At 42.5% G+C, this 144,179-nt stretch overlaps 1 protein-coding gene across 1 annotated transcript; it reads right to left on the minus strand.

The window, feature by feature from the left end:
* Positions 1-1,993: 1,993 nt before the first annotated feature.
* Positions 1,994-61,862, minus strand: LOC126101602 (uncharacterized). The gene is made up of 10 exons (XM_049912279.1): positions 61,668-61,862; positions 61,163-61,225; positions 60,703-60,873; positions 59,786-59,935; positions 58,193-58,342; positions 44,618-44,815; positions 44,418-44,488; positions 40,541-40,713; positions 17,844-18,027; positions 1,994-4,340 (listed from the first exon to the last, which is right to left on the minus strand). The coding sequence occupies exons 1-10, from the start codon at positions 61,785-61,787 to the stop codon at positions 4,190-4,192; spliced, it is 1,431 nt and encodes a 476-aa protein (XP_049768236.1). The 5' UTR covers positions 61,788-61,862; the 3' UTR covers positions 1,994-4,189.
* Between the last annotated feature and the right edge of the window lie 82,317 nt (positions 61,863-144,179).

Genomic DNA, 144,179 nt, shown 5'->3' on the forward strand with positions numbered 1-144,179 from the left:
ACACAGGCTGATAACTAAGTCCACCTACTAGTAGGGATAGGGACAGCAGAATACTAAATTCTATAATGGCATCATCATAAAAAGTAAACTGTACTTATTTGAAAATTTCATCATTACAAAAACAAAAGAAAAAACAAGTATGAAGTTAAAAAGGTAATATAGAAATTTTCTGCAACACTGAAAATTCAATTCTGATATGAGGCAGTCACAAAACACTACAAAATGAAACTAAAAACTATAATTTTCTTGGTTAGTATATGAACAACTCCTTTTAATGGGGAGAGCAGATATGTATCACATAATATGTAAGGAGAGGAATGCGATATTTCTTTCATATAACAAAGATATAATGCTTATGTCTTCTTCCAGCCTTCTCCTTAGAAGAGGATATAAAACTGAATCCTCAAAGATCATTTTGGTTTTCTATGACAATGTATTGCCTCTCTAGTAACATCAAAATTTTCACAATGGCTGTACATCAGCATCTCCATAGAAAAAAAACCTTAATATAACTTTATCATGAACAATAAGTAACATTGGATAACACATAAGTATTAGGTATCACATCAAGATAACTTTACTTCTTAAACAGAAATAACTGAATCACATGAGAGATGAATGTGCTTAGATTCAATTGTACGAAATAACAGCCATTCTTCGTGTCATTCAAAATCTTTAAGTACCATAATTTTCAAACATAAGGATCCTCTACCAGTGAAACAATAATATGAACTTATTCATACAAGAACTTAAGCCTTGCTTTAAAAGCACAGGAACTTTGTGGGCTTGTACAGAAATCTTTTAGAAACCACCCAGTTAAGTACCACATTTTTTTACACACTCTGGTCACTTGTTGCTTGGAATGTATGTCAATTTAAAGGGAATCTATCCTCCAAAATTAAAAACAGAAACATTATTCAATGGAGCTATGTACTGCGAAACATACAGCTATGAGATTAGCTACCAACAAAGATGCTTGGCATCTATTTACAAAATAACTACTACACATTCACAAAGAGCTATATGGGATGCTGCTTTCAGCTCTAGTTTCTGAGAATTACACAAATCATGTACCTAGTGCAACAATGGATTTCAAACATATATTTTGAACTTAAATAGTCATAGATACAAACATAATGACAAAAATTTGCACTCAATGAATGAGCAACCTTATCCATGATTGGCATCCCACAGGGATGATTCAGCCAATCAATTTAGAATATGCCCATAAATGGCGATTTCAGAGGTCCACTATCACTACATCATCATCATCATCATCATCATCGTCATCACCACCATCACACTGGATGATAGGAGTTATCACATGGTATTCACAGCAACAATAAAAGCAATTTGCTGACAATTATACAGTCATTAATAGCCCTGAAAATTGGATTTTGATGTTCACATACAGACCAATATTGAAACATTAAAATCCAGTTATGAGATCTGAGAAGTAAGCACCCTATGATCACAGTACACAGAATGTGTGATAATAAGCCAATATAATTGACAAATTCAGTGACAACAAAGTTGGAGCAGAGCACGTGCAGCAGATGATCACAGTACACAGAATGTGTGATAATAAGCCAATATAATTGACAAATTCAGTGACAACAAAGTTGGAGCAGAGCACGTGCAGCAGATTGTTGCTTGGTGTACAGCTCACAAGACTGCAACTACTGTACATAAAACAACATGCTAGGTCAGAATGCTGTCACAACCATCGACCAGGTTGCTCAGTTGCGACAATGACAACCATATAAGCACAGACAGTGGGTGGCCCAAATTATTGTGTGATTCACTACACTGACATTTTTTGAAAAACATTAGAATATTATTCTTTGTTGCTATGTCTTTATCATTTTAAGAAACTTTCCTTTATTGCTGTATCTTTTTGCTGTCTGCTTTTCTGTTGTTTCTGCCTTTCATGGTTGCATTTTAGGGCCTCATTCTTAGCTTTCCACTTCCTTTCAAGGCCAATTCAGTATCTTGAGGCAACAACATATTTGTTTCAACAACTAAGGAGCTTCTTGCATGGTGCCAAGAACATTACTGTGTTCTTAACAGGTTTCTTTCCGAGAGCCAAATGTCACATTAAACGAAGCTACAAAGTACATTTGGAAATTTTCAAGAAGCTTGAAGAATATATCAGCTCTTGTGAATCACATTATCAACCAACCATGTTAATGCAGTCACACACGCAGAATTCATTGTCGCAAAAGAATTAACACATTTGCCACCTCAATGTGACTGGTAAAAGCATACCCAACATCACTGCAGCTCAGTCCAAGTGTATTCTGCATACAAGATTTTTCTAGAATAGTAATATATTTGCTAAAGAAACTCTTAAGGCACCTAGATTTAAACTTATATATATATCACTATACATAAATAATAATTATGATGTGTTGGTGAAAACTGACATACTTTTCTGCAGGTGGGGAAAACTACTGCCAGAAAATGAAGGCATGAACTGTTACATACACTAAACAAAAATATAATTCTGTCCATATTCTTGGTGAAACTGTAAAAGAAAATTACAGTCCACAAAATTAAAGAAAAAAATAAAAATAAATATGTTTACAGGCAATGTGAAATAATTACACTAATACTAAAAAAGGCACAAAACAGCCACATTGCTTTTGGGAAGACCTGACAATTTTTATATTTAAATCAAATAGGTAACCAGTGCCATAATCTCATACACAACAGAATTGAAATAGAAAGCTACTCCTGAAACATGTTGTTTCATAAGAAGTGACAATTTTTTTATATGAATGACATAGAAAAATTGTCTGTTAGAACTCTTAAGACTACAGTGTCAATATACAAATATAAAATTAAACATGAACAAGTTTAAAACATTCTGAAATGTTCAAACATTAAAAAGTATGAGCCATGACTGAGCAATTTATTTTTAAAAACATTCTGATTACTCTGCACTGAGGATTATAACAGTGTACATAGCATTTCGAAACTAGATAAGATCTGTGTCTACTTATTCTTTATGTTGCCTACACATTTACTTATTGATGTGCAACTTCAAACAACATGGCTTATCCAAGCAAACATTTAAAATTTCAGAAAAATGTTTTATTAACATTACCTGTTACATTGACAATCTATACACAGATTTGTATATAGAACTTATTGTCAAAATGCCCCTACCTATTATGATAGTAAATTTTGTAGAAATGAGACACAGATCTAAAAAATATGTCCCATCCAGCAATTTTTGGTCACTGTCATGCACAGACATAGCACCAGTAAAACCATGTATTATTTTGTTACCTATGTCTAAACAAACTTGGTACTACATTTCACAACTGCAAGCAGAACTCTTCTCCGAAACTATTCCTCCTCGGTGACACCAGTATCAAAACCACAGTCTCAAAATACATTATCAAAGAGAATTTTAAATGCCACAAGTAACAAGGCAGCTTCTTGCAAGAGCACTTTTGGTTCTGCGGTATCAAGTACAGATAACAGAAAATTTAATTCTGTTGTTGCCTATATTTAGCCCTGTAATAATCACAGTAGTAAAAAGCTATTTTACATTGATTCTCAGATTCTTAGGCTTGTAATGTATTTCAAACTGATCAGAACTTTTGTGCTGTAAGTGTGGTGTGTCCAAGCCAGTTAACATAATTTAAAAAAATATATTTATACCATATATAAAATATTTTCACACTCATCAAGGGTCCTAACCTGTAAAAATATTTACCTTCCTAAACCATTTTTCTTGATTTACATGTTCACTAGTCCAGGAAGGAAATAATTTGTCAAAATACATAAAGAAAGTGATCAGTATGTGCAGTTGATTGTAAAAATTCAGCAATGATGTTCCTGTCACACACACACACACACACACACACACACACACACACACACACACACACGACAGACAGACAGAAAATACGTAAGTGCCATCATATAGTAGGTAGAATATCCTTGTGAACATTATAGTCTGACTGGGGCAACAAAACCAATGGAATGATTTATGCAGTTACTCTACAAGCACAGCAGAGCATATTAACAGGTCTTTTACAAATTTAGCATGTGATTAGGAACAAGAGACCAGCTCACCGACCACAAGCTCCAGTACTACTTCCGTGTGCATCACAGGACTAAACAGAGAAGCTCCAGCACTTAAAACACAGTCAATTAGCACTAAAAATGACTAGGGCTAGCTAGCCTTATTGTTGTAGCACGTACGCCCCGCCAGTTCAAGCAGGTAGCGGTCTGGATGGTCCACCCACTCGGCGGCACTCAGTTTCACAACACGTTGCTTTTCTGCCTGTTTGACCTGCCACTTCTTAATTTCCAATTGAGACTCCCTGCAAGAAAACAAAGTTAATTACAGAGATCGCAGCATATGATGAAATTGTTATGTACAATTAACTAAAGAATACTGATCTGTATAAATTCTCATTCTAAATAAGAGTGTGAATTTCATAAATAATTAAGCTGTAGAGTAAATGAGAAACATTTATTTTACAGGCTAAGATAGGCTGTATCTCTCTCTCTCTCTCTCTCTCTCACACACACACACACACACACACACACACACACCCATGACATCCACAGCCTTCAGTTTCTCAATTGCCTATCTGTCCAATTTTCTTCCTGAAGCCCCTTGAGTCCATTGAATCCATCTTCAAGGTGGTCTTCCACTTTTCTTCACTCAGTTTGTGTCCATTCACAGAATATTTCTGGTCACCAGATACCATCCGTTCGTTACAGGTGGTCATCCAAGTCAAGAACAGCATTCTTTTCTTCTGTAACTTCCAGTGTTCTCCCATTTGTGGTGTGTTTCAGTCTGAAGATGCAACATGATCTTCACCACAAAATCTACTGCAAGGAACATCAATATTTTTTTTTCTTTTTTGTTATGTACCATATTTCAGCACGACACACGGTGAAGCTCTATGTGACTGACTTGTACAGCAAGACCATTTTCTCTTATTTTGTCACTCCATAGCAAGGAGTTAAGTACGCCAATTACTCGTTTTCCTTGCCCAATTTTACTAGTGACATCTTGTGTGCTGTTTCAGTTGGTTGCAAAAATGATGCCCAAGTATTTAAATGTATAGACATTTTTAATTTTACAGGATCCTACATTAAAGTGCTCTCATTCATCTTCACCCAGTACAACGTATCAGATTTTTTTTGTGTTCACTGTCAGGCTCCATTTTGAGTATCCTTCATCCAGTTCCCTTTACATGTAACTGGATTCATCTGTCTCCTCCTATCACGACCTGGCGAAGAGTACAGTACACAACATTTCTTGTCCTACAGTGACTCCCATGCCATGACACTTCATTTAAAAAAAAAAAAAAGTCTACTCTAAGTATACTTAAAGAAGGCAGTTCTCATGAGCACCCTTGTCTTAACAGTAATTTATGGAGAATTCTTGGGAAATTTTGTCACCTACTCCAACAATTCTGTTCAACCCTAATTTTTAAGTTAAGCCTTATTTTCTTAATTTCTCATTACTGATACCAAAATTCTACATTGCTACACATAACTTACTTGTTATCACATGCCTCCTGCAGATCAATGAATGTTTAATCAATCATCATCCCCCATTCTAAACTCTTATGAATGAGGTGTTTAAAAGATTAAATACGCCATTTGTACATGAACGTCCCACTCTAAATGTATTTTGCTCCTACGACTCCATTATATGTGCTTCTGTTTTATGCTTTATTTCTTTACTATACTATCAGGCTGTTGTACAAGGGTGTGCTGCAAAGAAATGCCACCAGGTTTTTTATGTGAAAACTTTAAAAAACATTAACATCCTACATCTTTACTTTCAGTCAACATGTTTATTGCTCAACATAGTCATCTTAGCGATGGACACATTTCTCCCAATGAGAGACCAGTTTGTTGATACCACCGCTGTAGAATTTTTGGCTTTGCTGATGGCGCCACAACCTCATTTCTACTTGCGCAGCTTCAATGCTATCAAAGTGAAGTCCTTGAAGGGATTCTTTAAGTTCTGGAAACAGATGAAAAGTGTATGGGGGCCAAGTCGGGGCCGTACAAGGGCAATGGATGACAGTGAATCCAAGGCATCTGATTCTTGCAGATGATGCGGTGCCCGTGTGTGGTCTAGCATTGTCATAATGAAGGAGAGGGTGCTCCACATGTGGACAAACTCTTTGAATTCGAAATTTGATTACAGTACACTGTTTCTCACGCACTGACATATAAGTTACATGCTACAGTTTGGAGACCTCTATCGACAGGCATGAAAAATATGAAAAATAATGATGTACCACATTAATAACATTTGTTTTATTTAAAAACATTAAAATTTAAAAAAAATTTCACATAAAACATTTAGAGGCATTAGTTTTCAACAAACCCTTGTACAAATAGAACTAATTCCTCTATCATTTGCACAATCACACTGGCTTCCTGTTTTAAATATGGATGAAATAACAGGGTGTATACATGGACAAGGAAAAAAAATTCCCGGATTTCTCCCGCATTTCCCGGTTAAAAATATACTTTCTCCCGGATGAAAATACACTTTTTTCCGTGTTAAGTGACAGTATACTTTTCCTCGGAACTGTAAAACTTATCAATTTATAGAGATTGCAAAGCACTTTTGTAAGCCAGTCGTAGTTCAAGTCACGTGATCTCGCCAGCCGATACAGCGGATATTCAAAGCAAAGGACACGTCATGTCGTCAGCCAATAGCATTATCACTGTTAAGTAGCGCATACACACAAATAGGAAAAGTTAATGGTTTAAATTAATATACATAGTGTTACTACAAGAAAAGCAAAGCTTTCACATACAATATTGATATCAACAATTAATAAGCTGCAAGAGAAGCTTAACTTTCACGTATAACGTTGATCTTCTTTGTACGTGTTACACTTTAAAATACATCACACAAATGTGCCAGTAAAATTTTTAATAACGACATAAATGTATGATTTTCTGGGCTCGAAATTTTTCTAAATGGTCATCCTCAAAGAGTTGATTTTTAAATGAGAGTCAAACGCTCTGTGATTAAAGAAATTCATCGCACATAGTTCATCTTGGGTAAAAGGAAGTTTACTTTGAAAGTAACGCTTTTCTCAATCATTTGCAATATTTTCCTGCGACCTGTTAGAAAGAGGTTCGTTTCAGGAGTTGCCAGAGAGCGCCAATTACAGGCGTCACACCGATTGCACAGCTACGATGACGCAAGAAGCCTGTATGTTCGTATGTGTAAAACATTAAAAACTTACGTTACGTCACAAAAGAAAAAAAAGACATCAGAGAATATTCCAAGAGCATCGGAATTTCGTGAACCATAATAACGTGCATAATTCAGTTTAAAGTGCACATTCATACGTCCAGATTCGGTTGTAAATTTTCTTGGCATACCATTACTGTATAATTTCATTTTTGGTTCTTTATTTTTATGCCATACTTGCAAGAAGACGAAAACATGCTCTTTTGAAATGCAGAAAACAGTTGAAACTAGCCAATAGTGTGGAATTAAGCTTTTCGTTACAAATAAATTGACTGCCTCAGCGGGAAAGATTAATAAAAACCAATTTTCTTTAGCAAACAAACAAAAATAACTTAATTGTTCTGCAAGGCGATTACTGCTTGACTGAAATTGCTGCCCGGGGCAGGTACCCCAGTTCGGTCCTAGTGAATATGGCAGCTTGCGCGACAGTAAAATTTTTCCGAATAGCATCTTGCTGCTATTCATATATAGCTAACAGACACACTTTAGTAGCCAGAAGCGGGAGAAGGTACTACACACACGTGACGCAACTGCGCACGCGCATGGGCCCGCACGCAACTGCTCACACAAACCTAATGTAAACAGTTGCGACGTCACGCTCATCGGAGGCAATTTGTTGTTATGACGCATTGCATAGTCTTCCTAAAGCCTCTGACACATTTTGCTGCTGGCAGATGCTTGTTATGAGCACTGAGTTTTCTTGTTGTACATGACACATTTCCTTTGCAACTTAAGTTTTATTTTAGTTTTTTTTTTCTCTCGTTCATGGTTTATTGCTGCAGTATTATTCTGCAGTAGCGGGATACAGTAATATCCTTTGTTTGAATATTATTTCTTACCAGTCAAAATGACAAAAATTTAACTGAAAACTAAAACAGAAAATTCCCAGAATTCTAAAAAAATACCCAGTTTTCTCCCGGATGAAAAAATTCCCGGGTTTTTCCCGGATCTCCCAGGTCGTATACACCCTGAATAATTGATTTTTATCATTCATTTGCCAGTTCCTCACCATTTAAACATCTATTGAATATTTCTGCCAGCATATCTAAAATTGCCGTGAGGGCTACTAAGAAGGCGTCACAGAGTTAAATTTTCCAAGTATGTAGCTTTCACAGTCTTGATACCTTTATCAAGGGAATATCTTCAAAATCTTCAGATTGAGCTTGGAAATATCTAACATATTGTTAGACAAACATAAATGTCGGAACTTTGTAATTGTAATACTGATGAGAAAAAATCTATTAAGTCATGGAGGGAATACATAGAATAACATAAAGAAAGGCAACCATTTATTGAACAGAGTGCAGAAATGAACAAGACAATGGTAATTACAGATTCTGGAAAACTTCATTCCGTCTCTGACCTGTAGTGTAAGTCAGCTTGTAGCACACAGTATAAATACAAATCACACTTACTAGTTAAATTAAGTTGAAGAGCAGCTATGTTCTTTTCCATCCAGTGTACACTGCCACACTTAAAAACCAAGTAACAGAAGACTGTAGCTGTCAAAACCTGTCAGATGCATCAATCAAAGAACGTGAAAGTGAGAACTTTCAATCTGCGGCAGTGACATTTGCAGACAGAAAACAGCACAAATTGTTTTAAAGTTGCTCCACAAAATTCGGGCAAACTGCGGATGTCTGCAACTTCCTAACACTATATTTCGGCGCATAATCTTCTGGCCATCTTCAGCTGAACACTGATAAAAATGCATTGAGCTCGTGTATTTTAATACCCCATCGGGGTGTGTCCCGTGGGCATTGTGCGTGCGATGCTTGAGCGCGGGTGCTCCTGTAGGCAAGATGGTGTGCTGCGTCGTACACCATCAACAATGAAAGTTCACCTCATTTATATCAAATCAATTTTCTTCATCCAGTAAAATCACAGAATGACACCGGCTACACACAGCACAAATTCTTTGTGTGCCAGGATTCCATGTGGGAGCTGCCACCTTGATTAGTAAGGGCCTGGGACAGTCTTATTTCCACTGGTCTCTTGACTATGGAGCTCCAAGAGTTTGGCGAAGGGGCAAAATTTTTGTTTCACTGCATTTCATAAAATTACCAGTGGAAATACAGTATTTGGCGATAGCAGAGTTATTGATTTGGAGAAAGCGATATGCTGCTGCTGATGTACAATGCAGTGCTGCACAGTGCGCGTCTTTTGCCCTACGTAAAATTTGCCTCATTTGCACGGAATCCTGTAAACACTTGCCTTTGCAACAAGTCGTCTTTAACTGATCCCAATAGTGCAGAGATTTTGGAAGGAGTATTGGAGATTACTTTAATTTCATGTCTTCTTAATATGCTGCATATTTTTGCTGAAACATTTCCAATACATGGTAGATAAGCAGTTGTTTTGAAGGTCTCATCCTCTTGCTTGTTCTGACATTTGTACATTTGTAGTTCTCTCTACCGAGGTAAATATCTGTTGTTCAGGAACACAGTCTGCAGATGTTCCAGTTTTGTCTGAACAATGGATATTTGTCTCGGCAAGTACAGTGAGCACCACAGACATACAAATGACAGTACTAGAATAGAATCAGGTCTTCTAAATAGTGCTTATCTACCACATATTGGAAATTTTTTGGTGAAAATGGGAAGAATGTTAAGAAGACAAAGTTAAAGCAATCTGTCCTGCTCTTTCCAAAATCTTGGCACTTCTGGGATCTGTTAAATACGACTTGCACACAGCAAGTTGCGCACGGAAGGCGTTTCACAATTCCACATAAATGTGGCAAATCTTATACAGAGCACATGACAAGCACTGTACAGGATCACATTGCAGAACATCAGTGGCGTATTTGCTTCTCCAAGAGCATAAGACCACCATTGCTGAACACTGTATTCTACTGTCCATTTCATTTCATAAAATAAAATGAATCAAAAATTGTGGTTCACTTTTGTAGCTACATCGTCAATGAATTAGAGGAAATAGGACTGAGTTTCTTACAAATCAAGACGGCAGCTTCAGCTAAATTCTGAATGGAATTCTGTCACACAAAAACTTCATGCTCTGCGTACCTGGTGGTGGTCAAACACACATACTTGCAGCAGACGCACATGCGCTCAAGTGGTCTATGCGCAATGTCAACTGGATGCCCAATGCAAACACTGGCAGGGTGTTAACATCTCAGGAGGCACTCTGAGTCAAGGAGAAAAACAAGGAACCATTCAGTTTTGCACAGCATGTGTAAATGTTGTGAACTGCCCACAACTAGGGGAAAAAAGACTACAGCTAAATAGCTCATATCCATAAATTTTTCAATTTTTTTTTTTATTTTACTTTTACATGTAGATCCAACTTCAATGACTCAGTCTGCTGTATAAAACTTTCTCAATATTTCCTTTTTTACGTTATCTCACGTATATGGTAGCTTCAGTTCTGAAGCAGCAGTTTTATTTCTTATTTATTGCAATGTTTGTATCATCTGCAAACAAAACTAACATCTTGTGCTGTTACTGATGGAAGGTCATTAACATACACGAGAAAATAAGGACTTGAAGATCAAACCTTGTGGAACACCATGTATAACAAGTTCCCAATCAAGTGAGGATTGATAGCTTGATAAGGAACTCATTCCTATTGACACTCTTAATTTTCTGTTAGTAGTTGATGACGACGACGACGACGATGATGATGATGATGATGATGTTTGGTTTGTGGGGCTCTTACTCCGCGGTTATCAGTGCCCGTAAAAATTCCCACCCATTTCACAGTCCAGTCTCGCCACTTTCATGAATGATGATGAAATGATGAGGACAACACAAACACCCAGTCATCTTGAGGCAAGTGAAAATCCCTGACCCCGCCAGGAATCAAACCCAGGACCACGTGCTCGGGAAGCGAGAATGCGACCGTGAGCTGCGGATTTCTTTTAGTGGTACTACACTGACCACTTCACTTCACAGAATTCTCAGGGACATCAAAATGTTGTGACTCACATGAAATGGTAGTTGTTACATGGTCAAAAACCCCTGGCAGCTTATACACTATACATGTATTTTCAATAAATTGTCTAGCATAAAAAAGTGAACCAGCCAGAAGACGTGGTCAGATGTCAATATAACTTTGTAACATACAAATCATCACCGGGCTTTTAAATGATTAAAGTTGCAGTTCTACATGACTGATAGAACAATCATCAGAGTGCATTAGCGTTGTTCATGTTCAGTGTTGTTACCAGGCACTGTAGGGTATATAAGGGCTGCGAACAGCATCAGCATCAGATATCGAGTGATCGTTACAAAGTACACGAAGATACCACATACTCGTGTGAGACATCAGTATCAGCACCTGAAAGGTGTTTGAAAGGGGTCCCAATTTGGCCAGCTAGCCAAATTATAAAATACCCATATTTGCAAGGCACTCAGATTTAACAGTAGTCCAATGTCAGACTGAATAGGAATGTGGACGCAGGCATATTCGTTCTCAAGGTTCAATCACTCACTCCTGACCACCACTAGGTAGGAATGCTGTAGTGTGTACCACGCACATCATAACCCCTTCACATCTGCACTTGCCATCCAAAAACAAGTAGTTGACTCCCTGCAACATTCTGTGCATTCCTGCACCATCAGTCAAAGACCAGCAGCAGCCAGACTAGAGGCTATCAGCCCATACATAAACTTCCATTAACACCACAGCACAAACAACTGCATTTGGAGTGGTATCACGACTGGGAAGCACGGACTGCTGAGGAACGGCATTGCACTGTGTTCAGTGACGAAGCACATTCTGCTCCACCCCAGATGACAATCATCGGTAAGTACGGTGGTGGCGCAGGGAGGGGTCCACCTGCTCCAATGTGGTGTAGTGTTTTTCCTATGTCACAGTGAGGGGAACCGTCTGGTACGACTTCAGGTCACGGCTGTCGGAGGTTGCGAGTACTCAGACGGCACGACAGTCCACCAGGGACATCCTGCGTTCTCGTGTTACCTCTCGTGCAACTGTAAAGTGCTGTTTTTCGACAAGACAATGTTTGTCCACATGCAGCACGTGTGCAAACTGCGTGATGTTGGGATACCCCCTCGGCCAGCACGATCACTGGAACTGTCTCTGATAGAATGTCTGTGGGACCAGCTCAGACGTCAACACTGTACCACTACAACAATTTGCAGCACTGTCCCCAGAACTGATCTTGGAAGGACTGAACCACAGACTTGTGAAAGTTCTGTGACAAGCTGGGCTGTGACTTCTCGGATTTGTGTGATAGGGTTGACAACTGTAGTGTCGCCCTAAATGGGTCAGGTGTGCACTACACACCGGAGGTTGCTGCTCGGGTAGCTGACTGTGTGGGGTGCACACAAGGTGTTTTTTTTTAATTATTTTTTATTTTTAGATTAGACGACTCTCCATCCAATCTAGATAATGGTAGCTGTAGGAAACCCGGAAGTATCAGTGTAAGATCAAAAGAAAGGCCTACCACTGGTGAGAATATTAAAATCCTAATGATAATTGTTGAAGCATTCACAACAAGGTGCCAGAGTTTGGAGCATTAATGAAAAGCAGTGAAACTCGCCTATCACTAGGTACAAAAAGCTGGTTGAAGCCTGAAACTGATAGCACTGAAATTTTTAGGAAAAATTCAAGTGTATATTGAAAGGATAAGCAAATGGGAAATGGAAGTGGAGTATTTGTTGCAGTAGACAAGAAACACAAATCCACCGAGGTAGAAATTGAAGCTGCATGTGAAGGTTGTTTGGGCAATACTCAGCAGCAGGGGTGGGTGTAAAATAATAACTGGATCCTTCTTTCGCCCACCAGACTCATCTCCTGATGTGACCAAAAACTTTAGACATAACCTCAGTTCACATGTACACAAGTCCCACAATCATATTGTAATTGTCAATGCCGGCTCCAATCGTCCAAAATTTTAATGGGAAAATTATAGTTTTGTTAGTGGCAGGTGTGATAAGACATCCCGTGAAACTTTACCGAAAGCTTCTCTGAAAACTACCTAGAGCAGATAGAAAGGACACCACTCACGATAGACATAATATTGGATCAAACTGCAACAAATAGACCTTACCTCTTTGAGAATGTCCATATAGAAACTGGTATCAGTGACCATGATGTGGTTGTGGCAACAATGATTACTCAAGTACAAAGGACAGCTAACACAAGAAGAAAGATACGTATGTTAAGTAAACTAGATAAGAAATGAGTAGTGTCACATCTGTCAGGAACTTGAAACTTTCAGCACATGGCAGGAGCATGCAGAAGAATTCTGGCTCAAGTTTAGAAGAATAGCTGACCATGCAATGGGTAGATACATACTCAGCTAAACAGTTCATAAAGGGAGGAAACCTTCACCGTACATAGGCACTGTAAAGAAACTTCTAAAGAACCAGAGGTTACTGCACAATAGGTGTAAAACATAGCATAGGGCTATAGACAGATGCTGAATGAAATGTGTTTGGCTGTCAAGAGAGCAATGCACGATGTCTTCAATGACTACTGTAGCAGAATATTGTCAAGTGATCTTTCATGGAACCCAAAGAAATTCCGGTCATACGTAAAGGCTGTTAGTAGCACCAGATTTAAGTGTCCTGTCCCCAGCAAATCAGACAGGAAATGAAATCGAGGGTAGTGAAGCGAAAGCTGAAATGCTTAACTCTGTTTTCAAATGTTGCTTTACAAAGGAAAACTCAGGAGAACTGCCCCTATTTAATCCTCGTACCACTGAAAAGATAAATGAAATATATTTTAGTGCCAGTGGTGTTGAGAAACAACTGAAATCGTTAAAACTGAAAAATCTCCAGGGCCCAATGGAATGTCAGATTCTATATTGAATTTGCGACTGAGTTGCCCCTCTTGTAACTATAATCTATTGTAGATCCCTTGACCAAAAAACCGTGCACAGTTCCTTGAAAAAATGCACATGTCACAACCACCTACAAGAAGGGTAGTGGAAGTGATCCACAAAACTACCGTCCAGTATTGTTGACATTGATTTGTTGTAGAATCTTAAAACACATTCTGAGCTCAAACATAATGAGATATCTTGAACAGAATAACCTCCTCAATGCCAACCAGTGTAGATTTGGAAAACATCGATCAAGTGAAACCCAACTCACACTTTTCTCACATGACATACTGAAAGCATTGGATCAAGGCTATCAGGTAGATGCTGTATGTCTTGATTTCAATAAAGCATTTGACTCAGCACCACACCTACACTTATTGTCAAAAGTATGATTATCTGGAGGATCAAGTGAAATTTGTGACTAGATTGAGGACTTTTTGGTAGGGAGGATGCAGCATGTTATGTTGGATGGAGAGTCATCGTTAGATGTAGAAGTAACTTTGGATATACCCCAGAGAAGTGTGTTGGGTCCCTTGCTATTGATGCTGTATATTAATGACCTTGCAGATAATATTGATAATAAAATCAGGCTTTTTGCAGATGATCCAGTCATCTATAATGAAGTACTATCTGAAAGAGCTGCATAAATATTGAGTCCAATGTTGATAAGATTTCAAAGTGGTGCAAAGATAGGCAACTTGCTTTAATTGTTCAAAAATGTAAAATTGTGCACTTCGCAAAATGAAAAAAACGTAGTGTCCTGTGACTATAATATCAATGAGTTACTGTTGGAATCGGCCAACTCATACAAATACCTAGGTGTACCACTTTGTGGGGATATGAAATGGGATGTTCAAATACGTTCAGTAGTGGGTAAAGCAGGTGGTAGATTTCGGTTTATTGGCAGCATACTGGGGAACTGCAATCAATATACAAAGAAGATTGCTTACAAATCACTTGTGCGACTGGTTCTAGAATACTGCTCAATTGTGTGGGACTGTACCAAATAGAACTAACAGGGGATATTGACAGTATACAGCTAAGGGCAGTGTGAATGGTCACAGGCTTGTTTAATCCACGGGAAAGAGTCATAGGGATATTGAAGAAACCGAGATGGAAGGTTCTTGGAGACAGTCCATGCCTATCCTGAGAAAGTCTATTAACAGAATTTTAAGAACTGACTTTAAATGATGGCTCTAGGGACAAACTCCAACCCTGTAAATATCACTCAAATAGGGATCTTGAGAAGATTAGAGTAATTACTGCACACAGAGAGACATTCAAACAATATTTTTTCCTGCACTCTATATGTGAATGGAACAGAAGAAATCTTAATTGGCACAGTGGGGCGTACCCCCTGCTGTGCACATCATGATAGTTTGCAGAGTGCAGATGTATATGTAGATGCCACCAGTATCCAGGATGTCAAGGACCAGTTACCAACTAGTTACAGGACAGCTTACCTCAAGAAAGGATACAATGGCTTTATGAGACCCTGCCCAACTGAACAGTGCCAGCATCTAGACCAGAGGTAGCAAAACATGATACTAATAAGCGAGCTCACACTGCCACATTCTCTATGAACATCTTATAATCACTGATCTGACTTCACATACCCTCAACCTGTGAAGTATCATTTCATTTCCTCCTCTCCTTGTGGGTATTTCACACTCCTTGCCATGCAGCATATATTTTCTAATGAATTGCAAACATTAACCTGTGTTTATCAATAGCATTCTCAATAATGGAACACCTGCGAAATCGAAATGTTGAGTTTGAAAATATTTACTGCAATCAAAGACTTAGGAAGCTACTTATTTATTATCATTTTCTATAGTTCCTGAGAATGTTGGCTAAAGTGGAACTGGAGGGAAGTTGGATGGCAGACATCTTATTCAAAAATTAAGTCTGATAGCCATGAAAGAAAACTGTCTGTACTTCAATGTCATTGTGGGAATGTTTTCCTGTCAGGAACTCCTTAAAGGGCCCGAAGTCACTTGGGTTGATGTCAGGACTGCCAAGTGGATGGTTAAGACTTTCCATCCTAACTGAAGTAACCAATTCCGTGTGGTGTGGGATGCTCGAGGTAGTGCACTGCATTGCAAAATCATGAAGCCTCCACTCAGCATTCCACGTTCCTCATTCTGGATCTACATCTACATACATCGCCTTTTGCGGTTTTAGCAATGCCTGGCAATACCAGTCAGCATTTACAGACACCCCTCACAATAAAAACCTGATAAGGGCACTTATGTTGATTGCAAAAGGTAGTACATATGACTTCTGACAGATATTGTCCAGCTGAATTTGGTCTCCACAGGTGAACTACTTTGTTCCCAATGCAACCTCGTTTCTAGCAGGACAGGCAACATCCACATTTTATTCCTGATGACAATATGGACGAGAAACTCTTCATACTGCTAGAAGAATGACAGCTGCAGCCAGATGCTTAGTTTTGAGTTCATCTTTTGTTGGCCTTGGCAGCAATCTTTCACTCTTTTGATGAAAAACAAACAATGAGGTGACAATTTGTGCAACAGTTAATTCTGGGGCAGTTCACCCAAAAAAAGTGAACCTCACATTCTGCGAGACTGCTTGCTGAACATTTTCTGTTATGTCTGGTGTCACCAGCAGTGGTCAGTCACCATGGTCTTTGTCAGACACAATGGTGCCACCTTCAGTGAATTGCCTGGCACTACACGCACTCTGGTTGACAGTGGGTCTCAGAGGATTAGGCTCCCATGAATACGTAACTCAAACAGCTTCCTGTAGCTTGCAGCTGGTGTAAGATAATGTTAGTGCATCCACTTTCTTGCAGTGCTGTATAATAACAACTGTGATCCCAACACAAACCACTTCACATTATCACCTTAAACATTCTTTCTAGTATCACATGCACACATCCAGTATTTTACTCTCTCTGAATGCAGGCACTTACATTCTGCACATGTCCCATATTTCTTCATCCCTTTTCTTATTCAGCAGGTTAACTTCAGCATACCTCAGATATTCGAAGACATATTTAAGTAATACATGACTGGTTACAAAGATAATTCAGGAGGTTGTTAAACTCACAAGAACACACTTCAAACACCTCTGTTGATATTTCACAATAACTACGAAATTTTATTTTAAATATTTTACGGTAAACATAACTTCTCGTGTAGGGAGGCTCATATCTGTGTTACTGAAATTACTTGGAAAGGTTAGACTCCAATTTCAGGGCTGCAGCCACTGAGTCTGACAACCCCATCTTCTCCATTACAGATGTAAACTGCTTGTTAAAGAGCTTTGTCACATTACGAACATCTGTTACCAGGGTATCATTTACTCTCAAAACTATTTGCTATTTCACATATGGTTATAATAATCCCCGTTCCCCTTTTCTGCGTACACCAAGAAGTCTTTATTTTGTTGTTCTCATTTCACTGGCCTCTACTCGTAAATTTTGTTTGAAAGTCTCTATGACTTTCTTCAATACTCTGCAACATGCCTTGAAACAAGTTCCAAGTCCTGATAAGCATCAACACTTAACATTCAGAAATGTGTGCCAGAATCTCAGATGCCACTATTAGTTTCGTAATATGATTTTGTTTCTTAGACCTGTCAATAAAACATTTTCAGTGGTTGGTACTGTACATTAGGCTACATAGCTGGAAACTTGGCACTAATTTTATGCTTATAATTTTCATAATTTGACCCCCCTTCCCCTCCTCTCAAAATAAATAAATAAAATTAAAAAAATCATATACTGAACTAGCAGTAATAGCTTACCTAGATTGCTGAGGTCCACAGCCCCACACCTCAACATCAAGGAGGCTGTATGGGATGTCACAAAATTTGACAACAGAGAAATCTATATCAACCTCAAGGCTGGGTTTCCGGGGATCCTGCCCTGCTCGCAGTGCTACTGGATAGCCCCGTATTGAGGTGTTCAGGTACAGAAGTTTGGGACCCTCTGCAACAACATCAAAATTAAGTATGTTATAAGGTTTATCACTCATTCTTCAAGAAAAATAAAATTAATCAGTCAAGTTCATAAAACATTTAGTACCATTGGTTCTTTTAAAATAACTTGAGGCTAAAAGTATAATCAAGAATAAGAGAGTCTAGAAAAATTATATCATCATTTAAGATTGATACCTAGTTTATATCGAATGAAACTGAATGACAAATGAAAAGTTCAGTCGCATATTTTCTACGGGATCAATCATGCAGAACACATGCAATATAGTACTTTCAAGTTGTTACGTTTTTCTACAAAGAAGCAATAGAAGAATCAGTTAACATGAAACTGAAAGATACAAAATGTTATCTGTATTTGTATTATTTGGAAACTAAAGCAGCAGAAATTCAAGAGATCATACATAATGACGATGTGCACTGCCTGTATCTGCTCAGAATTTGGGGGTGTTAATTGTAAGCTCCTTCAGAGTTGAATGAAAAGGAAAACAACTTGAGAGGACACAGAATCATACCATTCTTCTGTGTAAGCTAGAAGAGTACGGGTTGAGAGGACCAGCATTGAAACTACTTCCCTCCTATTTGAAAGACAGGGAACAGTGTGTAAAGCTAACTTACCAAAATAATGAACAGCTCCTAACAACCAAATCAAACTTCAGGACACCTCAATGTGGTGTGCCTCAAGGAAGCATACTAGGGCCTTTTCTGTTCCTTGTATATGTAAATAATTTATTTGAACCCCAAAATTGCATGGTTGTAAGCTATGCTGATGACATATCCTTCATCAGCTGTGGCAGTGATATGCAGTCTGCAGCTAACAGTACCGAGATCAGTTTGAATACTCTGTCCGCATACCTTACAGCAAACAAGTTTCTTGTAAATAAAGTCAAAACGGTAATAATGAAGTTCATCCACAGTTATAATGCTGCCATAACTGATACTGTATTTACATCCCCATTGGGTCTTGCATATGCAAATTCACATAAATTTTTGGGCATCGTTGTTGATGAACACTTATCATGGAAAGACCATGTAGATAATATTTGCAAGAAAATCAGTAGAAATGTGTATCTACTGAAACAGGTCTCGGCCTTCTTGGACCATGATACTTTAAGGCAAATATATTTTGGGTTAATTCATCTGCACCTTGAGTATGGTATTGAGATATGGGGTGGAGCATCAGCAGTTCATATAGATAGACTTTTTAGATTACAAAAAAATGCAGTAAGAATGGTAGCCAAGGTAAAGAAGAGAGAGCCTTGTAGAGACATCTTTAGAAAATATAAAATTCTTACGGTGTATTCCATGTATATACTGCAGACAGTCATGTTCGTGAAACAAAATCCTGAATTTAATATGAGAAACAGTAATGCACACAACTATGATACACGGGGAAGGGAAAATTTTCATAGAATTGTGTGACCAATAAAAATGCAACGGACCACAGCCCACACAGAATGGGAGCTATTTTCTACAATGCACTACCCTGTGAACTCAAAGTAAATCTAAATATGCTAAAGAGTAGACTGAAGCAATTATTAATAGAGAAGTGTTGTTACTCGATAGAGGACTTTAAGTTGTAGTGCCATCTTGGAAAACAGTGTATATAGACAATGTCTCCGGTCTGTCAGTGGTATGAAAGAATGAAATTATACACTGTATTATGTGTACTGTACTATTATAAATATAAGCTAAATTGTGTTACACTATAGAGGAATCTACTTTTAGTGCCCTTTTGAAAAATAATGTGTACAGGCATGTGTCTGATCCATATGTTATGAAATAATGTAAATATTTTACTGTATATGTATAGTGTAATCTAAATTTTCCAGACAATGTTCATAAACTTTTTGTTATATGGACACAAAAAAAAGTTTTGTTTTGCATGCAGTGACAAGTGATCCGGCAATGCCGAACTCTGACACTGTCACCTGTCAAAGTTATTTCATTAAACTTATAGATAAGATAGCCAAATTCAAATACTTAGGTTTGAGCACCTGTTAAAATGGGAGGATAAAAGATGAAAGGTTTGAGCACCTGTTAAAATGGGAGGATAAAAGATGAAATTAGTAAACAATCAGAGCTGCCACCTGCCTGTTTATTAAAATCAATGAACATGTTTAACAAAAGAGACAGCTCTAACACGATAAGATAAATACCTATAGAGTTAACTATTCTGTAATGCTGACCTTTGGATGCTGATACTCAACAATAAGAACATGAAAAGCCGAATCCAAGATCTCTGGCAACTAGGAAAATACAGACAGACAGATAAAATTCAGAAAACAGACAAATACGAGTGAATAAGACTGCTCTAGAGTAACAACAACGTTTTGAATGTCTCCAGTACATCAATATAGCTACATACAGCTACAATGAGTCAATTACTACATTTGCACAAAATAGTCCACACCTGATCTTTTGACGCCAGATTATTGTAAAAAATAAACCTCCAGTATGGGCCACACTGCTAAATTTATCTCAAATCATGAACTACTACTACTACTACTACTACTACTACTACTACTACTACATTTTTGGTGCAGGCACCAAATTGATGGCAACCCTACATAACAACTGAGCAGCTACATGAATGTGTGGTTTCTGTCCTTTCTGACATGTATGAAAGAAAGGACAGACACCACAGGGAATCTGCAGCTGTGATACATTACATGTAAATTGTAGGGGAAGGGGGGGGGGGGGAGGGAAGGGAAGGGAAGGGATTACTGATCATTGCATTAACCACTGCAGCATCTGGGACACAGTGCTTCTTGCAACTGCGAAGACTACCTCGGGGGGCCTCTCAGCTGACCCACACTGCCACCAAGCATCACTTATCCACAGCCCCTGCCAATTTCCTCCATGCTCGCTACTCTGAGATTCTTTCAGGTCGGACGTACTTGTGCATCTGCACTGGAGAAAGTGGGTCTATTGCCCATCTAGATGAAACAATTAAAAGTGGTTAACGCACCTGCCAATTAACCAGGGGATCTCAAGTTCGAATCCCGGTCTGGCACACATTTTCACTTGTCGCCGCTGATTCCGAGTAATGTCCCAATGCAACTGACATCAGTAACCCCTTTCCTTTCCTCCCTCCATCTTCAATTTACATGCAACTGAGCCCGTTATCAGCTATGCATTATGCAAAGGAGCATGGAAAGTGGAAAGCTGAACAAATTTCATTCACATGAAAAACATGTTTGTCAGGAGCAAATACCTAGATGTGGAAAAAGATATAACTCGATTTTGTTGGTCAAAACAGAAAATGTGGATATGCCGCTACAACTGAAATAACTTAAATTGAAGGATGTTAAATAGCATCTAAAACAAACATTTCATCAATGGAATTTGAAGTTTTATTTGGTTAACTTTGGCAATTTATGCAACGAAATAATGTATGCGTTCGTTGTAGAACTACAATTGTGCAAAAACTGCCTCAAACTTGCGAAAATTGTTACATATGTTTCTGTTGGTACATGATCCAGCTCCAATGCAAAAATTGTTATATATATTCCCAAATAGGAAATGCAGACCACACACTAGTCTTTTTTGATATTCTCAACAGCACTTTTCAGTAAATAATGTAGGGGAACATAGTGTTCACATACGTACATGTGCTGTTGAAAAGCAGCAGTGGAGTGGTTTCTTTTATCAAGAACAGCAACTACATTTGCAAACAAGGAATATGTTTTTTGCTGTTTTCTTCTTAAGTCTTTGATGGTTTACAAGTACCTGCCATAACTTGTAATGGTATTAATTTCAACCCACTAGGTAATTGTGTACATGTAATACTGAAACTGGCACTTTATGATACGAATGTGGGGGAAAAAAATTAAAAAAAAATAAAAATAAAAACTGAGGCCTATATATATATATATATGCAAATAAGGTGACTGGATTTGTCTGTAATTAATTTAGTACTCTTGTGGTGCTGAAAAATATCCACACTGCATAAACTTAATTTGTGCAGAGAATGTCAAAATGTCACAAGTTTAGAGATCAACAGACAACAACGTAGCCACAGCTGCAGACAGGAAGAGGTGGAGATTCCTCATATTGTCTACAGTTTTACAGAGAGGAGGCATTAGGTAGACAGTAAGTAAATTAGTACCAACACACAGTAATATTTTGTTCGCAACTACCATAATGACACATTTGGGACTGAAAAAAGACTGCTGGCTTTGTATGTAATCACATTATGGGCCTACTGTATAAACATCACTGACTGGAGATCTATTTTGATGTTACTTCAGAAACTGAACTCTATTCAGCTCTCCACTCAACCGTATAACAGTAAACTTGGATCCAGTGAGGGAGGCTCAGCACTGATCTATGTTAGCACAAAACATGTTTGGCAACACTGCTACAAATCAGCTATTGACACAATTATTGTGCTTCAAATGCAGACATTAACTGTATATCGTGGATACATGATATTTATAACTGAAGATTCATGCTACAAAGATGGAGAAAAATAAAACTGTAAAAGGAGCAATCTTTGAACTTCTCCCCATCTAATAAATAAACACACATACTCTTTCCTACGCGTTTCGATGAATTCTTCCTTCAGTGAGGCAACATAGGCTGATATGTGTGCACGGCTCCGCAAGCTGTTGTTACATCTGTTTTAAACATATCGCCAACCACCATTTGCAAGCATCCTGTAGCATAATATCTTCATTGATATATTTTGGATAAATGGCAGGATCAGTCATCAACACTGAAATCCTTTATTTTACAAATTGATTTTGGTCGCTGTAAGATAATCTTCAGTGCAAATTATACTGTAACCTTAGCAGTTGGATCGGCAACTGCTAAGGTTACAAGGTAGACTCTTCTGTAAATTTAAAAATTATTGTATGCAGTAAAAGTGAAGATGTGTAGGAAGTAATCATCACAGTACATGTTATACTTCATAGAAAATGTTATGCCGTTATGGTATGGGCCTAAAAAGTTCGAATAATTTGCACTGACAATGGTCACACAGTGACCAAAATCAATGCGTAAAATTAAGCATTTCAGTATTTACGACCGATGCTGCCATTTACCCGAAATATACTGACAATACGGTCGTGGTGCACATTTTTCCCAATGGAATTATACACCAGTAATACCTTAACTTTAAATGTACCATTCACACTGGAGCCAGTGGCTGGTTTCTTTTGCTCGGATTCAGCAGATACTGTCTTGACGTTCTGTGCTCTCAACTGCTGCATAATATTTTTGACCAAGAGAAACATCAGCTTAAATGATTTCTCATTTCCAAAAATTGGTTCATCCTTTTTTGTCATCACAGACATTAGAATATTTGGATATTAGTAAATAAAATTATGATGATGACGATGATGATGATTATTGGTGTGAGGGGTGCTCAACTGAGCGGTCATCAGCACCCATACAAAGTCCCAATCTTTACACAGTCCAATTTTAGCCACTTTCATGAATGATGATGATGATGAAATGATGAAGAAAACACAAACACCCAGTCCCCAGGCAGAGAAAATCCTCAACCCGGCCGGGAATCGAACCTGGGACTCCGTGGTCCAGAAGCAGCAACACGAGCCACTAGACCACAAGCTTAAATAAAAGGAACAATATAATTCATATCACTTAAGAACACAGAATGCTGCTGCCCATCTTGGTGGCCCACAATGTTCAGTGGTTGTGGAGGATTTGGGGGGAAGGGACCAAATATCGAATTCATCAGTCCCATGATCTGGATGGCATGAATCAAGGGAGAAACTACACAAACAGCATAGCCCAGCCAAGGGGAAGGAATAACATGCAAACAAAGAGGAGAAAGTGATGGTAGAGCAGCAGGAAGAGGAAAACAGGAACGGGATGGGTGGAAACAGGGAGAGCAGGGGCTGCCCCAGAAATGCTATGTGCCATGGGGCACCAGCACTGCCACCGACCCATCCCACCACCCACAGCATATAATATCATTATCATAATACAATGGCAACAACACCAGGGGAAGAAGACACAAGCAAAGGAGAAACAAAACAGCACAACAGACCAAACAATATGTATGGAAAATGCAGAGACAACCTGGCCTGTATGGAAACAAGGTTAAAGCCTCCGTAACCAACATCTATGCTAACTGAGGGACTCAAATTCCAGAGGAAAACTGAAGGGCTTGTACCTGTGAGGACAAACCACTTTCAAGAACAAAGAGGGCAGGCGTAACCATGAGAGCATCGTTCACTAACACACGAGACAAGGAAGGTGCGAGGGCATATTTAGTGCAAAGGGCCAAAAGGCAGAGGCACTCCAGCAAAATAAGGATCACTGTGAGTGGAGCCATGCAACTACAACAGGGGAGAGGGGTGTGGGGGGGGGGGGGGGGGGGGGCAGCTCACTGCAGAGAAAAAAAAACCATGGGTCAACCTGGCATGGCCTATACAAAGATGGTAGAGGATGTTAGATTCCCAGCAGAAGAGGCAGAGGGAAAAATGACACATGGTGGTAGTCCCCTTGATAGTGAGAAGTTTATTAGACAAGAGTGGTAGCCTCCAGAGAGTCAGCTCATGATCGACAATCAGCCCCTGGGGAAGTCATGGGAATGGACGGGTAGGTGACCGCCTCTCCAGACAGATGATCAGCAAGTTTATGATCCATGATACCTACGTGACCAAGAACCCAAAGGAAATCAACCGAACAAGCACCATCACCGAGATCAGCGAGGTGGTCACAGAGGGTAGACACTAAAAGATGGTGGGGTAAACTCCGAGCGATAGGACTCACCGAGTCCATTACATACCAAAACTTAGGTGAGCAAGGACTGTTTAAAGAAGCAGAGGACCCGATAGATGGCCATCAATACTGCAATAAACACAGCACAGCACACGTGGCAGGTGAGACATTGTTTTCCATGCCAACAGAAGGCATATAGGCATATCCCACATGATCAGTGGATTTAGAGCCATTGGAGGGAGAACAGTAGCTTCCTGAAATTTACATAAGAGCATTCTGAACAAACAACAGAACACCACTGACATGCCAGAGTCTTTCGGACTCTGGAAACGATCCATCCAAATTTGGGGCCAAGGAACTAACCAAGGGAGAGTGGTCGGGTGAGTGGGGAAGAGGGCAACGAGTAGAGACTGAAGTCACAGCACAGAGTAGCAAGGCAGAGCCCAACCAGTGAATTCACCAGAGGGTGGGCAGCAGGTGGGTGACAGCCCAAAGCAGCAAAAAGGATAGAATAGGAGGGGAGAGCAGGGAAAGAGCAGACAGCAATGGCATAGGAAACAAGGAGCTGAGGCTGCCGAATCTGAAGAGGAGGGATTCCAGCACCAACCAGAAGACTATCGACAAGGCTAGTGCATACAGGACCAGTGGATAAACGGATACCACGATGATGAACAAGGTCCAAGGGGGAGCAATGTGGAAGGGGCAGCTGATCCATAAACTCGACAACCATAGCCCAGTTGACACACAACTAACGCCCGGTACAAGCAGAGAAAGGTCAAACAATCTGCGCCCCAAGAGGTGTGGGCAAGGAAGTGATGAACATTGAGTAAATGAAAAAAGCCAACTTTCAGATGACGGTCAAATAGAAGATCCAAGAAATGGAACAGGAGGGCAATGGTCAAGTGTTGGATGTCAAGGTAGAGCTCCAGATTGAGATGGACCACATCACAGCGACAGAAACGCACCACCATTGACCGAAGGGGAGAGAACTGAAAACCGTTCAAGTGTGTCCACATGCAAGCGGGCTGGGTGGCACCCTGAAGTTGTCGTCCTCCAGACGCCACAGAGTGGAAGCTATCCCACATTCAGAAATCAGCCACATACATAGCAGGGGTGATCAACAGTCTGGCAGAGGCTACAGTTCCATTAATAGAAATTAGAAAAAGAAGGAAATTTAATATAGAGTCCTGTGGAATGCCATTCCCGAGACCGCGGAGAGCTGAGAACAGTACCAACCCAGACTCTGAATGACCGGTAGGAACAGGTGAATAAAAATCAGAATGGGGCCCTGAAGCCCCCATTCACGGAGCATAAGGAGGATGTGATGGCACCAAGCTGTGCTGTAGGCCTTATGAGGATCAAAGAAAACTGTGACAAGATGACAGCACTGAGAAAAGGCCTGCCAAACTGCAGTTTCCAGTTGAAGCAGATGATCAATCGGAAACCGTCCATCCCGAAAGCTGGACTGGTAAGGAGATAAATGGTCCCAAGATTCGGAGACTGAGCTGATGAGCCACTATCTGTTCTAGTAACCTGCTGGAGTTACTGGCCATGCTGACTGGCTGGTAACTATCAAGGGGTGACAGATCCCTGCCAGGCTTAAGGATAGGAACCAGAATACTTTCTCTCCAATGTGAGGGGGAAAATGCCTTCTTCAGCTGGGGAAGGGGAGTGGCACAAGGGGGTAAGGGTGTGGGAACTGCAGGAGAGGGGCAGGGGGAAAGGACATAACAGAGGTAAAAGCAGAAGTCATTGACTTAGGATGAAGTCAGTCGAATTTCCCATCAGCCTCAGTGGAAGATAAACGATCCAGGGATTATTACCCTTTTACCTTCTTTCTTTTCTTCTAAGATGGGCAATCTGCTAAGTGTGGAGAGAGATGGTTGCGACAAGTGACACACATCAGTGCCCGAACACAGGGGCTCCCCACATGGAATGGGTGTCCCCAGCCACCATATAGAGGGTCCGCTGTATGTCGGGAAGATGTGCCTGAAGCGCAAGCACCGAAACCACCTCATGGGTAGCAGGATATGCGGCTTCACATCACACCAATAATACATAACTTTGACCTCCTGTGCAAAGTTATCTCCCTCGAAAGCTAGAATAAAGGCGCCAGCATCTGTGCAACTGTCCTTACGACCTTCCTGCACACAACAGACAAAATGAACACCCCAATGTTCCACATTGGTTCAGAGTTCCTCATCTGTCTGAAGGCTAATGTCCCTATGAAAAATGACTCTCTGGACCATATTCAAAGACTGGTGACGTATAATGGACACCGGGACATTGCCAAGATGATCACAAGCATAAAGAGCAACAGAAGTAGTTTTGATCATCAACAGGGAACCCGACCACATCTTACTGAGAGACTCCATTTCGGCAAACTTGTCTTCCATATTTTCAACAAAAAAAATAATGGCTTCGAGGTGGCGAATGTGTCCCTGCCTGTCCTAGTACAGACCAGGTAGCGTGGAAAGTATTTCACCTCAAGCTGGCGAACCTGGCCCTCCTCCGAGAGTGTAACAAGGGAAGGGAAGGGAAGGGGCAGGGTCATAAGCAGCGGCATTCAGTTATCCATTACCAACCAAAGATATGGCCATACAAGAACAGCCAGATTTTTGGAGCTCGATATGTTTCATACACACAGCATCTACCCTGATACTGTCCACTCTGATCAGAGGCTCTTCCCATGCCTGCCACAAGCCATGCCAAGTGCTGTCTGGCCTGGTGGCTGTTGCTGGGAGTTCCAGTGTTCCAAAACAATGAGCAACCACTCCTTGGCATACATAGAGAGGCAACAGCTTAGGTATCAGAAGTGTGGTCCTTGTGCCGTCAAGGGGCTCAGCCAGGTGGGTACGTAACAGCCACACCACATGGACTGGCTACACGTGTTGGTGACCTAGCAAGGCAGAGGGGGGCTACAGCAGGCAAGGAAGTGGGAGAGGAATCCATGTTGTAGATGCCAGGGAGGGTGTTCTTCCCCAAATGGCTCACACTACAGAGAGAAAACTTAGAAGTGAATGCCAAAACCCAAAGTGTGACCAAAAATGCCAAAAAGGAAGGATGAAAGATAGAAGGCAAGGAGAACAAAACTGTAAGGAATACAGGAAACCACATGGATAGCCAGACTGACATAAGTAAGAACACAGAGAGAGGGGAAGGAGGGGACAGCGTGGAAGGAGCAAGATTGGGAATGGAGGGGGCACATGGAAGTAAATGCAACCCAGGGAAAAAGAATGGGGTGCAACAGCTCAGGTGCCCTTGGGTGCCATGAACGAACTCACAAATAAACAGTGGCCCCAGGGGTTCCAAAACATTCAGAAAACGGAAGTATAGTATGACTTAAAAACAGAGTATTGTTATAGTCATCTTTATTATCAGTACAATAGAGAAAGTAGTATCAAATGGAGGGAAAAAAAATCAAATAACTGGTGAAGGTTCAAACTTGGTGACCTCTGTACTGCACGCTACCAAAACAATAATGCAATCATCCTCAGAAACATGTTGCTAAAGAACTTACCTATACTTCCTTACGTTTCATTCATCAAAGTGCATCTGACTTACAACAGTTTATGCACGCCTTTTTTTAACACACATGCACGCATTGTGTAGTTGCTGCTACTCGAGCTGAGAGAACACATTTAAGAGACGTTCAATCATTATTGGCTGCTTCAAAATCTACATACTTTTCATGGCAAATACTTAAAATTTTACTTTCTTACCGTGCCACTGAATGTCTATAAAATTGCGAGACGTCTCAAAGTATTGTTATGAGAACAATTATTATCTGCATTCATTACATACATAACAAATGATTTCCTTAAACTAACTTTACAGATCGAAAAATGTATTTCCAGATTCAGCAATGTGTAGTGGTGTAATCACATATGTAGGTGCCAACAACAGCATTTTTATTATTTCAATCTCCATTTGTGCAAGACTGAAGCACTGCTCTGTAATGTCACTATAAAATGCAACTGATGATTACATTTGAACCTGGCTTTTATCCATGAATTTTAGACAGTCAAAGATGATTGTACTTCATGCTGATATAAGCTAGGATTACTACACTGTGTGATCAAAAGTATCTGGACACCCCCAAAAACATACATTTATCATATTAGGTGCACTGTGCTGCCACCTACTGCCAGGTACTCCATATCAGCGACCTCAGTAGTCATTAGACATCGCGAGAGTGCAAAAGGGGGTGCTCTGTGGAACTCACTGACTTTGAATGTGGTCAGTCTGTACACAAGATTTCCACACTCCTAAACATCCCTAGGTCCACTGTTTCTGATGTAATAGTGAAGTGGAAACATGAAGGGACACGTACAGCACAAAAGCGTACAACAGGCCTACCTGTCAGTCTCTCGACTGACAGAACGCCGACAGTTGAAGAGGGTCATAATGTGTAATAGGCAGACCACCACACAGGAACTCCAAACTGCATCAGGATACACTGCAAGTACTATGACAGTTAGCCAGGTGAGAAAACGGCTTTCATTGTCAAGAGGCAGCTCATAAACCACACATCATGCCGGTAAATGCTAAACGACGCCTCACCTGGCGTAAGGAACGTAAAAATTGGAGATTAAACTGTTGTGTGGAGTGACGAATTCTTGTACACAATATGGCAATCTGATGGCAGGGTGTGGGTATGGCGAATGCCCGGTGAACATCATCTGCCAGAGTATGTTGTGCCAACAGTATAATTCAGAGGCAGTGGTGCTATGGTGTGGTCGTGTTTTTTGTGGAGGGGGCTTGCACCCCTTGTTATTTTGCGTGACACTATCACAGCACAGGCCTAAATTGATGTTTTAAGCACCTTCTTGCATCCCACTGTTGAAGAGCAATTCGGGGATGGCGACTGCATCTTTCAACACGATGGAGCACCTGCTCATAATGCACAGCCTGTGGTGGAGTGGTTACACGACAATAACATCCCTGTAATGGACTGGCCTGCACAGAGTTCTGACCTGAATCCTACTGAACACCTTTGGGAGGTTTTGTAACACCAATTTCGTGCGAGATCTCACTGACCAACATTGATATCTCTCCTCAGTGCAGCACCCCAATGAGAATGGGCTGCCATTCCCCAAGAAACCTTCCAGCACCTGATTGAATGTATGCCTGTGAGAGTGGAAGCTGTCATGAAGACCATGGGCCAACACCATCTTGCATTCCAGCATTACCAATGGAGGGCGCCATGAACTTTTAAGTATTTTCAGCCAGGTGTTGGGGTACTTTTGATCATGTAGTGTATTTACACAATGTAGATTTCCAAGTTAAGCTTGACCTGAGGTCAATTTCTGTGTAAATCTAAGATCAAATACAGGGCTATTACAAATGATTGAAGCGATTTCATAAATTCACTCTAGCTCCATTCATTGACATATGGTCACGACACACTACAGATACGCAGAAAAACTCATGAAGTTTTGTTCGGCTGAAGCCACACTTCAGGTTTCTGCCATCAGAGCGCTCGAGAGCGCAGTGAGACAAAATGGTGACAGGAGCCGAGAAAGCGTATATCGTGCTTGAAATGCACTCACATCAGTCAGTCATAACAGTGCAACGACACTTCAGGACGAAGTTCAACAAAGATCCACCAACTGCTAACTCCATTCGGCGATGGATGCCTCTGTAAGGGGAAATCAACGGGTCGGCCTGCAGTGAGCAAAGAAAACGGTTGAACGCGTGCGGGCAAGTTTCATGCGTAGCCCGCGGAAAATTGGCTCATGCCACAACTGGAGACCGACAGCGCTGACTTCATCTTTCAACAGGATGGTGCTCCACCGCACTTCCATCATGATGTTCGGCATTTCTTAAACAGGAGATTGGAAAATCGATGGATCGGTCGTGGTGGAGATCATGATCAGCAATTCATGTCATGGCCTCCACGCTCTCCCGACTTAACCCCATGCGATTTCTTTCTGTGGGGTTATGTGAAAGATTCAGTGTTTACACCTCCTCTACCGAGAAACGTGCCAGACCTGCGAGCTCGCATCAACGATGCTTTCGAACTCATTGATGGGGGACATGCTGCACCGAATGTGGGAGGAACTTGATTATCGGCTTGATGTCTGCCGAATCACTAAAGGGGCACATATCGAACGTTTGTGAATGCCTAAAAAAACTTTTTGAGTTTTTGTACGTGTGTGCAAAGCATTTTGAAAATATCTCAAATAATAAAGTTATTGTAGAGCTGTGAAATCGCTTCAATCATTTGTAATAACCCTGTACTTTATACAACTGGCCCTAGACTCTAATTCTGCCATTCCTGGCACATATGGGTGCCGGATTAGCAGAAGTGCCAGATTATTGACTGTCTGAAATTTATTTTGAAAACTTAGGGGATATAGTGTACTGTACTTTATTAAACTGAAGGATACAATTTTAAAACATGGAGGATATACTTTATTAAATCCAAAAATACATTAATTTTCAAAGAAATCTTACCCTCTGAGTTTATACTGTACATAATTACACAGTCTTATCACTCACTATGAAACACGCCGCTAATTTTTAAGTGTTGCAATGATGATACGGGACGGTGGCAAGTTTTATCACGCAGCCATTTTACAAGCATTACATCGATACTGCATGTATCTGCTTGTTGCGTAATGTACTTCAGCACCAGCAGTGTGAGAAATCTTCATGCTCTCTCCTCATGTGTCCTCTTCTTCATCACTTTCATCATTACTTTCTTGCACGATTTTGATTATTTCTTCATCTGTTAAAGTTTGATCCGTATCACAATTTTCCTCATTCAGCCACTCGGTAACATCATCAATTTCTTCTCCTCCTAGAAGGTTGTGGAACATGTCAGTGCACAAAGTAATTGATAATTCTGAATTGACTGGCTCATCGGTGTCACTCACTACTGGATCCAACTCGGCACCAATGGATGGCCACAATTTTCTCCAGCTCTTCATTATGGTAGTGCTCTGCACTTTATCCCAGGCTTCAGCTGCTTGGAAAACAACATCACATATGTTAATTGCTTTCCACGCCTTCAACATAGTCTCGAAAGAGTAATTTTCACTTTTGTTCAGCAAGGAGACGAGAAGTAAATGTCGATAATGAAGTTTGATTGATTCCAAAATTCCCTGGTCCATAGGCTGAATTAGTGCTGTCACATTGGGTGGGAGAAAGAGTGCTTGTATACCATCAGACTTTAGAGAAACATCTGAAGAATGACAGGGAGCATTGTCAATTATAAGGATAGCTTTCAGTAGAAGCTTTTTCTTCTTTAGCTCTTTTCTCACTGCTGGTACATATGTTTCATGGAACCACCGAGAGAATATTTGTCTGTCCATCCACGCTTTCTTCTGAGCGCAATACTGCACAGGTAGAGTAATTATGTCAGTGTGTCGAAAACAGTGTGGTCCTCAGGATTTTCCAATCACCATAAGCGGTAGTTTGTGTCTCCCATTTGCATTACAACTCGCCATTAATGTTACACGCTGTTTCTGTTGCTTGTAAGCATGAGATTCCTTCTTGTTCTTGGCAGCTAATGTTTTTGAAGGAAGAACCTCGTAAAAGAGTCCTGTTTCATCAGCATAATACAAGGCATCAGCAATTAAATCTTCTTCCTCCATTATCTTCGGTATCTTGCTTACAAACTCATCATCAGTATCTTTATTATCGTTAGCTGAGTGACTTTCCCCGGTGACTGTCAGCTGCCGAATGCCATGTCATTTTTTCCAGTTTGATAGCCAACCTTCGCTCGCTGCAAACAAGTTACTATCGCCAAGTTCTTTGTTAAATGCAGCTGCTATTTCCATTATAATTGGGACACTAACTGGAATTCCTTTACTGCGTTGTTGTATGAACCATCTATAAACAGCTATGAACAATTCTTCATTTTCACTCTTTCGCATAACCTTTAGTTTTCCCCACTCACTATCCATTTGTGGAGAGTAATGTCAAATAGCATCATCTTTCTTTTTGATGTCATAAATAGTTGCTCGTCCAACACTGAACTCAGCAGCAATGGCTTTCTGCAAAGAACCGTGATTTAAGTTATCTAAAACTTCGAGTTTCTGCTTGAGGTTTAGCATAACATGTTTCCTTTTAGAAGGCATGGTTCCGAACTGTAACGAAAGCTATAATTTTAAATACAGTATATAAAATTGTGCACGTGTTTTTGGATGTGCGCCGGATTACCGAGAGGCCGGACTACTGAGGGCCAGATTAGCGAAAGTCTAGTGTATTAGGAACTGACAGTGCACAGGAGAACAGATTTATAGATGAATGTCAATTATGGCATCACATTTCTATTAGACTGCAAAATAAAACTTTTCAAGCTACTGAAATGTACAACACCATTTAAGAAAAAAAATTGCACAGTGGAAGTGTGAAACGCATAATCATGAAATGGAAGCTATAGGAGAGCACACACACACACACACGCACACACACACACACACACACACACTGACAAGTATGGGATGTGAAAGTGGTTCACGCAACCATATTTTATAAACCACTTGCCTACATCTACATTTATACTGGACAAGCCATCTTACATTGTGTGCCACAGGGAACATTATATACCACCGTCAGCTCTTTCTGTTCCTCTTCCAATCAAAAATGGTGCGTGGGAAGAATGACTCTTGGTAGGCGAGCATTTGAGTTCTAATGCCTGTAATTTTACCTTCATTGTCTCTTCATGGAATGTATGTAGGAGGAAGCAATAAATGTCTTGATATTTTGTAAAAGTCACCATTATTGTTTTTCCACTAAAAACTGTAAATTTCACATTATTGTTTTCATGAAATTTTCCTGTCCCTATCAAGCAACTATATTTAACTTCCTCTGAAAACCTTTCCTTCATCTTTGCTCTGTTCTTGATCATAATGCGAGTCCCTGATAATCTATTGCTCAAATGACCAGCCTCTCCCACTTTCTAGCAATCCAATTCCTCTTTCCTTCCCGAAGCTGGAACATGTTGCTTCAACAGTGAACACCATTTTTTATTTTAATAGTTTCTATCAGAAGTTATCAGAGCTGGAACTCCTGAAGGTACATCACCCTTACTGATTTTATTATAATTTTCCGAACTGAATTTATCTTTTGATTCGGCACAAATGTTTTTAATGCAATTTATTTTCATGTTTCTTACAAAAAATGAGGTTCGAAACAATAATAGTGGAAACAGCAGAAAAAGTGTGCGGAAGAAACAGTGATAAGAGAAGGTAGAAAGATAGACCATGTGGAATGATAAGGAGTAAGGGACGAAGGGGCAGTGAAAAACAAAGCATTCCATATATGGTTTCAGAAGATAACAGTAAAATCAAGAAAAGGGTACACTGAGGAGAAGAAGAAGAAGAAGAAGAAGAAGAAGAAGAAGAAGAAGAAGAAGAAATGGAAAAGAGAGTGGACAAAAACGATGGAAGAGGACAGTGAAAGGAGAAAGAAAGTCCTCTTTGAAATAATTAAGGATAAGAAGAGAGGTGTGATGATAAAATCAGGATGATCAATACAGAAGGTAAGGAAGCTCAGAATGTATAGGAAATCAACTGATATGTATAGGGGATATTTTGAAAAAAGAAAAAAGTTATTAAACTCTAATGGACATATGGAAGAAGAAAAGGGAATGAAGATGATGTCAAAATGGAGCTAACCTGGACAGAAGTTCAGGAAGTGATATAGACCTCAAAAAGAGAAAAAGAACATCTGAACTGCTGGATGAAGTAAGTATAAGAGATTGTGAGAGCAGCTGGCATTGTTGTAGAGCAGTGGCTCTGTCGGATCATGAGAATGGTATGGAAAGAGAGGAGAACAGCTCAAGGATAGAAAAAGGAAATCATTAGTGTCAAATTTTAAGAAAGGTTACAGGAAACTACGTCAAATTTATAGGGGAGTTACTTTAACATTTCATGTTGGGAAGTGTTTGAGAAGATTCTGGAAAAGAAAGGTTGGAAGCTAGCAGGACAGAGAGCAACAATATGAGTTTAGGCAAGGAAGGTCAACAGTAGATCTAACTTTTAGTGCAAGGTGGCTCCAAAAGAGGCATTGCAAATATGGTAAGGATTTAGTAATGGTGTTCCTGGACTCTAAGAAGGCATATTATAGTGTGAAAAGAGGAGTTGAGAAACCTTAAAAAGGGGAGATTCAAAAGCTGAGCTTGAGGAGAATAAAGGAAATTTGTCATGGAAGTGTAAGTTGTGTAAGTTGTGTGAAAGGAGGAGGAGGAGGAGGAGGAGGAGGAGGAGGAGACAAGACAGACTGGTATGAACAGAAAAATGGGCTAAAACAAGGGAGCAATCTATCCAATCTACTTTCATCACTGCTATGCATGAGGTAATGAGAGGGACAGCTCTGCAAATAGGAAATGAAAACAAGCAAGCAACAACATTTGCAGATAATTTAATAGTGTGGGGACATTGAGAAGGACAGGCACAAGGAATGATAAAAGTATGGTAGGAAGTGGTGGGACAATATGGCTTGAAATTTAATGTAAATAAGTGTGAAGTGAGGGTGACAAAGATTAAAAGGTGAGTAGCAACACATGTAAGTATTAAGAAACCAAGAAAGTGGAAAATTTCAGGCTCAGGTAGCGTAACAGCAAATCATCAGAGGAACAATAACGAGGTAAACGAAAAGGTGAGGTGAGCTATTGTTTCCTGCAGAATGTAAGAAGTCGATACTGAAGCAAGGATGCACTACCAAAAATAAGCGAACAATATACTAAGCGTACTGTGTTCCAGTGCTCACATACGCATCAGAAATGTGGGTGCTAAGAAAAGACAGATTAACAGGATATGGACTTGCGAGATGAAATTCCAAAGAAGCAGAATAAAACTTAGCAAACTTCATGGAGTAAGGAATGAGACAGTGGAAGAAAGAGTGAAAAAGAAGCCTATGCAAGAGGCCTATGCAAGAGGCCACTGATAAGACGAGATTAAGGTAGTAGGGGCATGCTGCAAAATGGGAGTTGGCAGGATATCAAGACAGGTCCATGAAATGACAATGCAAGGAAGAGATCTAGATGAAGACCAAGAGATAGATGACGCATGATTGAAGTGAAGGAATGTGTAATGAAGGGAGGAGAAGACTGGACAGAGTGGGGAGAGGAACCTGGTGGGAATATGGAAAGATTGAGGTTTGTGTTCTAAATATACCAAGCCAGGCAATCGGAACAGTTGAAGATGATGATGATGGATGATTTCTTACAAAAAGTAAGGTTGCGGGTGAGTAGGTAATCTCTAACTGAAATAAAAAATGTATTAGGTTTATTACAAATGAAAGGAAGTGCAAAATAAGAATATAACTTTTCAGGCACCACTACATTCAGCCACAATTTGGAATTCGTTCTTACTCATTGAACATATGGAGGCGCATGTGCGCACATGCACACTCACAGAGAGACATTTCTGGGCATTATGGACTTACCGAGGAGAGCAGCCATATCATGTAGTCTGGGTAGTGAGGGCTACAGAAAAGGTGAGGGGAGGTGACGGGGAGGGATAGCAGGATAGGAAATGAGGAAGATGATGCAGAGCTAGTTTTTGTTCTTAGCTCATTTCATTTCATAATGAACATTAATTTTATACAATTTAAATACTTTTTAATTATCTGTGATTTTCCCATCTCTTGCAAAGTGAAAACTATTAGGTTGGTTGGGTTGTTTGGGGGAAGAGACCAAACAGCGAGGTCATCAGTCTCAACAGATTAGGGAAGGAAGTCTGCCGTGCCCTTTCAAAGGAACCATCCCGGTATTTGCCTGGAGCGATTTAGGGAAATCACGGAAAACCTAAATCAGGATGGCGGGACGCGGGATTGAACTGTCGTCCTCCCGAATGCGAGTCCAGTGTGCTAACCACTGCGCCACCTCGCTCGGTGAAAACTGTTTGTCCTAAAGAAAAAGTGGACAGGACTTTCTTTTTCTGAGAAATTTAATTTAGTATTTGGGAACACTTTTTCTAGAAGCGATGGTTTTTGAGTTATCCAAGGAAAAACGAAAAGTGCCATTTAAATGCCACCCCAACCCCATGTTCACACCGTCACCGGGTCAGGATTTTCAGGATGTTCTCTGTAGCACTTCCTCCTAGCTAGGGATGGGCTATGATCGCACTCGAGAAACGCGCGACGAGAAGGCAATTTCTCAAGAATTTCTCGGGTACGCTCGAGAAGTTGACAGTGCTGCGCTCTCTGAGAAATTGTGCAAACCTTCAGTACACGAAACACTGAGCCGCAGCGGTCGTACTTGTCGTACGTAGATGCTCGGAAAACTTTGAAATTCTATGATTTATATCAACTGTACTACCGTTATTAATGTGTACTGAAGTATTAGTATATGTCTCATAAGACAAAAATCATAGAATTGTTGTTTAAAACAAAGCACAGAATTCGCATAAAACAGAAGCTTTATTCTTACAAAGTAAATTACATTGTACATTCTGCATGTATGCATGCATGCTTAAACGTAAAAGAGAAGTGCTATAGCCTTTTATATACAGAAACTGCGTACATGCGTTTACTTACTGAAGAAAGAAAGGAAACAAAAGTTGTTCAGCAGAAGGCATTTTTACATCCCATTACTACAATGCCGTCAATTTTTGTTTAGAAATATGATGTTATTAACCAATTGGCCTTTTAGTCTGCTTCTTTGTTTGCTTATAAGTAGTCCTGTTTTCGAAAACATTCTTTCACTGGGAACAGAAGTTGCAGGTATTGCAAGATATTTTTTTGCCACGACAGCTAGGCCTGGGTAACTGTTTTCATTTTTTTTCCAGTAGTGTAAAGGATTATCCGTGCGTTGTAGGTACGGTTATTCCAAATATCGTTGTACCTCCAGGTCTTTGCTATCGCAACCGCTTTTCATTAGATTTTTATTGGAAACCTCTTCATCGAAAGATGCCAATGAGGAACTACTGGCGTTTTGTACGAAATGGTACTCGTGGCTAGTGTCGTTAACAGCCGAATGAGTAGATCGTACGGTCTCTACCATGTTTGTGCACTCTGCAATTAGGCTTGCAACGGCACATTTTGAATGAATGGGATTCGTAAATGGTAACGTTTTGAATCTTGGGTCGAGAACTGTGGCAACGGCATGTACTTTGTTTCTATTAATCCTAGCCGGGCTATTAGTGAGTTGTGCAGGTGTTGCTGTAGCTCTTGCGCTGTCGTGGTAGCCCACTTCCCATTGCATACGGTTATGATTAGCTGTCTGATTATTGGAACAGCTTTTGAAAGAGGTATAGTTTTCAGTTGAGATTTCACTTGTTACCACTTCAAATGGCTCTAGTACACATAAACATTCGCTCAAAATTCGCCACTTGTCAGGTGTACGGTTCTCTTCACCTGAATACAAAGATGATAAAACAGGCTGCAATGCAATCCTTTTGCTCCACTAAACGTTGTAGCATATAAAACGTACTGTTCCATCGGGTTTCGGTTTCCTGAATCAATTTATGAACAGGATTTTTCCATTAGATCCTGGATCTCATGGAGTTTTTTATTAGCATTGCAACTTGTTTCAAAATAGCTAACAATTTTTCTGGCCTTTTCCCGCATTATGCAGAGCTCACTGTTGCTGTTCAAAGAACTTTTCACAACTAAATTGATGGTGTGTGCTAAACAAGGCACATGTCGCATATCTATGTTGCCACTGTGAATAAGTTGTATGGCTGCCGTCATGTTACTGGCGTTGTCAGTTGTGATGCTTACAACTTTGTTTTCAATGTTCCATTTTGAAACCACGTTACCTGACGCCTCACTAATATTTAGCTCTGTATGCTTTTCCGGGAAACGGAATGTCTTGAGAGCTAAAGCTTTCAGGCACCAATTAGTGTTAATGAAATGACCAGTTACAGCAATATATGCCTCACTATTGAGTGAGGTCCAAATATCGGTCGTTAAAGAAACACAAGTAGAGTCTTCCACGACCAAGTTTACAGCCTCTTTCTGTTTATAGTAATTGTCTTCAATCATGAGGCGCAACTTTTTTCGATTTCGTATCGAGTATTGTGGGTCCAACAGTGAAACAAAACGTCGAAAACCAGTGTCCTCGACGATTGAAAGCGGTTGAAAGTCATCTGTTATCATGGCCACTAGTGCTTCATCTAGCTGTTGTTGCCATTTACTTCCCTCTATGAAGAGAAACGTAAGATTTAGATCAGTGTTTCTGCGAGGGGATACGTTATGCTCGAAACTAGTCCAATAAAATTACATATCGTATCGTGCAAAAGCTAGGATAGTATAGGTTTGATTTTGTGTATGTTGTATGTTATCGGAGTACGATTAAAAAAAATCAATGTTTTTTTAAGCGTGGCGGACAGCTTCGGACAATATTCGAACTTTTGCACGGTATTCACCTCTTGTACCATACGTACTTGGATATTTTGTCTGCCTCACACTATTGGAAGAATGAGCCTCTGTATCCACGGACGTTGCTGTTTTATTGCTCGATAAATTGTGCAGTTTAAGATGTCTAATGATGGCCGTTTTATTTTTTGACACATTACGGAGATTTTTATGACAAATGTTGCAAGTAACGTTATCTCCATCCTCCGCACAGTATTGCCAGCACCATGACGTTCGTTTTCGAGTGTCCATATTGATTTGAATAACAACTTTACTCGAATGAAACCTGAGACATACTAGTTACGAGCACAGCGAGCGTGTTTGTCTAGCGGCGGCATTCAATTCTTAAAACAGCGGCGCGGCATATGTTGTCGCAGCCAACTGGCGCGCAGCGGCACACGCCGCCGAGCTGTTTCTCGTGAGCTTCTCGAGAATTGCTCGAGAACTAGAGGCTCGAGGAATTCCCGGTGCGCTCGAGTCGCCGCGCCTCGCCATCCCATCACTGCTCCTAGCACAGTACAAAAATTTGCAATTATATGAATCCCCCCCGTTTGGTCGTCTCTGCTCTTTGTTTACTGTGCTAAGATAGCTGCTTCTACTGATCACATTTCTTCATTCTTAAAGTATAGCCCATAAATACTGACAGTCAAGATGCTTTATCAAGAAAGGCTAAAAAAATGTACATCATATTCAATAATGTAGCTGTGCTAAGTAGAGAAAAAGGAATTCATGGATGTCAGTAAAAAGCTCATGCACAGCTGCTAATTTTAACAGAATGATGCACTGAGGTAAGTAAACCACCACCCATTATTCACTCAGTACAACTTTCTGATCATCTGCACTCCTAATGGTACAATTATTTTTTTGTTTGAGCCATTTCTCAGATCAATGTAGTCATGAGTTCTATACATCATGTTCATGACAAACATACTGAAATAGTATGTTCAATTTTAACAACTACACAAAAATGCATTTAAAAAGATAGGCCGCCTGGCCATTCACAGATATGTTACAACTTACTCAAGAATTTACCTATGAAATGGGAGAGTTGTCAATGAGAAACAACTTTCAACTGTATTTGTTACTGCCACTAAATATTTCATTTCTATGTTTCTACTGCCAAACAGCTTAATAATTATGTATTTCACTTCTTTCTGAGTTGAAATAATATTGATCAGAGAACAGCGAATGCCAAATGAGCTGTTAACACGGCAACTGTGAACATTACTCTTACTCTACAACCAAAATGGTTAAATTAGGAAAAATACCATCAGCAAATTACCATTTAACAACATGTACAGGTGTGAACCCCACACGTGGTATACTCTGGACATGACCTTCTAATAGATTACGAAATGAAAACAGTCACAATTTTGTAGCCACAGCAAGCTAACCTGTAACTTGCAATAAATCTTCCCTATCAATGTGCAAGACTACTTCACTACTTGTTTTACTGGACTACAAAATAAATCAAGACAAAGAACAGTATCTGTGCTCACTTTCCACAACGTGGTAACGAGGAAGCATCTGCAGGAGGACGCAGTCTTCATCCCCCCAGTACTGGTGGGACTCCCGCCACTCGCTGCTGGCCGACAGGCAGAACTGCGTATCCTGCTCACCACGCAGGAAAATCAGCGTCGGCCCTTTATAGCCCAGCACGTGATGCATGAACCTGATGAAAAGGACAGTTTGCAGCTACAGACCTGTGCAGTTTATATTTCCATACTGTTTCAAGAGCAACAATGACACATGTTTTTCATATTTTATGGGATTTTAAAATCACCCAAAATTGTACTTTCTGAGAGGTCATTCCTTTCTTTTGAAAAGCTTAAATAATACTATAGTATACCACAAAAAGAAGTATGATTACCATAAACATATTGCCAATCGCAAAGCCAATAGGAGTGGAGGACACACTCAGCTAGGACCAAGGGAAGGAAAGTGGTGTTGGTTACGAATCATGTTAAGCGCTTCTCCCAACCCCAGTCACTTATAATTGAGGTACATGTATTTAACATCCACCAAAATATTTAGCAGAAATTTCTTTGTTAAATAATACAGATTCTAAGAGGTTCTCCTGCAAGTTTAGTTATTTATAAAGAAAAGTAGATTAAACAAATGCAACCAATGACACCTCTGTTGCTTTCTTTCTGAAATTAGGAATGGCTGACCCAACTGCCAAGCAGGTTTCACTTACTACCACGAGGGCATATACTAAAAACGTAGGCAACAACTAACATAAGCCTTGGGCTACACTGCATCACATGCCAAAAGCCACTTTATGGTGGGTCTAGGAGAGTACTTTGTGTACCCCTTTTCTACTCCAGTCACTACAGGTCCGCAGAAAGACAGCTTGTTGGAAAACCTCCAGTGAGCTGAAATCTCTCTAATACTAACATCACAGTCATTTTTGCAATAGATATGTAGGAGGTGGCAAAACAGAGTGAGCATGAAAAATTTGATGCTTTCAAAAATTCACAGAAACAAAACACTACAATTTATTCACTTCACACTTTGACCTGTTAGTAGTGTTTCTAGAAGTTTTTTTTATGTATGGGCAAAAGTCATTTGTTGCACTTTGCGGGCCCCAGAGAGGGCTAGTGTAGAAAATGGCGAGTACACCACAACCGAAGAGCTGGTGTGTTCTTCAGTTTCTAAAAGGGAATCAGTAACAGTAGCTCCTACGAGAATTTCGACCACACTTTCATGAACCACACCCTGGCATAGTTTCCATTTACACCTGGTACAAACAGTTTGAGGCAAAAGGTTGCATTTGCGAAGACAAAAGGCATGGTTGGTCTTGTGTGCTTCCTAAACAAACCTGTAACAAAATGTATGGCTCTTCTTCGGATACTTTCTATTTTCTCTATCAATCCAATATGGTATGGATCCTAGACTGAAGAGCAACGTTCAAGTACAAGCTGACTGAGGACTTTTTAAGCTACCTCCTTCTGGATTTCAACTGACATGGGATCAACCTGGACGCCAATATCTACTTTTCTACAGAGTTCTCCCCCCCCCAGAATCTATATGGATTCCTACAGTTTATTTTTTATCCCATGCTCAATTTCTTCTTTGTCATTTTGACTTTTGATTAACAACTTACAAGAGGAACTGAAGTACCATCTCCCTCACTGAAATGGTTTCGAAAAATTAGTTTTAACATTTTGGCCTTTTCTCTGTCATTATGGCCACAGTACATCTGGACACACAACTTCAGTCCGCATTTGCTAAATTAATGTAAGACTAAAACTTTTTTTAGGATTTTCTGTCAGAAAACTCTCAATTGTCACCTTCTGAACTAACCTAGACCTCAAGCTTCTCTACAGATCAGTCTGTAACCACAATCAGAGACAGGAGTAGGCATGACAATATTTGTGAAGTCCTGACTGTGTGTTTTTCAAAGGCATACACAAAAAATCTAGATCTGAGTTAGTTGGCAGGGATTTGAACTTCAGTCCTGAATGCAATTCTAGTTTTTTTTAACTACATCATAGCATTTTTTTTTTTTCAAAGGGTATAAAATTCATTCATCAGATACTTACATTTTCTTTCAACATCTATATTTCACATCTCACTACATAAGAACAATTGGGATACAAGTGCTGCCCCTCAATTTGAATGTTCAACAGCATAAAAATTTTCAGTCTTTAAGAGAAATTTCAACTTTCAACAAGAAAAATTTGAAATAATAAATTACAGTCAACACCACCTCTCAGCAAATGTTTAAATCTCAAATAAAGTATCAGCTGAAGCATTGTAATCAAGTATGGTTAATTTTTTTGAGCTGATTAAATCCGTAAGTTTAAGCCATATATACTTTATTTTCTTCGCCCCCTTGTATTTTGGTCTATATTCAATTTGTGCTGTGCTGATACTAGAAAATATCATGTGGGGACACTCAACAGACGGGCGAATGAACAACATCCCTTTCAGATTTTAATACATTTTGTTTTATTTCAAGGAAGAGCATTGCATGGAGGGAAGTCCAAGCTGATCTTAGCAACTATGGACATAACAGTAAAAAAAAATTCAGTCAGTGATAGCAATAACTACAACAAACACTAACTAAAATATTGTTCATAAGGACAAATGACATTTCAATCACAATGCTGTTTAAACCACCACTGACAAACAGGCAAAGAAAACTACAAACTGTGATTCACTATTAGTGTGTAACTACTAAATAGTGCTACAGACATATCATTGCAACCCCTACTTACCACTATTGAAGTGTAAACACAATACTGTAAGCAATGCCAATAGGAGGCTTCTCAAGGGTTTCATTTCTTAAAAACAGATCCAGATTTTTTGAATACCATGCATCATTACTTACCTCCAAGGCAGGACATGTTTGATAGGAAAAAGGTACTTATAATAATGCTCAATGTGCATGCTTAATAAAAGGAAGTTAGGCACTAGAACCAAAGTAATTGCAAATCCTTTACACAAAGAAGCCATTAGTCAATGTGAATTTTATCTTCAAAAATTTTCATTCACACAAATGCTTAGTCCAGTCACCATCTGTCACACATCTGTTTTTACAAGTAGGGAGAAAATAGCACAGTAGTCACACTGCTATAATGTTCATCTATTTAATTCACGAATGTAGAAAGATTAATGCCCTATACAGATAGTGGCAATGAAAATACATGGCCAAAGGGACCACAAACAGACTATGATGCGCAAGGTGATCACACCCGCAGTCTAATATAATTCTAATGAGATAGGCAAGTCAAAAGAAAATGAAACAAATTTCTAAAATTACATGGAGATAGAATCGCTGGCCCTTCTATATGAAAAGTTTCAGTGCTAATGATAAATACAAAAGTAAAAGAAACTATTCCTTCCTCTAGGATGTAAAAGGGTTGGTCAGGGAAGGAACACACAATTCCAAAAGCTAGGAACAGATTACTTTTAAATGAGTCTGTTGGCAGTATATGAACTTTGGCTCCAGAAGGTAAGCTCTGGCCTAACATTCAGTCTCCTTGTAATTCTACATTCTGCTGAAGTGAATTCTCCTTTTTATGCAAAAAATTAAAAAAAAGTAACATTCAATACAGTGCAGATAAACAGATATAGATAGACAGATAGTTGAGAGAGAGAGAGAGAGAGAGAGAGAGAGAGAGGGAAAAAAAGAAGAAGAATCCCTTTTCAGCTATGTTAATCTAACAAACAAATTGAAAAGCAGAGAAGCATACCAGCAACTAATGGTCTAAACAGCAAAGTTATAAACATTCACAAATGAGCACCAGAGAGAGAGAGAGAGAGAGAGAGAGAGAGAGAGAGAGAGAGAGAGAGAGAGAGAGAGAGAACTAATACAAGCATGAGACACACACAGTGGCAAACACTGTGTGAAGTGCTTTGTATTCTGACCTGTTGGCTCCAAGTCCATGTTGGCTGCTGTTGTACAGCAGGACCCAATGGGACGGACAGATACAGCCAAGCTACAAGAGAAACTCAACTTGAGATCTCACTAGGAAGAGCAGGTATATATTTTACTGTAGTATTTCCCAATGACAGCAGAGTCTGAAAATTCACACGCTTCCATAAAGACGAGCTAAATGTTTCCTCACCATTTTGGCGATGAATTGCTGTGAAGAAAGGCCGTTGGCGGACGAAGCGGGAGAGTGGTGAGGTGATGGGCGAGTGAATACTGCAGGCAATGTCAGTGACAACAGCCACACCTCTGACACTGGAAGCATTTCTTCTTCATCATCTTTAGGTGCAAAGCTTATTTCTCGTTCCAGCACTGGGGTACTCAAGTCCAGCTCCTGTACAGACAATAAATTAAATTTAATGAACCAGTCAAACAAATAAGAAAGCAATGGTCAAGCATACCATTACAACTCCATGTGTATGATTTAGTCACATTTAAAAAGAAAACAAAACTGAGCAGGGGAAGCACAAAGAAAAAAGCTCTTCAGAACTACGTCTAAAAACTAAAGCAGCATACTACTGTATTCATTTTCTTAATGTGGTAACATTAACCAGGTGAAACAAGGAGAAGTTTGTATGCAGAGAACAAGGCTTCACTCCAGTCATTGGGTCCGAGTGGATAGGGTTGCAGCAGTTATGCAGTGATGAAGATACTTTCACAGGGTAACCTCTTAACTGCTTAGCATGGAAGTACAAATGGATCCACATGACCTGCCAATAAGCTCATTTAACTGTCCACCTGTAAGGTGACGGCATACACAATGTAGGTACTTTCTCAGTCCACATTAACATTCATCATTTTCCATGCAGCGAGGTTATGAAGTTGCCTTTATTGTCAAGACTGACACGTGATTTTCAGTCGATTTGTAGACTGACAGTAGTGTAGTGTTGACAAAGAAACCGTGACTCACCAGGTGACAATTTTCCAGTTTCCGACACTAAAGTTTCCCTGCTTACTGCAGTCAGTAATATTACTTTATAAGACTGTTTTCCATGCCACACAGAGAGGTTCCTGTGAAGATTTTATGGCGCTGTCTTCGGAATCGAAAAGCAAAAATATATAAACAAAGAGCACTTGCAGAAAAGGACTTAATAGTAGACAATACAAGAAGACAGTCAGGTACTTCAAGAATGGATAATGAGAGAAAGGCACCAGGAAGAGACACCGTACCCGCGGAGATGCTGAAAGAAGGAAGAGAGATCCTAAAAAACAAGAGCGTAAAACCTAATCTGTTTAATTTGGAGGAGGGAAAGGATACTGGCAGAATGGAAACAGTCTATTACCTGCTCAGTAATTAAGAAATGTGACCCAATGAGATGCAGCAGCTACAGAAGAATTACCTTACTATTTACAGCTTATAAAATTCTGAGCAGCTGAAGTGGCTAACACTATACATCAAGGAGGTATTTGGATTCCTACAAGCAGGGTTTAAAAAGGGAAAATCAACCACAGACCAGCTACATATAAGAAGGCAGATGCCAGAGCTGGGAATTTCACAGACATCATCACTGTCTTTTGTTGGCTTCCAAAAAGCATATGTTAGTGTGTGCAGGCAAGCAATATGGTAAAAGCTTGATAGGGCACAGAAAACTAATAAACCTAACTCAAATGTATACAAGAGACAACATGCACAGTGAAAGTGAATGGAAAGATGTTGCAGAAGTTCAAGGCGAGGAATGAAGTGCGACAGGGAAAATGTCTGCCCCCACCAGTGTTTAATCCAGTTCCGGAAAAGAGCAGTGAGAAAGGTAATAAGCCTGAAGATAGGAATTCAATGGCTTAGGGCATTCAACACACTGGGCCTATGCAAATGACAATGATGGTTAATTAATAGCACAGAATGAGCAAAATCTCGTTCAGATGGCAAGAATGTTAATGGAAGAAGCAGTGAGAGCAGACTTGAAAGAGAATATGTATAAGACCAAATACCTCGTAGTGAGAAAGACAACAGACCTCGAGATGTGGGTGGCAAAAATCTTTGAAAGGGTAAGAGTGTTCAATTTTTTTCTGGGCCAGCACTCAGAGGAATGAATGGGATACACCAGCAAATAATAGCAAGAATCCAAGCAGGGAACATGTCAAGGTTTGTGCTCAGTAAGTTGCTCAAGTCCTGGTTTCTACTGAGATCCACCAAGATTAGGGCCTGCAAGACAGTAATACAACCTATTGTCTTCTAAGGAGCAGAGAGCAGGCTCTGGCACAAAAGGTGGAAAGAACACTCCTGAGTTTGATAATGTTGTCCTGAAACAGATTTTTAGACCAGTAAAGGATGGAGATGACTAGAAAACAACAAACAAATGTAAACTGAAGTAGGTGTAAAAATTGTTTGGCATTGTGGCTGTTATTAATTTGAGGAGACTGATGTGGTATGGGAACATGATGTGACAAGGAAGTCTGATTACTGGGCACTGGTGGAAGAAGACATCAGAGGGAACAGATCAAGGGGAAGACCACAGCTGAGATGGATTGACAAGATTACAAAGGATACGAGTACAACGGGAACAGCTGGAGAAGAATATGTGGTTCAAAGAAGATGGGGGAGGCCGATTGGCTTGGCCAAAGACTGACTGCAATTTGTGTGGTCTACCTAAACTGAAGTACGTAATTCTGTATCTATATTCCAGCTAGGCAAATGGCAGTTTAGGTCAGAACAGGTCACCACTGTGACTTGTGGGAAATCCCGATACATGTTTGATTTAGAATTGAAGTGCTCCACACTTTGACCTCAATTCACATGCACTGAAACCTGGTACCTTGGCCGTCAATGCGAAGTCACAGAGACCGTTCAACAGTAGGTCTAACAAAATTAATGGCACATACTACTCATTACTTCACCAAGACAATAGGATAGCTGTTCTTCCAACATAAAAGTTAACTCTCAGTTACTCCCACAGCAGGTAGCATGTCCCCGAGACTGCTTGCTGCATCTAGAATTGAGGAAAATATAGAAATGTGGGTAAAGTGTAGCTATCAATCAGTTTTCCTCTGATGTGTGTGTTCTTGAAGTCCACAGCACAATGTGTGTATTGAGATATCCCTGGATACGAGCCAACGTTTTACCTCAGGGTAAGGTAGTTGAATGACTTGGCCAATAGGAGCTTATATTTTCAGGTACTAACTTGGTGGTTGCTACAAAAATCTGGGAACTGCAATTATACATGCACTTGCAAAAACAAATGACAAAAGCATCCTAGTGGATTAAAACTCTGTGCTGGAATGGTACCTTTGCCTTTTTGTGGGCAAGTGCTCTACGGACCTGCCCATACCATTTTACTTCCACCAGCACCTCTTCTACGTTCCAAACTTCATGGACGTTCTTCTGCATACCTTGCATTATTACTACTCCCAAATGAAATATTGCCAGGGAAATAGCTTAGATACAGCCTATGGGGGCAGTTTCCAGAACGAATTTTCACTCAGCAGCAGAGTGTGCACCGATTTGAAACTTCCCAGCAGATTAAAACTGGAACAAGTAAAACTTGCCGGGGGAGTTGTGCTCGGGTACATCATTCAGTAAAGCACTTACATGCGAAAGGTATAGGTCCGAGATCTGAATCCCAGTCTGGCAGACAATTTCATGATTTTTTGAATCGGTGCAGAGTGAAAGTTAATTCTGGGAACAAATGACAGGTTTGTCAAATGGCAGTGTAAACATTATGTCTTTCCAAATGTTAAGGCCGAAAGCTAGTTATTTCAAGGACTCTACTAGCAATGAACGCCAGTACCACCACATGACAATTTTTTTTAAGGTAGGAAGATTAAGATTTAATGTGTAATTGTCGAATAGGCCAGTCGTGACAGAAAGCAAGATCAGAATGAGGAAGAAAATTGGCACTACTCTTTATGGTGATTACCTTACACAATTTATGATAATTCCTGGATTTTTTTGTTTTACTTTCTTTTCCTACATCAAAATAACAATATTTATAGTTTTCACATCTCCAAAATCATTTTCAAAACAAAGACTTGCTGACAAAAAAATGTGTATCATGCTACACGTTAATACTTCACCTCTTTCTGGTATCCATTATCATTGCAAGCAGCATGCAGCAAAAGAGAAAGAAATTAAATCATCGTCTCATGACATGAAAAAACATTGCCCAAAAGCAGAATGACACATACAGAATCATCAAACGAGAACCATTTAAAGAACAGCAAATTCACGCGGGGGGAGGGGGGGGGGGGGGGGGATAACACAATTAGTGAAAATTTTGAACACTGCAAAGGAGAACTTCAAATTATTCAGTTCATAAGTGTATAAATAAGTGATTAACAATTTCCAGGCAATCAAAAGTGATCGCAGAATATTGTAGGTTTCAATTACTGACAACACAAATGTAGGTGCTGTCATGCTTTGTTTGCCCCCAAAGCAATGTGTGCTAACCTCATTGTGAAAAACTATACTAGATCAGATACCCAAAGAGGTATTCAATTTCCTGAAGATTCTTCTGATGGATCTCAGTCTGACATGTCTTTCCTATGATTAAATTTCTGTGGCCATTCCATTTTAAACTGTCCACACACATGTTGTTGTTGTGGTCTTCAGTCCGAAGACTGGTTTGATTCAGCTCTCCATGCTACTCTATCCTGTGCAAGCTGCTTCATCTCCCAGTATGTACTGGAGCTTACATCCTTCTGAATCTGTTTAGTGTATTCACCACTTGGTCTCTCTCCACGATTTTTACCCTCCATGCTGCCCTCCAATACTAAATTGGTGATCCCTTGATGCCTCAGAACATGTCCTACCAACCAATCCCTTCTTCTAGTCAAGTTCTGCCACAAACTTCTCTTCTCCCCAATTCTATTCAATACCTCCTCATTAGTTATGTGATCTACCCATCTAATCTTCAGCATTCTTCTGCAGCACCACATTTCGAAAGCTTATATTCTCTTCTTGTCCGAACTATTTATTGTCCATATTTCACTTCCATACATGGCTACACTCCACACAAATACTTTCAGAAACGACTTCCTGACACTTAAATCTATACTCAATGTTAACAAATTTCTCTTCTTCAGGAACGCTTTTTTTACCATTGCCAGCCTACATTTTACATCCTCTTTACTTCGACCATCATCAGTTATTTTGCTCCCCAAATAGCAAAACTCCTTTACTACTTTAAGTGTCTCATTCCCTAATCTAATTCCCTCAGCATCACCCAAGTTAACTCGACTACATTCCATTATCCTCATTCTGCTTTTGTTGATGTTCATCTTATATCCTCCTTTCAAGACATTGTCCATTCTGTTAAATTGTTCTTCCAAGTCCTTTGCTGCCTCTGACAGAATTACAATGTCATCGGCGAACCTCAAAGTTTTTATTTCTTCTCCATGGGTTTTAATACCTACTCCAATTTTTTCTTTTGTTTCCTATATTGCTTGCTCAATATACAGATTGAATAACATTGGGGAGAGGCTACAACCCTGTCCCATTCCCTTCCCAACCAGTGCTTCCCTTTCATGTCCCTCGACTCTTATAACTGCCATCTGGTATCTGTACAAATTGTAAATAGCCTTTCGTTCCCTGTATTTTACCCCTGCCACCTTTAGAATTTGAAAGAGAGTATTCCAGTCAACATTGTCAAAGGCTTTCTCTAAGTCTACAAATGCTAGAAATGTAGGTTTGCCTTTTCTTAATCTAGCTCCTAAGATAAGTCGTAGGGTCAGTATTGCCTCACGTGTTCCAATATTTCTACGGAATCCAAACTGATCTTCCCCGAGGTCCGCTTCTACCAGTTTTTCCATTCGTCTGTAAAGGATTCGCATTAGTATTTTGCAGCCGTGACTTATTAAACTGATAGTTTGGTAATTTTCACATCTGTCAACATCTGCTTTCTTTGGGATTGGAATTATTATATTCTTCTTGAAGTCTGAGGGTATTTCGCCTGTCTCATACTTTTTGCTCACCAGATGGTAGAGTTTTGTCAGGACTGGCTCTCCCAAGGCTGTCAGTAGTTCTAATGGAAAGTTGTCTACTCACGGGGCCTTGTTTCAACTTGGGTCTTTTGTGCTCTGTCAAACTCTACACGCAGTATCATATCTCCCATTTCATCTTCATCTACCTCCTCTTCCATTTCTATAATATTGTCCTCAAGTACATAGCCCTTGTATAGACCCTCTATATACTCCTTCCACCTTTCTACTTTCCCTTCTTTACTTACAACTGGGTTTCCATCTGAGCTCTTGTTATTCATACAAGTGGTTCTCTTATCTCCAAAGGTCTCTTTAATTTTCCTGTAGGCAGTATCTATCTTACCCCTAGTGAGATAAGCCTCTACATCCTTACACTTGTCCTCTAGCCATCCCATTTTTGAGACGTTTGTATTCCTTTTTGCCTGCTTCATTTACTCCATTTTTATATTTTCTCCTTTCATCAATTAAATTCAATATTTCTTCTGTCACCCAAGGATTTCTACTAGCCCTCGTCTTTTTACCTACAGGATCCTCTGCTGTCTTCACTACTACATCCCTCAATGCTACCCATTCTTCTTCTACTATATTTCTTTCCCCCATTATTGTCAATTGTTCCCTTATACTCCCCTTGAAACTCTGTACAACCTCTGGTTTAGTCAGTTTATCCAGGTCCCATCCCCTTAAATTCCCACCTTTTTGCAATTTCTTCAGTTTTAATCTACAATTCATAATCAATAGATTTTGGTCAGAGTCCACATCTGCCCCTGGAAATGTCTTACAATTTAAAACCTGGTTCCTAAATCTCTGTCTTACCATTATATAATCTATATGAAACCTGTCAGTATCTCCAGGCTTCTTCCATGTATATAACCTCCTTTTATGATTCTTGAACCAAGTGTTAGCTATGATTAAGTTATGCTCTGTGCAAAATTCTACCAGGCGGCTTCCTCTTTCATTTCTTACCCCCAATCCATATTCACCTACTACGTTTCCTTCTCTTCCTTTTCCTACTGTCTAACTCCAGTCACCCATGACTATTAAATTTTCATTTCGCTTCACTATCTAAATAATTTCTTTTATCTCATCACACATTTCTTCAATTTTGTCGTCATCTGCAGAGCTAGTTGGCATATAAACTTGTACTACTGTAGTAGACGTGGGCTTCGTGTCTATCTTGGCTAAAATAATGCGTTCACTATGCTGTTTGTAGTAGCTAACCCGCACTCCTATTTTTTTATTCATTATTAAACCTACTCCTGCATTACCCCTATTTGATTTTGTATTTATAACACTGTATTCACCTGACCAAAAGTCTTGTTCCTCCAGCCACCGAACTTCACTAATTCCCACTATATCTAACTTTAACCTATCCATTTCCCTTTTTAAATTTTCTAACCTACCTGCCCGATTAAGGATCTGACATTCCACACTCCGATCCGTAGAAAGACAGTTTTCTTTCTCCTGATAACGACGTCCTCCTGAGTAGTCCCCGCCCAGAGATCCGAATGGGGGACTATTTTACCTCCGTAATATTTTACCCAAGAAGATGCCACCATCATTTAACCATACAGTAAAGCTGCATGCCCTCGGGAAAAATTACCGCTGTAGCTTACCCTTGCTTTCAGCCGTTTGCAGTACCAGGACAGCAAGGCCGTTTTGGTTAGTGTTACAAGGCCAGATCAGTCAATCATCCAGACTGTTGCCACTGCAACTACTGAAAAGGCTGCTGCCTCTCTTCAGGAACCACACATTCGTCTGGTCTCTCAACAGATACCCCTCCTTTGTGGTTGCACCTACGGTACGGCTATCTGTATCTCTGAGGCACACAAGCCTCTCCACCAACGGCAAGGTCTATGGTTCATATGGGGGAGGGTGTCCACACACATACTCTTAGATAATTTAAGGAAGTAACTTCCTCCAGTGACTGTTCTGTAACCACGTAAACGTCCAGTCAAGGGTCTTACTGTCTTATGTAATATGTTACATTTCTTTATGTTGAGGTCAACTCAACTGCCACTAGCTGCACCAAGCACAGATCCCATGCAAGTGTTCCTGCATTTTGCTACCCTTCCTGACAACAGGGGTGAACTCCGCCTTTTTCAAATCATCAGGAACACTTCGTTCCTCGAAAGAGCTACGGTACCAGGGAGGGAAGGTCTTTCACATGCTCTGTGCAGAATTTTAGGCATCCAGCAGCCTTTCCTGCCTCGAGTGATTTCAGTTGCTTTTCTGTCCCATGGACACTTATTTCAATATCAGCCAATTTTGTCGTTCGTGTGACAGTTTACATGACGCACTACAGTGTGATCTTCCCCTGTGAAACAGTTTTGGAAAAAGACATGTAGTATTTCTGCCTTTTCTGTTACCTCTGTTTCAATGCCATCGTGGTCACAGAACAACCGGACAGATGCCTCCAATCATTTACTGATTTAACTAGAGGACCAGAACTTCTTGGGGCTTCTGTCAAGTCACTAGACAAAATTTTACTTTTGAATTGCTCAACATTTCTCACACAGCATTCCTTACGTGAATTTTGGCTTCGCAGTGAAGCTCTTTTTGTTTTCGTAGCAGCTTTTTAAGATGGCTATCAAACCACGATGGATCTTTTCCACTCCTCACAACTTTGCTTGGCACATACCTGTATAGATTGTATTGCACAATGCTTTGATCTTTGTCCACTGATACTTGATGTTGACAGTGCCGGGGATGAACTTTGAGTCGACCACCCACACAATCTGAAATCTATCTCGTCCCTCTTCCTAAGCAATATGATCTTCCCATCTTTCTTTGTATTCCTATTCACAACCATATTAAGTGACGGTATAATGGCCTCATGACTGCAGATTCCCTGTCCTACACTAACTGTGTCAGAAAGTTTGGGTCTGTGCCCCCAGCAGATTTAAGATGTTACCGTCATGAGCTGGTTCTCTGATTAAGATAATTTTTAGATAAGACATTGGAAACACTCTCACACAATTCCCTGTCCCTGCTATCAACCCAAAACACTCATCTCTCAAGCTATGGCTCGTAAGTGAAAGACTCCACCTAATCCCACAAAATGACCAAGAAGTTTACATGAAATTTTCTCCAAGTTTCGCCTCATCTGTTCCGCCAAAACTCCTGAGGTAAGAGGTCTATAAAAGCATCCAATGATTATGTTTGATCAACCTTTAACACTTGTCTTCATCTAAATTATTTTGCATTTGAAATCTCTACTAATCTCACTAGACGATATTGTGTTTTTTATGGCTATAAACAAGCCTCCACCACCAGCACTCGGCATATCTTTGCAATATGAATTCCAATCAAAATTTCGAATTTCATTCCTGTTGACATCTGGTTTCAGCCAACTTTCTGTTCCTAGTACTACATGGGCACTTTTCTGTTTCTAAGCGAGATAGTTCCAAGATGACTGCTACCCCGCCTGGAATCTGAACACATCCTACTGGGCCTATGGACAGATTTCTGTATACTAAAAACCCACATTTGCATCCCAGATGTGCTCCATTACCCTAGTAATCGCTTTCTGCATGTAGTGTTTACCTGGCCTATTAAGGGACCCTACAACTCTCCACCAGAACGAGGAGGGCAAGAAATTTGCATCCGATACCATCACAGATTCGTCAGAGCCTCTGGTTTAGACCTTCCACTTTGCTCCAAACTAGAGGATCACAATTGGTTCTGAGAATGGTGCTGTGAACCAACAACTCTACTCCCACCCCAAAGTCAAGTCTAATTGTCTTCACCAAATCAGCTAGTCACCTGTAAAAACGGATGATTGTCTCTGAACCCAGGCGGAACGTATCCTTCTAGCCGACATGAGCCACAATTTGCACCCAGTGTGTTCAATTGCTGCCATCAGAGCCACCTCCACATCTCTGATGAGACCCCGTGCCTCCTTTCCTGGCCTGCCAGTTACTTTCCTGGGGTGTTCCATCAGCCACCTAACACTGGAGCTCCCAATGACAAGCAACCCCACCCTTTGCACTTGTCTGGACCTCTCAGGAAGGTTGGCCACAGTACCAAGTGGAGAGGCATCCTGTGCTGCCTCAAATGTACTTTCAGCAACAGGCAATACCACCCACATTTTTTTAGGGAAGAAGAAGAAAGATGTAGTAACGGGACAGCAAAGTGGCCAGCAGCCACTTTCACTTTCCACCCAGAGATTTGTGCTCCCTTCACTTTTCATCAATTGCCGATAGGTACCGGCTGCGATGTGCAAAACTGAAGATGCAGTGGCAATGCTGTAGGCTCCAGAATAAGTAAAGCATTCATCTCAGATGCCCCAATACCACCTCAACCCAGTAGCTTGAAGACTGACAAACGAGGCCAACAACACCTCCAGTGACTTACGGGCAGTGGCCATTTTCACCTGCATCCATACACAACAAGCATATCCATCATCGACTATGGTCTAAACTACAGGTAGTGAAATATTAACCCAAGTAATTGAACTAATCTAACACAAACAATCTAACAATACACAGACTCTTACAACAAAAACAGATAAATAATAACCTACTGTTCACTTCTACTCTGAAGTGTGTAAGAATACCATCGAACTTAAAGATATAAACAATCCGTGTACAAACAATTAAGTGCTGCCAACTCCACTCTGCTCTACTTAAATGCCGTTTTTCCTACCCATATGATTTTAATTTACAAAACTTCACACTAAGAGAAATCCGACTTTCATCACAGCATACAGAATGCTATCCAAGCCATCCTGCATCCTCCTACAGGCACTTGACGACGACATCTTCCCGTACACCATGGCGTCGCCAGCTAACAGCCATAAGTTGCTGGTCACCCCGTCTGTTAGAACATTTATGTATATAGCTTGAGAACAAAAGCAGCCACATCACACTTCACTGTGGCACCCTCCAACATGAGCCGTCCAGAACAATTGGGTCTACACTGTCCAGTCACATTTTAATGTCACTACCTGTCAAAAGCCTGAATAACCATCTTTTGCAGTACAGACCACTGTGAGATGTGCTGGAAGAGAGTCAATGAGATTCCGGTTGGTCCCGACAGGGATGTGGAGCCATGCTAACTACAGTGCCGTGGCCAGCTGGGCTAGGTGTCTTGGGCGAGGATCCAGAGTGCAAGTAGCAGGATCGAGGTGGTCCCACAGATTCTCAACTGGGTTTAAATCAGGTGAGTTTAGTGGCCAGGGGAGTATGGTAAATTCATCCTTGTGATCTCTGAACAATGCACATAACAGAGCTGTGTGACACACTGCACAGTCCTCCTGGTAGATGCCATCATGGTGAGGGGAAACAAATAGATGCATACTTGTGTTGATCCATTAAGCCTACCAGAATGATATCATCTAGGGAATGCCATGAAAACACTCCCCATGTGATAATGCTCCCTCTCCTGACATGGATACTTCCAACAGTTATTGCAGAGTGTCTGCTTCTTAACATTTCATGCCTTACACAACAACGGCCATCTGTCCAATAGAACGCAAACGTGATTCATCTGAAAAGGCAACCTGTCACCACTCACCGGAAGTCCAGTCGAGGCACTGGCTAACAGATTTCAGCCGTTGTCACCGATGACTAGCCGTCAACCGGGGTGCCTGATGTGGGGGAGCATACACAACAATGTCCATTGAAATGTCATTGAGAAGACACTGTTGGTAGCCGCTTGGTTCATATACGAAGTCGGTTGCTCATCTATTCGCCGGTATACATCCTTCAGACAACGTTCATTCTTGTCCTCCATGACCCACGATGTACTACAGTGCTCGGCGCCGGTGTTTGATAGTGCCATTTTACTATGCATAGCACACTTAACCATGGCGGCATGCGAACAGTTTACAAACTCAGCTGTTTTGGAAAGGTTTCCACCTTATACTTGGCCCAAAGGGCAATGATCATGACATTCTGGATGTCACTTAAATCACTCACTTTCTGGACGACAACGATTACACATCTACAAATGGTTATTGCATGTTGATGTCAAACCTAGGCAGGTTCACATTACTGTGACTGGACTGTGCAACACTGATTTTTGTGTGTATGTGATGAGACCACTTTTAGATGGTCATTTATTGGCAGTCACCAAAATTCCAAACAAAACACATTTTACATCTGTTTCTTTGCTCTTTCTATAAAGTAACCACTGTATTCTTATAGATCTTACAATGGGCAGTTTTGGCTGAAATTCATTTTCTTTGGAATATTTTGCAGTTGCATCAATAGACACTGCAGCTTTTACCATTGTAAAGGACCAAATGAAAGCAACAAAAATGCCAAAGAATTATTTTTACCATTTATACTGCACGTACTGCTGAAATGTTGCTTCAATCGCCATTCATTAACCACTAAAGCACTGACCCATTAACATCTGCAGCACTAATGATAAGGTATAGGTGCAAAAAAATGGACAATAGTTTTACACTGCCAATACTGATTTGCTACAATAATTTCAAAACCTTATGACCGCACTTTAACAATTATTTCAGAACATTTCTACTTCCTAAAACAGCTCATATCACGAACAGAATGACTGTGCTCAACAATTCTTGATCAGAAAACTGTTGACAATAATTAGGAACTCAAAGTCATAATATTATATTTTTGAGAATATACTACATTGTATATCCTATTGCCTCTCACAACCAGCCTTTCCCTCCCCCTCCCACTACTACACACACTGTCACATGCTACAATCAGCAAAACTTACAGCACCTAACAAAGTGTGCTTGCCCTTGGTAATACCAGTGTTATTACATTCAATCACAGCATTTCTTAACTGGTTTTATACTACTACTTTTATAACAAAACATTGCATTACATTCACAGACATACTGTGGTTTAATTTCCTACAGACATTTGAACAACAGGAAACAAGTATATTAATAGTTTTTAAACACTGCTAGAGATTCTATACACTTGCAAATTAAATGCAAAAGTTATGGCCACATATTTAACCAGGTACAGTGGATGTTGACAGGAACACAATTGCTACGGAGGGATCTCTCAGATCGCCTCCTCCTCCTTCTTCACCACCACCACCACCACCACCCACCACCACCACCACCACCACCCACCACCACCACCAACACCACCTATGACATCTTCATCACTTTCAGTTTTCTTCTCCCAGTTAGTATCGTGATCACTAAATACTCAAAAACATTATTACTGCCATCAAAATCTTCATCTGAGAATTCACCAAGGCATTCTTGAATGCCTGCATCTGTCTCGCACAGAAAACGTTGCATAGAATGTCTTAATGTTCCTCACCACAGAGAAACGGTAACAATCAATAAAAACGCAACACGCAAACACTATGGTACATCTGAGACACCTCTCAAGGTCCAAAAATAAGAAACAAATTGAAATGACAATGCCAGATTTCGAGCACGTGTAGCTTGCTATCCAGTAGGAAGGTACGTATGAGCCTACTTCACCTCATAGGGGTGTGTGAAACATCACAAGACAAAAAAACTGTAAAGGTCTGAGAGACCATCCATGGTAGTTAAGGGTTAATAATTAACAATAACAATGAAGAGAAGGAATGAAGACAACTGTCACCATGCATTTGTTCTAACAGATACAGAAATGGAAAAGTTAGAATTACAATTTTCATCATAAGTTGAAACCTTTATGATCCTCTATGCAACAACTATAAGCACAAAAGCAAAAAACCCTTTAAAGCAACAGCATAAGAAAGGAAAGTTCTTGATAACATCAATTTACTTTAAAAGCCCTACACACTTCTTACAGTACCTCAAGTTGCTCACTTTCATATCCTTGACTTACAATGGTGAATGACAACTAACCGCTGGTCCATTGTTGTCTTGACCCAGGGACCTGTAAGCTGTACTGAGGACGTGCACCACGAAGCGGAACAGCCCCACAGTCAGGCGAGGACAGTGCTGTTGTATCCAGTGCGTCAGGTATGTCACCGACAGTGTCTTCTTACGATGGAACTTTTCAACAGAAAGAAAAATGGAACAACTTATCATTAACATTAAACTCAAAATAATATTTTCAAGATGCACAACATGTGACTAAATGATAGTACTTTGGCAGATATTAGTGTGCATACTGCAGCAAGTGAAAAAAGTACACTAGCTTATGCAGTTTGTGTGTCAGTAACATGTACACATGACATATCATCCTTTCTAATGGCACACAATACGGCATACAGAACATGCATAAAAACTGCTGATCATCTGCTGATTCATGTCAAACACAGTAAACAGTTACTACAACCTTAAGATATTGCCAATCTGTATAACCGAAACAGAGTAAGAAGATACCCGACAGCTCACAGCACTGCTTTTCACTGCTAAGCAATAATGACTGCAGACAAAAAGAAATGTCATCTACAGAATTGTGACAACACTGAGGCTTTGACATAGTTTACAAAATAATGTTACACTAAGCTGCTGTACCCAGCCCACTGTAACTGTGAGAGAGTAGCCTACACCAACTGAACTATAGCTAATCTCTTTGGACATAATTTATTATTGTTAGCACTTCTAATGAAAGTAAGCAATAACCTTCATGAGTAATAGAAACAGCAGCTGAATCCCAATGATTGACAGCAAGCAACATAAGCTTTTTAAACTGATGTTAATGGCACAAACTCTTTGGTTATCTGTAATCTGAATAGACTACCCTCACCCCCAACAATGAGTGACATACGAACACAATTTTATCTTTTAAGGATGATATACTGAATACAAGCTGTGAAGACATTGTCTCTCTCTTTAGGATTCATAGTGCAATTACGTACTCTGGAAGGAAGATTCTGAACAAGCTCACACCTAACAAAGCAAAAAATATGGAATCCCTTGCAAATCAAAAGAAAATTAAAAACATGTTTTAAATTATCTGAATATTTAAATTCAAGGACTGAAAAGTTTTATTAGTAACTTGACAAGTAGCATGGCTCACTGTAAATCTGTACAGCAAGTAATATTGTACAGAAAATAGAGTATTTACAGATATAGGTAAACAATATTAGAAAAAGGATAGAGCAATACTCACAAGATGCCAAGTTGAGCTGCAGACAGGCACAACAAAAACACTGTTACACATTGCAGCCTTTGGCCAAAGCCTTCCTCAGCAAAGAAACACACACACACACACACACACACACACACACACACACACACACACACACACACACACACACACAGAGAGAGAGAGAGAGAGAGAGAGAGAGAGAGAGAGAGAGAGAGAGAGACATTTTTAACGTGATCTCTGTTTACCAACATCTAATTTCAGTTGAAATGCATGACTGGATAAATTCACACCACCTACAATAGATTTTTCTTTATTGATAGCCAAACTGTAAAGTAAAAACAAAAACATTGTATTGTGTAAGATAAATCTGCCAACTGTCATAAATACCAGTAACTTACAGCAGAATCAATAACAGCCTGCAAGGTGTGGTAGAGTCTCTTGCACGTAACAGAGCCTTCGGGATAATGATCCATCGCTAAACGATATGCAGCCATAAGCAGATCTCTAAAATTTTCTTGTGTCACCTCATTGCCATCGGATGAATACATCTGCACTTCAAAAGAACAAAATTCATTTCACTGAAAATGTTAGTTACACATAACAAGCATGAACACAAAATGTGTATCACAACAGGATTATATTTCACCACATAGGGAACTACGGGGTGTTTTCTTTCATCAAATTTTTTATCTCAATGTTTGGTCAGTCCTGATTGAGTCCACAACCTTCACCATCCACTTGAAAACGTTTTAACTTTACCTTGGAATGGTTAGGGTACTTCTCCTCATAGTATTTTATTGTCTTGATTAGATTATATAAAATTTCAAATGATCAAAGCCATTTCCAAAACGGCTCAAAGAAACATGGTTCCTTTGCTGATTAAACATAAATATAGTGGCTATTTAAATTATATGAGCTTTACAAAAGATAAGTGGTTTACTGACACAAAAAATAGAAGTAATAATGGCTTATAATTACAGAACCACACAGAAATTTCTAACAATAGTTTGAGGCAACTGCAAGTAAACATGCCACTAGAAATTTCCGTAGTGTAATATTGGGAAAAGGGAGTTTGAAGTTGGAAAACCACTTGTTATCTGATACTAGCGACATTAATATGAGTCAAACAAGCCAACTTCTTAAACAGGAATTGAAATCCTGTCTGTCTAGTTATTAACTAGCATCCAATCTCGTGTTTTTCTTAATTTGTACTGAGTATTTAATTTACATTAAAAATTACATCGATTATACAGACAACACACTTGGCATGCAATTTAAAACACTTACGTCTTTACATAAATTAGAAGTTACTCACCTTGACATATATCTCAATCTGTCGCTCATCAGCCAGAACGCCAAGAAATCTTTCGGCCTGTTGTTTGAATGTTGTTTGGCTAAGCCACTCATGTTTTTGGGGGCCAGCGGAGGAATGGAAGAACAAGAACAGCCGTTGGGATAAATCTGGATATCGCGGGAACACATATTTCTAAATTTAAAAACAGAAAAAAGTACAGACATTACAATTAAAGACACGTAGCGACTGGTGTAGTTTTAAAAATGAAATAAATGCTTTAACTGCAAGCTAAGTGTCTAGCGCTGCTAGTAGTTTGGTATTATGTTGTTGATGCAGTCGCAGTGCAAAACCAGCAGCTCTACAAAAAACATTACACAAACTTGACAACAAAACAAAACACGCTTGGGACACGGGATGAAAAAAGGAAAAACAATAATTACACACAAAACAAATATATTTCATTGAGAAAATGTTAACTTACAGTGAATATTCGGCTCGTAATTCCTTGCACCGAATCTTCTTCTAAACTCTTCTGGGCAAGAATCTAAAAATTAAAAAAAAAAAAATTAAAAACCACATTCCTTAGCACAATTCAGTTGTGCATATCTAATAACCACGAAGTAGGTACAACTCTCTTGCGTAGCCTTGAGCTGGATTCAAAAGCACACGCCGTAAACCAACGCGTTATTCCTCACCCAGCACGAAACAAATTAGAAACTTTCTCCCACGTAATCAAGCGTCCCACAGCTGTTGTCCCACTAAGGCCACATTTCACACGTCGCAGAAATCATTCACTGCACACTCACGTTTATACCTTCACATTCATCTCCAGTGTTGTGGGTCGCATTAAAAACTATTATCTATATGACGGGAAAAACACACGAGACGCATGGGTAACAAAGCCGTTACGTTTGAAACCAAACCACTAGCGAGAGAGTATTCGCAAACAAAGAAACAGCTGTTTGAAGCACTTCCTTGAGCTTTACCTTAGCTAATTTGTCAATGGGCACTAATTGCGTCGGGGTCTTGTCGTGAAGATCAGATCCAGAGTTGTTCCTTGGGAGAGAATTTTGCAGGAGGACGTCGTGGCTGTGATGGTTCCCCATGCCCCCGCTTGCTTCTGCTGCTTCCTCCCGCCGATGTTCCCTGCCGCGCCGCCGAACTCCAACTGCAAGCGTTGGTTGGCAGAACAAGAGCTACAGCGTCGTCACCTGTGGAGAATGAACGAACTACGTCAAAAAGATTGCGGAACCCACGTACTGCGGAGCGAACTCGCAACACACTAACGGTACATCTGCATGGATAGCCATAGGACGCAGCGTGATGAACATGGGCAATAAAAACTAACACCGAACGTTCAGAATGTCCCTGGTAGGATCATATCTACTGTAATTCGAAACCGCAGCAAAATAATTTTCAAACTTGAAAAAGAAACCGAGCAAGTCTATTAACCGACTTACACACTTACCGGTATTCTGAATTACATTCGCTACACGCTGATGAATTTCGGGTTTTAAGCTGTGGCTTTCTGGGTTCGGCACACTTTAAGTATCCCGAATTTTAACTCATCCTCTGTTTGACAAGTATTCTGTATCAAACTTTATTGTTCTCAACATCTACATTCTGTTTCTATGCTCTGCAACGTAGATTATACACTAACAACTGGAAATCGGAATTTTCTAAGTAGCCATTCATCAGAAACCAGCGTGTCATTATTGTGGTATACGCTTGTTCACACTTTTAGCATTTCCGTGACACTTTATGCTTCCTTGTTAGCACTCGCGTAACCTTCCCCTACGTACGTACACTCAATTGTTAAAATCTGATGCGGATCCAAAGAAATATCTATTGTGTGATCATTCAGATGCTTAAATCAGAATTTCTGTCGTCAACATACATTGTCAAGTGACCTCGCCATGACGTAAAGTTTGCCCGTAAGAGCTCTGCAGATTTTGGATGTCTAGTACACAACTATCGTACAAAAGCACCGTCGATTTCTGTACACACGTTTCATAGACACCTTGTTACCCATCGGATATCCGCAATGAGTTTGACTGAAAACTGTCAGGTCATTTCACTATTTTGTAGCTAGCGCAACAAATCAGATGTGACTATTTTTTTTGTTCATTGTTGGAAAAGGTGGGATTAAGAAACTAACCTTTAGGTTTTGTACTGCACTTGATCGTACTGACAAGCCTGTTTCAATCAATTATGCTGCGGCGTCGTTACAATATGGCTTCCTCGTACGTCAAGCAGGAAGTGTACCGGTACCGAAAGACATTGAACTTCGAGTTGAAGCATGCAGCAAGTCAGTTTGTCCATTTTTTTACTTTTCTTCTCTTTATAAATGGCACACCTATAATAATATTTTACGGTACCCATATTTATTTGCCGCCTTTTTGACATAAGTGTCCACTACATTACAGAGTATCACCTGAAAAATTGAGAGTTGAATAAATACAGGAGAAATCCAACTCCCGACACACGCACTAGCAGATTTCTCCGTATCAAAACATTCTTCCGTAAAGTGATTTGAGTATTCTGAAGAAATAAGAAAACATTTATACATTAAAACAACTGCAAACGCCAATGGCAAAGTTATCATAGAAAGTGGGCAACTTTTCGACTGTGTTACGACACATGAAAGTTAAAAATATCGAGAAGAAAGATTATTAAACTCATAAGAACTCTTTAGAGCAAATACTTTTGCTTGTAGGCACTGAAATTAAAATCGGCAACTTTAAATTTACACATTCCGGACTTCTAAGAAAATTCTAAAATTTTCATCGGAAATGATAAAATTCCTCCATATTTCATTGTAAGTAGTGCTAATTATTTACACACTACACTGTATACTGAATAAATGTTCATCAGTCATGTTTGGGACGTATAAACTTTTCCCTAGATCAGTTTTTCGAAACTAGGACACTCCACAGAACCGCGTGAGCTTGTTTGAGCTTTCTGCTCAGTGCAGTCAGCACTCTAATGTCTTTTATTTGAGGCAATTTTTTCGCCATGTCAACGGCTCTAAACGGAGTAAAACACGAAAATAATGACCAGTAAATATGGGCTCTACAATGCACTAGTTGTGAGCCCTTGTATATCTTCGTTACTGTGAAACACATCTATTCTACTGAGCAAGTGCTCACAGCTTTTAAGAAATGCATTTTAGAGCTCATGTTTACTGCACGTTTTTCTTGTTCCCTAGTACCATCTCTGGAAATTTGTCGGTGGGGTTATTGTTCACCCTGTTTGTCTATGGGACATGACTTTTGAATCACCCTTCAATGAAGTAACTGGAAGAACACCATCAAACAACCGACTTTATCTAGAACTTGTCTCATAAATACACTACTGGCCATTAAAATTGCTGCCGGCCAGAGTGGCCGAGCGGTTCTAGGCGCTACAGTCTGGAACCGCGCGATCGCTACGGTCGCAGGTTCGAATCCTGCCTCGGGCATGGATGTGTGTGATGTCCTTAGGTTAGTTAGGTTTAAGTAGTTCTAAGTTCTAGGGGACTGATGACCACAGCAGTTAAGTCCCATAGTGCTCAGAGCCATTTGAACCATTTGAGCCATTACAATTGCTACACCGCGAAGATGACGAGCCACAGACGCGAAATTTAACCGACAGGAAGAATATGCTGTGATATGCAAATCATTAGCTTTTCAGAGCATTCACACAAGGTTGGCGCCGGTGGCGACACCTATAACGTGCTGACATGAGGAAAGTTTCCAACCGATTTCTCATACACAAATAGCAGTTGACCGGCGTTACCTGGTGAAACGTTGTTGTGATGCCTCGTGTAAGGAGGAGAAACGCGTACCATCACGTTTCCGACTTTGACAAAGGTCGGATTGTAGCCTATCGCGATTGCGGTTTATCGTATCGCGACATTGCTGCTCGCATTGGTCGAGATCCAATGACTGTTAGCAGAAGATGGAATCGGTGGGTTCAGGAGGGTAAGACGGAACGCCGTGCTAGATCCCAACGGCCTCGTATCAGTAGCAGTCGAGATGACAGGCATCTTACCCGCATGACTGTAACGGATCGTGCAGCCACGTCTTGATCCCTGAGTCAGCAGATGGGGACGTTTGCAAGACAACAACCATCTGCACGAACAGTTCGACGACGTTTGCAGCAGCACGGACTATCAGCTCGGAGACCATGGCTGCGGTTACCCTTGACGCTGCATCACAGACCGAAGCGCCTGCAATGGTGTACTCAACGACGTCATCACCATACTGGTGTATCACCCGGCGTGATGGTATGGGCTGCCATTGGTTACACGTGTCGGTCAGTGGACGTTACATTTCAGATGTGTTACGACCCGTGGCTCTACCCTTCATTCGATCCCTGCGAAACCCTACATTTCAGCAGGATAATGCACGACCGCATGTTGCAGGTCCTGTACGGGCCTATCTGGATACAGAAAATGTTCGACTGCTACCCTGGCCAGCACATTCTCCAGATCTCTCACCAATTGAAAACGTCTGGTCAATGGTGGCCGAGCAACTGGCTCGCCACAATACGCCAGTCAGTACTCTTGATGAACTGTGGTATCGTGTTGAAGCTGCATGGGCAGCTGTACCTGTACACGCCATCCAAGCTCTATTTAACTCAATGCCCAGGCGTATCAAAGCCGTTATTACGGCCAGAGGTGGTTGTTCTGGGTACTGATTTCTCAGGATCTATACACCCAAACTGCGTGAAAATGTAATCACATGTCAGTTCTAGTATAATATATTTGTCCAATGAATTCCCGTTTATCATCTGCATTTCTTCTTGGCGTAGCAATTTTAATGGCCAGTAGTGTACAACATGAGACAGCATCTTATGACCGTCTGATCAGTAGCGTGTTGGTCCACCTGTGGCGGCGATTCTGTATACCGCGGATTCGACAAATGCTTGGTGAGTTTCCGAGGGTATGCGGCACCAAGCGTCTACGCACGGGTCACGCTATACCCTTACACTACAGGTCGTTGGTTTGCAGGTTCGAAGCTGGCGCCCGATAGCGTTCTAGGTATGTTCCATCGTGTTCAGATCGGGTAAAGCTGGTGGCCAAGAGATGAACCTGAGTTCACTACCTCGATCCTCAAACCAGAATGACACCATTGTGGGCTCGTGATACAGACAGCTAGCATACTGGAAGTTGCCATCGCTGTCGAGCAGGACATGGAGCATGAAGGGACGTAGGTGGTGTGCCAATAATGTTTTTATTTATTTATTTATTGTTCCGTGGGACTTAATTAAGGAGAAGTGTCCATGGTCATGGAACGAGTCAATACACGAAATTATAACATGATATTAGAAACAGATAAAATGAAATATAAGTAACATATTCAGACGACAATTCGTAAGTTTAAATAAAGAAAATCAACAATGTAACACTGGAATTTACTTAATTTTCCAGCTCTTCCAGGAGCTCCTCGACAGAATAGAAGGAGTGAGCCACGAGGAAACTCTTCAGTTTAGACTTAAAAGTAGCCCTACTGCTAAGATTTTTGAGTTCTTGTGGTAGCTTATTGAAAATGGATGCAGCAGAATACTGCACTCCTTTCAGCACAAGTGCGAAGGAATTGCATTCCACATGCAGATTTGATTTCTGCCTAGTATTAACTGAGTGAAAGCTGCTAACTCTTGGGAATAAGCTAATATTGCTAACAACAAACGACATTAAAGAAAATATATGCTGTGAGGGCAATGTCAGAATTCCCAGACTATTGAATAGGGGTCGACAAGAGGTTCTCGAACTTACACCACACACAGCTCGAACAGCCCGTTTTTGAGCCAAAAATCCCCTTTTTGAATCAGAAGAATTACCCCAAAAAATAATACCATACGACATAAGCGTATGAAAATACGCGAAGTAGACTACTTTTCGTGTTTCAGACACTGTTGTAATGGCAAATAAAGCAGCATTTAGTTTCTGAACAAGATCCTGAACATGGGGTTTCCACAACAGCTTACTATCTATCTGAACGCCTAGGAACTTTAACTGTTCGGTCTCGCTTATAAATGCCCATTCTATCTGATCAAAATATCGGTTCTTGTAGAATTGTGAGTTAGAAACCGTAAAAACTGAGTCTTACTGTGATTTAGCATCAAATTATTTTCCCCAAAGCCACGAACTTATTTCATGAACTACATTATTTGATACTGTTTCAATATTACACACAAGATCCTTCACTACCAAGCTGGTGTCATCAGCAAACAGAAATATTTTTGAATCACCTGTAATACTAGAAGGCATATCATTTATATAAATAAGAAACAGCAGTGGCCCCAGCACCGACCCTTGGGGAACGCCCCACTTAACAGTGTCCCATTGGGACTGAACATCACTACCACTCTCAATATTGCGGAGAATTACCTTCTGCTTTCTGTTCTTAAAGTAAGAGGCGAACCAATTGTAAGCTACTCCCGTAGTCCACAGTGGTTACGGTGCCATCGGCTACTGCCACAGGTTCCCTTGAAGCCCAGGTGAACGTCCCCCACAACACAGTACTGCCGCCCCTGGCCTGCATCCTTGACGCTCGGGCGGCGCTGTGCTCGGACGCGACCGCCAGCCTGCTTTAACAAGGAACGCCGTGCAGCCGACCAGGCGGGTCTCGATGACTGCAGCTGTAACTGACGATGTCGCTGGCTGGAGATGGGACCACTTCGAGAGTCGTCTGCTGCCGAGTCCCGAATCCAACGGTGTGCGCTGAACGGCGTGCTTCGAAAAGAATCTGCCCGCACCAGCACTGACTCGCAGACTGAACTCTGTCGTCATTTCCGCCGCAGATCGACGCCTGTTCCGCTTTAAAAAGAGGGGAAGCCCCGCAAGGCTGCAGCCAGCAGCAGCCGAACCTCGACTTGCGCATGCGCGAAGCCAGCACTGCCCTATGGCTGAAGTGGGGCGGATGGTGACAAACAACTGGTGCGACCAAATGTCTGAAAGCAGTACATTCAGAAGGCCGTGTTGTTGTTGTTGTGGTCTTCAGTCCTGAGACTGGTTTGATTCAGCTCTCCATGCTACTCTATCCTGTGCAAGCTTCTTCATCTCCCAGTATCTACTGCAACCTACATCTTTCTGAATCTGCTTAGTGTATTCATCTCTTGGTCTCCCTCTACGATTTTTACCCTCCACACTGCCCTCCAATGCTAAATTTGTGATCCCTTGATGCCTCAAAACATGTCCTACCAACCGATCCCTTCTTCTAGTCAAGTTGTGCCACAAACTTCTCTTCTCCCCAATCCTATTCAATACCTCCTCATTAGTTACGTGATCTACCCACCTTATCTTCAGCATTCTTCTGTAGCACCACATTTCGAAAGCTTCTATTCTCTTCTTGTCCAAACTAGTTATCGTCCATGTTTCACTTCCATACATGGCTACACTCCATACAAATACTTTCAGAAACGACTTCCTGACACTTAAATCTATACTCGATGTTAACAAATTCCTCTTCTTGAGAAACGCTTTCCTTGCCATTGCCAGTCTACATTTTATATCCTCTCTACTTCGACCATCATCGGTTATTTTACTCCCTAAATAGCAAAACTCCTTTACTACTTTAAGTTTCTCTTTTCCTAATCTAATTCCCTCAGCATCACCCGACTTAATTTGACTACATTCCATTATCCTCGTTTAACTTTTGTTGATGTTCATCTTATATCCTCCTTTCAAGACACTGTCCATTCCGTTCAACTGCTCTTCCAAGTCCTTTGCTGTCTCTGACAGAATTACAATGTCATCGGCGATCCTCAAAGTTTTTACTTCTTCTCCATGAATTTTAATACCTACTCCGAATTTTTCTTTTGTTTCCTTTACTGCTTGCTCAATATACAGATTGAATAACATCGGGGAGAGGCTACAACCCTGTCTTACTCCTTTCCCAATCACTGCTTCCCTTTCATGCCCCTCGACTCTTATAACTGCCATCTGGTTTCTGTACAAACTGTAAATAGCCTTTCGCTCCCTGTATTTTACCCCTGCCACCTTCAGAATTTGAAAGAGAGTATTCCAGTTAACATTGTCAAAAGCTTTCTCTAAGTCTACAAATGCTAGAAACGTAGGTTTGCCTTTTCTTAATCTTTCTTCTAAGATAAGGCCGTAGCTGCACAATTGTCGGTGGTATGGCCAAAATTTTCACGGGGGGCTGTTGCTGGGCTGATATCTTGCAAGTGTGCATCTTTCTCCTTAAAGTATGAGGTCCAGTTGGTGGTGTTCCCGTATGTCTTATGCAAATAATCACTAACAATACAGACGAATAGCTGGTACACCCTGGGATGACTCTTGAGCGACTGCAGAAGCTCATGCTATACTAAATATATAGCAACAATAGAAGAAGTTAATGTATTTAGAAAAACTATCGATTGTCCTACCCATGTTGTATGCTACAAGACAAGGTCAGAGGTTGCAGCGACCTCCCCAGTGGGAATGTAATGACAACATGAACATTGAAAACCAGACGCGCTTTGTCGCGGAAAAGAGGAAAAAGGCGGGCAAGCAGTTACTAACAGATGCAGGCTCACTGAAGATTGCTGTAAACACACTGCTCGAACCAGTGCCTTCGGGACACGAAAAGGAGGCCCATGCTACTCCACCAGAATCTACAAGTAATTAGTGTAATGAATGTAGTGCTGTATGTAGTGAATGCTGCGGAAGGAAAGGGAACTTCACAGCAAACATAAACATAGCCAAAGCCTTGCAGACAAACAAAAATTACGCGAAGCGAAATGTAGTGTGAGGAGGGCTATGCGAGAGGCGTTCAATGAATTCGAAAATAAAGTTCTATGTACTGACTTGGCAGAAAATCCTAAGAAATTTTGGTCTTATGTCAAAGCGGTAGGTGGATCAAAACAAAATGTCCAGACACTCTGTAACCAAAATGGTACTGAAACAGAGGATGACCGACTAAAGGCCGAAATACTAAATGTCTTTTTCCAAAGTTGTTTCACAGAGGAAGATTGCACTGTAGTTCCTTCTCTAGATTGTCGCACAGATGACAAAATGGTAGATATCGAAATAGACGACAGAGGGATAGAGAAACAATTAAAATCGCTCAAAAGAGGAAAGGCCTCTGGACCTGATGGGATACCAGTTCAATTTTACACAGAGTACGCGAAGGAACTTGCCCCCCTTCTTGCAGCGGTGTACCGTAGGTCTCTAGAAGAGCGTAGCGTTCCAAAGGATTGGAAAAGGGCACAGGTCATCCCCGTTTTCAAGAAGGGACGTCGAACAGATGTGCAAAACTATAGACCTATATCTCTAACGTCGATCAGTTGTAGAATTTTGGAACACGTATTGTGTTCGAGTACAATGACTTTTCTGGAGACTAGAAATGTACTCTGTAGGAATCAGCATGGGTTTCGAAAAAGACGGTCATGTGAAACCCAGCTCGCGCTATTCGTCCACGAGACTCAGAGGATCATAGACACGGGTTCACAGGTAGATGCCGTGTTTCTTGACTTCCGCAAGGCGTTCGATACAGTTCCCCACAGTCGTTTAATGAACAAAGTAAGAGCATATGGACTATCAGACCAATTGTGTGATTGGATTGAGGAGTTCCTAGATAACAGGACGCAGCATGTTATTCTCAATGGAGAGAAGTCTTCCGAAGTAAGAGTGATTTCAGGTGTGCCGCAGGGGAGTGTCGTAGGACCGTTGCTATTCGCAATATACATAAATGACCTGGTGGATGACATCGGAAGTTCACTGAGGCTTTTTGCAGATGATGCTATGGTGTATCGAGAGGTTGTAACAATGGAAAGTTGTACTGAAATGCAGGAGGATCTGCAGCGAATTGACGCATGGTGCAGGGAATGGCAATTTAATCTCAATGTAGACAAGTGTAATGTGCTGCGAATACATAAAAAGAAAGATCCTTTATCATTTAGCTACAAAATAGCAGGTCAGCAACTGGAAGCAGTTAATACCATAAATTATCTGGGAGTACGCATTAGGAGTGATTTAAAATGGAATGATCATATAATGTTGATCGTCGGTAAAGCAGATGCCAGACTGAGATTCATTGGAAGAATCCTAAGGAAATGCAGTCCGAAAACAAAGGAAGTAGGTTACAGTAGGCTTGTTCGCCCACTGCTTGAATACTGCTCAGCAGTGTGGGATCCGTACCAGATAGGGTTGATAGAAGATACAGAGAAGATTCAACGGAGAGCAGCGCGCTTCGTTACAGGATCATTTACTAATCGCGAAAGCGTTACGGAGATGATAGATAAACTCCAGTGGAAGACTCTGCAGGAGAGACGGTCAGTAGCTCGGTACGGGCTTTGTTAAACTTTCGAGAACATACCTTCACCGAGGAGTCAAGCAGTATATTGCTCCCTGCAACGTATATCTCGCGAAGAGACCATGAGGATAAAATAAGAGAGTTTAGAGCCCACACAGAGGCATACCGACAATCCTTGTTTCCACGAACAACACGAGACTGGAATAGAAGGGAGAACCGATAGAGGTACTGAAGGTACCCTCCGCCACACACCGTCAGGTGGCTTGCGGAGTATGGATGTAGATGTAGATGAATGAACGCAGCGTATGTTTGATAACGCCTTTTAAACTAGCTTTCGGTTTGTAAGCCTGTTAAAATTTACTTCATTCGTGAAAGTGAATAGTGATGCTGTACCACTTTATGGATAGTCCCGATCAGCCGATTATATTTTCGAACCAGTCCCTAACGCAGCAGGAAATCCACATCGTTACGTTCAGGTTTGTGTGTGCATTGTACATTGAACTGGGGACCCAGAAACGACAGAGAGGCTTGATTCCGCCGTAGCCCGCAGTGGTCAGTGGTCCACAACCCCACATCAGGGCACAGCAGTCCACCGCCCCCACCTCCCTTCCCCCTCCCCCCCCGTCGGCGTACCCACGGTTATTGTGCGATTCGGCCTCCAGTGGACCCTCCCCCCCCCTCCCCCCTCTCCCGGGAACGTCTCATACCAGACGAGTGTAACCCCAAATTTTTGCGTGGTGGAGTAATTATGGTGTACGCGTACGTGGAGGAAGTGTTTGCCCTGCAATCGCTGACATAGTGCAACTGAGGCGGAAAGAGGGGAACCAGCCCGCATTCGCCGAGGCAGATGGAAAACCGCCTAAAAACCATCCACAGGCTGGCCGGCACACCGGACCTCCACACTAATCCGCCGGGCGGATTCGTGCAGGGGACGGGCACGCCTTCCCGCTCGGGAAGCAGCGCGTTTATTTGTAGAATCCTGAAGCGATGCAGTACCTTCAACAAAGGAAATAGCTTACAATACGTTAAATGGCTCTGAGCACTATGCGACTTAACTTCTGAGGTCATCAGTCGCCTAGAACTTAGAACTACTTAAACCTAACTAACCTAAGGACATCACACGCATCCATGCCCGAGGCGCGATTCTAACCTGCGACAGTAGCGGTCGCGCGGTTCCAGACTGGAGCGCCTAGGACCGCTCGGTCACACCGGCCGGCCCGCGCGGCTAGCCGGGCGGGCTAGAATGTTACGGTTTTATTTTAATATGGTGTTATTTGCGTAAGTCTATTCAGTTTGGATTCCGTAGAAATACTGGAACACGTGAGGCAATACTGACCTTACGACTTATCTTAGAAGAAAGATTAAGGAAAGGGAAACCTCCGTTTCTAGCATTTGTAGACTTAGAGAAAGCTTTTGACAATGTTGACTGGAATACTCTCTTTCAAATTCTAAAGGCGGCAGGCGTAAAACACAGGGAGCGAGAGGCTATTTACAATTTGTACAGAAACCAGATAGCAGTTATAAGAGTCGAGGGACATGAAAGGGAAGCAGTGGTTGGGAAGGGAGAGAGACAGGGTTGTAGCCCCTCCCCGATGTTATTCAATCTGTATATTGAGCAAGCAGTAAAGGAAACAAAAGAAAAATTCGGAGTTGGAATTAAAATCCATGGAGAAGAAATAAAAACTTTAAGGTTCGCCGATGACATTGTAATTCTGTCAGAGACAGCAAAGGACTTGGAAGAACAATTGAATGGAATGGACAGTGTCTTGAAAGGAGGATATAAGATGAACATCAACAAAAGCAAAACAAGGATAATGGAATGTAGTCGAATTAAGTCGGGTGATGCTGAGGGAATTAGATTAGGAAATGAGACACTTAAAGTAGTAAAGGAGTTTTGCTATTTGGGGAGCAAAATAACTGATGATGGTCGAAGCAGAGAGGATATAAAATGTAGGCTGGCAATGGCAAGGAAAGCGTTTCTGAAGAAGAGAAATTTGTTAACATCGAGTATAGATTTAAGTGTCAGGAAGTCATTTCTGAAAGTATTTGTATGGAGTGTAGCCATGTATGGAAGTGAAACATGGACGATAAATAGTTTGGACAAGAAGAGAATAGAAGCATTCGAAATGTGGTGCTACAGAAGAATGCTGAAGATTAGATGGGTAGATCACATAACTAATGAGGAAGTATTGAATAGGATTGGGGAGAAGAGAAGTTTGTGGCACAACTTGACCAGAAGAAGGGATCGGTTGGTAGGACATGTTCTGAGGCATCAAGGGATCACCAATTTAGTATTGGAGGGCAGCGTGGTGAGTAAAAATCGTAGGGGGAGGCCAAGAGATGAATACACTAAGCAGATTCAGAAGGATGTAGGTTGCAGTAGGTACTGGGAGATGAAGAAGCTTGCACAAGATGGAGTAGCATGGAGAGCTGCATCAAACCAGTCTCAGGACTGAAGACCACAACAACAACAACAACATTCGTTTATGTTTCATTTTACAGAAATATTCATATTATCATGCTGCAGAATACGCTGTCTCCAAAATAGCGCTAAAATTTTGGGAAGAGTGAATGAATGACATTTCATACCATCACGTGTTTAGTTAATGTGGCGCCTTTGTTCCTCCAATGAGAGCGAGAACGCAGAGGCATACAGCCTACACTGTAATATTTTTAATAACAAATGACATAACAAAATAACAAGAGAAAATCTCACATCTGTGTATGGGATGTTCATGTACGTATTTACGCAGCTAAATGCAAAACCGACAGCAAAATAATAATACCCCCAACAGCCGCGAGAAGAGGAGAGAGCAGGCTTTCCGCATGCGCGATTCCACGTGTGGGTGCTGGACGTCCAACACGTTTTCCCCTACGGCGGGGTTTCAGCAACCACTGCTCAGAGCCGCTCACAGCAGTGGCACGCGAACAGCTGACCACCCCCGTTGTTAGCGAGATTGCTCGTTCCCATGCGACGCACCATAACAATCCGCCGGCCTTTGTCGGAGTCTGCCGTGCACGTGTGTTTTCCCCTCATGAGACTCCTGTTGTCGCTGCAGCGATTCCCCATTCACCTCTGCTGCGCTGATACACTTTCCTTACCGCGTCGCTTTCCCGCAACGATGCAGGCGGCATTCACGGTATTAAGCGGATGCGGTGGGCAGTGGTTGTAATGTTTTGGCACACTACAGTATATGGCTACACAGTCACATCAACTAACTACCTCTAAGATATTAACTCTTTATTGCTTCGTATCTCGATATTTTTCAACACACAATACGCCTCGACCAGTGTAATTCACCAAATAAGAAACTCACCAAAGAAGAGGAAGTAGCTATTCCAGAATTAGAATCAAGGACGACTGCCAAAGTGACTAACTTAGTGCAACGAAGCAGCTTAACTGTATATCAGTCAGATTTCTTTCGGAGTTTGCTGATGCATTAGCTCCATACTTATCAGTCACATACAACCGCTCGCTAGTCGAAAGATTCGTATCCAAAGACTGGAAAGTTGTACAAATCACATCAATTAGAGACGCATATCACTAATGTCGATTTTCAGTAGGATTTTGGAATATATACTCTGTTGGAACATTATGGATCACCTCGAGGAAAACGATTTATTGATAAACAGCGAACACGATTTAGGAAATATCGCTCTTGTGCAACACAACTAAGTCTTTATGCTCAAGAAGTAAATAGACCTATCCACACATGTGATATCAAATTGGTTGCATATTTTTCGATGTCCAGAAGGCTTTTGTCACCGTTCCTCAGAAGCAACTTCTAATCAAATTGCGTGCCTACGGAATAACGTTTCACTTGTGTGACTGAATTCGTGATTTCTTGTCAGAAAGGATAATTCGTAGTAACTGACGGAAAGTCATCGAGTAAAACAGAAGTAGTAGTTAGCGTTCCCCAGTGAAATGTTATAAGCGCTCTGTTGTTCTTTATCTTTATAAACAATTTAGGAGACAATCTGAGCAGCCATCTTAGTTTGTTTGCAGGTGATGTTGTTTCACCAGATGATCAAAACGAAATTGCGAAACGATTTAGACAAGTTATCCGTATGGCGTGAAAGGCGGCAATTGACTCTAAATAACGAGAAGTGTGAAGTCATCCGCATGTGTACTGCAAGGAATCCGCTGAATTTCTGTTACACGTTAAATCATACAAATCTAAATGATGTGAATTCAACAAAATAGTTAGGTATTACAATTAGGAACAACTTAAATTCGAACGTGCGCATAGATAATGTTGGGTAAGCAAACCAAAGACTGTGATTTATTTGCAGAACACATAGACGATGTGACAGATCTGCTAAAGAGACTGTCTACGTTACACTTGCCCGTCCTCTGCTGAACTATTGCTGGGCGGTGTTGGATTTGGGTCAAGCAGTACTGACAGAGGGCGCTGAAAATGTTAAAGAGGGGCAGCTCATTTTGTATTACCGCGAAATAGGGGAGAGAGTGCGACTGATATGATAAGCGAATTGGGGAGGCAATCATTAAAGCAAAGGCGTTCTTCGTTGCCGCGTGATCTTCTCACGACATTTCAATTACCAACTTTCTTCTCCGAATGCGAAAATATTTCGTTGGCGCCCACCTACGCACGTAGAAATGATCATTCTAATAAAATAATAGAAATCAGAGTCCACACGGAAATACTGAAGTGTTTATTTTCCCTGTGAGCTCTTCGAGACTCGAACGGTTGAAAAATACCTTGAATGTGGTGCAATGAACCCTTCCCCAGGCACTTAATTGTGAATCGCAAATATAGATGTAGATAATAACTACAATTTAATCGTCACATTAGTAAAAAGCAAGTTCACGTCGTTTGATGTATTCCGATTTGCAACTGTAGCAGCAACAAATATTCGTTATTGGTGTTACTAATAAATAACTTCGCAAAAACAGGGGAAATACGTGTGATGTTGAATTCCAATCTTAGCGCTAAATGTAAACCCAAAGCGTTGTAGCGTGGTCATGCGACAGTCCCTTTGTCTTGGACTCGCTTTTGCTGCTGGTGACATCACAGAACACTGTCCTCCCGCCATAGATATTCCTATTCTTCATTTATAATTTTTGGCCTTCCGTCGGCGAATGGCACAGCCAGTTCTTCCTCTGTGTGTCGATCACCGACACTCGAACGGTATTTCAATCCGTCTGCACAAATAAGTATCTTTTGTAGTCAGACTGTATTTTATCGGTTTCCTATTGATGAACTGAAGCGTCTCTTTTTGCTTTGCCCAAGAGTGAAAGTATTTGAGAGTTTCTCTTTACTCCGACGAGCTTATTTGATCCCGCTGCCTTCAGACATCAGTTTATTATTCGTGTATTGTCACGCCAACACACTTCGTTTTCGCATACTGAAATGTACGACTGTACTTGAACAGCTAATTGACTTATATTTTGCAAAAACTTGCCTAAATATTACTTAATTTTTGTTGATTAACGCTTCTTCAGAGATAGTCGCACCATATTTACATATTTGAGACTGTAACTGACATTATCCGCTAAGTCACTGATAAATAACACGTGCCCTACATTTCAAAAAATGGCTCAAATGGCTCTGAGCACTATGGGACTTAACTTCTGAGGTCATCAGTCCCCTAGAACTTAGAACTACTTGAACCTAACTAACCTAAGGACATCACACACATCCATGCCCGAGGCAGGATTCGAACCTGCGACGGTAGCGCCTACATTTCAGGCTGTCTCGTTTGTGACGAAGAAACACCCAGATTAACAGGGCCCGTCTAATAATATTTGAACGACGCGAATAAAGCGAGTAACTGCAGTTCTAAGAACGTATTCATATTCTGTTTCTTTTAATCACTCCTTTCCGCCAAGACACATGCAGTCGTACTATCGCAGACTTTTCAGCGGATTGTGCTGGGTGAACCCGGACACCGCCGAAAAAGTTTCGGTTATTCAGGGACATTTTCTGAGTTCTAATAACGAAAGGATGGTCAGCATTGGTGGATCTTTACAGAGGAACTACAATTTGTTTCATTTCTCACGGTCGGTTAACCTTTACTTGCATCTCACTGAAAATATCTCCATAACAGTGCAAATGTCGATAGTATGCACTTCGGGTCTTGTCCGGGAACATACGTTTCTCATTCACTCACAGTACCTATTGTTGTTGCTGGTGCTGCTGTTACGGTCCTAAGACTGCTACTCTATCCATGAAAGACTCTTCATCTCTGAATAACTCCTGCATCTTACCTCCTTCTTTATCTGCTTATGTATTCGTCTCTTGGTCTCCCTCTCTCCCTCTACAAATTCCCCCCCCCCTCTCCACACTTCCCTCCAATACTAAATCGACGATTCCTTTACGTCTCAGAATGTGTCCTGCCAACTGATCCCTTCTTCTAGTTAAGTTGTGCCACAAATTCCTCTTCTCTCCAATTCTATTCACAACCTCGTCATTAGTTACTGGATCTACCCATCTAATCCTCAGCATTCTTCTGTAGCATCACATTTCAGAAGCTTCTATTCTCTTCTTGTGTACACTGTTTATCGTCCATGTTTCACATCCACACACGGTTACACTACATACAAATACTTTTAGGAAAGACTTCCTGACCCTTAAATCTATACTCGATGTTACCAAATTTCTCTTCTTCAGGAACGCTTTCCTTGCTACATCTATATCTACATATATACTCCGCTAGCCACCAAGCGGTGTGTGGCGGAGGGCACAATTCGAGCCGAAGTCATATTTCCCACCCTCTGTTCCACTCGCGGATCGCACGAGGGAAATGCGACTGTCTGAACGCCTCAGCACGAGCTCTTATTTCCCTTATCTTTGAATGATGATCATTACGCGATTTGAAACTTGGTGGTAAAAATATATACTCTACATCCTCGGTGAAGACTGGATTTCGGATGAGCAGCCCCTTCTGTTTAGCGCGTCGTCTATCTGCAAGTGTGTCCCACTTCAAACTTTCTATGAGATTTGTAAAGCTCTCGCGATGGCTAAATGTACCAGTCACATATCTTGCCGCTCTTCTTTGGATCTTCTCAATTTCTTGAATCAGACCCAACTGGAGGGTCCCATACAGACGAACAGTACTCTAAGACTGGACGAACTAACGTCTTGTAGCCGGCCAGAGTGGCCGTGCGGTTCTAGGCGCTACAGTCTGGAGTCGAGCGACCGCTACCGTCGCAGGTTCGAATCCTGCCTCGGGCATAGATGTGTGTGATGTCCTTAGGTTAGTTAGGTTTAATTGGTTCTAAGTTCTAGGCGACTGATGACCTCAGAAGTTAAGTCGCATAGTGCTCAGAGCCATTTCACATATTGTAAGCTATTTCCTTTGTTGAAGGACTGCATCACTTCAGGATTCTACAGATAAACCGCAATCTAGAGTTCGCCTTACCCGTTACTTGTGTAATCTGATCATTCCATTGCCAGTCTGCATTTTGTATCTTCTCTACTTCGACGACCATTAGCTATTTTACTGTTCAAATAGCAACACTCATCTACTACTTTTTAGTGTGCCCACCCGTCTAGCCGCGCGGTCTAACGCATTGCTTCCCGAGTGCGAATGCGTGCTGATCCTCTGCACGACTCCGCCCGGCGGATTAGTGTCGAGGTCCGGTGTGCCTGTCAGCCAGTGGGTGGTTTTTAAGGCGGTTTTCCATCTGCCTCGGCGAATGCAAGCTGGTTCCCCTTATCTACATCTACATCTTACTCCGCAGAGCACCTAATGGTGTGTGGCGGAGGGTACTTTCGGTACCACTATCTTATCCCTCCAACCCTGTTCCACTCACGAATAGTGCTTGGGAAGAGTCATTGTCGGTAAGACTTCGTATTGGCTCTAATTTCTCGAATTTTCTCGTTGTGGTCAATACACGAGATGTATGTGGGAAGTACCATGTTGTCCGACTCCTCCTGAAAAGTGGTGTCCCGAAATTTGCATGGGGGCTTAATCAAACAGAATGCAAATATTTTTAATTTTTGTAGCCGACTGTCCGGTTACGCAGTCTCGTAACCGGTTGGCCCTGACTAGTATTACTCCGCAATCTGACTGCATAGAATAACAACAAAGAATGAAAGAAAACTTCCGTTAACACAATTAATTAATTAAGTCCCCAGCAACTATAAAAGCTACGAAACAACAAAGCACAAATGTAACTGTTCTGTGTGTGGAAGTGTGATTCAACGTACACATCTGGCACAGTTCTTCCTCAATACGACAAGATGCTTTAAACGCCATCTACAATGAAGTAATTAAAAAAAATACTATAATTGCACATAAAAACCAGATTACACTCTAATACATGAACACAAGCCAGATGCTTTGTTGACTGAACCTGTGACAAAGAGACATTGTTAGTTAGGACATTTGAAATAAAAAATTTTTCTTTACCTTCATATATATTGACGAAACATACACTCTGATCATTACAACATCCGCAATCGAACAGCATCGGCTGTCTAGCCCATCAGAACAACTGCATACAACATGCTCACAACTAGTCACGGCTACATCAGAACTCCTACTGCCCACTTCTCAAAAAACACTCTCCACGACGACTTCTCGACAAGCACTGCCAGTGGAGGCGGCTGAATAATACTCTTTGGCGCAATCTCTGGCGCTGTGACCCAGTGTAGCCACCTTTCAAATTTCAATAGTAAATATCCCCGTGATTCACAACGGCTGTATGGTAACGTCTGCCAGTGGAGTTTGTTTAGCATCTCCGTAACGCTCTCTCACCAGCTAAACGATCGCGTGACGAAACGCGCCGCTCTTCGTTGGATCTTCTCTATCTTCTTTATCAGTCCTACCTGATAGGGATCCCAGATAGATTAACAATACTCAAGAATCTGGCGAACAAGTGCCTTATAAGACACTTCTTTCGTGGATGAGTTACACTTCCTTAAGATTCTTCCGATGAATCTGAGTCTTGTGTCTGCTTTTCCCACTATCTGTTTTATGTGGTCTTTCCACTTAAGGTCGCTCTGGATAGTCACGCCTAGATATTTTACAGCAGACGCTGTCTCCAGCTGTTTGTCATAAATAGTGTAGCTGTACAGTAGTGGGCCGGCCGAAGTGGTCGAGCGGTTCTAGGCGCTACAGTCTGGAACCGCGCGACCGCTATGGTCGCAGGTTCGAATCCTGCCTCGGGCATGGATGTGCGTGATGTCCTTTGGTTAGTTAGGTTTAAGTAGTCGTAAGTTCTAGGGGACTAATGACCTCAGAAGTTAAGTCCCATAGTGCTCAGAGCCATTTGAACCATTTTTTTACAGTAGTGGATTTCTTTTCAAATGTATGCGCAATATGTTACATTTATTTATGGTCAGGGTCAACTGCCAGAGTCTGCACCATTCAACAATTCTCTGCAGGTAGTTCTGCAAACTCTTACTATTTTCTGCCGTTGCTACTTTGGTATGAACAACTATATAATCTGCGAACAGCCTTAATCAGCATCCGACGCTTTCGACTAGATCTCTTGTGTATACTGTAAACAGCAACGGTCCTATCACACTCCCTTGTGGTACTCCGGATATTACCTTCACATCTGTCGATTTAGTCCCGCTAAGAGCGACGTGTTGAGTTCTATCAGCAAGAAAGTCTTGAATCCAGTCGCAGGTCTGCTCCGATACTCCGTAGATTCGTATTCCTTTCATTAAACGTCAATGCGGGACGGTGTCAAATGCCTTACTGAAGTCAAGGAACACGGCATCAGCCTCAGCGCCGATGTCCACTGCTCTGTGGATCTCATGGAGGAACAGAGCGAGCTAAGCTTCGCAGTATCTCTGTTTGCGGAATCCATGTTGATTTTTATAGATGAGCTGTTCATTTTCCAAGGACGTCATAATTCTTGAACATAAAACATGTTCTATAATTCTACAACAGACTGACGTCAACGATATAGGTCTATAAATGTGTGCATCTGCCTTACGGCCTTTCTTAAAAACGGGAATGACCTGCGCTTTTTTCCAGTCATTAGGTACCTTTCATTGCTCAAGCGATCTACGATAAATTACTGCTATAAGGGGACCAAGTTCTTTCGCAGAGTCTTTATAGAATCTTATAGGTATCTCATCTGGTCCTGAAGCCTTTTCGCTACTAACAAGGGAACCTCCCCATCACACCCCCCTCAGACTTAGTTATAAGTTGGCACAGTGGATAGGCCTCGAAAAACTGAACACAGATCAGTCGAGAAAACAGGAAGAAGTTGTGTGGAACTATGAAAAAATAAGCAAAATATACAAACTGAGTAGTCCATGTGCAAGATAGGCAACATCAAGGAGAATGTGCGTTCAGGAGCGCCGTGGTCCCGTGGTTAGCGTGAGCAACTGCGGAATGAGAAGTCCTTGGTTCAAGTCTTCCCTCGACTGAAAAGTTTACTTTCTTTATTTTCGCAAAGTTATGACCTGCCCGTTCGTTCATTGAGGTCTCTGTTCACTGTAATGAGTTTAGTGTCTGTGTTTTCCGACCGCACCGCAAAGCCGTGCGATTAGTAGACGAAGGGACGTGCCTCTCCAATGGGAACCGAAAACATTTGATCGCAAGGTCATAGGTCAACCAATTCCTCCACAGGAAAACACGTCTGATATATTCTATACGACACTGGTGATGGCAAGTGCGTCACATGACAGGAATATGTTGTCGACCCACCTAACTTGTACACTTGGCGAATGGATAAAAAGATTCTTCTACCTAGCCCGATTTAGGTTTTCTTGTGGATGTGATAATCACTCCCAAAAAGTGATGAAAACATAAGAGTTTGTCACATAAACTGAAAATAAAAAATTAAACTTTTCATTTGAGGGAAGACTTGAACCAAGGACCTCTCGTTCAGCAGCTGCGCACGCTAACCACGGGACCACGGCGCTCGTAAGCTCAGGCTATCCTTGATGTTGCCTACCTTGCGCATGGACTACTCAGTTTGTATATTTTGCTTATTTTTCCATAGTTCCATACAACTTCTTCCTGTTTTCTCGATTGATCTGTGTTCAGTTTTTCAAGGCCTATCCACTGTGCCAACTTATAACTAAATCTGAGGGGGGTGCGATGGGGAGATTCCCTTGTAAGCGATTGTAGCTGCTTTTCAATTCCGCGATCGGTTATCTCAATATCTGCCATTTCGACGTTCGCGCGACGATTGAAAGGAGCGACAGTGTTACGATCTTCCACGGTGAAACAACTTCGGAAAACCGGATTCAGTATTTCGGCCTTCTCTCTGTTATCTTCCGTTTCGGTGCCGGTGTGGTCACTGAGAGAATGAGTAGATGATTCCGCCTCAGTTACACTATGTCGGCGATTAATCTACCACGCAAACATTTGGGGTTACTCTAGTCTGGTATGAGACGTTCCCGGGAGGGGGACGGGGCGGGGGGGGGGGGGGGGTCCACTGGGGGTCAAACCGCACAATAACCCTGGGTTCGGTGTGGGCCGGCGGTGGGGTGGGTGGACTGCTGTAGTGTGTTGTGGGGTTGTGAACCACTGAGGGTTACGGCGGGACGAAGCTTCTTCGTCGTTTCTAGGACCCCGGTTCAATACACAATACACACACATACACACTTTTAATGTGTCATTTCCCAGATCCACCATTACCCTAGTTTAACTATGTTGATTTTCATCTTATATCCTCTTTTCAAGACACAGTTTATTCCGTTCAACTCTCTTCCAATTCGTCTGATTGAATTACGATGTTATGAATAAACCTCAAAGTTATTATTTCCTCTCCTCGAACTTTCATTGCCTTTCCAAATTTATCTTTGATTTCCTTTACTGTTTGCTCGACACACACACTGAATAACACCACGGAGTAGACGTAGATCTTCCGTTCTCCAGTCCGTCTTCTAAAACCGACAGCATGATCAGTATGACCTGGCATGTTCTCACAGTTCTTGGGGACGCCAACTGATGTCCCCCAAAGTCAGCTACTACTAGCTTTTGTAGTCTTCCGTAAATAATTGTGTCAGTATTTTGCAATCATGACTTATTAAACTGATGGTTCGGTAATATTCAAACCTGTCAGCACCTGCCTTCTTGAGAACGGGAATTATTTAATTCTTCTTGAAATCTGAGGTCATTTCGCCTGTCACTTACAAGGTTGCTTACAAGGTGGTTTAGTTTTGTCAGGGATGGTTCTCTAAAGACTCTCGGTAATTCACAGGGAACGTCGTCTACTGCAAGGCACTTGTTTTGGTTTTGGTCTTCCAGAGCTTTGCCAAATTATTCTCGCAGTATCACATCTCCCATCTCGTCTTCTCTTAGTTCCTCTTCACTTTCTGTAGTACCGTCTGCAAGTGTGTTTTACTTGTACATAACCTCTGTGAATCCTTCACACTTTCCTGCTTTCCCGTGTTTCCTTATCACTGCTTTGCCATTTCATCTCTTAATATTCTTACAGGTGCTTCCCTTTTCTGCAAAAAGTCTGTTTAGCTTTCCGATAGTCTATATCTCTCCCTCACATAGTCAAGTATGTGTCTACAACCTTGGGTTTCCTATCTGGGCGTTCTTGCTTTCTAAGTTTGCACTTCCTGCCAGTCTCATGTTGTAGACTTCACTTATTTTGAGATCTAAAATGTATGTCCAGACTCAAACACTGGTTCAGATGTGTGCCATTCTGTTCGCGTCCAGAACGCCAAGTTCTCAGTACTGCAGGCTCTTTTCCGGTTCACGTTCGTTGCTTGTTTCTTACTTGTTCTCACTGACTGGATTGAAGAGTTCCTAGATAACAGAACGCAGCATGTCATTCTCAATGGAGAGAAGTCTTCCGAAGTAAGAGCGATTTCAGGTGTGCTACAATGGAGTGTCGTAGGACCGTTGCTATTCACAATATACATAGATGACCTTGTGGATGACATCGGAAGTTCACTGAGGCTTTTTGTGTATGATGCTGTAGTATATCGAGCGGTTGTAACGATGGAAAATTGTACTGAAATTCAGGAGGACTTGCAACGAATTGACGCATGGTGCAGAGAATGGCAATTGAATCTCAATGTAGACAAGTGTAATGTGCTGCGAATACACAGAAAGATAGATCCTTTATCATTTAGCTACAATATAGCAGGTCAGCAATTGAAAGCAGTTACTTCCATACATTATCGAGGAGTAGGCATTAGGAGTGATTTAAAATGGAATGACCATATAAATTTGATCGTTGGTAAATCAGATGCCAGACTGAGATTCATTGGAAGAATCCTAAGGAAATACAATCCGAAGACAAAGGAAGTAGGTTACAGTACACTTGTTCGCCCATTTTTTGAATACTGCTCACCGGTGTGGGATCCGTACCAGGTAGGGTTGATAGAAGAGACAGAGGCGATCCAACGGAGATCAGCGCACTTCGTTACAGGATCATTTAGTAATCGCGAAAGCGTTACAGAGATGATAGATAAACTCCAGTGGAAGACTCTGCATGAGAGACGCTCAGTAGCTCGGTACAGGCTTCTTTTCAAGTTTCGAGAACATACCTTCACCGAGGAGTCAAGCAGTATATTGCTCCCTCCTACGTATATCTCGCGAAGAGACCATGAGGATAAAATCAGAGAGATTAGAGCCCACACAGAGGCATACCGACAATCCTTCTTTCCACGAACAGTACGAGACTGGAATAGAGGGAGAACCGATAGAGGTACTGAAGATACCCTCCTCCACACACCGTCAGGTGGCTTGCGGAGTATAGATGTAGATGTAGATGTAGACTGTGATGCTGTTATCAGAGATATCACTTACGACTCTTCTCCTGCTTTCACTGCGTATCGTTTTCAGACTGGCGCGCTTATTTGGACCTTCGTGGCAAATTAGAACAGTGTGCCGGAGTATAAAATCAGAGAGATTAGAGCCCACACAGAAGCATACCGACAATCCTTCTTTCCACGAACAATACGAGACTGGAATAGAAGGGAGAACCGATAGAGGTATTCAAGGTACCCTCCTCCACACACCGTCAGGTGGCTTGCGGAGTATAGATATAGATGTAGATGTAGACTGTGATGCTGTTATCAGAGATATCACTTACGACTCCTCTCCTGCTTTCACTGCGTATCGTTTTCAGACTGTGCTGGTACCAAAACAATACAAGTGATTCTGTGGAGTGTGAACAATTTAAAAAGTGAAACGAAGTCCTGTTATTCCACCTGCAAGGTGATAGACATTTGTAAAACGAGTGTGCGCGCTTGGGCCTTCGTGGCAAATTAGAACAGTGTGCCGGAGCGGGATTCGAAATCGGTACCCTTGCCGGAGCGGGATTGGAAATCGGTACCCTTGCCTTTCGCTGCCCACAGAGCTGAGCCGCCCAAGCAGGACTCGCGACCCGACATCTGAGGGCCGGTCGTGAGTCGAGCCCAGCGAGGCCTCGAGTCTGCAGGGTGCAGTTCACGCCGGAGGTGGTTCTGTGGCGTTTTGTGGGCGTATATGGTGCCGTAACTTGACTCACTCATACTAGGGTGAACAGCATATTCCATGGGCAAGTGTTGTCCTTTCTTCCGCATGTTCATCGCGAGTATGCCGCAGATACCCCCTTCTACGAAGACGCCAATGCCCGTGTTCAAACGGCCGCACGCGTGTACTCCTGGATAGGCGAACAGTGAGGCAGCCTGTCCCATCGCGACTAACCTGCTGAGCCACGCAGTCCAGTGTACGAGCACCGTCCTGACCTAGCGGCGCGGCACGGGGACTTTTGCGACACAGTGTAGGATTTACTAACGCTAGAGCGAGGTGGCGCAGTGGTTACCACACTGGACTCTCATTCAGGAAGACGACCTGTGTCCGGCCATTCTAATTTAAGTTTCCCGTGATTCGTGAATTTGCTTCACGCAAATGCCGAGGTGGTTCCTTTGAAAGGGCACTTCCGACTTCCTTCACCATCCTTTCCTAATCCGATCGGACCGATGACCTCGCTTTTTGGTCCCCTCATAAAAATCAGCCAACCAAACAAGTAATGCTACAATCGAAACTCGTATTGGATATTATGGTAAATTCTCCACACTGTTGAGCACTGAAAGAATATAAAAACTGTCAGCCAAACACGTTAAATCATCAACAGCTATTTGATCTAAAAAAAAACGTAAATATAAACACATCAAATAATATTTACGAGGCAGTAGACAGAGGCTTTTCTATTTTAATCAAATGAAAAGATATAGTTCCTGAGACCTTTTCAGGTCTCAGGCATCTACACTACTGGACATTAAAATTGCTACACTAAGAAGAAATGCAGATGATAAACGGGTATTCATTGGACAAATTATACTAGAACTGACATGTGATTACATTTTCACCCAATTTGGGTGCATAGATCCTGAGAAACCAGTACCCAGAACAACCACCTCTGGCCGCAATAACGGCCTTGATACGCCTGGACATTGAATCAGACAGAGCTTGGATGGCGTGTACAGGTACAGCTGCCCATGCAGATTCAACACGATACCACAGTTCATCAAGAGTAGTGACTGGCGTATTGTGACGAGCCAGTTGCTCAGCCACCAATGACCAGACGTTTTCAGTTGGTGATAGATCTGGAGAATGTGCTGGCCAGGGCAGCAGTCGAACATTTTCTGTATCCACAAACGCCCGTACAGGACCTGCAACATGCGGTCGTGCATTATCTTGCTCAAATGTAGGGTTTCGCAGGGATCGAATGAAGGGTACAGCCACGGGTCGTAACAAATCTGAAATATCGTCCACTGTTCCAAGTGCCGTCATTGCGAACAAGAGGTGACCGAGACGTGTAACCAATGGCACCCCATACCATCACGCCGTGTGATACGCCAGTATGGCGATGACGAATACACGCTTCCAATGTGCGTTCACCGCGATGTCGCCAAACACGGATGCGACCGTCATGGTGCTGTAAACAGAACATGGATTCATCCGAAAAAATGACGTTTTGCCATTCGTGCACCCAGGTCCGTCGTTGAGTACACCATCACAGGCGCTCCTGTCTGTGATGCAGCGTCAAATGTAACCGCAGCCACGGTCTCCGAGCTGATAGGCCGTGCTGCTGCAAACGTCGTCGAACTGTTCGTGCAGATGGTTGTTGTCTTGCAAACGTCCCCAGCTGTTGACTCAGGGATCGAGACGTGGCTGCACGATCCGTTACAGCCACGCGGATAAGATGCCTGTCATCTCGACTGCTAGTGATAAGAGGTCGTTGGGATCCAGTACGGCGTTCCGTATTACCCTCCTGAACCGACCGATTCCATATTCTGTTAACAGTCATTGGATGTCGACCAACGCGAGCAGCAATGTCGCGCTACGATAAACCGCAATCGCGACAGGCTACAATCCGACCATTATGAAAGTCGGAAACGTGATGGTACGCATTTCTCCTCTTTACACGAGGCTTCAGAATGACGTTTCACCAGGCAACGCCGGTCAGCTGCTGTTTGCGTATAAGAAATCGGCTGGAAACTTTTCTCATGTCAGCACGTTATAGGTGTCGCCACCGGCGTCAACCTTGTGTGAATGCTCTGAAAAGCTAATCATTCGCAATCACAGCATCTTCTTCCTCTCTGTTAAATTTCGCGTCTGTAGCACGTCATCTTCGTGGCGCAGCAATTTCAATGGCCAGTAGTGTAAGATGTATACACGCAGGGTGAAACGGTGAATGGTAATTTGCATCAAGGCTGGGATTCGAACCCTGGTCTCGTGCTCAGTAGGAGGGAGACGGAGGATGGGGAAGGAAATCGGCCATGCTCTTTCGAAGGAACCATTCCGGCGTTTGACTGAAGCGGTTTAGGGAATCACGGAAAACCTCAAATCGGGATGGATTCGTCCCCAGTTCGAGTCCAGTGTGTTGACGACTGCGCCACCTCGCTCGGACCCTGCTCAGCAGACAGGTGCGCTAAGCACTCCGCCATCCTGGCACAGTGGCTGTGTTCAGCCGCAGGGACTACCCTCGCACGCCTCCCTCCTGAGTCCAAATTCTCTTTCACGCCTAAGCCCACTTAGTATTCCCCCTAAACTTCAACAGCTTACGAGTCCCGATCTTGGTACTCATTTTCAATCGTCGCTTCAGTCTTCATACATACAGGGTTATTACAAATGATTGAAGCGATTTCACAGCCCTACAATAACTTTATTATTTGAGATATTTTCACAATGCTTTGCACACACATACAAAAACTCAAAAAGTTTTTTTAGGCATTCACAAATGTTCGATATGTGCCCCCTTTAGTGATTCGGCGGACATCAAGCCGATAATCAAGTTCCTCCCACACTCGGCGCAGCATGTCCCCATCAATGAATTCGAAAGCATCGTTGATGCGAGCACGCAGTTCTGGCACGTTTCTTGGTAGAGGAGGTTTAAACACTGAATCTTTCACATAACCCCACAGAAGGAAATCGCATGGGGTTAAGTCGGGAGAGCGTGGAGGCCATGACATGAATTGCTGATCATGATCTCCACCACGATTGATCCATCGGTTTTCCAATCTCCTGTTTAAGAAATGCCGAACATCATGATGGAAGTGCGGTGGAGCACCATCCTGTTGAAAGATGAAGTCGGCGCTGTCGGTCTCCAGTTGTGGCATGAGCCAATTTTCCAGCATGTCCAGATACACGTGTCCTGTAACGTTTTTTTCGCAGAAGAAAAAGGGGCCGTAAACTTTAAACCGTGAGATTGCACAAAACACGTTATCTTTTGGTGAATTGCGAATTTGCTGCACGAATGAGTGAGGATTCTCTACCGCCCAGATTCGCACATTGTGTCTGTTCACTTCACCATTAAGAAAAAATGTTGCTTCATCAGTGAAAACAAGTTTCGCACTGAACGCATCCTCTTCCATGATCTGTTGCAACCGCGCCGAAAATTCAAAGCGTTTGACTTTGTCATCGGGTGTCAGGGCTTGTAGCAATTGTAAACGGTAAGGCTTCTGCTTTAGGCTTTTCCGTAAGATTTTCCAAACCGTCGGTTCTGGTACGTTTAGCTCCCTGCTTGCTTTATTCGTCGACTTCCGCGAGCTACGCGTGAAACTTGCCCGCACGCGTTCAATCGTTTCCTCGCTCACTGCAGGCCGACCCGTTGCTTTCCCCTTACAGAGGCATCCAGAAGCTTTAAACTGCGCATACCATCGCCGAATGGAGTTAGCAGTTGGTGGATCGTTGTTGAACTTCGTCCTGAAGTGTCGTTGCACTGTTATGACTCACTGATGTGAGTGCATTTCAAGCACGACATACGGTTTCTCGGCTCCTGTCGCCACTTTGTCTCACTGCGCTCTCGAGCGCTCTGGCGGCAGAAACCTGAAGAGCGGCTTCAGCCGAACAAAACTTTATGAGTTTTTCTACGTATCTGTAGTGGTGTAGTGACCATATGTCAATGAATGGAGCTACAGTGAATTTATGAAATCGCTTCAATCATTTGTAATAGCCCTGTACATCATAGACAGCCGGCCGGTGTGTCCGTGCGGTTCTAGGCGCTTCAGTCTGGAACCGCGTGATCGCTACGGTCGCAGGTTCGAATCCTGCCTCGGGAATGGATGTGTGTGTGATGTCCTTAGGTTAGTTAGGTTTAAGTAGTTGTAAGTTCTAGGGGACTGATGACCACAGATGTCAAGTCCCACAGTGCTCAGAGCCATTTGACCCATCATAGACGTCTGGGACTTGATAAGGTTTCTGGAACCATATAATTTCATTTGATTACGGTACCTAGGCCTTGGTTTCAGGCAGGATCCCCTGTCTCGTTCGATGCTCAGTATCTATTCCATTACAGTTGGAGAGCCTCGACAGCGCTGTTGCAGTTTAGGGGGGTTACAGAGTGGAATGAGGCGTGAATGGGATTTGCAGTGAGCAAGGAGGCGTGTCTCTGTAGCTGCGGAAAGACCCCGGCTCGAATCGTGGCGTTGGTACAAATTTTCACTCATCGCTTCACTCTGCTTAAATACTTTTTTACTTTACCCGATGTCACTTGGTTTCTTCCAAAGTACTAAGTAGCATGTAATCTATTTTTCTGCTTCAGAAGGGCCGACTTTTCAGTGCTGAGACAATTTGCACACAAGCGGCTTGTAGTGAAATTGCGTGCTTATCGAATACCGTCTCAGTTATGTGAGTGGATTTGCGATTTCCTGTCAGAGGCATCAAAGTTCGTAGTAACTGACGTAAAGTCACTGAGTAAAACAGAAGTAATTTCTGGCGTTCCCCAAGGTAGTGCTGTAGGCCGTCTTCTATTCCTTATCTACATAATTGATTTAGGAGGCAATCTGAGCAGCCGTCTTGGACTGTTTGCAGATGACGCCGTCGTTTATCGAGTAATAAAGTCAGCAGAAGATCAAAACGAATTGGGAAACGTTTTAGGAAACGTATCTCAATGGTGCGAAAATTGGCAATTGATGCTAAATAATGAAAAGTGTGACGTCAGTCACATGACTGCTAAAAGGAATCCGCTAACTTCGGTTTCATGATAAATCAGTCAAATCTAAAGGCCGTAAATTCAACTAAATACCTAGGAATTACAATTACGAACAACTTAAATTGGAAGGAACATATAGAAAATGTTGTGGGGAAGGACACTTAGAAAATTTAACCAGATCTAGTAAACAGACTGCCTGCACGACGCTTGTCCGTCCTCTCTTTGAGTACTGTTGTGCGGTTTGGGATCCTTATACGATGGGAGTGACGGAGTATATCGGAAGAGTTCAAAGAAGGACAGCACGTTTTGTATTATCGCGAAATAGGGGAGAGGATTTAGGGTTGTGACGGTTAAAGGCGCTACAGTCCGGGAACCGCGTGACCGCTACGGTCGCAGGTTCGAATCCTGCCTCGGGCATGGATGTGTGTGGCGTCCTTAGGTTAGTTAGGTTTAAGTAGTTCTAAGTTCTAGGGGACTGATGACCTTAGAAGTTAAGTCCCATAGTGCTCAGAGCCATTTAGGGTTGTGAGAGTGTCACTGAAATGAACAGGATTTGGGCTGGACACCATTAAAACAAAGGAGTTTTTCGTTGCGGCAGAATCTTCTCACGAAATTTCAGTCACCAACTTTTTCCTCCGAACGCGAAAATATTTTGCTGACACCGACCTACATAGGGAGAAACGATCATCGTAACAAAATAAGTGAAATCAGAGCCAGCAAGGAAAAATACAGGTGTTAGTTTTCTCCGCGAGCTGTTCGAGATTGGAATAACAGAGAATTATTGCGAAGGAGGTTCGATGAACCCTCTACCAGGCTCTTGAGTGTGATTTGCAGAGTATCCATGTAGATGTAGGTGAATCAAGAATGGTTTCTTATCTATTTATGTTCTTAGGCTCGTTTCACACTGGGACACTGGTGAGGGTCGCCGGTAATTGTGGTGAACCCTGCCGGATCCCCGGTGTCTGACACTGCAGTGTTGCCAACTGATTAGTTAGCGAAATGGACTCGAGCGAGGAGGAACTTTTGTTAGTACTTCTAAGCAGGAAGAAGAGAGGAGGAGGAGGAGGAGAATGAAGACAAAACGTTTATTACACTTACATCCACTGCTACATGATCGGCTGGAGAAAGGATTGTTTTATACTCGTACGTCGATTGAGGATGCGTTAACTATTCAGGGATTGCAGGACATGTCACCTTGCTCAGTACGCGGAGGAAATATTGCAAACTACTTTGGTAGCCTGGAAGGTGAAGTGCATTGGCAGCTGCAAAACATGTAATTACTAGAAATGTTACGTGAACGTTAATGTGGTTAGGCCTCATTGTTCATATGGCACTGTATTTCTGATGTGCATTGTGCAATTATTACTATGTTCACTGTAAGAAGTCATATTATTGATTTCACCGAACTGATTGGAACTTACAATTAAAATTCTAGAGAGTCAGGAATTTATAGTTCAATAATATTATAATAAATAAATAAAATTCATTACTGTACTAGCCACATATGCGTAAATAACTGTAATTAACAATAATATTTTAACTCTATTTTTTGGACCATAAGGCGGAACGCCTTAAGACGGCGATAAGGCGCACCCTTAATTTTGTTATAAACATTTTTAAATATAAGTATTGTTTTAGATTTTCTCCTCATTCACCCTGTAGGGATGAGTTAATGATTTCCACGCTCATACGTTTTGTCCCTACTTATCGGTTTAAGACTGCATAACGGTACACTTGATACTAGTAAACGCAAAAGAAAAGGGGGGGAGAGATGCAAATGTGCTTGAAGGTTACTACCATCCTAGCCTCCTACAGAGGTAGCGACTAAATTTCGCTAGTCTTTTATGGTCCGACAAGTACGGTGTTAAACTTTAAAAAACAACATACAATTTACCAATTTTTTTTTTTTCCATCCATGCTCTTCTCATTGAAATCAGGCACAAACTTCGTTATAATTTCTTGCCACGCATTCGTTCCCACCACTTTGTTGCTACAGTCATCCCTTTTGACATCCCAAACAGCAGAACGACTTTTTACTTCACTTATAAAATCTTCCGTGTTAGTTATTTGTACAAGGTCTAGGATTTTTGATCGTGTAGGAATTTTAAAACTTACGCAACTTTTTGCTTTCAGATAATTGGTCTGCGTTTTTGGAGATCACTCTTAGGATAAATAATAAGTCCTCATTCAATCTTCGTAGAATATCTCGCAAACAATGCAGATAATAACAAGCAGATTAAGAAGACACTAAGGCGCAAAATCCACTCTTGCAGCACGAGCGAGCGGCGCGAGTCATTTGTTGGTTAACTTGGTGACGTCAGCAGGTAGGCGGGGCGCCGCCCCCAGCGCATGCGCGTTGCTCGGCATACTTTCGACTTCAGCGGTTCAGCCCTCGGTAGTCAACCCATCTCTGGCGCCACCGACGCATTCCCACTGTGTACAATACTGCAGAGCCCGTGCTGTTAAGGAGAACGGTGCATTGTTCCTTCGGACATTCACAGAGGTTATTTGGTGCACATGATTAGCAAAATACCTCTAAATCTCGTTTGTCGACTTCGGCCGCTCACAGAAATACGTAGTTGGACAACTAGAATACATTCAAAGTCTGGCACCTGTTGGTTTTTTATTAGGGCTCATGACAGTTCAGCTCATTTGTTGCTGCTTTCGATCATGTTGCATTTTCCTTTCGCTAATTTTCAGATCAGCAACAGTGCCTCTTTACTGTCTGTTTGTCAACCAGTTTCATCGCGCTTCTGTAAATTTTTCCGACCCTAATTTAATGTTTAACACATCCATATACTCCGAAGTGCTGATTTTCTTTTGTCGAATGTCGCAGTTCAGGATTTTCAGTTTGTTAGGCTAAGCGCAACGCACAGTAAGCTTCATTAACCGATGTGTCTGAGTGAGTTACTAGGAGTCATAGGCAATGGAATATCGCGGAAAATTTCGTTGTGCCCAGAGGTTTAATCCCTACAAGTTTATGACACAATGCTTTTCAGTTTTTAGCGTGAGCTCTGGTAATTTGTAATTAAGTTTGAGATAGTCAGCGCAAGTCGGCTGGGGACTGTCGGTTCCGCTTAGCCGTAATTAGTGCAGCGGTTTCCTCACTGCTCCCCTGTAGCGAGAACAGTGCACTTACTGAGAACACCGTTGTTACTCTGTCGGTTTCAGTACGCAAATTACGTGACCTAAGTACTGTAAGCAGTGGTCCAAATATATTATTTCAGTTTTGCAGAGACTCATTATTGCTAAACAATAGTTTTTCCCACAATGTGCAAGAAGCTGGTGTCTGTGATGGGTCTTTCTAGCGTTTCGAATAACGCTGATTACGCTGAATAAATAACTCAAGGGGTTCTTCTTATGGGGCAGCCGCAACTGTCTTAAGTCTAGTTTGTATGGCGAAGAAACCGCACAATAGTTGCTGAATCAACAATCTTTTATTGTCTACACGACCGGTTTGGGAACGTGTTTAAGTTCCATCACCTGATGTAAACTGTAACAATGAAAATATTGTGATACAAGACAACGGGAGGGGATCTTCAAGACTAAACCATCAGATGATGAGCTATGGGGTAAAATTTATAAAATGAATTAAGTAAATTGAAAGAGAGAACTGGACGATACTTAGAAATAAAGTCACTTAACCATCTCAGATCGTCCTCAGACCAGTGTTGTCATGGAACGAAAGTTCCGCGTCAGAGAGACCTAGAAAAAGCCGACAGACCAAAGGTCGCCAGAATCTTGAAACATGTGAAATGCAATACAGAGGGGAATGGAAATCGCATATTGGGTGGAATTACTTACGTGAATTCCATCAAAACCGATCCCCCGTGCTGCCCGACCGGGAACACTAACAAGAAAATTATGTAGCAATAAATACTAGCCGTGAATATTGAGATCGCACACGAACCATAGCGCAGGCGCGATGTGAAACAGGTACAGTATATGACTGGTGAACTGTTTAGACTGAAAAAGTGAGCAGTAACAGCAGAAACGAGACGGAACCATTAGGAGGGAAGAGAACTTTTACATTTACAAAAACACAAGGAATAATATTACATTATATGCACATCTTAACCTGCCTGAATAATGTCATAATTAGCTAAAATATTCATTAATTTTATCAAGAGGATAGGAATGAAGAATTCTTAAGATTTGAATTTCTTCGAGGACATTGAGTATCCGACCTTTAAGTTATCGTTGCCCTGCTCCAGCTGGTGATGGTTATAAATGAAATGCACTGCAGGAGGTGACTGCGAACTGGCCAGTTATTTGTGTTCTTTAAATGTCGAATGAAAATTCGTACCAGGTGGGTATCTCTATTTTACAAAATGGTTAAATAATCTTTCAAGCATCAAAGTGCATAGCATCCATTAGTACTTATATATACGAAATATAGTTTATTACATCATATCGGCCGGCCGTTGTGACCGAGCGGTTCTAGGCGCTTCAGTCCGGAACCGCGCTGCTGCTACGGCCGCAGGTTCGAATCCTGCCTCGGGCATGGATGTGTATAATGTTTTTATGTTAGTCAGGTTTAAGTAGTTCTAAGTCTAGGGTACTGATGACCTGAGATGTTAAATCCCATAGTGCTTAGAGCCATTTGGGCTATTTTGAAACAAATATTGCTTTATTCAGCTGTACAAAGATGGACGTAACCTCAAAAATCGTTAATATTAGATTAATATCAACTGAGGATTAATAGATCATCAACACTAAAGACGCTTAAAAAGTCTCTACAGCAACAAAAATCACGTTACAATTTTGAAACTGAGAAATGGGATAGATTTGTGCAGCGTCAAACATCGGCTCTAAATTTTAATTACGAGCGAAGCTACGTTTTCTTCCGGGGAGGGAGTAACTGTCGCACGTGGAGAAGTGTGCTGCTGCACGCCCGGCTGGCAGCGCGCCTCGTGCAGCGACAGTGGCCCCCCCAGGCCGGGCTGCTGCAGTACTAGCAGTGAAAGCGCAGCCAGCTAGAAGCACGAGCGACAGACAGTGTGAGCTGCTACTGTGTGTGACGGCAGCGGCACACTGCATAGCGAAATTACGGTCTGAGATGTGAGAAAGTTGCAAAACAATGCACATTCCGCTGTACAGTGAAAGAGCTACGTCGATAACAGCCGACAGGTTCCGGCTGAGCCATTCCTCCGTGGTGTCCTCTCTTTCAGGAGCGTTAGTCCCGCAATACACTGTAAACAGTGGCGTTAGTTCAGCAGTAAACTGTACACAGCGGCGTTAGTTCAGCACTGAACTGTACACTGAAGAGTTAATCCTCCAATACACTGTACACAGGACCATCCATTCACCAGTACACTGCACATTGATGCATTAGTTCAGCAATGTACTGTACACATGAGCGTTTGTCCAGCAATAGACTGTACACAGGAGCATTAGTCCCACAGTAAACTGTACACTGGAGCGTTAGTCCAGTGCACAGGAGCGTTAGTCCAGCAATACACTGCACACGGGAGAGTTAATACACTGTACATAGGACCATACATCCACCAATACACTGCACACAGATGCATTAGTCCAGCAATATACTTTAAACATGAGTGTTGTCCTGCACTACACTGTCACAGGAACGAATAATTGTGTGGCGTTTTACGGACTGTACATCATTATAAATAACTTGCAAAAAGTGTGAGGTAACAATTCGTGTTGATATACATCAATATGCAACATAAACAGCAAGGTTCCCAATGTGCTTCCCTAGGGCATATTTGAAGCTTCTCTAACATCTCTCGATGAGGTAACCATTTCTTATCCATCTACCAGGAAGTCCATAATCTAGACACAGGTTTCATCTGATATATCATATGAATTTTTTTCCAGTAGTTTTGTGATCCGTTTGACGGAGCCTGCCAGGCATTCCTCTCTTGTGTCGATCTCTTCATCTCGGATTAGCTCTTGCACCCTACGCACTCAATTAATTGTTGAGTGTATTCCCATCTCTGTCTTCCATTACAGTTTATAACATCTAAACTTCCTCTTGTGCCACAGAAGTTATTCCCTGATGTCCCAACACATGTCCTGTTATCCGTCCCCTTCTTTTTATGAGTGTTTTTTTCCCCACATGTTCTTTCTTCGCAGATTCTGCGAACCACTTCCTCATTCTTAACTTATAATTCCACCTAATTTGAACATTCTTCTGAAGCACCACATTTCAAACGCTTCCATTCTTTTCTGTTCCGGTTTTCCCACAGTCCAAGATTCACTACCCTACAGTACTGTGCTCCGAACGAATATTTTCAACACTTTCTTCCTCAAATTAAGACCTATGTTTCATACTAGTAAACTTTTTTGGCCAGAAATGTCCTCTTTACCTGTGCTGCTTTTTATGTCCTCCTTACTTCATCTGTCACAGATTATTTTCCTTCCAATATAGCAGAGTTCCTTAAATTCCTCTACGTTGTGATCGCCAATTTTGGTATTAAGCCTGTCACTATTCTCATTATTTTCGTCCTCCTTCGGTTTACTCTCAGTCCATATACTTTAGACTGTTCATTCCATTCAACAGATTTTTTTAAATTTCTCTTCATCTTCATTGAGGATAGCAATGTCATCAGTGAATCTTATCACTGATATCCATCCACCCTCAATTTTAACGCACTCTCGAACTTTTATTTTCGTCATTGCTTCCTCGATGTATAGTTTGAACACTAAGGCCAAATATTGCATCCCTGTCTCGCACCATTTTTAATCCGAGCACTTTGTTCTTGGCCTTCCTGTCTTACTATTCTACGTTGGTTCCCGTACATATTGTATATTACGCGTCCTTCCGTATAGTTTCCTCCTATTTTTCTCAGAATTTCGAACACTTTGAGCCATTTTACATTGTCGAAAGCCTTTTTGAAGTCGACAGATCTTATGAACGTGTCTTCATTTTTCTTCCCTATTGCACCCATTATCAAGTAAAACGTCAGGACTGTCCCTATGCTGCACTGACTCTTCCTAAAGCCACACCAGATCATCTCTAGCACACCGTCAGTCTTCTTCTCCATTATCCTATTCTTGTCAGCAACTTGGATGCGTGAGCTGTTCAGCTGATTGTCCGATACATCTCTCACTTATTTGCTCTTCATTGTGTGGGTGACATTTTTCTGAAAGTCTTATAATATATCGCCGGACTCTTAGATTCTGCACACCGACTTGAATAGTCGTTGGGTTCCCACTTCCCCCAATTACTTTAGAAATTCCGATGGAATGTTATCTGTCCCTTCTGCCTTGTTTGATCTCACGTCTTCCAAAGCTCTTTTAAATTCTAACTCTAATGGTTCATCCCATATCTCTTCCTTGTCAACTCCAGTTTCTTCTTCTGTCACATCATCAGACAATGCCTGCCACTAGTAGCAGCCTTTCCACCTGTGTGCCCTGTGCTCTGCGTTTAACAGCGTAGTTCCCTTTGCACTCTTAATGTTGCCGACCTTGCTTTTAATCTCGCCAAAGTATTGTTTTGACTTTTCTGTGTGCTGAGTCAGTCGTTCTGACGATCATGCCTTTTTAGATTTCTTCACACTTATCCCGCAGCCAATTCGCCTTGTCTACCCTGAATTTCCTCTTTTTTTATACTAAGCGATTTGGTGTATTCCTGTTTTTCTCTGAACATTTTTATGCTTCCTTCTTTCGTTGATAAACTGAATATTTCTTCCGTTATCCAAAGTTTCTTCGCAGTTATCTTTCTTGTACCTATGTTTTTCTGTCCAACACCTGTGACTCTTCCTTTTAGAGACATCCACACCTCAGTAACTGGTCTCCCAACTGTGGCCTTCCTCATCGCCGTTTTCACAGCCTCAGAGAACTTAAAATACATCCCACCATTTCTCAGTACTTCAGTATACCACTTCCTTCCACAATGGTTCTTCCGGACGATTCTCTTAAATGGCAGTCTACTCTTCATCGTTACTAAATTGTGCACCGAACCTACATCTGCTCGTGGATAGGCCTCACAATCCAAAATTAGATTTCGGAAACATTGTGTGACTGAGACATAATCCACCAGGAATCTTTACATCTCTCTGGGTTTTTTTCCTCTTGCAATTCTTGAACAGAAGATTCTTCATTAGTACGATGCCCATGTTCTGCCGTAAGCCTATCTTCTGCTACTTCCTATTCAACCGCATTCCAGTCCTCCATGATTATTAGATTTTAATCGTCCTTTAGAAACTGAATTATCCGTTCAGTATTCTGATACACTTTCTCTGTCTCTTTACCTTGTGCTTCCGATGTTTCGATGTATATCTCAAGTATTGTTATCGGCGACGGGTTGCTGTATATTCTGATAAGAACAACCCGATCACTGAACTGTTAACACAGTAACACACTCTTTTCCCACCTTCCTATTCATAACGATTCCTATTCCCGTTATACCATTTTCTGCTGCTGTTTTTACTCTATATTCGTCCGCCCACAAGTCCTTAACTTCTTTGCATTTTCCTTCATTGAACATTACTATACCTAGATTTAGCCTTTGCATTTCGCTTTTCAGATTTTCTAGTTTCCTTAAAATATTTAAACTTCTAACATTGCACGCACCGACTTGTATAACATTACCCTTCCCTTGGTCATTCCATTTCTTTCCCACAGACACCTCGCCTTTGGCAATCCCCTCCCAGAGATCTGAATAAGGGACTAATTTGGAATCTTTTGGCAGTGGAGGGAACATTATAAATTTTTTTTCAATTACGGGCGAGATGTCCTGTGGAAACATATTATGTGTCTTTCATGCAGTGGTTTCCATTCCCTTTTGCATCCTTTTACCGTTGATCATTGCTGTCCGCTCCTCCGTCCTTCTTTGACAAGCCTGTTGGCAGAACGAAATCTAAGCAGTGTCTGGATTTGTATCGGGACCCAGGATGCTACCTGTAGAACGTGGGTCCTATTATATGATTGTACTTTCGCTTGTAAGCTTTGGTGTGATACTAAGTCAAATGTTTTTTGGGTTCAAATGGCTCTGAGCACTATGGAACTTTCCTTCCGTGGTCATCAGTCCCCTAGAACTTAGAACTACTTAAACCTAACTAACCTAAGAACATCACACACATCCATGCCCGAGGCAGGATTCGAACCTGCTACCACAGAGGTCGCGCGGTTCCAGACTGTAGCGCCTAGAACCGCTCGGCCACTCCGACCGGCTGGTGTGTTAGTAATGAGCGTAACTTAACAGAGGTAAAATAATGTTTCTGAAAAGGAGGAGAGAACCTGGACTGAGAGCACTGGTTTAAAAGCATTAAAGAAATTTCTATTTTCAACTGTACTTGTTCATTTAACATGTCATCTTTATTTGGTGTGTGCCTGAAAATTTCAAGTTCTTCCAAGACATCAAGTTTTCTCCCTTTCTTTTCTCTACGCAGAATTGTCATTTCGTTTAATTCTTTGGGGTTATGCCCTGTTATGAAAAGATGTTCTGCAAATGTTGAGTTGTGCACATTAATGCCTTTTTTGCCTAAAAGATGTTCTTTGTATCTTACGTTGAAAGCGCTGCCTGTCTGTCAAATATAAAATGCTGGACATGTATTACAGGAAATTTTATATATCCCTGAGCCACGTAAAGATTCGTTTGAAGCTTTTAGATTATGAATTAAAATTTTTAGACGTTAGAATATAAGGTAGAAAACACTATAAAATGCTAATGTTCAATGGTATCATATTCATTGCGTATACTTGATGAACTGCATATAAACAAAAGTCAACGTTAGTGCGATCTCTGGAAACAAATGAGCACTGAAAGGAGCAGCGGACGCTGGGAGTCGAATCGTTGGCCGTAAACAGCGGCGACACGGCAGAGTCTGCTCGCGGTCCTGGCGTCGAGTACGCCAAACGACACAGCTGAGTCGCTAATCGAAATATCGCACAGGAAACTGGAAGCACCGGATCGGTGGAACACAAGAGAGCTTACCGCAGAGAATGGCCCCGATAAAACCTGAGAGATCGCAAGAATCGAGACACTTTTACAGGGCGCAGTGTCGGTGACACGGAGAGGGAGGTAATGTCGGCCATTGTCTCGCACCTCACGTTTACGTCAGTGTCGCCAACGCCGCGGCGCACGCCCACACTCAGCACAGGCGGAGGAAAGCGAGAGGCGGGCGGGGCGAAAGTGTCCGGAAGCAAGCGTGCCACCGGCGACGGTGGAGCGGCGTCGTCCCTGACACGACAGCTTTCTACGGCGGCGCTGTGGGGACCCCAGCTGCTGCTGGCTGCCCCCAGTTGCGGCTCACACCGTGGACTGCCTCACATGCGACGGGGAGAAAGAGCAGCTGACTCGTGTACACAGGCTGGACATGTGGGTTCTAACATTCCGAGATGCTACTCCAGGCGGGTGTAAAATAAATGTGCGCAACGGAAAATAATAAACGCTAAAATGAACATTTGGCCCTGTCTGACTACCCCCTGAGGCAGATCTTAGGATCTCTTAATTCTATAAATTACAACCTAAACATAAATGAATGATTAAGGCAACTAATACTACTAAATGATAAACGTTGTTCCTGCTTATGTATTTATTGTAGATTAAAAAAACCTTTATATTACAAACTTTATATTTCCTAAGTAAAAATTACTAATCAATTGCCCAACTCTGCCCATTATTATGACTGCGCGATCTAATTTTAATAACGCGGAATGACTGACATCATCTACGTACCAAACACTAGAAGACACTACTTTCAAAGATGATCTACGATGGTGTGGAACCTCAGTGGAAATAAACTAACGTGATCACAGCTGTTTAGCTTTATAGCCCTAGTAAGCTCAAGCAACTTCTGATATCACCATATGTATCCGGGGCATCAAAGTGATGGTTCTCGTACTCGTCTGTGACAATGGAAGAACTCTAGCCACAAACTCTTTGAAACACTAGGCTGGCAGAAGGCAGTCCTCTAAGTAATATAGTCTGGTAATGTCTTCTCCTCTCTGTGTTCTACAGACGAGAAACGCGAACTCCCAGCCACAAGGACGGAGTTCAGATAACATCTCAACGTAAGTATAGGCAGAGGAAGTGCTGTCAATTACTGAATGCTGCGTACTCAACGACGACTTCCAACCCGGAGGTGAAGTCCAGAATCGTATAGATTCGCAACAGTACAGTGCCTAACTGTTCTAACTATAAACTCTCTAGAGAGCAAAGACAGCAAGTCCGTCTGTACCAACGAAGCTGATATCGAGCGACCGTCACACACGGGCGCTCACAACAGAAGACCTCGTCTCTCCACTGCTGGGCTCCCAGCAGGGCTCAGCCGCCCACCATCGTAATTCCGAAAACGAATCATATTCCCGAAAGCACGGAATATTCACCCTCTCTACAGATTCTTCCGAACGCCTACCAACCATATTTTAGTCTTTTGTCGTGCAGCGCGGAAAGTTTGCCAGGAAAAGCCTATACTCGTACAATCGTACGCTTCTGAGTAAAAAAACCTTGGAAATAACCCAGCCTACGTGGTTTCCGAGGTGCCGCTTCTTCGTTTCTCGCACCTGCGTCCAAAATTTGCAGAGTTCGGAAGTATTATCCGGTAATACTTCCGGCCCTACCACAATAGCGGCCGATAGCGGCCGGTCGCCCCTGTAGTGTGTCTTCATGCTCAGGTGTCACAACGTCCGTCTAGCTACGTCCTGTGTTTAAGCAGAACCAACACACCTGCGTCGGCCTCCCATCCAGGGTTTGAGTTCCGACTGCCGTTTCATCTCCACTGGCGTTCCAACCTCTACTAGTACGAGGTGCATTCAAGTTCTAAGGCCTCCGATTTTTTTTCTAATTAACTACTCAGCCGAAATCGATGAAACTGGCGTTACTTCTCGACGTAATCGCCCTGCAGACGTACACATTTTTCACAACGCTGACGCCATGATTCCATGGCAGCGGCGAAGGCTTCTTTAGGAGTCTGTTTTGACCACTGGAAAATCGCTGAGGCAATACCAGCACGGCTGGTGAATGTGCGGCCACAGAGAGTGTCTTTCATTGTTGGAAAAAGCCAAAAGTCACTAGGAGCCAGGTCAGGTGAGTAGGGAGCGTGAGGAATCACTTCAAAGTTGTTATCACGAAGAAACTGTTGCGTAACTTTAGCTCGATGTGCGGGTGCGTTGTCTTGGTGAAGCAGCACACGCGCAGCCCTTCCCGGACGTTTTTGTTGCAGTGCAGGAAGGAATTTGTTCTTCAAAACATTTTCGTAGGATGCACCTGTTACCGTAGTGCCATTTGGAATGCAATGGGTAAGGATTACGTCCTCGCTGTCCCAGAACATGGACACCGTCATTTTTTCAGCAGTGGCGGTTACCCGAAATTATTTTGGTGGCGGTGAATCTGTGTGCTTCCATTGAGCTGACTGGCGCTTTGTTTCTGGATTGAAAAATGGCATCCACGTCTCATCCATTGTCACAACCGACGAAAAGAAAGTCCCATTCGTGCTGTCGTTGCGCATCAACATTGCTTGGCAACATGCCACACGGGCAGCCGTGTGGTCGTCTGTCAGCATTCGTGGCACACACCTGGATGACACTTTTCGCATTTTCAGGTCGTCATGCAGGATTCTGTGCACAGAACCCACAGAAATGCTAACTCTGGAGGCGATCTGTTCAACAGTCATTCGGCGATCCCCCAAAACAATTGTCTCCACTTTCTCGATCATGTCGTCAGACCGGCTTGTGCAAGCCCGAGGTTGTTTCCGTTTGTTGTCACAGGATTTCTGCCTTCATTAAAGTGTTGCACCCACGAACGCACTTTCGACACATCCATAACTCCATCACCACATGTCTCCTTCAACTGTCGATGAATTTCAATTGGTTTCACATGGCGAAAATTCAGAAAACGAATGATTGCACGCTGTTCAAGTAAGGAAAACGTCGCCATTTTAAGTATTTAAAACAGTTCTCATTCTCGCCGCTGGCGGTAAAATTCCATCTGCCGTACGGTGCTGCCATCTCTGGGACGTATTGACAATGAATGCGGCCTCATTTTAAAAGAATGCGCATGTTTCTATCTCTTTCCAGTCTGGAGAAAAAAAATCGGAGGCCTTAAAACTTGAATGCACCTCGTATAGGCAATCATTCATTACGCTGTTCTGATAATAAATACACTCCGTCACCTTTCATGCAATAAGCGTTAACAATTATTTGCAACGCCTACGTGACAATGTCAGTTTCCTTTATGTATTCCCAAATACGATGTACAACCTATCAAATGATACCTAATTGTGTTAGTAGATCACGGCAAAGTATGTGGATGGGTGCTTGTAAGGTGGGAAATTATAGCTACCTTACAACGCTTTATAAACATTTATTACTGACAATTATAAATAATATAATGAATGAAAGAGCAGCTCAAAACAGAATGGAATTTTCACTCTCCAGCGGAGTGTGCGCTGATATTAAACTTCCTGGCAAATTAAAACTGTACGCCGGACGGAGACTCAAGACCTTTGCCTTTCGCGGGCAAGTGCTCTACTAGCTTTTTTGTTCATCGTACTTTGTTCTACATTGTTCGTTCAATTTGTTTGAGGCGGACGTCCTGTGACACCCATTTAGGTTCTTCGTTGATCCATTCACTCAGTTTTTTTGTTACAGCGGGTAGCTAACGCTGTGACCGAACACGCTGAGCTACCGTGCCGGCGCCATCTGAGCTACCCAAGCACGACTCACGACCTGACCTCACAGCTTTAATTCCGCCAGTAGCTCGTCTCTACCCTTCAAAACTTCGCAGAAGCTCTCCTGCAGACCTTGCAGAAGTAGCACTCCTGCGAGAAAGGTGTTTGGAAGGTAGGAGACGGTGTACTGGCGGAATTAAAGCCGTGACGACGGGTCGTGAGTCGTGGTTGGGTAGCTCAGATGGTAGAGCTCTCGCCGGTGAAAGGCAAAGATCCCGAGTTCGAGTCTCGGTCCGGCACACAGGTTTAATCTGCCACGAAGTTTCAACTCAAAACAATTTTGTTTGTATATCTGTGCGCAAAGGGAAGAAAGAGTACGGAACGAGCAATAGTGACTGCAGCACGTGCTGAACTAGTGAGACTCTTCCACGCGTAGCTCCAAGAAATCAGTTCTGAAGATTCAAAAAAAATAAAAAATAAATAAAAAAAATATATAAATAAATAAATAAATAAAATAAAATAAAAATTAAAAAAAAAGAAATGTTCAAATGGCTCTGAGCACTATGGGACTTAACTTCTGAGGTCATCAGTCCCCCTAGAACTTAGAACTACTTAAACCTAACTAACCTAAGGACATCACACACATCCATGCCCGAGGCAGGATTCGAACCAGCGACCGTAGCGTCAGTTCTGAAGGCTAGTCGTGAATTAGCAGTTAAAGTGACCTCTGTGTGGAGATTTTTCAGGAGACGGTTACAGCCACGTCGTTATCGTTCACAGTTGTTGCAAACTCTGAAGCCTATACGCACTACGGTTTACGTGCCAACGTTGCAGACGATATGTTCCTGCGTGACGAGGAAAACATTCTGGGTCGTGTCGCATTCAGTTACGAAGCGACATTTCACCCAGTGGAAATATGGACGCGCACAACGCGCGCATCTGGGGGTCAGCAAATCCCCACGAGATGGTACAGTTGCAACGAGAATCTCCTAAGCTGAATGTTTTCTTTTTGCCGTATTCCGACTGAAAGGTTATTGGCCATTCTTCTTCAGCGAAGCAACTGTAACTGGAGTTTGTTACCTTGTTGCGCTGGAAGTACCGCACTTTCCTGAACTGGAGGAAGCTGAACCACAGAACATTGTTAGGTACGAGACTGGTTGAACGGCGTTGTAGCCGACCGCTGGATTGGCCGCAAGGGACCAGGTGACAGAGTTTGTTTTTTCACGATCTCCACGTTCACACGCCTTTGGGGGCTCATAAAAGATCGTGAGCACGTGCCTCCACCACCAGCTGATATACCCGACTTTAGAAACAGCATTGTTGGAACTATTACTCCAAACACATTGATCAAGTTGCTGGAAGATATCGTTAATCCGTTTGATACATGATAAATGGTGCTCGACGAAAGATCCGTACTCAAAGACTGCAAAGTTGCACAGGTCACACCAAAATTCAAGAAAGGTAGTAGGTGTAACCCACTAAATTACAGGCCCATACCGTTAACGTCGATATGCAGCAGGATTTTGGAACATACAGGGTGATTCAAAAAGAATACCACAACTTTAAAAATCTGTATTTAATGAAAGAAACATAATATAACCTTCTGTTATACATCATTACAAAGAGTATTTAAAAAGGTTTTTTTTCACTCAAAAACAAGTTCAGAGATGTTCAATATGGCCCCCTCCAGACACTCGAGCAATATCAACCCGATACTCCAACTCGTTCCACACTCTCTGTAGCATATCAGGCGTAACAGTTTGGATAGCTGCTGTTATTTCTCGTTTCAAATCATCAATGGTGACTGGGAGAGGTGGCCGAAACACCATATCCTTAACATACCTCCATAAGAAAAAATCGCAGGGGGTAAGATCAGGGCTTCTTGGAGGCCAGTGATGAAGTGCTCTGTCACGGACTGCCTGGCGGCCGATCCATCTCTGTAAACTGTTTATACCAACGTATACCAACGTTTAATACACCACCTATCAGGAGGTTTAACACCATACTTCGTTCGAAATGCACGCTGAACAACTGTCGTCGATTCACTTCTGCCGTACTCAATAACACAAAAAGCTTTCTGTTGGGCGGTCGCCATCTTAGCATCAACTGACGCTGACGCCTAGTCAACAGCGCCTCAAGCGAACAAATGTACAACTAGATGAAACTTTATAGCGCCCTTAATTCGCCGACAGATAGTGCTTAGCTCTGCCTTTTGTCGTTGCAGAGTTTTAAATTCCTAAAGTTGTGGTATTCTTTTTGAATCACCCTGTATATCGTGTTCAAACATAATTAATTACCTCGAAGGAAACTGTCTAGGGCCGGCCGCGGAGGCCGAGCGGTTCTAGGCGCTTCAGTCCGGAACCACGCGACTGCTACGGTCGCAGGTTCGAATCCTGCCTCGGGCATGGATGTGTGTGATGTCCTTAAGTTAGTTAGGTTTAACTAGTTCTAAGTTCTAGGGGACTGATGACCTCAGATGTTAAGTCCATCTCCATCCTCACAAAACCAGTCCTGGACGCTGTGAGATGTGTGGACACGGATCCTGTCGTCTTGGATCACGGCATCACCGTTGCGGAACAAACACTGCTTCATGGGGTGGAATTATCACCCAAAAATGTCACATAATTTGTTGGCAGTAAACCGACGTTGGGGAATACCCATGGAGCTCATAGAACACCAGGATATTGCTGCCCAAACCATCAAGGAACCCCAGCCATGTTTCACTCTTGGTACGCAAACTCGGCCATAAGTTGGAAACAGGGCGAACCAACACTCATCCGACCAAATGACTCTTTTATTGCTCCACAGTCGTGGGTTTGTGGTTTTGGCACCACGTTTTCCTATCACAGACACTTGCATCACTGACGAATAGTTTCATAATACCAATTTTCCCTTTGATTCACTGCCTATTGGGCTCCCTTCGTGTACTTTTGGCGTCGACATGCATCGCGAGAGCGACATCTTCATCTACATCCTTACTACGTAAGCCACCTGACGGAGTGTGGCGGAGGGTACCTTGAGTACCTCTATCGGTTCTCCCTTTCTATTCCAGTCTCGTATTGTTCGTGGGAAGAAAGATTGTCGGTATGCCTCTGTGTGGGCTCTAATCTCTCTGAGTTTATCATCATGGTCTCTTCGCGAGATATACGTAGGAGGGAGCAATATACTGCTTGACTCTTCTGTGAAGGTAGGTTCTCGAAACTTCAACAAAAGTCCGTACCGAGCTACTGAGCGTCTCTCCTGCAGAGTCTTCCACTGGAGTTTATCTATCATCTCCGTAACGCTTTCGCGATTACTAAATGATCCAGTAACGAAGCGCGCTGCTCTCCGTTGGATCTTCTCTTTCTCTTCTATCACCCCTACCTGGTACGGATCCCACACTGCTGAGCAGTACTCAAGCAGTGGGCGAACAAGCGTACTGTAACCCACTTCCTATGTTTTCGGATTGCATTTCCTTAGGATTCTTCCAATGAATCTCAGTCTGGCATCTGATTTACAGACGATTAATTTTATATGGTCATTCCATTTTAAATCACTCCTAATGCCTACTCCCAGATAATTTATGGAATTAACTGCTTCCAGTTGCTGACCTGCTGTATTGTAGCTAAATGATAAAGGATCTTTCTTTTTATGTGTTCGCAGCACATTACACTCGTCTACATTGAGATTCAATTGGCATTCCCTGCAATGCACCATACTTCAATTCGTTGCAGATCCTCCCGCATTTCAGTACAATTTTCCATTGTTACAACCTCTCGATATACTACCGCATCATCCGCAAAAAGTTGGTAGAGCACTTGCCCGCGAAAGGCAAAGGTCCCGAGTTCGAGTCTCGGTCCGGCACACAGTTGTAATCTGCCAGGAAGTTTCATATCAGCGCACACTCCGCTGTAGAGTGAAAATTTCATTCTAGAAACCTCTCCCAGGCTGTGGCTAAGCCATGTCTCCGCAATATCCTTTCTTTCAGGAGTGCTAGTTCTGCAAGGTTCGCAGGAGAGCTTCTGTAAAGTTTGGAAGGTAGGAGACGAGGTACTGGCAGAAGTAAAGCTGTGAGGACGGGGCATGAGTCGTGCTTGGGTAGCTCAGTTGGTAGAGCACTTGCCCGCGAAAGGCAAAGGTCCCGACTTTGAATCTCGGTCCGGCACACAGTTTTAATCTGCCAGGAAGTTTCATATCAGCGCACACTCCGCTGTAGAGTGAAAATCTCATTCTAGGAACTGTTAGATACTCTCCTATCGTCAGAAAGTCCCCTAAGTGGAGCACCCAATCAACAGTGAACCCCCGAAAAAGACGTCAGCTGTGCCAGGTTCTGTACTGCAGAGAGAATCATCATGGAACGTGATGTATTTGTAACGACCCTGTCGGACAGTGTAGGAACAGGACACATATGTACATGGAATCGCTGACTAGTCGCACTAACAACACAGCTTACATCGAATGTGTGTTGGTAACAGACCAGCAGTTCGTGACTGTTCTAATCAACAGGCAAGAGCCACACGGATGCCAATGCGCCATGAACGTGACGCGTCGTAATGGCAGAGTCCTCTACCGAGAAACCCACAGCCCTGTAGAAAATTCTAGAAGTATTCAACAACTGACATAGAACATAATACTTTCGAATGTCTGACAGGTACCGACAAAGTTTTCGTAAAACGAACCAAGAAAGAAGGTACGACGAGGTAATTAGAGGCGTAGCTTGCATAGGATAAGGATGAACAAGCAAATGACTCAGCAGGTGTTATCGCGATGCGCTGAATCACAGGTTTCAGGTTTCACTCCCGGTCGGCCGTCTCTAGCTGAACTGGTGCGCAAAAAGCCTAAGATAGGACAGCTTTATTTTTCCTTTTTTGCGATTACAGTACCTCAAATCCAAAGCTATATTTAAATAATTTAATAGTATAATACCTTCCTTCTTCGTAATGCGGATGAAGCACTTCACTCTGTGCAAAAAATGTGGCCGGATCTTCACTGGGAGACGATCAGTTAGAATTTGGAGGGTTAAGTGGTACTGTGAGACGTGAGGTAGCAATGGAGTAGGTTGGTGGATGTGTGGGGATGTGCAGTGTGCAGGACTGAGTGATAGGAGACACTGCTTTCGGGAAACTGTGACATGGTTATGGAGAGGGAAGGAAGCGATAGGATGTAAAAGGAGAAGGGGGTCTTAGTGGCGGAAATGATAGAGAGGAGTGGGTTGGATGTGACAGGAAAGGATAAAGTTTAGGGTTTGTGCCATTATCTGGGAGGGGAAGGCAGTTGAAAATGTCCTGGGAGAGGATGTGAAGGCTATTATGTGTAGGATCGGTCGGATGTATTGGTACCCATCTAGCAGCGAGTTAGAATGGCAAATTAGGGGGCTACGATGGGAATTTAGGTGTTGAATTTTTGGAACCTACAGGATTAACAAAATTTTTTGAAAGAAATTTCCGCCATTTGACTGCTAATTGTTCATTCAAATCATAGCCGTTCTCGAGTGAATGTTGAGCTGAAAATTAATGAAGGCTATATACCACAGAATGCAGGACATAGGAACACGAGGTCGTTACGTACTTGAAAACATTACTTATATGTTAAAATATGTCTGACCCTCTTTCTCACTTGTGATCGTCGAAAGGACATATTAGTGCTCTTATAGATCAATTATCGTATTACAGGATATGAGTACACATTGAAGACACTTAATCGGCTGACACCGTGCACTGTGGAAAAACCATCAACACGCGTTTCTAACAGCCAGTATATTCCTGTGTACCTGCTTTCGTCGCTTCTGTTCATCAGCTGACGTTAACACGCGTCACTGCAAGGAATGCAGATCACAGGAATATATTGGCTGGTAAATATACCATACTGTGTTTTAATGGTTTTTTCACTGAGCACGGTGTGAGCAATATTATGTATTTTCGATATTTACTCATATCCTGTAATACGACAACTGATCTACAACACCAGAAATATGTTTTTTCGACAAAGACATGTCACAGACAGGTAGATACGTTTTAACACGTGATTACAGTTTTCAAATACGTAATGACTTCTTGTTCCTAAGCCCTTCATTTTATGATAGGTACGCTTTATTAATTTTGAGTTCAACATGCACTTAGGAATGGCTATAAAGCCGAAATCATGATTGTGTAAAATAATGAACAATTAACACTCAAACGGCGGAAATTACTTTCACAAAATTCTACGTGACTGTGGTCCCCCACGAAGGATTGACAGTGTTTTACAGTGGGGATGAAGGGGAAAGGAAGCTTGATGATTTGGTAAGGCAGGGGGGGGGGGGGGGAGAAATAGGCGATTTGCGCAAAACAGGACGGAATGCGTGGCGTACATAGATCTGGAGGGAGATAAAACTGGATGGAGCGGATGTCCAGGGGACGCTGTCACTGGAGAGGATCGGTAGAATCAAAGCTTTGGGGGAGGGGGTAGAAGAGATTGGTAGAGGTATGCAATCGCCATTGTCGGCCAGTTAATAGTTTTAGTTTATTATGTGCTTTCTGTCATACATCTAAATCTACATGATTACTCTGCAATTCACATTTAAGTGCTTGGCAGAGGGTTCATCGAACCACAATCATACTCTCTCTCTACCATTCCACTCCCGAACAGCGCGCGGGAAAAACGAACAGCCGGCCGCGGTGGTCTAGCGGTTCTGGCGCTGCAGTCCGGAACCGCGGGACTGCTACGGTCGCAGGTTCGAATCCTGTGAGGGTGTGTGTGATGTCCTTAGGTTAGTTAGGTTTAAGTAGTTCTAAGTTCTAGGGGACTTATGACCTAAGATGTTGAGTCCCATAGTGCTCAGAGCCATTTGAACCATTTTTGAAAAACGAACACCTAAACCTTTCTGTTCGAGCTCTGATTTCTCTTATTTTATTTTGATGATCATTCCTACCTATGTAGGTTGGGCTCAACAAAATATTTTCGCATTCGGAAGAGAAAGTTGGTGACTGAAATTTCGTAAATAGATCTCGCCGCGACGAAAAACGTCTTTGCTTTAATGACTTCCATCCCAACTCGCGTATCATATCTGCCACACTCTCTCCCCTATTACGTGATAATACAAAACGAGCTGCCCTTTTTTGCACCCTTTCGATATCCTCCGTCAATCCCACCTGGTAAGGATCCCACACCGCTCAGCAATATTCTAACAGAGGACGAACGAGTGTAGTGTAAGCTGTCTCTTTAGTGGACTTGTTGCATCTTCTAAGTGTCGTGCCAATGAAACGTAACCTTTCGCTCGCCTTCCCCACAATATTATCTATGTGGTCTTTCCGACTGAAGTTGTTCGTAATTTTAACACCCAGGTACTTAGTTGAATTGACAGCCTTGAGAATTGTAGTATTTATCGAGTAATCGAATTCCAACGGATTTCTTTTGGAACTCATGTGGATCACCTCACACTTTTCGTTATTTAGCGTCAACTGCCACCTGCCACACCATACAGCAATCTTTTCTAAATCGCTTTGCAACTGATACTGGTCTTCGGATGACCTACTGGACGGTAAATTACAGCATCATCTGCGAACAACCTAAGAGAACTGCTCAGATTGTCACCCAGGTCATTTATATAGATCAGGAACAGCAGAGATCCCAGGACGCTTCCCTGGGGAAATACGTACTGCTTCCTAATACGACAGTAATTAATAGTAGTAAATCTCGAGCAAAAAACGTGTTGAAAGCAAAGCGTTTGCGACGGCGAAAACTGCTCCTTGAATTTGAATTTCCTCCAGATTTGTGATCAAAGTCCTGCGAGGTGAGAGTATGCGCAGTTTCCTCTTGTAGCCCCACGTCCGTTGCTCTCTGTCGTTCCGCCAAGGTTCTGTGTCGCCGACTTGTCTGCACCTGCTCCCCATCTGTCGACTGCCACTGCACAGTAGCCCGTGTTCTCCTGCTAGATGTGACGCTGTGTAACAGCAACGCACGTTTTCCAATTTACCGACGTCCCGTCTAGTCTCAGTGCCAGAGTGTGTAGTCCCCCACGCAAGAAATTAGAGGAAGGCTGATGAAGGCCGGCTACAGTAGTGCCTGAAACGTTGCAATATTTTACGCCACGGCACTGTTTCTATTAAAAGCTGTTCCAGGGACAAGGTGGAAATAACCCGGCAGTGAAAGAAGCTCTTCTTTCGACTCAGTCGCCTTTTTGGTCAGTTCCTTCGGTTGTCGTTTTGCGCTCGGCGTGAAGTGCACGCAGCCGCCATCCAGGGTAACAAACTGGCGCACAAAAGCAGTCGCGTTAGTTTTGAAACGGTTCAAACATTTCTGAGAAACTCGTCTTCCATGCTGCACAAAAGTTTCCCACGGTTAATTCTACATGTACGACGTGTGGTACTGTTTCCCTTCTGACGTGTGCACGGTATCAGGCGTTTCATACAACTTCAGTCGCCGATCGCCCAATACTACATTGTACACTTTCTCGATATTTTCGTCAGTGGTTGGAACTTTAATGTCATTTTCAAGACAAGTATGACCACGTTTGAAGTCAGCTGGCCATTTCTTGGATGTTATTGTTGCAGATGAAGGAGACGGTCCCTTTACTTTAGTTAGTTGCATGTTTCACGTATCTGTCGTTATAATGTCGAAGGAGTAAGTTTTATATTTATACCACTCTTTGTTAGCGAAAAATATATAAAACGCTGACCATTTACATAATCATCTTAAGCTATTACACCGATTAATATGTAATTATGTTCAGTCTTTCTCTCTCTACAAACAAAGATACCAAGAAATACACACACACACACACACACACACACACACACAAAAGTAAAACAGATACGATTTCAGTTTGCGTTTGAAGTCAATTTATCATGTAGGAAGTCCTTTACGTGCCTCCCTCCATCCATTCTGTGCCACACTAAGGTTGAGTAAAAGACAGTGTCAGTCATTTCTCCTTCCAACATCGTACAGGGTTTCCCCAAAAAATGTGAATACTTGCCTGCCTTTGTATTTCTCCTTCCAACACCGTACAGGGTTTCCCCAAAAAATGTGTATACTTGCCTGCCGCTGTGGCCGAGCGGTTCTAGGCACTCCAGTCCGGAACCGCGCTGCTGCTGGGGTCGCAGGTTCGAATCCTGCCTCGGTCATGCACTTAGGTTAGTTAGGTTTAAGTAGTTCTAAGTCTAGGGGACTGATGACCTCAGATGTTAAGTCCCATAGTGCTTAGAGCCATTTGAAACATTTTTGTGTACACTTTTAGCAGCTCATAAATACAATATTTTTTTTTTTTTAGTTTTGAGGTTTGACGGCTTGAAAAATGACTGAAGAAGGCAGGCTGGAGCTCGAGGAAAGATAGTCCAGAAAGAAATGCTGCTGGAAGTCTGAGAAAGTAAGTGAAGTGCAAAGACAGTTCAGAATGAAGTTTCAGCGAGATGCACCGAAGTGACTCAGTCACGCGGTAAGTTTGAAGGAGAAGGAACTTCAGCCATGCCCACAAGAACCACTACGGTAGACAGCGATCATTCAGCGCCCCCTCCCCCCCGCCACAAGAGGAAGAAAAGTCATCGAAAGGTCGCAGAAGTCTCCTAGCAAGCTTGCGGGGCTCGTGGGAGAGGAGTTCAAAACCGAGCATAGGTCGCATTTTGAAGCGTGTCCAATGTAAAAGTTTTGTTCCTCGATTACTCCACACTCTGACTGAGAACGACCACGAGCGGAGAATTGGGAATTTTATGAGGGGTATCAAGCAGTTTTAGCACAATTCCCGTACAAGGTTCTTTAGACAGACGAAATCACTTTTAAGATGAATGGTTGAATTAATTGTCACAGTTGCACTTACTGGGCAGCTGGGAATACTAACGTGACAGTGGAACTCCTGTGTGTGGTACACTAATGAAAGTGTGGTGTGGTTTATCAGCATTTGGCTTGATTGGTCTTTTCGTTTTTGAGCGTACAGTGACTGGTCAAAGTGCCCGAATTTACAACAGGAATACGCCGTGACATGAATCGGACAGATGTTTCGGGATACAGAATGCTATTTCCAGCACGATGGAGCATCTTCACACTAGTATCGTGGTGAAAGAACCTGCCTTTAGGAGCACCTATGGGACAATTATTGATTTTACTGTGGTGTGGGATCACAGTCATATATAACTTTTGGAAAGACATGACCGCCATTTGACTGCACAACTGGTCTTATTCATTTATAAGTGTTACGAGCAAATAACAAATCATCGTCAAAATTTTTTTTTTTTTCCTTTATTGTTATTTTAAATCCAGTACAAAAACAGGCAGGCTTGCAGCAGCTTGGTACGCCGCTCTTCAGCCGTAGAGGACATAAGGAAAAAACAGAAAGAAGACACAAATGCGACATAACGGCGGTTAATAAAAAGGAGACACATAGAGACAAACACGGAGCCGTTCACACTCGACGATAATTCACTACAAACTGTTGTCACGACGCACGAACACTGAAGATGGCGATGGCACAGGTGAACGATGGAGTACGACGACAACACTGAACACTAAACACGACGGCACACACGATACACTGATGGCGACGACCTCCGGCGCGCGAATGTTCACTCAGCGTGTACGAGTCCGGGGACCTGCCAAGAGTGGAGGTGGAGGAGGAGGAAGGGGAGAGGGTAGAGCAGAGATGCCATGGGCAAAGGAGAGAGGGGGAGGGAGGAAGGGGGAGGGGAAGCCCGGAGGAGAGGGTAGGAGGGAGGGGGGAAAGGAAAGAGAAGGGAAGGGAAAGGGGGGGAGGGAGGGTGCCTAAAGGAAAGGACACAGGATGTGGGGGGGAGGATCAAAGTTGATAGGAGGGGTAGATGCAGGGGAGGAGGACATCATCAGGGAGGGGGAGCTGGCGGAAGCCACCTTGGGAGAGGGTAAGGAGGGTGGAGAGATGGAGACCAGGTGGGATGTGGGAATACAGGCGCGGCAGCGGGCGGGGGTGGGAGAGGATCGGGGACACGAGTGGGTGAGGAGGATCAAGTTTACGGGAGGTGTACAGGATTCGTATCCTTTCAAGGAAAAGGAGAAGGTGGGGGAAGGGGATGAGATCATACAGGATCCGCGTGGGGGAGGGGAGACGGATGCGATAGGCAAGGCGGAGAGCATGGCGTTCAAGGATTTGGAGGGATTTATAAAAGGTAGGGGGCGCGGAGACATCGTCAAAATGTGTATCTTCGGTTATATAAACCAACGTTGTCAAAAGTAAATGCGAGAACATCTGTGTACTAGGTTGATTTACTGGCAATTACCGTAACTTACTCACTTCATATGGTTGTGGAATAAAATAGATGACCAAATCATTGGTTTACAGGTTAACAGTGTAGCGAAATTTAAACCTGCGATTTCGTTGTCCATTTTATTCCCAACCATATAAAGTGAATTAGTCATGCAAAATTTGTTGATATAACCGAAGATTCATATTTTGACGATGACTTGTGTTCTACTTACTCTTAACGATTTTTGCAACTTGCAACACTTGAAAATGGCGTAAGGCCGAAATGTAGATTGTGGAATAAAACCTGCTGTACAGCCAACTGGCGGTTGTATCTTTCAAAAGCTTATAGGGCAGATGGATAAGACGAAGAGGCAGTAATGGGTACGCTCCACTCTCACCGGACTTAATCTCTACGGATTTTTTTTTCTATTGTGGGCATGTGAAGCACAATGTTTATAGCACAAGACCAACAACAATCTATGAGTTTAAAGCAGCCACTGAAAAAGAATGTGGCAGAATACCAACTTCATCGATTCGGATCGTGTTGCATTCCATCGGTCAGCATTATCAGCTGCGTGTGGATCACAATGGCCAACATTTTGAACACTTTCGACAAATGTCTGGTTCCTATATTTGTTTATATTATTTTCATTTTTGAATTTTTTTCGTATCTTAATAAATATTAGTATTACAGTCATAAAGCAGTGTATACATTTTTTTGGGACGCCCTATATCTATTAATGTTACTGTTTGTTTTCGAACTATGACTGACTGTAGGCGACCGATGTACTGTGAGGCTGTGGTTAGTATGCCTAACTGTTCAAGGAGCTGTCTGCAAGAAACTGTACATATTATCCTTATTATACTCCACTATGGAAGAAGCAGGACTTTCCCCAATGACGAATTTTCCGAGAATATGGTGCCATAACAACTTAGGGATAGCAATGCACAAAGAAAGTCAAATTTTGGACATTTTCAGCTCCAAAGCGTTGTGTAAAAGCTGCAGAGCTTAAGACATTTAATAAGATTTCTAACAGGTGGTTTAAAGTTAATATGAGACCCTAACAATTTGAAACTGTAAACATCTTTCTCTTTACTTTCATTTCATTACCCCAAAGAGGGGTGGGCCAGAAAAGAGTGTAACTGCTTTTCACCTGTAGAAGTTTTTTAAAGAGCATCTTAGAAATAAACATTAAAGGGTGATGATAATACAGGTTATTTTCCCAAAATACACTACTGGCCATTAAAATTTTTTTACCACGAAGATGACGTGCTACAGACGCAAAATTTAACCGTCAGAAAGATGATGCTGTGACATGCAAATGATTAGCTTTTCAGAGCATTCACACAAGGCTGGCGCCGGTGGCGACACCTACAACGTGCTGACATGAGGAAAGTTTTCAACCGATTTCCCATACACAAACAGCAGTTGACCGGGGTTGCCTGGTGAAACGTTGTTGTGATGCCTCGTGTAAGGAGGAGAAATGCGTACCATCACGTTTCCGACTTTGAGAAAGGTCAGATTGTAGCCTATCGCGATTCCGGTTTATCGTATCGCGACATTGCTGCTCGCGTTGGTCGAGATCCAATCACTGTTAGCGGAATATGGAATCGGTGGCTTCAGGAGGGTAATACGAAATGCCGTGCTGGATCACAACGGTGTCGTATCACTAGCAGTCGAGATGACAGGCATCCTATCCGCATGACTGTAACGGATCGTGCAACCACGTCTCGATCCCTGAATCAACACAGGGGGACATTTTCAAGACAAGAACCATCTGCACGAACAGTTCGACGACGTTTGCAGCAGCATGGACTATCAGCTCGGAGACCGTGGCTGCGGTTACCCTTGGCACTGCATCACAAACAGGAACGCCTGCGATGGTGTACTCAACGACGAACCTGGGTGCACGAATGGCAAAGGGTCATTTCTTCGCATGAATCCAAGTTCTGTTTACAGCATCGTGATGGTCGCATCCGTGTTTGGCGACATTGTGGTGAACGCACGTTGGAAGCGTGTATTCGTCATCGCCATACTGGCGTATCACCTGGCATGATGGTATGGGGTGCCGTTGGTTACACGTCTCGGTCACCTCTTGTTCGCATTGACGGCACTTTGAACAGTGGATGTTACATTTCAGATGTGTTACGACCCGTGGCTGTACTCTTCATTCGATCCTTGCGAAACCCTACATTTCAGCAGGATGATGCACGACCGCATGTTGCAGGTCCTGTACGGGCCTTTCTGGATACAGAAAATGTTCGACTGTTGCCCTGGCCAGCACATTCTCCAGATCTCTCACCAATTGAAAACATCTGGTCAATGGTGGCCGAGCAACTAGCTCGTCACAATACGCCAGTCACTACTCTTGATGAACTGTGGTATCGTGTTGAAGCTGCATGGGCAGCTGTAACTGTACACGCCGTCCAAGATCTGTTTGACTCAATACCCAGACGTACCAAGGCCGTTATTACGACCAGAGGTGGTTGTTCTGGGTACTGATTTCTCAGGATCTATGCACCCAAACTGCGTGAAAAGGTAATCACATGTCAGTTTTAGTATAATATATTTGTCGAATGAATACCCGTTTATTATCTGCATTTCTTCTTGGTGTAGCAATTTTAATGGCCAGTAGTGTAGATGATATTAGTGCGCTGACGATTATCTCCAAAATGAACGCTGTGGTGTCGATGTCAGGGCGGCTATGACGATACTGACGCTTTTGTAGGTTAGTCTGAGCATGACGTATTGAGGCTCGGTGACGAGCTACCGCAGGGCGTTCGGGAAAGTAGTACGTCAAGTTTTAATCCGGGGGTTGCGGATACGGGGAGATAACCTGCCTGCGTTTGCGGTAAGTATATGGTGCAGTAGGACGGCAGTGTTTTTGCTTATATATAACGCCCGCCCTCTTTGTTGTTGTTGTTGTTATGGTCTTCAGTCCTGAGACTGGTTTGATGCAGCTCTCCATGCTACTCTATCCTGTGCAAGCTGCTTCATCTCCCAGTACCTACTGCAACCTACATCCTTCTGAATCTGCTTGGTGTATTCATCTCTTGGTCTCCCTCTACGATTTTTACCCTCCACGCTGCCCTCCAATACTAAATTGGTGATCCCTTGAAGCCTCAGAACAGGTCCTACCAACCGATCCCTTCTTCTGGTCAAGTTGTGCCACAAACTTCTCTTCTCCCCAATCCTATTCAATACTTCCTCATTAGTTGTGTGATCTACCCACCTTATCTTCAGCATTCTTCTGTAGCACCACATTTCGAATGCTTCTATTCTTGTCCAAACTATTTATCGTCCATGTTTCACTTCCATACATGGCTATACTCCATACAAATACTTTCAGAAACTACTTCCTGACACTTAAATCTATACTCGATGTTAACAAATTCATCTTCTTCAGAAACGCTTTCCTTGCCATTGCCAGTCTACATTTTATATCCTCTCTACTTCGACCATCATCAGTTATTTTGCTCCCCAAATAGCAAAACTCCTTTACTACTTTAAGTGTCTCATTTCCTAATCTAATTCCCTCAGCATCACCCGACTTAATTCGACTACATTCCATTATCCTCCTTTTGCTTTTGTTGATGTCCATCTTATATCCTCCTTTCAAGACACTGTCCATTCCATTCAACTGCTCTTCCAAGTCCTTTGCTATCTCTGACAGAATTACAATGTCATCGGCGAACCTTAAAGTTTTTATTTCTTCTCCATGGATTTTAATACCTACTCCGAATTTTTCTTTTGTTTCCTTTACTGCTTGCTCAATATACAGATTGAATAACATCGGGGAGAGGCTACAACCCTGTCTTACTCCCTTCCCAACCACTGCTTCCCTTTCATGTCCCTCGACTCTTATAACTGCCATCTGGCTTCTGTAGTCTTACAGTTCGGAAAATAATCCAGTGTGGTCTTGGGTTTGAACTGCTGCGGCTCCCACAGTACGGTCCTGACACAACTGAAACTGGTTTACGAGTTTCTGTCGGGTGGCGAAGTTGTGGAGACGTTGTGAGAGCGGATGTGCTGTATACATGGTGCCACAGAGCTTCTCCCAGGGCAGGCGTACGATGTGTGCCTACAGGCGGATAACGCGCGTAGAGGTTGAGGGAGTTATGTGGAGAAGGGATGTTACTTGCAATGCTGTTGTGCCAAGGGGGGTTACTTTGATTTGTACATGAGCAGCAGCAGTGGCTCTGTGGAATGCAATAGACAGAGGTCGCCCCTTCAGACTCTACATTATTAATATCACTGTTGAGAGCGCCTGCAGTTCGAAACAGCCGCGATCGTTCACAGTACCCAATGGCGCCCCACAAAGTGACGCCACTTAATCTTATCAGAGCAGACAACTTGTTGGTAATCGTCACGCCACCGTCTGTACTGAGGAGCCCATTAAAACTGAGAAGCGTCTTCCGGTGGGCGCCGGCAGTGTTCTGCACAAAGGCATGGCTCTGAACACAGTGTTTGCGTGTCCACGGTGGAGCGCGGCCGCCTGTGAAAGTGATGGCAGAAAGATGCAGCAGAGTAGGGTCGTGCTGCGTCGTAACGCGGACTTTCATGTTCCGGCACTGTTATGCAGATAAGGTGTCTGTCACCGCGTGCTGGTGATGTCACATCGCGTGGCGTTGAGCCCAGTTACATACTTATCCAGTTCTCTCTCTCTCTCTCTCTCTCTCTCTCTCACACACACACACACACACACACACACACACACACGAAGATTGTTACGTAAGTAAAGGGAGACTGTTGTTGAGACCAAGAGGAAAAGAAAGAAAAAAAAAGTCCGGTTGTACATCGGCTGTCTCTCTGTTATGCGCCGTCAGGTGTATTTTCTCTGACCAGCCGGCCGCGGTGGCCGTCCTGTTCTAGGCGCTGCAGTCCGGAACCGCGGGACTCCTACGGTCGCAGGTTCGAATCCTGGCTCGGGCATGGATGTGTGTGATGTCCTTAGGTTAGTTAGGTTTAATTAGTTCTACGTTCTAGGGGACTGATGACCTAAGATGTTAAGTCCCATAGTGCTCAGAGCCATTTGAACCTTTTTTTTCTCTAACGTTTGAGCAGGTTTTTGCAATGTCTGTTTTGCAACGCCTAGCTGGAATCAGCCGAAACAAATGCTGCTCATCAAGCCTTTCAAACGACTCGCAGCTTCGACGGAAAGTGTCGGTTCGTTTGTCCCCGCTTAAAAAAAAAAAAAAATCGGAGTTTTGTGTCCCTATTCGAGAGGGTGCTCCCGAATGAGTCTAGTCCGATATTCGTTTAGTCGATGCCAATTAACAGGCACAGTAGAACACGAAGAACTAACAGCAACCCAGCAGCGAGTGACTAGCGCTGCACACTTGGGCGGTAGCGGCCAGCGCAGGCCAAGGCGGGGCTGCCGCGGCTCCTAGAGTGCTGGTTACTCTTCGCGTGTTACTAAAAACAAACACCGTCCGGGCAGGCACTGAAGGTCCAACGGTACCGATCGGCCGCCGCGTCGTCCTCACTTACAAGCGTCACCGGACGCTGATACAGAGGGACATGTGGTCAGCACACACGGCTCTCCGCGCCGTATGTCTGTTTACGAGACCGGAGCCGCTACTTCCCAGGCGAGTAGCTCCTCAGTTTGCCTCACAAGGGCTGAGTGCACCCCGTTTGCCGACAGCACTGGGCAGACCGGGAAGGTTACGCATCCAAGTGCTAGCCGAGCCCAACAGCGCTAAACTTCGCTGATCTGAAGGGAACCGCTGTCACCACAGCGGCAAGGCCGCTCCCCTCGTGTTTTGCTGCCCCTGTTAATTCACATCGATTAAGCGAATATCGGACTAGACTGATTCGGGAGCCGCTCTGTCGAATGATCACGTAAAATTCCACTTTAAGAACAATTTTCTGTGTAACGGGAAACAAAGTGACGCATTCCATCGACGCTGGGACTCGCACGAAAGACGTGACGAGCAGTATTTGTTTGGGCTCAGTCCAACTATACGTTTCAAAAATGTTATTGCAAATATCTGCCGAAACGCCAGAGAAAATTCGTGTGAGGACTGTTCGGACAAACACCATGTACAAACGAATGGACAGGTACGTTTGTGTGTTGGGACAACGTTCTTTACAAGAGAAGCACACATTATATACCCAGCGCATCATTCCCCTGATCTTTGCCACTACTGTGGTACGTACTTAGAGATAACGAACGCTGCTGTAGGAAAATGGGTTAATCAAGCGTTTCCAGAAAATCGATGATGAAAGTGTTAGGAGCCTGCTGGACATCATACGCAAGAGCCAGCCGTCCTCTAGGCCACTGACTCGACCGGCTGAGGCGACAGAATACGACGTCTGTATGCCTGTCTGACCATCCTTGCGTCGCTGCTGCGTTCCACACTTTTTTTCCAATCTTCCACCGAATAGCACTGTCGATACAGCAAATCTTTTTCCTTTGGAAAGAAACTATTATTATTATTATTATTATTATTATTATTATTATTATTATCATTAAACATTATTACTCGTATGGCTTACATGGTCATTTTACTTTCTTAAAAAAATGGTTCAAATGGCTCTGAGCACTATGGGACTTAACATCTGTGGTCATCAGTCCCCTAGAACTTAGAACTAATTAAACCTAACTAACCTAAGCACATCACAAACATCCATGCCCGAGGCAGGATTCGAACCTGCGACCGTAGCAGTCGCGCGGCTTCGAACTGAGAGCCTAGAACCGCGAGACCACCGCGGTCGGCTTACTTTCTTATACAAGGACTTTATACCTATATAAATGGTTAAATACACAAAACATAAACAAAAAAAACACAAGATTTTTTACTTCAATATTTAGGTCTCTTTACTAGCCCACAGATACTGGTGTCACCAAATGTAATTCATTGAGTCCACCAGGAAATTTCGGTAGTAAACACCCTTCAACTAAACGCTGCGTAGTTCGCACAGCTACCACAAAAATTGCACGTCGGGGCATCTTTGAACCCTCCATTTACAGAAAAAAAGCATCACTTTCTATGTCCTGAAAACAGTTTATTCAGAGCAGGATTAATAGTTGTAGTAGTAGTAGTAGTAGTAGTAGTAGTAGTAATCGTTATGTCAGATTCGTAGCGAGGTGTAATAGTAGATGTGTAATTAGGTTTAGTGATAACGTGAACATTCATTTGTCAGTATACTGATAGACAAGTTGCAAATAGTGTGGTTCAAATGGCTCTGAGCACTATGGGACTTAACATCTTAGGTCATCAGTCCCCTAGAACTTAGAACTACTTAAACCTAACTAACCTAAGGACATCACACACATCCATGCCCGAGGCAGGATTCGAACCTGCGACCGTAGCAGTCCCGCGGTTCCGGACTGCAGCGCCTAGAACCGCAAGACCACCGCGGCCGGCTGCAAATAGTGTGTACGTCATTCAAAGCAGGTACAGCTCGGTATGACTTCAGTGCGATAGTGGGATGAATGTATCTACGAGAGCTGTTCAATAAAGAATGATCATAATTTTTATGGTAATAATTTCTCGCGATAAAATTTAATCTTATGATATTCTGTTAGCTTAAGTTGCAAAAAACACGCCGTAGTAGTTTCATTGTTGGAACTCCTGGTTCCCGCCTGTGAGAGGGAGACAAGGTCAGACATGTCCAGTATCGCCTACCGCTGCAATGGAGGTATGACGCGAGGAGCAATATGCGGCTTTGAAATTCTGCTTTCGTCTCAACAAATCTTCAGCTGAGGCCTATACAATGTTACAGGAGGCCTAGGGAGGGTCTGTTCTACATCTACATCTACATACATACTCCACAATCCACCATACAGTTCGAGGCGGAGGGTACCTCGTATCACAACTAGCATCTTCTCTTCCTGTTCCACTCCCAAACACAACGAGGGAAAAATGACTGCATATATGCCTCTGTACGAGCCCTAATCTCTCTTATCTTATCTTTGTGGTCTTTCCGCGAACTGTATGTTGGCGGCAGTAAAATTGTACCACATCTTCCCAAATGGTTCATGGTGTGGGTTCCTGTAGTCATGTCCTAGTTCATGAACCACGGACAACGTATGAGTGGCCAAGTAAGTGGTCCCGACAGTCGGGATACCAGTTACTTTGGAATAAGGCTGGGCATCTCGGACATATTCTGAGTCGTGGTCACCTTTGTGCTCATACGGCAAAGACTACCAAATCACCAGTTAGTCCCTCAGCCGTTAGGGGTAAAACCCAATGGAACTCGGGGCAAGTAAGGCTAGCAACCTGCTTCCCTGGTACTTTAAATATGATGCTGGCAACAATCAGAGCAAAATGACTCGGACCTTTGGAGGTGACGGAGTCCCACCTCTAACTGACAAACCAGGGACTCCTAAGATACGACTTGGCAAGCAAATGGTAATGAGATGGGGAGCTATTAATATCAATGGGGGCTACTCTGGGAAGAAGGTAGAGCTGGCAGAGGCTGCAAGTAAGATGGGGCTGGACGTTTTAGCTGTTAGTGACATTCGGGTAAGGGGTGAGAAAGAAGAGGAAGTGGGAGAATACAAGGTCTACCTGTCAGGAGTCAAAGCAGGAATAGCACAATGGGGTGTAGGGCTTTACATCAGGAAAGAAATGGAACCCAGCGTAGTTGCAATAAGGTATGTAAACGAACGACTGATGTGGATAGATTTGACAGTGTCTAGCAAGAAAATTAGGATTGTGTCAGTATATTCGCATTGTGAAGGGACAGATCAAGATAAGATGGATAGTTTTTATGAGGCACTCAGTGATGTAGTTGTTAGAGTAAAGGACAAGGACAGTGTTCTGCTCATGGGTGATTTTAACGCCAGGATTGGAAATCGAACAGAAGGGAATGAAAAGGTTATGGGTAAATTTGGAGAGGATATGGAGGCCAACAGGAACGGGAAACAACTCTTGGATTTCTGTGCCAGTATGGGCTTAGTAATCACAAACTCCTTTTTTAAACATAAGAACATTCACCGGTATACCTGGGAAGGCAGGGGAACCAGATCTGTCATTGACTATATAATAACAGATCAGGAATTCAGGAAGGCTGTGAGGGACACACGTGTATTCAGGGGATTCTTTGATGACACTGATCATTATTTAATATGCAGTGAAATTGGGATTGTGAGGCCGAAAGTGCAGGAGGTCAGGTCCATATGTAGGAGGATAAGAGTGGAGAAACTTCAGGATAAGGAAATCAGGCACAAGTACATAACAGCGATCTCAGAAAGGTACCAGTTAGTTGAATGTAGTCAATTACAGTCATTGGAAAAGGAATGGACAAGGTACAGGGACACAGTACTAGAAGTGGCTAAAGAATGTCTTGGAACAGTAGTGTGTAAAAGTAGGATGAAGCAAACAGCTTGGTGGAATGATACAGTCAAGGCAGCCTGTAAAAGGAAAAAGAAGGCGTATCAAAAATGGCTACATACCAGAACCCAGGTAGACAGAGAAAGTTATGTTGAAGAAAGAAACAAAGCCAAACAGATAATTGCAGCATCCAAGAAGAAATCATGGGAAGACTTTGGAAACAGGTTGGAGACTATGGGTCAAGCTGCTGGAAAACCATTCTGGAGTGTAATTAGCAGTCTTCGAAAGGGAGGTAAGAAGGAAATGACAAGTATTTTGGACAGGTCAGGAAAACTGCTGGTGAATCCTGTGGAGCCTTGGGCAGATGGAGGGAATATTTTGAAGAGTTGCTCAATGTAGGTGAAAATGCGATCAGTAATGTTTCAGATTTCGAGGTAGAATGGGATAGGAATGATGATGGAAATAGGATCACATTTGAGGAAGTGGAAAAAATGGTCAATAGATTGCAGTGCAATAAAGCGGCTGGGGTGGATGAAATTAAGTCGGATCTCATCAAATACAGTGGAATGTCAGGTCTTAAATGGCTACACAGGATAACTGAAATGGCCTAGGAGTCGGGACAGGTTCCATCAGACTGGACAAAAGCAGTAATCACACCAATCTTTAAACATGGAAACAGAAGAGATTGTAACAACTACAGAGGTATCTCTTTAATCGGCGTTGTGGGTAAAATCTTCGCAGGTATTGTTGAAAGGAAAGTGCGAGTATTAGTTGAGGACCAATTGGATGAAAATCAGTGTGGGTTTAGGCCTCTTAGAGGTTGTCAGGACCAGATCTTTAGCTTACGGCAAATAATGGAGAAGTGTTACGAGTGGAACAGGGAATTGTATCTATGCTTTATAGATCTAGAAAAGGCATATGACCGGGTTCCTAGGAGGAAGTTATTGTCTGTTCTACGACATTATGGAATAGGAGGCAAACTTTTGCAAGCAATTAAAGGTCTTTACATGGATAGTCAGGCAGCAGTTAGAGTTGACGGTAAATTGAGTTCATGGTTCAGAGTAGTTTCAGGGGTAAGACAAGGCTGCAACCTGTCTCCACTGTTGTTCATATTATTTGTGGATCATATGTTGAAAACAATAGACTGGCTGGGTGAGATTAAGATATGTGAACACAAAATAAGCAGTCTCGCATATGCGGATGACTTAGTTGTGATGGCAGATTCAATTGAAAGTTTGCAAAGTAATATTTCAGAGGTAGATCAGAAATGTAAGGACTATGGTATGAAGATTAGCATCTCCAAAACGAAAGTAATGTCAGTGGGAAAGAAATATAAACGGATTGAGTGCCAAATAGGAGGAACAAAGATAGAACAGGTGGACGGTTTCAAGTACTTAGGATGCATATCCTCACAGGATGGCAACATAGTGAAAGAACTGGAAGCGAGGTGTAGCAAAGCTAATGCAGTGAGCGCTCAGCTACGATCTACTCTCTTCTGCAAGAAAGAAGTCAGTACCGAGACTAAGTTATCTGTGCACCGTTCAATCTTTCGACCAACTTTGTTGTATGGGAGCGAAAGCTGGGTGGATTCAGGTTACCTTATCAACAAGGTTGAGGTTACGGATATGAAAGTAGCTAGGATGATTGCAGGTACTAGTAGATGGGAACAATGGCAGGAGGGTGTCAACAATGAGGAAATCAAAGAAAAACTGGGAATGAACTCTATAGATGTAGCAGTCAGGGCGAACAGGCTTAGATGGTGGGGTCATGTTACACGCATGGGAGAAGCAAGGTTACCCGAGAGACTCATGGATTCAGCAGTAGAGGGTAGGAGGAGTCGGGGCAGACCGAGGAGAAGGTACCTGGATTCGGTTAAGAATGATTTTGAAGTAATAGGTTTAACATCAGAAGAGGCACCAATGTTAGCACTGAATAGGGGATCATGGAGGAACTGTATAAGGGGGGCTATGTTCCAGACTGAACGCTGAAAGGCATAATCAGTCTTTAATGATGATGATGATGATGATGATGATGATGATCTTCCCAAAATTCTACCAATGAACCGAAGACGACTATCCGCCTTCCCCACAACTGCCATTACATGCTTGTCCCACTTCATATCGCTCTGCAATGTTACGCCCAAATATTTAATCAACGTGACTGTGTCAAGCGCTATACTACTAATGGAGTATTCAAACATTGCAGGATTCTTTTTCCTATTCATCTGCATTAATTTACATTTTTCTATATTTAGATTTAGCTGCCATTCTTTACACCAATCACAAATCCTGTCCAACTCATCTTGTATCCTCCTACAGTCACTCAACGACGACACCTTCACGTACACCACAGCATCATCAGCAAACAGCCGCACATTGCTATCCACCCTATCCAAAAGATCATTTATGTAGATAGAAAACAGCAGCGGACATACCACACTTCCCTGGGGCACTCCAGATGATACCCTCACCTCCGATGGACACTCACCATCGAGGACAACGTACTGTTCTTCCCTACAGCACAGCTCGAAGGTGATTTAAAATGTTTAAAAAGGGGAGACAATCAATTTTAAAAGAAGGTGGACCCGGTGCTCCAGTTACAGCTCTTACGGAAGAAAACATCAACACTGCTGCTGTCATAGTGAGATAGGATTGACGAATTTCCTTAAGATCACTTTCTAAAATATTGAGCCGGCCGCGGTTCTAGGCACTTCAGTCCGGAACCGCTGCTACGGTCGCAGGTTCGAATCCTACCTCGGGCATGGATGTGTGTGATGTCCTTAGGTTAGTTAGGTTTAACTAGTTCAAAGTTCTAGAGGACTGATGACCTGAGATGTTAAGTCCCATAATGCTCAGAGCCATTTGAACGATTTTGAAATATTGAACATTTCATTGCGTGCAACCCATACGTTGGTGACAGAAAAATTACACATGACACGTGTTTGTGCGCCATGGGTTCCAAGACTGTCGATTCCCGAACAAAAGGCATTCGCGTGCAGGTCTGCATGCAGTTAAAGTTTATGTTAGAGGAAGATCTGGAGTTTCTTTCAAATGCAATCACTGCTGATGAAACTTGACTACATCATTTTGATTCTGAGAACAAACAGCAAAGCTGAGTGAGGAAATTCCTTCCTCACCAACCCTGAAAAAAGCAAAAGAAGTTGCTTATGCTGGGAAAATTATGGTCATCTCATTCTTTGATATTAATGGAATGGTTTATCAGCATGTTGTACTTGCACACACATCAATAAATGGGCAATACTGCAGGGATGTCCTGAAAACATTGCAAGTGCGTATCAGGCGCAAAATATCACATTTCCTTGAAGCAGGCCGGATGCTGCACCACGGTAATTCGCGGCAGCATATTGCCAATGTTGTTGCTGAATATCTTGCGAAAATGAACGTGAAGTGCAACCCTGACCCTCCCTATAATCCGGATGTAGCACCATGTGATTTTTTTCTATTCCATAACATGAATAAACGCCTACGTGGGAGGCATTATGAATCATGAAAAGCAGTGGTGAAGGCTGCGGGGGTGATCTTAAAAGACCTCACAAAAAAAAAAGGTTTCCAGCATGTATTTGAAGACTGGCAGAAACGCTGGGACAAATTAAGATCATTCAATATTGAACAGACCTCGTATCGTTTCATTACGCTTCCTTATTATGTCTTGATTATATGTCATCACGAACGAAAAACGACTATTATTATTATTATTATTATTATTATTATTATTATTATTATTATTATCTGTTACGCGCTACTTCGTTGGCATATCAGCAGTTTTTTTTAGGATGAGTGATAGTAAGCAATCCAGTAATTTTACAATATGTCTGCGTACATAGTTGTGTGGAGATGTATGTATAAAAATGTATGCAGTCTCAGAATGTAGGTACATAATGTATGTTTCTGTTATTTTGCTGTGTTTCTGGTCTCAAAACATGCATTATATTTTCTAAGTATATCCAAAGATCCCTCAATTAACAGCATTAGTGCAGAAGTAGCGTTTTTAGCTGTTCCTGTAGCTCACCTGCTACTGGATGTGACATTTTGCCACTAGAGCATTACATGCCGACCGTTTGTCCTTTCCGGTGTAATAGTTTATGGTGCCTACATTTTTCGTGCAGTCGCCTGTGATTACTGGTTTCTGATTAACATAGTCATTTAACAGTCATAATCAAATGTAGCCTCAGTAAAAGCGTCCCACGTTCCACATGTAAAAGTACGACTCTGTGTTTGTCGTATAGCCTTTTAAATGACGCCGCCGTTGTGGGTGTTCGAAGCTGTGATGCGCGCGAGACGCTCAGCGTCTACAACGCGACGGACCACTCACTGTTCCGGCGTCTCCGTGGCTCTTGAGGCCTCCTGGCGTTCTGCACCCGAGTTCCGGCGGACGTGAGGCCGCTCCAAGGTTTGCCGGGTTCGAATAACTTTCGCAGCTTGAGCCCTCTTAGAACTATGCGCTAAATCAGACTTACATTTGCGAGGCTTATAATCGTAGTTCTAAATATGGCTCTCGGGCTTACCGTTCAATTTCACTGTTTTATCTCCACCAAAACTCTTCAGCTATGCCACGTGGTGTAGGAACTCAACACGGGGGTTGCAACTTTAACAGTGGCAACTATTTATTTAAAGCTCTTACAAAATAGAGACCGAGCGAGGTGGCGCAGTGGTCAGACACTGGACTCGCATTCGGGAGGACGACGGCTCAATCCCGCGTCCGGCCATCCTGATTTAGGTTTTCCGTGATTTCCCTAAATCGCTCCAGGCAAATGCCGGGATGGTTCCTGTGAAAGGGCACGGCCGACTTCCTTCCCCGTCCTTCCGTAATCCTATGAGACCGATGACCTCGCTGTCTGGTCTCCTTCCCCAAACAACCAACCAACCAACAAAATAGAGACATGTTTCAAAGTTTCACTGACCTTCAAAGTAGTCACCAGCATTGTGTATAACCCGTTGCTAGCGATGTAGAGGTCGTAGGATACTCTCAGCAGTGCCAGTTGTGTTGACAGCCGGTGCGGCGCGGTCTATTGCCCGACGAATTTGTAGCAGTTCTGAAGCGAATGCCGAAAAGTGTTTCCTTCGGTTTAGAAATCGATTTGAACTCACGAGGACTTAAGTCGGGGGAGTGCAGTAGGTGGCATAGCACTTAGCAGCCCTATAAGTCAAACAAATCAATAACAGCTTTGACTGTACGTGTCTGAACATTGTCCTGCAAAATGATGGCCACGTCCTGCAGAAAGTGTCATCACTTCCGTCTCTAAGCTGGTAGTAGGTTGTGTTCCAAAAATGAACAGTACAGAGACAGAAGTGACGACACATTCTGCAGGACCTGACCATCATTTTGCAGGACAATGCTCAAGCACGTACAGTGCAAGCTGTTACTCATTTGTTTGACTGATGGGGCTGCTAAGTGCTATACCACCTACTGCACACGGCTGACTTAAGCCCTCGTGAGTTCAGCTCGATTTCTAAACTGAAGAAAACACTTCACGGCATTCGCTTCAGAACTGCTACAGATTCTTCGGGCAATAGACCGCGCCGCTCGAACTGTCAACATACTCTCACTGCTAAGAATGGTTCAAATGGTTCTGAGCACTATGGGATTTAACATCTGAGGTCATCAGTCCCCTAGAACTTAGAACTACTTAAACCTTACTAACCTAAGGACATCACACACATCCATGCCCGGGGCAGGATTCGAACCTGCGACCGTAGCGGTCGCGCGGTTCCAGACTGAAGCGCCTAGAACCGCTCGGCCACTGCGGTCGGCCCACTGCTAAGAGTATCCTACGATTTCCACACCGCTGGCAACGAGTTATACGCAATGCTGGTGACTACTTTGAAGGTCAGTGAAACTTTGAAACACGTATCTATTTTGTACGAGCTGTAAATAAATAGTTGCCACTATTAAAGTTCCAACCCTCGTATCGTAAACCACCCACACAATAACATAGGATACGCACAGTCACGGAATAATTTGAAGACACTAAGAGTCGTTGACCATCGCGGCAGTCTCGTCTGTATCCCACTCTCGCATACTACGTTTAAAAATGTCAGTCATACTCCGAAAGATACAACTTTCTACAGAAGTCTATAGTCTTCCTCAGGGTTCAAACTGTCTCCATGACAAATACCATCCGAACCGGTTCAGCGGTACAGTCGTGAAAACGTGACAGAATGAGGTATTTTCGCAATTAGTACTACTAGTATTAGTATGGAAGTATGGATAAAACGCATTGACAATTGAATAAGCATTGTATTCATTACGTTGAATGACATTAAGCAGAACATTCTAACAAATAAAAGCACTTTCACAAATACGCTAAAGTTCAAAAGTCAAAAAGTAAACAGCTTTTTCAAGGAGTCATTATTGTTCCATATTTTGCGTTTATTTTCAAATCAATAAATATATTGTACTACACACTTTTCTCAAGTAGCCTTTGTTCTTCCTCAGCGTTTAAGCTATATCCACTACCAATTTTATCAAAATCGGGTCAGCGGGCTAGTCGTGAAAGCGTAACAGAATTACTTTCGCATTTATACTATTAGTATCGTATAGTCCAACCATGGACCTTGCCGTTGGTGGGGAGGCTTGCGTGCCTCAGCGATACAGATAGCCGTACCGTAGGTGCAACCACAACGGAGGGGTATCTGTTGAGAGGCCAGACAAACGTGTGGTTCCTGAAGAGGGGCAGCAGCCTTTTCAGTAGTTGCAGGGGCAACAGTCTGGATGATTGACTAATCTGGCCTTGTAACACTAACCAAAACGGCCTTACTGTGCTGGTACTGCGAACGGCTAAAAGCAAGTGGAAACTACAGCCGTAATTTTTCCCGACGGCGTCCAGCTTCACTATATGGTTAAATGAAGATGGAGTCCTCTTGGGTAAAATATTCCGGAGGTAAAATAGTCCCACATTCGGATATCCGGACGGGGACTACTCAGGGAGACGTTGTTATCAGGAGAAAGAAAACTGGCGTCCTACGGATCGGAGCGTGGAATGTCAGATCCCTTAATCGGGCAGGTAGGTTAGAAAATTTAGAAAGGGAAATGGATAGGTTAAAGTTAGATTTAGTAGGAATTATTGAAGTTCGATGGCAGGAGGAACAAGACTTCTGGTCAGGTGAATACAGGGTTACAAATAGAAAATCAGATAGGGGTAATGCAGGAGTAGGTTTAATAATGAATAAAAAAAATGGGAATGCGGGTAAGGTACTACGAACAGCATAGTGAAAGCATTATTGTGGCGAAATACACGCTTGCCACAGTAGTACAGCTTTATATGCCAACTAGCTCCGTAGATGACGAACAGATTGATGAAATGTATGATGAGATAAATGAAATTATTCAGATAGTGAAGGAGACGAAAGTTTAATAGTCATGGGTGACTGGAATTCGATAGTAGGAAAAGGAAGAGAAGGAAACGTAGTAGGTGAATATGGAATGGGGGTAAGCAATGAAAGAGGAAGCTGCCTGATAGAATTTTGCACAGAGCATCACTTAATCATATCTAACACTTTGTTCAAGAAGCATGACAAAAGGTTGTATACTTGGAAGAAGCGTGGAGATACTGGAAGTTTCAGATAGGTTACATAATGATAAGACAGACATTTAAGAATCAGGTTTTAAATTGTAAAACATTTCTAGGGGCAAATGTGGACTCTGACCACAATCTATTGGTTATGAACTGTAGATTAAAACTGAAGAAACTGCAAAAAGGTGGGAATTTAAGGAGATGGGTCCTGGATAAACTGACAGAACCAGAGGTTGTAGAGAGTTTCAGGGAGAGCATTAGGGAACGATTGACAAGAATGGGGGAAAGAAATACAGTATAAGAAGAATGGGTAGCTTTGAGGGATGAAGTACTGAAGGAAGCAGAGGATCAAGGAGGTAAAAAGACGAGGGCTAATAGAAATCCTTGGGTAGCAGAAGAGATACTGAATTTAATTGATGAAAGCAGAAAATACAAAAATGCAGTAAATGAAGCAAGCAAAAAGAAATACAAACGTCTCAGAAATGAGATCGACAGGAAGTGCAAAATGGCTAAACAGGGATGTCTAGAGGACAAATGTAAGGATGTAGAGGCGTATATCATTAAGGGTAAGATAGATACTGCCTACAGGAAAATTAAAGAGACCATTGGAGAAATGAGAACCACTTGCATGAATATCAAGAGCTCAGATGGAAACCCATTTCTAAGCAAAGAAGGGAAACCAGAAAGGTGGAAGGAGAATACAGAGGGCCTATACAAGGGCGATGTTCTTGAGGACAATATTGTGGAAATGAAAGAGGATGTAGATGAAGATGAAATGGGAGATATGATACTGCTTGAAAAGTCTGACAGAGCACTGAAAGACGTAAGTCGAAACAAGGCCCCGGGAGTAGACAACATTCCATTAGAACTACTGATAGCCTTGGGAGAGCTAGCCCTGACGAAACTCTACCATCTAGTGAGCAAGATGTATAGACAGGCGAAATACCCTCATCTTCAAGAAGAATATAATAATTCCAATCCCAAAGAAAGCAGGTGTTGACAGATGTGAAAATTACCGAACTGTCAGTTTAGTAAGTCACAGCTGCAAAATACTATCACGAATTCTTTACAGACGAATGGAAAAACTAGTAGAAGCCGACCTCATGGAAGATCAGTTTGGATTCTGGAGTAATATAGGAACACGGGAGGCAATACTGACCTTTCGACTTCTCACAGAAGATAGGTTAATAAAAGGGAAACCTATGTTTATAGCATTTGTAGAGGTAGAGAAAGCTTTTTACAACGTTAACTGGAATATTCTATTTCAAATTCTGAAGGTGGCAGGGATAAAATACAGGGAGCGAAAGGCTATTTACAATTTGTACAGAAACCAGAAGGCAGTTATAATAGTCGAGGGGCATGAAAGGGAAGCAGTGGTTGGGAAGGGAGTGAGATAGGGTTGTAGCCTTTCCCCGATGTTATTCAATCTGTATCTTGAGGAAGCAGTAAAGAAAACAAAAGAAAAATTCAGAATAGGAATTAAAATTTATCGAGAAGAAATAAAAACTTTGAGGTTCGCCGGTAACATTGTAATTCTGTCAGAGACAGCAAAGGACTTGGAAGAGCAGCTGAACGGAATGGACAGTGTTTTGAAAGGAGGATATAAGATGAACTACAACAAAAGCAAAACGGGAATAATGGAATTTAGTCGGATTAAATCGAGTGATGACGAAGGAATTAGATTAGGAAATGAGACGCTTAAAGTAATAAAGGAGTTTTGGTATTTGGGGAGCAAAATAACTGATGATGGTCGAAGTAGAGAGGATATAAAATGTAGAGTGGCAATGGCAAGGAAAGCGTTTAAGAGAAAGAGAAATTTGTTCCTAAGTGATCCATACGCGACGAAGAAGAAGAAAATAATTTAAGGAAACAACATATGCAAGGTGCAATACAAATGGCTGAGGGGCACAATCAAACTTCAAAATTTCAAAATATATTAAATATATTACCATAATCTTTAAAGGCAGAAGGCCGCAGTGTTTAAGCTTGAAAGGTAGATTTAAAAATTAATTTTGCAAAATTTTAAGAAACAAACAATAACCACAAGCCTAAAATTTAAAATAGCTGACAACAGATAAGTAAACACCGGTGGCACTCAGAAGGCCTGCAGTGAGGTCGGTCTTCCCCCGTTCACTTAGGTGAGACAGGTGGTGAGCCCACCTCTACTTGATCCGTCGGAACCCAACCAGGGGACAGCCACGGACCGACCGACACAACGACTTGCTTGCAATCAATCAGTACATGAGAAACCCAACCGGCAATGTTACAAACGTGATAATCCACAATGGAGTACGAATTAGCTGTCAAAATTACATACCATGTTGGACAGCAACAACAGGTGAGGAAAGGACGCTGCCTGAAATTACGTTAGTGGCCAGGGCAGGTAACCAGAACACTGACGGCCACAAGACAGAAAATTCCACTGGTGCATTCAAACTGTAGTCGACCAAAATTGTTAATTGCACCGCACGGCGGCTAAATGGCTCAAATGGCTCTGAGCACTATGGGACTCAACTGCTGTGGTCATCAGTCCCCTAGAACTGAGAACTACTTAAACCTAACTAACCTAAGGACATCACACACATCCATGCCTGAGGCAGGATTCGAACCTGCGACCGTAGCGGTCGTGCGGTTCCAGACTGTAGCGACGGCGGCTAAATCTCAGCAGTAGAACCACTCGGTGTTGCTCAACGGAAAACCTCAACAGCAAATCACCGATGTGAACCACCACAACCTGAATAGACGTGGCTTGGGTAGTTGAAGCCACTACTCAACTTTGACGTCCTGGGTGGGTGAACCACGAAGCTGGTAGCGATCGGACAGCTCGACACACGCTCCGACACTGCGCAGGGACCGCCGGCGGACCCAGCCGACTGCACCGCGCGGAGACAACTTCCCTCGTCCGCAACAACCGACCGACTCACTCCAGACCCAGTTTCCGGAAACTATATGCGCCAAACCAAAGATGGCACACGGCGCAAATATCGATACACATCACTGCTGCCACACGTAGAAGGAAGAAGAACCACGACGTAACCGTGACAGGGGCGGTAAAGCAAACACAGATAGACAGCGAAGTTCACGAAAACGCATAGTTGGGAGAGAGGGTTGGGTGGGGTTGTTTGGGGGAAGAGACCAAACAGCCAGGTCATCGGTCTCATCGCATTAGGGAAGGATGGGGAAGGAAGTCGGCCCTGCCCTTTCAAAGGAACCATCCCAGCATTTGCCTACAGCGATTTAGGGAAATCAAGGAAAACCTAAATCAGGATGGCCGGACGCGGGATTGAATCGTCGTCCTCCCGAATGCGAGTCCAGTATTTGGGAGAGAGCACGGCTCATAAACACGACTTGATTTTGTAATCTCTGAGGTTGTCGTTGTTGTGGTCTTCAGTCCTGAGACTGGTTTGATGCAGCACTCCATGCTACTCTATCCTGTGCAAGCTTCTTCATCTCCCACTACCTACTGCAACCTACATCCTTCTGAATCTGCTTAGTGTATTCATCTCTTGGTCTCCCTCTACGATTTTTACCCTCAACGCTGCCCTCCAATACTAAATTGGTGATCCCTTGATGCCTCAGAACATGTCCTACCAACCGATCCCTTCTTCTGGTCAAGTTCTTCCACAAACTTCTCTTCTCCCCAACCCTATTCAATACCTTCTCATTAGTTATGTGATCTACCCATCTAATCTTCAGCATTCTTCTGCAACACCACATTTCGAAAGCTTCTATTCTCTTCTTGTCCAAACTATTTATCGTCCACGTTTCACTTCCATACAAGGCCACACTCCATCCAAATACTTTCAGAAACGACTTCCTGACGCTTAAATCTATACTCGATGTTAACAAATTTCTCTTCTTCAGAAATGCTTTCCTTGCCATCGCCAGTCTACATTATATATCCTCTCTACTTCGACCATCATCAGTTATTTTGCTCCCCGAATAGCAAAACTCCTTTACTACTTTAAGTGTCTCATTTCCTAATCCAATTCCCTCAGCATCACCCGACATAATTCGACTACATTCCATTATCCTTGTTTTGCTTTTGTTGATGTTCATCTTATATCCTCCTTTCAAGACGCTATCCATTCCATTCAATTGCTCTTCCAAGTCCTTTGCTGTCTCTGACAGAATTACAATGTCATCGGCGAACCTCAAACTTTTTATTTCTTCTCCATGGATTTTAATACCTACTCCGAATTTTTCTTTTGTTTCCTTTACTGCTTGCTCAATATACAGATTGAATAACATCGGGGAGAGGCTACAACCCTGTCTTACTCCCTTCCCAACAACTGCTTCCCTTTCATGTCCCTCGACTCTTATAACTGCCATCTGGTTTCTGTACAAATTATAAATAGCCTTTCGCTCCCTGTATTTTACCCCTGCCACCTTTAGAGTTTGAAAGAGAGTATTCCAGTCAACATTGTCAAAAGTCTACAAATGCTAGAAACGTAGGTTTGCCTTTCCTTAATTTTTCTTCTAAGATAAGTCGTAAGGTCAGTATTGCCTCACGTGTTCCAGTATTTCTACGGAATCCAAACTGATCTTCCCCGAGGTCGGCTTCTACTAGTTTTTCCATTCAGTTTCTGAGGTAACATGACATATTCTCTCAACCAGGAAGTATGATTTCGTTTCCTCCTGCCCTGCACTTTTTTATCAGGTGTTGCACCTGCACGACACACGCAAGGTTTTACATTCACAACAGTATTTTTAAAGTACCGTCTCCGTGCTTGTGAGGGGGCACCATATTCTGTCGCATCCGCTCAAACAACGTCACTCACAACGGCAGTATTATGGCCAGGTTATCGTACGCAGTTTATTTGTCTTTGTGACTTGTGTGGTGCGATATGATACCCTGAAACAACGTAACCAGCGTCCTGTGGACTGGATCAAGGGTGAGTATGGCACCTTCCAACATCTGCGCTTGTCCCATGTTTCATTACTCAGTTGTAGATCGATGTAGATCTCAGTGTCATAAGTGACGTGGCCGGCAAAGTGTCTGAAGTGAGGCACCTGATCAGTAGGTTGTTGTATAGAGTTATTTTTGTTCTGACTGGCTGTTTGCCTTCAAAAGTCATAGTCTTGGTCTTCTGTGCAGACCAGGACAACAGAGAATGTAAATACACAGTCCAAGCAAAAATAAGCCAAGATACTAAACATAATGAGTATTTGTGTGACTTGCAGTATGTTGCCTACGACGTAACTTACGATACTGTTGTTCATATCCACACTGAGCAGAATAAGTAGCAGGCCATGTATGGAACAATCAGAAGAACGCTGTCTGAATGAAATGTTACACAGTGAAGGTTGTACCAGTTTTGATTTACAGGTCAAAGACATGGGTAATGAGACCCGCAAAATGCTGCAAGAGACTGGATAGATTTAAAAATGACGGTATGCAGAGAGAAGTAGATAATTCTAAAACTGAAGTAGAATCAAAGAATGAAATTAGACAGAAATGGCTCTCCACCTGAACAGAATATAAGAAGAAAAACACCAATTTTTTAACGGCTAAATAGTAAAGAGACACTGGAAGACCAAGGATTTAAAGACTAACTTCGTGGATGGATCGCGGCGTGGAATCTAAGGGACAAACCTCTCCCTGATGCCTGACGTTTCGGTCTTTGACAAAGGCGCTGAACTTCACCTCCACCTCGAGGACATAACCACCCCAGTCTGGCAATCGTCAGCTTTGTGGAAGAGGGAACCCTGTAACTGCCCACGGCGGACAATGCCGAGGAGAGACCGACCGTGCTCTGCGGAGAAGTCGGCGCTTCCATACACATGTGATTATTCAGACGTTGTTGTTGTGGTCTTCAGTCCTGAGACTGGTTTGATGCAGCTCTCCATGCTACTCTATCCTGTGCAAGCTTCATCATCTCCCAGTACCTACTGCAACCTACATCCTTCTGAATCTGTTTAGTGTATTCATATCTTGGTCTCCCTCTACGATTTTTACCCTCCACGTTTCCCTCCATTATTAAATTAGTGACCCCTTTATGCCACAGAAGATGTCCTACCAGCCGATCCCTTCTTCTGGTCAAGTTGTGCCATAAATTCCTCTTCTCCCCACTTCCATCCAGTACCTCCTCATCAGTTACGTGATCCACCAATCTAATATTCAGCATTTTTCCTGTAGAACCACATTTCGTAAGCTTCCATTCTCTTCTTGTAAATAAAATACTTACCTTCCCTGTTTCACTTCCATACACTCCATACAAATACTATAAAAAAACTTACTGACACATAAATCTGTACTCGATGTTAACAAATTTCTCTTCTACAGAATCCCTTTCCTTGCCATAGCCTGTCTGCATTTTATATCCTCTCTACTTAGACCATCGTCAGTTATTTTGCTCCCCAAATAGCAAAACTCATCTACCAATTTGTCTCATTTCCTAATCTAATTCCCTCAGCATCACCTGATTTATTTCGACTACATTCCATTATCCTCGTTTTGCTTTTGTTGTGGTTCATCTTATACCTTACTTTCAAGACGCTGTCCATTCCGTTGAACTACTCTTCCAAGTCTTTTGCTGTCTCTCACAAAATTGCAATGTCATCGACAAACCTCAAAATTTTTGTTTCTTGTCCATGGATTTTAATTCCTACTCCAAATTTTTGTTCTGTTTCCTTTACTGCTTGCCCAGTATACAGATTGTATAACATCGGGGATAGGCTACAACCCCGTCTCACTCCGTTCTCAAGCACTGCTTCCCTTTCATGTCCCTCGACTCTTATAACTGCCATCTGGTTTCTGTACAAATTGTAAATAGCCTTTCGCTCCCTGCATTTCACCCCTGCCACCTTCAGACCTTACCGCCAGATAGAGGAACCGGAGCTGTCATCATCTCTAGACCGATGTACTAAACCGAGAATAACCAGCTGTTGGATAGTTCTATAATTCGCACGCTCATTAAAGACTCAGCTGTCAGAATACAGCGATGAACGTCGGAGCTCTTCAAGAACAGCACGCTCCCAGTTACTTCGGCCTAGAGACGGTACAAAGGCACCCGTCTCTCCCAGCCTATAACGCCTGCCTAAAATTCGCAAGGACAGCGTGGCATTTCGACCAGCTATGAGTAATACAGTAACAGGACACAACCTCACATGACAACCGGGAGCGCAACTGAGCCGTTTAGCAGGAATATGTGAGCACCACTTTTGCACCTCAGCGCGCCCTCCATCCGAAGATTCCACGTTCTATCCCAGTTTTTTAGTTGAAAGGACGGCAATAACGTCCACTTTGCCAGGTGATGGCAGCTGTAGAACTAAGTTAAGAAGCACTTGTTTAGTGGGGGCCCCACACAGTCTTTCATAGGTAAGCATCTCAGAGCTGGGTAACGTCGACCTTACTTTCGGATGAAAACGCATGTAAGAAAGAGGACGAAACTCGACGCAGCTACGCCGCAAAGGATTCGCCGAGGTTGATGTGCCGATGCTGTGGACGCATCACATTGACTCACGTTGACTCACCTTCCGTCGCCTGAGATGCGGCAGAGACAGCTCGCGTATAATCCAGTAAATCGCCACATAATACACTGATAAGGAAGTGTGCATCTCCACCTCTGCGCTTATCGCACATCAGAGTGCAGATAAAGTAAATAAAAATTGTTGACGTGATTGGGATTACAATTGGAAAACGTAGGTGGAGTGCCACGCTGCTTATAATTGGTGTTCGGCGTCCCTGCCTCGCCTGGCGCTATGCTAGCAAGAACAAAAATGGCGGCTGAGATTTTAAAACTTCATTGTTCGTTTAAAAGTGCGGTGCTGCGTGTGATAATTGGTGCCTGATCGATGAAGAACGCAAAGTAAAGCGTAACGTGCAAGGCATTCAAAGCAAGTATCCCATGTATTGACAGAGGTGCAGTGCAGTATCACGTCCGTCAGCTGAAAAACGTTCTCCGAATGGCGTTACTAAGCACCCATCGATGGTATTAAATAAATAAAGATATAAACTTCCGGAGACTGATCCTAAAACCAAGAGAATAAGAAACCAAAAATGTTCTGTTGCTGGATAATAGCCCGTGATATGTTTAAAACATCAGATTTCTGTATGTCTTTCATCCTCGTGTAACCTCTCCCTTACTTATCGACCTTAATGACAGTGAAAAATTAAACCGCGTGTACCCAATGGAAATTTGGGAAAAGCAATCGTCACCGAAGTCAATCCGTCGGTAAAGAGGGAGGAAAGGGTTACATCTAAATGAAAGGAAAAATGCAAATGAAACTGGTGGAAATTAATTTTGAAAAGGGGTGAAGTTAATAAAGAAAGTAAATGTGCGGCCGTTACGTTAACAATTAACTAGCGGTAATTAGATATTTGAGATTTGGGGGAAATTACGGTCGCCAGTCCTAAGGACAATTACTATAGTAACTGAAAAAGAAAGGTTATTACACATATAATTAGCACTAGAAGCATGGCAACTGAAGGTTGACACGTGTAGTGTGAAAACTGAAAGTTTGTCAGAAGTAATAAATTTCGCTACACTCTGACTTAATTTAGCAAAAGAATTAATAAAACAGGAAAATCGAAAGTTAATTTAGTGACTGAAGTTAATAGTGAGCTTTCTTTCTGAAGCACATCGAAATTCAGTAAAATACGGTTAGTCTTGGACTACCTCAACAACCATTTCAAAAGCTACTTGAATCTACGCAATTTAGAAATAAGAGATTTAACTTTGAACTTGAATTAAATGATTCTGAAGAATTAACAATAGTGAAATTTAGTACGTACCAAGCTGAGCTGCAGTCACAGGTAAGCTAAAATATGGTAACAAAACTCGCACTCTTAATTTGTGCTTGTGTAATCTAAGTATTGTAGCCAGCTATGAATACTTTAACTGAACTTTGAAATTAAAGCAGTGAAATCGAATGATGCTGGCGTTTGAATTTCAACGACACTCGGGTTCATTCCGGGAAAGGAAGGGACCCTGCTTGGTAATGCAATTGGGACAATGAGCAACAAAGGTTGATGCTACGTTGCTGTAATTATAGTTACGAAAATGGTACAGTTTGAAAAGCTGAGGTCTGCCATACAGTTCTAAAACTTTACGTGCTTCCAGTCTTCCTTGTTGGTTGATTGAAGGTTTGAAGCCGTCGATCGAGGAGGTGGCGACAGTCACTCATTGTCGGCCGTCGCTGTTGCAGAAGCTGGACGTTGGCGCGCCTTCTTCTCGACACGGTCACCAGGCGAAACGGGCTCTTGATGTGCGCCAGCTAATGCTTCCCGTCCGCGACACCGTGTCAGAAACTATCATCGCAAGTCGAGGGCAATTACACGCTGCCCAACCCCGAAAGCGCGGCAACTCGCGGGAGCGTCACACAACACACATGCTCCACTGCACCACCCCAGCCAGACTCCCTCTCTGCCCGCGCTCCACGCGACAGAGTTAACACTACCAAAGATCCTAAACACTTTGGTTCTCCTCACGACCTATCGATGTATTCGTTCGATAGCATAGTTTTCCCTAGGCCACACCCAGCGCATAAAAACAAATAATATTCACAAAACAAACCAATTATAAATCGACATAAATGCACAAACATACACAAATAGTAAAACAATTACAATATACAAAGACACAGAAATGTTATATTTTCAGGTAACAAAATTAGGAAAAAATTTATAGTACAATAGATGGAAACAGGAGGATATGCACTTCCGGCGTTACACTCGTCTTTAGAAAATTATCTGTAACAGATCCATTTTACCCTCTTCGATGCAACTTTGACAACGTCACTACACTGACTGCTTCAGTATTACTGGCAGCAGACCAGCCGCATCAGCAATCCGGTGAAATGGGTGACCATCCTGGAGTCGTGGGTGGCCATCCTCGAGTCGCAGGTGATTCGCGCTCTTCACTGGAACTGCCTAGATCACACTCTTGCTGTGCCCTCAAAGGAAAATCTCTCTGGTAATCCATCTAGGAAAGTGGGACTGTACCCAGGCACTAAGTACTAGAATAACGATAACAAAACCAACGGCTGTATTTCATCTGCATCTACATACATACTCCGCAATCCACCATACGGTGCATGGTGGAGGGTACCTTGTACCACAACTAGCATCTTCTCTCCCTGTTCTACTCCCAAACAGAATGAGGGAAAAGTGACTGCCTATATGCCTCTGTACGATCCCTAATCTCTCTTATCTTATCTCTGTGGTCTTTCCGCGAAATGTAAGTTGCCGACAGTAAAATTGTACTACAGTCAGCCTCAAATGCTGGTTCTCTAAATTTCCTCTCTAGCGATTCACGAAAAGAACGCCTCCTTTCCTCTAGAGACTCCCACCCGAGTTCCTGAAGCAATTCCGTAACACTCGCGTGATGATCAAACCTACCAGTAACAAATCTAGCAGCCCGCCTCTGAATTGCTTCTATGTCCTCCCTCAATCCGACCTGATAGGGATCCCAAACTCTCGAGCAGTACTCAAGAATAGGTCGCACCACCGTTCTATAAGCGGTCTTCTTTACAGATGAACCACACATTCCCAGAATTCTACCAATGAACCGAAGACGACCATCCGCCTTCCCCACAACTGCCATTACATGCTTGCCCTACTTCATAACGCGCTGCAGTGTTACGTCCAAATATTTAATCGACATGACTGTGTCAAGCGCTACACTACTAATGGAGTATTTAAACATTACATGATTCTTTTTCCTATTCATCTGCATTAATTTACATTTATCTATATTTAGATTTAGCTGCCATTCTTTACACTCAACGACCACACCTTTCCGTGCACCACACCATCATCAGAAAACAGCCGCACATTCCTATCCACCTTATCCAAAAGATCATTTATGTAGATAGAAAACAACAGCGGACCTACCTCACTTCCCTGGAGCACTCCAGATGATACCCTCACCTCCGATGAACAGTCACCATCGAGGTCAACGTACTGGGTTCTATTACTTAAGAAGTCTTCGGGCCACTCACATACTTGGGAACCAATCCCATGTGCTCGTACCTTAGGAGTTTGCAGTGGGGCACCGAGTCAAACGCTTGCCAGAAGTGAAGGAATATGGCATCCGTCTGATACCCTTCATCCATGGTTCGCGAGATATCATGTGAAAAAAGGGCGAGTTGCGTTTCGCAGGAGCGATGCTTTCTAAAGCCGTGCTGATGCATGGACAGCAACTTCTCTGTCTCAAGGAAAACTCATTATATTCGAACTGAGAATATGTTCGAGAATCCTGCAACAAACCGCTGTTAAGGATATTGGTCGGTAATTTTGAGGACCCGTCCTTCCACCCTTCTTATATACAGGCGTCACCTGCGCTTTTTTCTATTGAATCCAACGTCGTGTATTCTTTTTAAAACGTGCTACCAGTTTCGACACCAAATGGTGTCATCTTCAGGCCCCAAGCGTAACCTGCCGTCCATAACCGTTTTCATCTACAACGAACAGAATCGTATGCAGCGGGTCGAAATTAGCTGGATTCCGTACCTTCCGTGGCAATAACAAGCCCACCATTGGCTGACCATGCTGGGCTTGTTATTGCCACGGAAAGTACCGGATCCGCTGCTTACGATTCTGTTCATTGTACATGAAAAGGGTTGTGGACGGCAGGTTACGGTTGGGGCCTGAAGATGACACCAGTTGGTGTCGAAACTGGCTTTGTTATCATTACTGAAGTTACAGGAGAATGTCCATTATGCTGATGTCCGACACAGTGAGCAAACTGCATGATTTGTGTTTCTCAAACTAGCCGTTTAGCTCTCTATAAACCTGCTTTTGCGCTGTGTCTAATGAAAGTAGTTAAATACGCGCGTTTCATTGAATGTCTTCTACAATGTAATACTCTCACACCGTTAAAACAAACACAATATTTTTATGTAGTGTACGTTTAAAATCAGTGCTAAAAAAGGAAATATAAAACAAAATGCGGTAGGAACTGAAATGAACATGTCAGATCAACAGAAACAAAACAGAAAACAATGTTTTTCTACCAATGTCTTCCCTTTGCCTGCAGCGACTGATCACATCTTCGACCTCTGCAGCTACACCTATACCTTCTGCGGCTGTTGCCACTAAACTGCGATACGTGTACAAATGCAGTGTGAAACACCCTCCGTTTATAGTGCATCGCGGCACGTCTCGAGTCATCACAACCTCATGCTCAGTAGAAGCACCATCCTACTTCCAGTTACTTACGCACACTTTGCACTACAGTACAATAACGTGTCCTACTGTTTTCAGCGCAGGACGCACTTCGTACTTCGTTAATTGTACAGTTTACTTTCCCTGCTTCTCAAATTGGTTAAAATGGCTCTGAGCACTATGGGACTTAACATCTGAGGCCATCAGTCCCCTAGAACTTCGAACTACTTAAATTTAACTAACCTAAGGACATCACACACATCGCTGCCCAAGGGAGGA

This window comes from Schistocerca cancellata, chromosome 9, assembly GCF_023864275.1.
Source record: "Schistocerca cancellata isolate TAMUIC-IGC-003103 chromosome 9, iqSchCanc2.1, whole genome shotgun sequence".
In the NCBI taxonomy this organism is placed as follows: Eukaryota; Metazoa; Arthropoda; class Insecta; order Orthoptera; family Acrididae; genus Schistocerca; species Schistocerca cancellata.

Bases quoted from the DNA above. Each gene is read 5' to 3' on its own strand.
- LOC126101602 (XM_049912279.1), bottom strand. From the start codon at position 61,787: ATGGGGAACCATCACAGCCACGACGTCCTCCTGCAAAATTCTCTCCCA. The intron at 58,343-59,785 runs GTAAGTTACTGG...TCTGTTGAAAAG, and splicing joins AGGCTGTTATTGATTCTGCT to TTCCATCGTAAGAAGACACT. The intron at 40,714-44,417 runs GTCAGAATACAA...CCTTTTCATCAG, and splicing joins CATGGACTTGGAGCCAACAG to GTTCATGCATCACGTGCTGG.